The sequence below is a fragment of the Aegilops tauschii genome, chromosome 5, assembly GCF_002575655.3.
Source record: "Aegilops tauschii subsp. strangulata cultivar AL8/78 chromosome 5, Aet v6.0, whole genome shotgun sequence".
NCBI lineage: Eukaryota > Viridiplantae > Streptophyta > Magnoliopsida > Poales > Poaceae > Aegilops > Aegilops tauschii.
This window is the reverse complement of record NC_053039.3, coordinates 306639021-306783199: the sequence shown is the minus strand read 5'-3', so window position 1 is coordinate 306783199 and position 144179 is coordinate 306639021. Positions and strand designations below refer to the sequence as shown.

The window sequence follows — 144179 nt, the reverse complement described above, 5'->3', positions numbered from 1 at the left end:
AAGAAAAACTTTTACAAACTCTGTTTGCTCTTGTTGTTGTAAATATGTAAAGCCAGCATTCAAGTTTTCAGCAAAGATTATAACTAACCATATTCACAATAACATTTAGGTCTCATGTTTACTCATGTCAATAGCATAATCAACTAGCGAGCAATGATAATAAATCTCAGATGACAACACTTTCTCAAAACAATCATGATATGATATAACAAGATGGTATCTCGCTAGCCCTTTCTGAGACCGCAAAACATAAATGCAGAGCACCTTTAAAGATCAAGGACTGACTAGACATTGTAATTCATGGTAAAAGAGATCCAATCATAGTCATACCCAATATAAATTAATAGTAATGGATGCAAATGACAGCAGCGCTCTCCAGCTAGTGCTTTTTAATAAGAGGGTGATGACTCAACATGAAAGTAAATAGATAGGCCCTTCGCAGAGGGAAGCAGGGATTTGTAGAGGTGCCAGAGCTCAATTTTAAAGCAGAGATAAATAATATTTTGAGCGGCATACTTTCATTGTCAACATAACAACCAAGAGATGGAGATATCTTCCAATGTACACACATTATAGGCGGTTCCCAAACAGAATGGTAAAGTTTATACTCCCCCTCCACCAACAAACATCAATCCATGGCTCGCTCGAAACAACGAGTGCCTCCAACTAGCAACAGTCTCAGGGGGAGTTTTGTTCGCAATTATTTTGATTTAGTTTGCATAAAGCATGGGACTGGGCATCCCGGTGACCAGCCATTTTCTCGTGAGTGAGGAGCGGAGTCCACTCCTCTTGAGAATAACCCACCTAGCATGGAAGATACAGACAGCCCTAGTTGATACATGAGCTATTCGAGCATACAAAACAGAATTTCATTTGAAGGTTTAGAGTTTGGCACATACAATTTTACTTGGAACGGCAGGTAGATACCGCATATAGGAAGGTATAGTGGACTCATATGGAATAACTTTGGGGTTTAAGGGATTGGATGCACAAGCAGTATTCCCGCTTAGTACAAGTAAGGCTAGCAAAAGAATGGGAAGCGACCAACTAGAGAGCGACAACAGTCATGAGCATGCATTAAACTTAATAAACATTGAGTGCAAGCATGAGTAGGATATAATCCACCATGAACATAAATATCGTGAAGGCTATGTTGATTTTGTTTCAACTACATGTGTGAACATGTGCCAAGTAGAGTCACTTAAATCATTCAAAGGAGGATACCACCCCATCATACCACATCACAAACATTTTAATAGCATGTTGGCACGCAAGGTAAACCATTATAACTCATAGCTAATCAAGCATGGCATAAGCAACTATAATCTCTAATTGTCATTGCAAACATGTTTATTCATAATAGGCTGAATCAGGAACGGTGAACTAATCATATTTACAAAAACAAGAGAGGTCGAGTTCATACCAGCTTCTCTCATCTCGATCAGTCCATCATATATCGTCATTATTGCCTTTCACTTGCACGACTGAACGATGTGAAAATAATAAGAGTGCACGTGCATTGGACTAAGCTGGAATCTACGAGCATTCAATAAACAGGAGAAGACAAGGCAATATGGGCTCTTGGTTAAATCAACAATAATGCATATAAGAGCCACTTCAACAATTTAATCATAGTCTTCTCCTATCGACCCCCAAAGAAAAGAAAAGTAATAAAACTATTTACACGGGAAAGCTCCCAACAAGCTAAAGAAGAATGGGAAATCTTTTTGGGTTTTCTTTTAATCATTACTACTACAGCAAGAAAAGTAAACTAGCTAAAGCTATTACTAAATTTTTTTGGTTTTTCTTAAGGTTTATCAAACACACAAGAAGAAAGCAAGAAAAAGAAAATAAACTAGCATGGATAATGCAATGAAAGAGTATGAGCACCGACATCTAGCAATGAATGTGTGAACATGAATGTAATGTCGGTGGGAAATACGTACTCCCCCAAGCTTAGGCTTTTGGCCTAAGTTGGTTTATTGCCACGGATGGCCTGGCGGATATCCATAGTTGTAGCTGGGGTCGTACTGCGATGAAGAAGACCCTGATTGCCACTGGTTGGCAATTGTCTCCGAATCCCACTGGTAATTAGACTGTAGTGGAGGTTCAAATTGTGGTTCCGGCTCCGTGGCTGGTGTAGGGTTCCGCTAGGCGTGAATGGCCGCCAGCGGAACGAGATACGGACCTGCAGATAAATTAAACAAGGAGGGAGCAGGCAAGGTAATAGTCTCAGGGTGATGTTTATCAAAGAACAATTTGTATTTAAGCGCCCCTTCCCTATTCTTAACAATAAAGTCATGCGCTACCATACTCCTATAATCTAAATAAGCAGTGGGCAGCAATTTTTCTTCTTTTTCATAGTGCCTAATAGGTATGTTATAATGTGCAGCAAGGCGTGAAGCGTAAATACCTCCAAAGATGGGGCCCTTTGTACGGTTCAAACTTAACCGTTTAGCAATAATACCGCCCATACTAACAGTGTTATCGCAGAATAAACCATGGAACAAAATGATAATATCAGGAACACTAAGGTTTCCATAGTTTCCGCGACCAATTAAGCAACGACTAACAAATATGGCAAAGTAGCGTAAAACAGGAAAATGTATGCTAGTGATTCTTGCATCGGAAACCTTCCTAGTTTCCCCTACAGTAATAGTGTCAATAAACCCGTCCACATCTTTACGATGTGGTTCCTCTAAACTACCCTCGAAGGTATTTTGCAAACCTTGCAAAATTCATCTAGTGACATCTTCTTAACCACATCATATAAATGAAACTCTACTGAAGGAGGTGTTTCCTTAGGATAATAGTAGAAGTTTTGCACAAAAGTATTGGTGAGTAAGAGATACTGTTCGCGTTGGTCGCGGAGGAAGTCGGTGAGGCATGTATTCTCAGCCAATTCATAAAAATCTTCATATATCCCGGCTGCTCTCAAGAAATCATCGGAAGGCCATTCACACCGCCGAACCTCCACGGTGCGAGGCAAATTATATTTGGGCCTCTATGCTTCTTCACTTTGCTTTTCCTTCGAGCTTCGGCTCGATGAGCCCCTCAAAAATCTCTTCATTATTTTCTGAAAAATTCTGAAATTTTTAGTAACTTCAAATAAAAGTGAACCAAGCTCAACAAAATTGATAGCAACTACTCCTACAAGTGCCTAGAGTCTATATCATGCATTAGAACTACTTGGAACCATATAAATTTGACATGCAAGCTCAAGAACATGGTCACCTAGGCAGCACAAAATTTCAATGAATAAAGCACTAGAACAAAAACTAATTGGACCAATGGAGGAGTCACATACCAAGGAACAATCCCCCCATGCAGTTTTGTGAGAGGTGCTTTGAGCAAGGAGATCAAAAATCGCAGCAAAATGAGCTAGAACTCGTGCTTGAGCTGGATGGTGATTTTTTGGGAGGAAGAAGAAGTGTGTGGGTGCAGGAATAAGTGGAGGGGGGCCACCATGGGCCCACGAGGCAGGGGGCACGCCCTGTAGGAGTGGGCGCGCCATGGACCCTCGTGGCCAGGTGCTTGCTCCCCCTGCTGTGTTCTCAGTGCCAGATATTCTCAAATATTCCAGAAAAATCATATTCCATTTTCAGGGCCTTTGGAGAACTTTTATTTTCGGGGTATTTTTATATTGCACGGATAAATCAGAAAACTGACAGAAAAATGCTATTTTTACTTTATTTCAACTAAATTACAGAAAGTAGAGAGAGGGTGCAGAAGGTTGTGCTTCTAATTTCATCCATCTCATGCTCACCAAAAGGAATCCACTAACAAGGTTGATCAAGTCTTGTTAACAAACTCATTCCGAATAACATGGAACCGGAGAAATTTCGAATAACACTATGTTACCACAACGGGGATATGCACATCCCCAATAATAAGAATATCATATTTCTTCTTGACAGTAGGAAGAGGAAATTCAAAACCTCCAAAAATAATCGATGGAAGTTTTCCAATAGAATTGATACTGTGGACCTGAGGTTGTTTCCTCGGAAAGTGTACCGTATGCTCATTACCATTAACATGAAAAGTGACATTTCCTTTGTTGCAATCAATAACAGCCCCTGCAGTATTCAAAAAGGGTCTTCCAAGAATAATAGACATACTATCGTCCTCGGGAATATCAAGAATAACAAAGTCCGTTAAAATAGTAACGTTTGCAACCACAACAGGCACATCCTCACAAATACCGACTGGTATAGCAGTTGATTTATTGGCCATTTGCAAAGATATTTCAATAGGTGCCAACTTATTCAAATCAAGTCTACGATATAGAGAGAGAGGCATAACACTAACACCGGCTCCAAGATCACATAAAGCAGTTTTAACATAGTTTCTTTAATTGGAGCATGGTATAGTGGGTACTCCTGGATCCCCAAGTTTCTTAGGTATTCCACCCTTAAAAGTATAATTAGCAAGCATGGTGGAAATTTCAGCTTCCGGTACCTTTCTTTTATTTGTAACAATTTCTTTCATATACTTAGCAAAAGGATTCATTTTGAGCATATCAGTTAATCACATACGCAAGAAGATAGGTCTAATCATTTCAGCAAAGCGCTCAAAATCCTCATCATCCTTTTTCTTGGATGGTTTGGGAGGAAAAGGCATGGGTTTCTGAACCCAAGGTTCTCTTTCTTTACCATGTTTCCTAGCAACAAAGTCTCTCTTATCATAACGTTGATTCTTTGATTGTGGGTTATCAAGATCAACAGCAGGTTCAATTTCTACATCATTATCAGTACTAGGTTGAGCATCTTCATGAACATTATCATTAACATTTTCATTAGGTTCATGTTCATTACCAGATTGTGTTTCAGCATCAGAAATAGAAATATCATTTGGATTCTCAGGTGGTTCAGCAATAGGTTCACTAGAAGCATGCAAAGTCCTATCATTTTTCTTTTTCTTCTTTTTAGAAGGACTAGGTGCATCTATATTATTTCTCTAAGAATCTTGCTCAATTCTCTTAGGGTGGCCTTCAGGATACAAAGGTTCCTGAGTCATTTTACCAGTTCTAGTAGCCACTCTAACAGAAAAATCATTATTCTTACTATTCAATTCACTGAGCAAATCATTTTGAGCTTTAAGTACTTGTTCTACTTGAGTGGTAACCATAGAAGCATGTTTACTAATGAGTTTAAGTTCACCTTTAACTCTAGACATATAATCACCCAAGTGTTCAATCATATAAGCATTTTGTTTTAATTTTCTACCAAAATAAGCATTAAAATCTTCTTGCTTAACCATAAAGTTATCAAATTCATCCAAACATTGGCTAGCAAACTTAGTAGGAGGGATTTCAACTTTATCATATCTATAGAGAGAATTTACCTTTACTACCTGTGTCGGGTTATCAAGACCATGAGTTTCTTCGATAGGTAATGGATTAAGATCATATGTTTCTTCAACAGGCGGTAAATTAAGACCATGTATTTCTTCAATAGGAGGTAAATTCTTAACATCTTCAGCTTTAATACCTTTTCTTTCATAGATTTCTTTGCCTCTTGCATATCTTTAGGACTGAGAAATAGAACACCTCTTTTCTTCGGAGTTGGTTTAGGAATAGGCTCAGGAAGTGTCCAATTATTTTCATTTGTCAACATATTATTCAATAGAATCTCAGCTTCATCCGGTGTTCTTTCCCTGAAAACAGAACCAGCACAACTATCCAGGTAATCTCGGGAAGCATCGGTTAGTCCATTATAAAAGATATCAAGTATTTCATTTTTCTTGAGAGGATGATCAGGCAAAGCATTAAGTAATTGGAGAAGCCTCCCCCAAGCTTGTGGGAGACTCTCTTCTTCAGTTTGCACAAAATTGTATATATCCCTTAAAGCAGCTTGTTTCTTATGAGCAGGGAAATATTTAGGAGAGAAGTAATAAATCTTATCCTGGGGACTACGCACACAACCAGGATCAAGAGAATTAAACCATATCTTAGCATCACCCTTTAATGAGAACGGAAATATTTTAAGGATATATAGGTAGCGGGTTCTCTCATCATTAGTGAACAGGGTGGCTATATCATTTAATTTAGTAAGATGTGCCACAACAGTTTCAGATTCATAGCCATAAAAAGGATCAGATTCAACCAAAGTAATTATATCAGGATCAACAGAGAATTCATAATCCTTATCAGTAACACAGATAGGTGAAGTAGCAAAAGCAGGGTCAGGTTTCATTCTAGCATTAAGAGATCGCTCCTTCCATTTAGCTAATAATTTCTTAAGATCACTTCTATCATTGCAAGCTAAAATAGCTCTAGCAGATTCTTCATACAAAACATAACCCTCAGGCACAACAGGCAATTCATATTTATTAGGGGGAGAGTCTTCATCATCACTATCTTCAATATTATCAGTTTCAATAACTTCATTCTCTCTAGCCCTAGCAAGTTGTTCATCAAGAAATTCACCAAGTGGCACAGTAGTATCAAGCATAGAAGTAGTTTCATCATAAGTATCATGCATAGCAGAAGTGACATCATCAATAACAAGGGACATATCAGAATTAATAGCAGAAGCAGGTTTAGGTGTCGCAAGCTTACTCAAAACAGAAGGTGAATCAAGTGCAGAGCTAGATGGCAGTTCCTTACCTCCCCTCAAAGTTGAGGGATAAATTTTTGTTTTCTCGTCTTTCAAGTTCTCCATAGTGACCAGCAGATATAAATCCCAAGTGACTCAAAGAATAGAGCTATGCTCCCCGGCAACGGCGCCAGAAAATAGTCTTGATAACCCACAAGTATAGGGGATCGCAACAGTTTTCGAGGGTAGAGTATTCAACCCAAATTTATTGATTCGACACAAGGCGAGCCAAAGAATATTCTCAAGTATTAGCAGTTGAGTTGTTAATTCAACCACACCTGGATAACTTAGTATCTGCAGCAAAGTATTTAGTAGCAAAGTAGTATGGAAGTAACGGTAACGATAGCAAAAGTAATATTTTTGGGTTTTGTAGTGATTGTAACAGTAGCAACGGAAAAGTAAATAAGCGGAGAACAATATGTGAAAAGCTCGTAGGCATTGGATCGATGATGGAGAATTATGCCGGATGCGGTTCATCATGTAACAGTCATAACATAGGGTGACACAGAACTAGCTCCAATTCATCAATGTAATGTAGGCATGTATTCCGAATATAGTCATACGTGCTTATGGAAAAGAACTTGCATGACATCTTTTGTCCTACCCTCCCGTGGCAGCGGGGTCCTAACGGAAACTAAGGGATATTAAGGCCTCCTTTTAATAGAGTACCGGAACAAAGCATTGACACATAGTGAATACATGAACTCCTCAAACTATGGTCATCACCGGGAGTGGTCCCGATTATTGTCACTTCGGGGTTGCCGGATCATAACACATAGTAGGTGACTATAGACTTGCAAGATAGGATCAAGAACTCACATATATTCATGAAAACATAATAGGTTCAGATGTGAAATCATGGCACTCGGGCCCTAGTGACAAGCATTAAGCATAGCAAAGTCATAGCAACATCAATCTCAGAACATAATGGATACTAGGGATCAAACCCTAACAAAACTAACTCGATTACATGATAAATCTCATCCAACCCATCACCGTCCAGCAAGCCTACGATGGAATTACTGATGCACGGCGGTGAGCATCATGAAATTGGTGATGGAGGATGGTTGATGATGACGATGGCGACAGATTCCCCTCTCCGGAGCCCCGAACGGACTCCAGATCAGCCCTCCCGAGAGGTTTTAGGGCTTGGCGGTGGCTCCGTATCGTAAAACGCGATGAATCCTTCTCTCTGATTTTTTCTCCCTGAACATGAATATATGGAGTTGGAGTTGAGGTCTGTGGAGCGTCAGGGGGCCCACAAGGCAGGGGGCGCGCCCAGGGGGCAGGCGCGCCCCCACCCTCGTGGATAGGGTGTGGGCCCCCTGACGTGGATTCTTCTTCCAATATTTTTAACATTTTCCAAAAATACGTTCCGTGGAGTTTCAGGTCATTTCGAGAACTTTTGTTTCTACACATAAATAACACCATGGCAATTCTGCTGAAAATAGCATCAGTCCGGGTTAGTTCCATTCAAATCATGCAAGTTAGAGTCCAAAACAAGGGCAAAAGTGTTTGGAAAAGTAGATACGACGGAGACGTATCATCCGGCCAGCGGAAGAAGCCCTACAAAAGAAATAATGAGGGACCTTCCAGCTTGGACCGCATACTCGACCGTCCGTGCCAGATACACGGCACCCAGACAAACAAGCCAATCATACCAATCCTTGTTGGGTTTTCAAACAGGCTGGCAAGTTAAATGCTGAAAACAAAGAAAAGGGATCACAAAGTGAGGACGAGGATGAAGAGCCCCGGCAGCCGAACACCGGGGGGCAGAAGAAATTTCCCCCTCAAGTCAAAACGGTGAACATGATATACGCTACACACATCCCCAAAAGGGAGCGTAAGCAAGCACTCAGGGACGTCTACGTGGTAGAGCCAGTCGCCCCAAAATTCAATCTGTGCTTGTCATTCCCGATCACCTTCGATCGTCGGGATCACCCAACTAGTATCCGGCATGGCAGTTCAGCCGCACTGGTCCTCGACCCAATCATCGACGGATTTCACCTAACACGAGTCCTAATGGACGGTGGTAGCAGCCTCAATTTGCTTTATCAGGATATAGTGCGGAAGATGGGCATTATTCCCTCAAAAATCAAACCCACAAAGACTACCTTTAAGGGAGTCATACCAGGCGTTGAGGCCCGCTGTACGGGCTCAATCACGCTGGAGGTGGTCTTCGGTTCTCCGGACAACTTCTAAAGCGAAGATTTAATCTTCGACGTCGTCCCCTTCCGCAGCGGCTACCACGCACTGCTCGGACGAACCGCGTTTGCTGGATTCAACGCGGTGCCACACTATGCTTATCTCAAGCTTAAGATGCCCGGTCCAGGCGGCGTCATAACAGTCAACGGAAACACAGAACGCTCCCTCCAGACAGAGGAGCACACCGCCACCCTAGCAACAGAGGTACAAAGCGGCCTTCTCAAGCAGCATCATAGTCTGGCTGCCGAGCCCCTGGACATCATTAAGAGAGTCCGGACTACACTGCAACAGGACTGCGCGGCTCGTCAAGAGCTCGATTAGCAATTCGGCCTCCGTCCCAATCCTGATGAGGTAGTGGCATTCATACCACGCGTACATAATTACGCACTCAAAATTCCATGGGCATCGATGAAGGCACAAGCTAGCCCGGGATCTACAGTTCGGCTAGACCGATTCCGGACACACATATAAATTTACTATCTCCTTTTCCCTTGTTTCAGGGTTCTTTTATGCGGGCCTCCTTCGACGGCTTGATTAATGGTCCTGTCAAAGGATGAACACACTGGATTGACACGGAGCACAAGCGTACACGGGAAGCCCTAGAGGCTAATTCAACGATTACTCTATCCGCTTTCAGGACCCACACGCAGCTCACCTTTTGGTTGTGGCATGTCAAATAGCCGGTTGCTTATTGCATTATTTTGTACCAATGTGCTTTGACGCATTAACCCAACTATAATGGAAACAGTTCATGATCCAAGTTCAAGGGCCCCAGATCCTATCTTCGTTTTCCTTTAATTACTTATTTACTAACAACCGTACACTCTGGTACGTTTCATATTCGCCAGGGGCTCCCATCGCCCCATAATACGGCAAAAAGTCCGAACACTCCTTAAAGATAAGTTCGGCACCCTGAATTTAGCATTATATGCATTGGCTCCGAATCATGTCTTTGGTCAATAGTTGAGTTGCCCGGCTCCTGTGCTTGCTACCCTACGTTCCGCTAAATCGGCTAGGGTAGTAAAGGGAGAACTACTGCGATTGTGCCCTGGCCTTGACCAGATGAGCGCCTCAGTAGAGAAAGCCGAAAACTGACTGTCATGATACGGCGAGAGTCGGTCAGCTGTTCGAGGGTTACAAATTGTTGGAGATTTTTTCGTTACGCGAAGGATCGGTAATTCCCGATCAGATGCTGACAGCACTCTGGTTCGCACCAGGGGCTGCGCCGATGCTTTATTATAAAACTCCTATGGCTAAGTGAGGGCGTTTAAGCCGCATAGTCTGATTGCCTTGTTCGTTGCGCTAAACAAATCCTTCAAGGACCATATAATTGGATCATGATTGTTTAGATTCCATCCCGAACACCTTCGTACTACCTACGTGAGGGCAGAAGCCGACGACTGGCCAACCCTCAAATTACATACAACACGGCCGCACAGGAGGACACAATTAAAGCATAACAAAATTATATTGCAAACAAGCTTTGTTTTCATAATACAAGGCAGGGGCAACACGAATACATTTATTCAAATACAATGTGCTGCGAACATTGTGCTGCCGCAAGGCGAGACCCCTCCAGGACATCCGCAAAATACTGTTCGGGTGTGCGGTGCTCCTTGCCCTCCGGTGGCCCTCTGGTCACCTCGACGGCGTCCATCTTCGCCCACCACATCTCGCAACGGGCGAAGGCCATGCGCGCGCCTTCAATACAGGCCGAGCGCTTGACGACGTCTAGCCGAGGACAGGCGTTCACCATCCGCCTCACGAGTCCGAAGTAGCTGCCTGGCATAGCTTCGGCTAGCCATAGCCGGATTACCAAATCCTTAATGGCTAGTTCAGCCACCCTATGCAGCTCCACCAGCTGTTTCAGCTGATCGGTGAAGGACACGGGACGCTCTGGCGCCGCATACTGCGACCAGAATAGCTTCTCCGTAGAACCCCCTCCTTCGGCTCGATAGAACTCCGCGGCGTCTGATACACTGCGTGGTAAATCCACAAAAGCCCCTGGGGAACTCCGAACCCGGGTTAGTAAAAGGTACTGCTTCTCCGCATACTTGCTTTGCATCTTAAATGCCTTACCCGCCGTGATCTTCTTGGCCTCCTGGATCTCCTGGAGGGTGGCCTAGGCCTCATTCCGTGCGGTCTCCGCGCTCTGACGAGCCTTGGTGAGTTCGGCCCCTTGAACCAACGCATCATGCTCCATGGCCTCGCATTTTTTCACCGCATCCTGGAGCTCCTGGTGGACTTCTTTGACCCGGGCCTTGAGCTTCTTACAGACGGCTTGCTGTTGGACAGCCTTCTCCTCGGCCTCGCCCAGGGCCTTCCTCAGGGCCTCGACCTCGGTCGTGGCTCTTGCGCATATTATGACACTGCGGTCAATATACAACGCATGTTCTTTCTGAACACACAGCAAGTCGTCACTCACCTTGCTTCTCCTGGAGCTGAACCTTAACCTCGCCGAGCTCGTTCTCGGTCCGCTCCAGCCTCTGCCTCAGTTCAGAGACTTCGGCAGCATGCGAGGTTGCGGCCAACAACGACGCCTGCTTATTCATACATATCATGTTAGCCTCCTATAACGAAAGATTGATCCGCTGTCCGGTTCGTCTCGCCGAACACCGGACAGCGTCTCAGGGGCTACTATCTACACGGGGTTTTTCTCTTTCTTACCTCGAAACCTGTCAACAGGTTGCTGCAGGCTTCATTCAGTCCACTCTTGGCGGACTGAACCTTCTCGATCACCGCACCCATAAGGACACGGTGCCCGTCCACGACGGAGGCGCCTCGTAGCGCCTCCATCAGGTTATCCGGCGCCCCTGGATGGACAGGGGCCATCGGTGGAAGCGGCGCACACCCCTCCTTCAAAGGGGGTTGCTCGCCCGACTCCGGAGCCATATGGGTCTCCGGAATCGTATTCGGCTGAGGGCCGAACTGGATGCGGCCCTCTTCGCCAGTCTCCATGGGGATCGGCTCCCCCATGTGTCCGGCAATGGAGGTCTCGCCTTGTGGCGCCTCCCGGACAACGTCCTGGGCTCCTCCTCGGTTCGGAGCGGCCCTCCGGGACAACACTTCGGTGTCGTCCCTGGCCCCGGGGGAATAGGCAGGCGGTGGCGACATGCTCGCCATCTCCGACGGAGCCAACGAACCTCCAGATGAGGATCGCTGGATAAGGTCGCGGGCCGGACTGCAATAATACAGTTAACTATGTCAAGATGATGAAGAGAAAGGGCCGGATGAGCGCATGAGCGAGCCATGTCACTTACGATGCGGCCTGGGGCTTAGTGCGGGGGCGCCGTTCCGGACTGCCGTCCACGTCCCACGCGGTGTTGACCGCTGGGACGCCCTTCCCCTTCTTGAGCATTTCCGCCTCCAGATGCGCCGAAGCCGCCCTCCTCCTCTTCCTCTCCTCGGGGGGAGGGTTGTTCTCCTCCTCCTCCTCCTCCTCTTCCTCGTCATTATCCTCAGGGACGGAGGAATGAGCTTCGTCGTCTTCGGACGTCACGTCCGAAGTACCCTTGCGACGGGGGCCACTCCTGGCCCCCTTGGCCTTCTTCTCCGGCGCCTTATATGGCGCCGGCACCAGCATCTTCGCTAGACGCGGGATGACCGATACTTCGGGCAGTGGAGCCGGACACTGGATCCGCTTCGCCCTCTCCATCCAGTCCTGGAAAAGCAATGATAAACTCAGACATCATCTTCGAAACAATTAAGTTGGGGATACGTCAGAAATAACATACCTCACTGGCTGGGTGTTTACAATCGTGACCACAGTCTGAATCCGTGGCCGGTGGCTTCTCATTGCCCTTAAAAAGCAACTTCCAGGCATCTTCATGGGTGGTTTCGAAGAGCCTCACCAAGGTTTGATGCTTCTTCAGATTAAAATCCCATAGAGGGCGACTTCCGCGCTGGCAGGGGAGAATCCGGCGAACTAGCATCACCTGGATTACATCGACAAGCTTGACGTCCTTGGCTATCATGCTCTGGACGCGCGTCTGCAACGCTATCAGCTCATCGGGCGAACACCAATCCGGACTCTTCTCGACCTAGGAGGTGAGTCGAAGGGGAGCACCAGAGCGGAATTCGGCAGCCGCGGCCCAGGTGGTGCCGCGGGGTTCTGTGATGTAGAACCATTGTCTCTGCCACTCCTTTACTGTCTCAACGAAAATTCCTTTCGGCCAAGAGATGTTGGGTAACTTGCTCACCATGGCTCCTCCGCACTACGCCTGTTGGCCATCCACCACGTTCGGCTTCACATTGAAGACTTTGAGCCACAGCCCCAAATGAGGTTGGATGCGCAGGAAGGCCTCGCACATGACGATAAACGCCGAGATGTTGAGGAAGGAATTCAGGGACAGATCATGGAAATCTATCCCGTAATAATACATCAGCCCGCGGACGAAAGGGTGGAGTGGAAACCCTAGCCCGCGGAAGAAATGGGGGATAAATACTACCCTCTCGGTGGGCTTCGGCGTGGGGACGACCTGTCCCTCGGCCGGCAGACGGTGGGCGATCTCCTTCGCCAGATATCCGGCCGCCCGAAGCTCAGTGATGTCCTCCTCCTTGACGGATGAGACCATCCACTTGCCCTGACCTCCGGATCCGGACATGGTTGCTTGAGTGGAAAGGAGATGAGAGCTTGGGCGCTGGAGGTCGAGATTGGAAAGACGGAGACAGAGAGAAGGCGTGAGAGAGGAAGAGGGAATCCTTATCCCCTTATAAAGGCCATGAATATCGAGCGCCTCCTCGCTTACCTTAAGATTCGCCTATTCCCAAGGGCCGTATAATCGGCACGGTTGGGTTAACCATGCCCGCATTGATGAGAATCCTGCGATAAGGGGAGACGATCTCTGCTTTGACAAGATGTGCCAATAGCAACCGCGTCTCGAAACGTGGAGCAGCAGAAGAGAAACGGTTCGAAATTATGACCGATCAGACGTAATGTCGTGCTGCGAAAAAGTTGTCAGCGGATGGAACTCGTGTAAAAATATATTCTCTCTGCGGTTTTGTATGGTGTGTGTGACAGGTCCGGATACTATCATCGCATCCGAAGACTATCTTGGAGTTCGGAAAAAGGGGAACCCGCCTTGCAATGTCGAAGACAATCTGCGCGCCGGACTCCTCGTCATTGAAGCCAGGTTCAGTGGCTACTGAGGGGTCCTGGACTAAGGGGTCCTCGGGCGTCCGGCCTGTTATCCATGGGCCGGACTGATGGGCTGTGAAGACATGAAGGCCGAAGACTGTACCTGTGTCCGGATTGGACTCTACTTGGCGTGGAAGGCAAGCTTGGCAACCGACTATGTAGATTCCTTCTTATGTAACCAACTCTATGTAAACCCTAGATCCCCCCGGTGTCTATATAAACCGGAGGGGTTAGTCCGGAAAGGATATACACATTACCATACTCATATAGGCTAGACTTCTAGGGTTTAGCCATTACGATCTCGTGGTAGATCAACTCTTGTAATACTCATATTCATCAAGATCAATCAAGCAGGAAGTAGGGTATTGCCTCCATAGAGAGGGCCCGAACCTGGGTAAACATCCTGTCCCCCGTCTCCTCTTACCATCGATCCTAGACGCACAGTTCGGGGCCCCCTACCCGAGATCCGCCGGTTTTGACACCGACATCGGGGTAAAATCGTCCATTCTTTTGCTTCATTGGGGCTCCTTGGTATCCGTGATTGGAGTTATGCGCAGAGTAAATAGAATCGGAGGGAGTATATAGGAGTACATGGTCAACTTGGAGTACAAGACAAGCCGGAACATATCCTAATCTATCTCATATTTCCTAACTAAATATAATACTCAACAAAAGTAAAGTGGTTTTTTCTTTTCTTCAACTAGCTCTTCAAATGAAAGGTTTTGTGGCTGAACGGGGTGAACAAGTGACTCGTTACGTTCCGTTCAGGGCGGGAGTATTGGGGTTAAGGTCAATGATAACATCGGTCATTATTTTCAAACTTAGAAGGGATTAAGACAAGGTGACCTCATGTCGTCAATTTTGTTTAATATTTTGACATATATGTTGGCTATTCTCGTAACAAAGGGCTAAAATCATCGACTTGATGTTAGTGAGGTGTCCCCGCTTGGTACAACCACTATACGGCCAAACCAACTGCAGGTGGACCAGTGCTCGTCTTGCAGTTTGGAGAGACGGTTAACATCACACCACATACGAAAATACTCCAAATTGGGAGGAAATTACAAAATTGTGTCTGTTTTCTATTTTATCCATCATATCCGCAACAAAATATCGAAATAAGGAGATTTATACATCTTGTAAGTATTTTGTCATTAATAAGCAATTTAAAGAGATACCGTAAGATTTTCTTTAGAATATTAAAATTAAACTTAGAAAATAATGGGGTAAAATACACCCATCAGCACTGTGTGGTAGTGATCATGCATCACCTCCACAGCTCCACTGGCCCTTCTTGCTAGGGATACAGATAGACGCGTTACCTGACCATCCACATTGGCCATTTTTATTTTGTATTAGCATGCAAAAATTTCAGGACGGGTCACTTCCAAAAATTGGCACGGACCCATTAAGCCGCTGGCGCTCCCTGCCAACGCTGCAGGAATCTTAGACCAAAGGAGAGATCGATGTGGAATTTAAAAGCTCAGTTGCCCATGATGCTGACCAATTTCTAATTTTATTATTTTGTTGAGAAATCATGATGCTGACCAATTTCATGTTGCCCCTTTGCATGCTTGAACAGGAACCACGGTAGCAGCTGGCCTTCGATCCAACCAACGGAGATATTTATCTATCCATGCAGAAACTCTAAACTACGAAGGGTTCCTGAGAGAACCAATTTTGTATCCCAAAGTTGGCGCATGTGCCCTCAAGCATTTCTCCCGCCGTTATTCAGGTCCGATCGATCAGTGGACTTTTCAAGTATCATTCATTAGAATAATCATAATTATTAACGTCGCAGTTAATTTCCGTCTTCGGCAGAAGAATACCTTGGGTGCATTTTCGTCTGTGTTAATTTAGTAGGAGTAGTATTCTTTTTAGAACTATTTTTACTTAGTACGAGATCCCATTGAAAGTTCAGTTCTACCGTGCAGGAGTGCATGACATGAAACATTTTTATTTTGATGATATTTAGCCACCCGTGCGCGCTTTGCCGCTTTGTGGGCGTGGAAATTGGCAAAGGGAACGCCTTTGCGTGGTGCAAGAGACCCCCGTTTCTAGAGGGATTTAAAATTCAGAGGTAGTACTAGTGGGGGTCTGATGTGTGGTGAAGTCAGAGCTAGCATGCACGCCATTGGCTGCTGGCGAAGCGAAGCAACCTGGAAGCTGACCAGGTTCATGCATCCTTGCGCGTGTACGTCAGCGCCGGGAGAGCCACTGACGTCGGAGAGAGAAAGCAAGTGGTGACCGATCGATGGGTATCTTCTCCGTACCTCAACGATGTGCAGTACTGTACCAACGCACGCACTGCACGTACCGTACTGGTAAGAGTAACATTTCTGAGAATCTCTGGTTCTACTGTATATGCGCGGCTTTGATGAGTCTGCTATATTTGTTTCCCGAAGCGATTCTCTAAGTCCAGCAGCAGAACAGCTTAGCTAGTAATTAAACTGAAATGGCGTCGGATTTATTTTAACGGCGCATGGCGATGGTGGGAAAACATCTGACGGTTGAAAACTTCGTGGTAGTTCCTATACTGTCCTTGAATGTCCAACCCTCTGTTGTGTACTCCACAAATTTGTACTGTAGCAACAAATAGAGCCACTGCCACTCTGCTAGTGTGCAACAGACATGACAGGGGAAGCATCCGTGGAGAAATAGGCCCACCACAGACTGCGCGCAAGGAAAAGATCAGCAAAGGCAACAGTTATTATGTGTGAATGCATGCATGCACGTTTTCTACTCTACGGAGATGACACGGAGAGCCTGTATGAGTGTGGGTGGGAGCCACTGCCAAAACAATACGGTACAAGTGGAGTACAGTACCCACGACAGGGACATTTTTCAAATCGAAACATAGATTAAATAAGTGGTTCATACTTATATCTCTGGAAGGTGCACTGGTTTCCGCAAACAAAAGATGCAGGGGTTTTCGCAAACTGTTTGCTCGTTTTCTAGCATTCTTTTATCACCCCCTAGACATTTTGAAATTCGAATGCGATGGAACGGCCGTGAGCCTAGCGCACAATATGATAGTACTCCCTCCGTTCCAAATTACTCGTCGCAGAAATGGATGTATCTAAAACTAAAATACACGTGACTAGGACTATATCACCCCCTAAAATGGATGTTCCAAATTACAAACTCAGCAACAATGTCATATATCAACCCTGCCTATGCTAAACGTGACTAGGACTATATTTAATTTATGAGCGGAAAACTACTTCTGGTCGGGTAGCCCAGTTTGCCCACACAACCGATTAATTAGATCACCCTCGAAATGACAAGAGTGGCCATGTGAGCGTGACACAACATCAGTTCCCGCGGGATTCCCCGGCCACTTGTGGGTGGCCCCGCCCACCCCCACATACATGCATGCATGTACCCACGCGGCTGGCTGCAGAGAGTGATGAGCGTCGTAGATGCTCGCAGCTCCCGAGCTTATTTCCCACATGGCACTAAACACCTGTAGGGTGAACCCACCCTCCGTTGGCTCCACTGTCTATCTGCCTGCAACTTGGGAGGGGAGTGCCAAGTGGTGGTGGCGATGGGCGCGCAGGCAGCAACTTGATCATAAACCACTGGTCCCTCACTCCCTTGTCAACTGCAGCCATGGAATGCAACAAACAAGCCTTTTTCCCCCCTCTTCCGATCGTTCAAAACCGGCCCCGGGTTTCCTACTAACTACGCATCGATTAATCAAGTGACAAGGCGACAAGGAAAGAGGGGCACCGCGTGGCTGGCCGCGTGCGATCTCCACCGGCGGGACTGTGACTGGGCCGGGAGTACGCGGCGGGCACCGCGTGGGGCCATGCCAATGGATGCAGCATCTGTGCCACTGCCTGCGTAGGTAGAGTACGCGCGGGCAAGGCCAGCAACAAGAAAAGAAAAGGCGTCGTCGCCTTTACTCGACCCGATGGAGTAATTATCCCCTTCCTTCCCAGTACAGTCCATGGGTGTACAGAGTATGGCACGACGCGGTCTTGCTCCTGACCGGCCCCTGCTGCCTCTGCGTGCCGCGCACATGGGGGACATAGCACACGCGCGCCGTGTGTTGCTCGCTCTTTTCCTTGGAAGTTTTCCGTCCGGGTGTCGCGGGATGCTCTCTCTGGCGTATGAATGACCGGTAAATTTCCCAGGAGGCGGGTGTCTGCTTCTAGAGGGGTGGGGGCTCGGTCATGACTTGGACGGCCCTGCCAGTTACGGCCACAGCATACCACGCACGGCGTACTGCCTACGTTCCTTTTCACTGAGTTCTTGCCGTCCCGGCCTCCACGTTATTGCTCAGCTTTCATCTCCTAAATTTACGAATTGGTTGTTTTTCTGCATTCGATCAGGTAAATATATACGAGTGGTGGAGTAGCAACTGAAGCGGTACGTGTGTAGTACTGAATGTTTGAGCGGGTCAAAAGGTGGAAGAGTAGTGCTGAACCTAGCTAGCTCTAGCTGCCTGTCTTTTCCCTGGAATTCAGATTGATTCGGATGACAGCTAACTGCATGTCTTTTCTCTGAAATTCAGATAGATTCGGAGGACAGCGAGCTGCATGTCTTCTCGCTGAAATTCAGATAGATTGAACATATAATTCTAGCTATGCAACCCGCCTACTAAGCGGCATCGCGGCGCCCATGCGTTCTGGCCGCACGATCTGCCTCGCTGGCCCGATTTTACAGTGCTGTCGAAAATCCCGCGGTTAGTTTCTTTGAACATTGATCTTTCATGCTGCAGTGGATGACGTGTGGGGCTCCTTTCCTCGCGGGCCCGTTTGGCAGTTACATTGAGAAGAAACCTCAGGGTCTCGTCCGTTCTATGCGCTGTGGAATCGGGTGAAAACCTAGCTGCAATCCCCTCACATCCTCGATCCCCATACCCCATGCTTCGTCTCTCCTCTCCTCCTCACGACCGCCGCCGCCGCCGCGCCCCTCCTCCTCCTCCTCCTCTGCCCAGCGCTGCCTCTCCTCCTCTCCTACTACTGGATCCTGCAGGATCCTCCCGCGTGCCGGCTTCTCCTCAAAGAGAAGGGTCACATCCCGCAGGAGAAGAGGGGCGGCGCGGCAAAATTGAGGAGTAGCGTTGCAGCTGGGTCTTGACGGTGGAGGTTGAGGAGCAGGGGAGGCCGGTTGTGGGGCGAAGGAGTAGCATGGCCGGTGACCGGGGCAAGAAGCAGCGGGACAGCGCTCCCATCGCACTGGGGTGGAGCTGCAAGGGAGAAGGGGTGGTCAGCCTTTGTTCATCATGGCCGCCATTGGCTTGCAGGTATGCTCCGGCTAGGTTGTTCTTTCTCTAACTTAGGCTATGGTTGCAACCGTTGGCTGTTATGTTAGGTCTTGATGTATTTGCTTTTTTATAGGCTTATAGTTTGAAAAACCATATATAATGATTCCTAATTTGATGCCAATAGCTCGTGTGAGCATCCACAATGAAGGATTCTTGTGCTGATTACCAGAGGCAACAGCACAGTCGTGGAGTACATGTACATCAACGCCGACAGTGCCGGCAGCAACGACACGACGTGGGCGATTTGACCAGCGCAACATTCTTGTGTGTTCATTTAGACATTCAGGAAAGAATCTGGTCCTTGTCTTTCCATGCACGCTTGTATATTTAGACATTCTTGTTTCTATGTATGCATACACATAGAAGGTATTAAATATGTGTGAAACATGTGAAAGCATGCATATTTTTACTGGGCTCGAAACATATCGGACCTCTGCTGCTCACAATATCTAGGAGGAATTCTAAATGCCCAATTTGATCAATTTTTTTAGTTTAATAAAGGTTGTCCCTGATTCTCAGTCTCTTAGGTACAGTATGTTAGTTCAATAAAGGTCATTTCTGTCCTTAGTTTAATAGGTACAATGAGCTTTTCAATTTGTCGTTCTCATCTTCCTTAGAGTGATTTTATTTTCGTCTTTATGCACACAACTTTTATGATTTCAGTCTCCAGATGAAGCTTTTGTGGCCAGCAATGAAAACTGCTTAAAGATGAGCCCGCCCAGCCACCTGTCATCCACGACCCTACTCCTCAAGCCATTCTTGTCTCTACAGGTAGGTGAGCTCTTTCCTCCTCCCCCCTCTCACTTTTGAATTTATGCTGGTAGATGTGTTTGCTGTGGGTTCTGCTGCTGCCAGGTTTGGCTGCTGCTTGGCCTAACTCTACTTGTGCTACTGCTATGTGCTACTATATGTTGTTGGTTGCCTCCTTGGTTATTTGTGAATCTGAAAACACTTTGTGAGAAGCACGGATTGAAGAGAAGGCTATGAGCCAATGAGAAGAGCTTCATTTTCAGTTTTTGTTAAGAATTGATGAAGGACGTGTCATATGTTCAGTTGCTAACGTTCTCTCTATGATGTATGCACTTGTTGTTCATTGCATTGGAGGGAGAGGAAAACTCTTTGTGAGAAGCAAGGATTGAAGAGAAGGCTATGAGCCAGTGAGAAAACCTGAACTTTAGTTTTTTATTTAAGAATTGATGAAGGATATGTCATATGTTCAGTTACTTACATATTCTCTATGGTGTATGTACCTGTTGTTCATTGCATTCGAGGGAGAGGACAACAAGAGTAAGAAAGTCTTGCGGCGTGAAGGTAGTAGCACGCAGCGCCAAGTCAAGCGCATTGGCCTCGATGGCAAGAGACCAGTACCATCAGGTTCGCTTGACTGCTTGCTAGGTTAGTGGTTCATCTCTTATTCTTCTTCATGTAGGAAATATAAGGTGCGCATATAGAAGAGTCCATACTGGGCATCCTTTTCTTTTTTAGTTTTTGCAATCCATGGCAAAGTGTGCTATATGTTTTCATAATTCTTACCACTTACTTATTTTTTCAGCAGCATAGATTTAAATGCAGTAACGCGTGTTTATACTTTGCAGCCCGGCATTGAACAATACCCTTAATAAAGCTACATGGTGTACGCTAATTGTCATATTTTGACCAACAAATCTGTCTGAATAGATTATACAAGATTGATGTGATTATCAGATGATTGCAGTCTACCCCAGGGTGAGTTTATCCTTTTGGTTTATGCAAAAATGCTCATTTGGCTTCATGTGTAACATGATTTTTCAGCATCTAATATTTGTTCTGTCCAACAGAGTATACGAGAAAGAAGTGCTACTGCTACATTACTACTGCTTGCCAAGGGAAAAGAGAGTTCCATTGTAAAATGAGATGCCAGGTATTGAGGGCTAGACTGTACATGGCAAAGATTAATTTGTTATGGTGAAGCCAAAGCTTTAGTGTTTGAGTCATTGGGTGTCATCTTTGTTAACTTATTATTAAGCATATCTACTATGTACTTTGTCCCACATAAATGATTGAGAAAAACTCTGCTTTTTATGACATCATGACTCACTGTCATGTCTAAATATTTGAATCTTATATTGATGTTTCGACCGTGGATGCCAAAACATCACAGTTTGCCTGATAGAGTGAATCCATTATAAAATAAAGCTCCTTCCATCAATTAGATAGCTTTTATGAATTTGATTTTTCTATTTTGAAGATACATATTGGTTATTTGGATGCTTTCGTTTAGAGATTTGCATAGATCAATGAGGATTCGTGCGGCAGGGAGGGGACTGGTGATAGGAAACATGGGTCCAAGAAGAAATCAAAGAGCATGGTGAGTTGTTCTCCGTTTTGAAATTTAAAACCTAGACTAGAATCGGTCAATTGTAATTTGGCAATATGTTAGGATAGCATAATATTTTGCTACTACCTTGCTAATAGCTTCGCGAGGTAATTATGTCAGCTATATATGTGTTTATTTTTTACTGTAGTGAGATCGCTTATTTTAATTTAGAAAATAGAAACATGAAGTGTGGTTATAAGAATCTAATAATAGATGTTCTTAGCATGAACAAGCTCTGTAATGTACCTACTGACTAATAGCACAATCGAATCCTTCCTGAGCTTCGTATGTCAGTCATGACTTGGCATGCCCGGTTTTACTTTACGAAGAGTAGTATGTGGTGCTCTAATATTCAACCGTGTTCTTGAATTGGGAATTATGTTCATAATAGTTAAAGTGCTTGTGTGTTAGTCTGATGTATATAAGTGAAAGAAAATAAAAAAACGGATGGAGGAAGGGAACTTCTTGCTTTTCTTTTCCTTTTGTTTCTCTGTTTGATAATTACTCCCTATGATGGGAAGGTTTGAGAATAGAAACGTCCTACTCTTTTATCCCTTTTAGTGTGAACGGCTCGACGGCAAGCGTGGCTATCTGCTCCTCACTCTATTGGTTGTGTCTCTGTCTTCCCCGTGTGTTGCGCCACACGCCTATTTGTGGCTTGCGTGTTGCTGCTGTGTTTATGGTGTGTTGGCTTGATGTGTGTGTGTGTGTGCACTAGCTAGGCGAGGATCACTGGCTCACTTCTCTCTCTCTCTGTAGCTTCTTAGGGAAAAAATAATTTTCCTCTCGCCTGGATCATGCTTCTAGCATCTTTCCAGGCAGGTAGATGTTTCCAAGATCAAGAGAGAAAAGGTTCTTGCATGTATATACTTTTAGGTGACACATGACCAGAAGTATTTCCTATGAAAATCATGTGGTCTTGTGACGCCCCGACCCTTTTCTTCAGAAATTTGCGATGTGTTTATGCATGTCTGTGTTGTGATGTGCTCATGTGCATATGAGCATGATTTGTTCTGGCACTTTAGTCATTAGCACACCTATAATACCATTTTCTAATATCTGACAGTTGTATATTTATATTGGCTGCGCCTAGCTTTTGGGATATAATTTCGAAGGGTATTCTTCCCCTATAATCAGTTCTGCGGCGTGCACTCATTTTTACTGCGATGAATGGTGTCTAAGTCTCCCTCTCTCTCTCACTCTCTGTGTGTGCCACTCTCTCTGAGATTTGAAGGTAAGTTATTATTTCCTGTTATCAATCATGGGGATGTTACGATTTCTATTTATTTTTGCGGTGGCCAATAAAATCTAATAAGAAGTTGTTATCCACCTCCTTCCATGATGGCGAACCTCCAACTATTGTTTCTTTTCCGGTAGGATATGCATTTGATCCAGTCCATGTCTTGGCCTCTTTTTGATGTGTGTATTGCTATGTTCTTCTTCCAGGTATTATTCAATCCATCAGTAGCCAGCGGATGTCGTGCTGTGATTAAGGTTTGCCACCTTCCTCTGCTACATCGCTTAGTTTTATGGGCCATTCTTAGAATACTATGTGCTTGCTCTTTTTGGCTGTGGCATGTGAATATGATGCTTACCAACATTATTGTAGAATTTGTTTCTCGGTGATGTAAAACTTATACTATTAAAGGAAGCCCTTGGTTTCTATTAGGTACTTGTGACATTTGGTGGAACTGTATGACAAATAGTGAAAGAATACAAATTACCAATGATGTAGTTACATAGAGAGAAGATACTCACATGTCACATCATATTCCCTCACGCTCCTCTTCTCAATTGCAAAACTTAATATTAGTTCAAGCTTCTTTTGTTATGCTGTCAACAATGTCAATTGGTGCAACAGGTGTCACCCTAAGAAATTGAGATTAGCTAATATGTTATTCTGTAACAACACTCAGGTTCTTGAAACAAACAAGATGAGAATTTATTTAAACATGATAGTATATTACCTACTTTAAATCCTCCAATATAATGGTCGACATTAATGGCGTAAACATCCGCTGACAAGTAGTTTCACCAGAAGTGTTATGAGCTGCAAAGTAAATGAATAGAGCATTAAACCAGGCAAACTGCAAAAGCAAAATCTTCACGCAGTAATTTTTATCATACAAGCAATTGAAATAACAGACATATGAGATTCCACGCAAGATACATACTTTCCCCAATGCTTCTTAACAACATCAATTACTTCTCCTTACTCGTCTGCCCTATGAAACTGAGTATGTCTAAATTGGGTTCCAAGTTACACAGACAGATGTAAGGAACTGATAAATTTACCAAGACAGGGTTCAGTGAGGTCGAGATCATACACCTTATGTGTCAACAACATAGGGTTCCATGCAATCTCAAGATCATGTGAATTCATCTGTCCATGTCCGTCACAACTCCCGCAGTGCCATGCATCTCGCTGCACCAAGCACGAGCGAATTCAGGCCACTTAAAAAGGACATAATAGCTTGGCGACTATGGATTTTTCTTATCAAAAGTTCAAAACGACGCAGTTAACTCAGCAACCACACACCTATGTCCCCAACTTGCATATGAGGTTTTTTAATTAGGAATTATATATAGACAAACTATATGAGGCTTCTTTTTTATTAGGAACTATATGGTCCTCAATCGCATGTTTGAGAAAGTTTCCCATTAACAACCTAGCTATAATGTGTACAGATGATATAATACTATGAAATAGGCAAAAATGGTATCTGGTTGAGAAAATTGTTTATTTAGATGCCTAAAACAAACAAACAAAAACAAATGATAGAACCCTAACCGGATATTCACTTGCAAGATGAGGCTTGTAGAGATCGTAAACATGAGTCATGTGAGAAGCTCTATATTTGCTTTCGAAAGAAATAGATGCATTTGGACCAATAAGCATAGCAACTGTAGCAGCTCCACCCATAGGCCGAGCTGGCCCCTCTGCATAAACCTGAACATAATATGGGACAACAAATGAGTGTTGCACGGAGACAAAAGGAAGAGAAACTGAATCCACTTAGTGCAACAGTTAGATGGCCATATTGGGTGACTAACCGTGCTATCTGTGCAGACTACAAGGCTGTAACGCTCATCCCAACATCGACTTTCGACCGAAGTTACACCAATTCAAGAGGGAGGTTGTTCCACCATAACATGCATTAGTGGAGTCATACTTCCTCAATGTCAGTATTACCACTTTCCTGTATTTGTGACAGGTGTCAACAGTAGTGACTGAGTGAGTGAGACTGAGACTGAACTAACAAAGAACTAAAAGAACTGGAAAACATTTATTCATCAAGATCAAGGTTTAGAGGGTGAATATATGTGGGATGCTATTCCATGATTTACCTCAAAAAATTGCATCAACCACGTTTTGATGGATTTACTTTTGTCTATCACTGTCTCGCTACCAACCGCAAGGTGGCCAATTAGCTTCAAATCAATGTGGTACTTTTCCAGCAGGGATTTGACAATTGTCAAGCTGACACAACTTTCCAACTTGAGCATTCAGATACCGAACAGAGCATTGCATTAAATATATATGTATTTGATCTAATTGCTTAGTAAATTCTACTCATCAAGAAGTCGTCCCCAAATTGCCTCTCCCTCCATACAGAGCTGCCTTGCCGTGCACACCAGGTTCGACCAGATCGAGAACGCGCCCTTCCTCTGACCGAGACGATGGCCTGCAACTCACAACTAGACCATACTCACCAAAATGACGAACAACAAAAACAATATCACCACTAAAACCTTTTGACGGAATCGAAAGACACCACCACAGCCTACTGACAGAAACATCACCACCGACAATCCAACGCCACATCATCACCACACAAACTGGATAAGAAGCAAGATAAATCCTCATAGAAGAAAAGAAATGACATACCGTGCTGCCCCAAAAGACACAACAGAGGAAGCAGAAAAAGACCCGGCGTAGAGCAGCCTCCCCAGCCTGAAGAAGCAATGAAGATCCCCACTGAAATGGTCAGAACAATTTTTTAGAGCAAACATAGTAAAACAAAATCCGTTTTACTGAAATCTCAAGCATGTTTTGGCTGTTTTCTACAACAACAGCAACAAAAAAAATCACTATCAAAGAAGACAGGGAGCGCAGAAACTACCATACATGCAGATATACTTGTGAAGGTGGAGTCGCCGACAAGACCGTGAGATCGCAGACAAGGAGACCCACCTCTGCCCAAAGACACCAGCTCCCACGCACTGATGGGATGTGGGCAACCACGAGCATGCTCATCAGGAGGCATCCTCAATCATCGGCGATGGCTGCCTTCCCTGAAAACGAGGGCTCTGCTGGTGAGGTCCGAGATCCCGATTGGAGAGGAGAGGAGGTGGCGGCGGCTCAAGCCGACGCTGGCAACAGGCGGTCGGCTCGAGTGTCCAGGCCTGCCGTTGGGCAGCGCCACAGCACAGGAGGCGGGGCCCCTCTTGCTCCCGAACAACGGTGCGCATCAGCCGAGGCTGGAAAACTTGGGGCGGGGAAGAGAAAGAGGGGAGAGGTGCCAGCCACCATGCGCTGGGATTTCAAGATCGGAGGAGGAGAGAAGCGAGGGGAAGAAGCAGCGAAGAGACGACAGTGTAGAGGAGTGACACGTGCTGCGCGCCGTCCTCCTATCCCCACGCCACTTTGCACTACACCGCTTAAAGAAACGGCCAACAAGACCGGAAACTCCGAAGAGTACCCGAGCTCGCTTGCTCTCACTCAAAAGTGTCCATCCCACGTCAGCCTCTCCAATGCATCCCGTATTTGATTTTTGTATTAGGTCTAATTAATCCCAACCCACTAAAAAACTTACGATGTGCTAGGGCATTTTTTGCATGGCCAACATGAACAAATCCCAATTTTCAAATTGTAAATGTAGTCGCATTTTTTGCATGGTGAACATGAACAAATCCTAATTTGCAAATATTTAAATGTAATCATCATTTGCACAACGAACATGAAATTTTTTATTTTGCAAATTATGAAATGTTATCGTCCCAAATCTGCTAGGATAGGCATTTTTTTGCACCGCTAACATGAACAGAAACAATTTGCAAATTGGGATTTGAAACCATCCTTTCTTAATTAATCTTAAATCTGTTAGACAAATGAACATGCAGAGCATTTATTGCACCTGAATTTACAATTGTCCATTTAACCACAACCACTAAACGCGCCCGAGTGCCATTCCTCCGCACTCCCAACAAACCGATATTGCCAGATGTGCACGGGCATCATGGTGCCTGTTAAAAAAATCATTTTTTACAGCTCAAAAAAAATTGAAACCTTTTGTAAACACGCACACACACATATATACTATATGTGTGCAAAAAATTATAACATTTTGCTTTCCCACGTAGTGTAAAAAAAGACAAATATGTATTTTCAAATGGGACGGAATTTTGTTTTTTTGTATAGCTTTCAAATTACATTTCTTTTTGAAACAAAATTCCATGGATCCGTAGTGAATACATGGAAGTTTCCACAGAATTATTTTCGATTTTTTTACTTTTAAATATGGTTTTGCATTTTTTTAAGGGCACCATGGTGCCCAAGCACACAAACTTCACACTCCAACAAAACGGGCCATCGCACTTGGGAGGGACGAGTGCTTTTAAAAAAACATGAGAGGAAAGTGTCAAAACTGATGTCAGAAATAGTCGTTCCGAGGAGTTTTAACCCCAGGGAGTTTAGTGATTTAGGTGATTGTGTTACATGATGGTTAAAGATAATCAGTGAGAAGACTTTTATGCTTGCTACATATTAACTTACTTTGGTGCTAATATATTCAACTCTTTTTAGTGCTTTTCAGTATAATCTATACCAATTTCATTTTGGAATCAACTGAAGGCGACGTAAGTAAGATATATTGTAGAGCACCTTGACGATACACTTTACAATCCGAAGACATTTTGAGAGCTTAGACAACGAGTTTGGTCATATGGATTCGTGTGTTCGCCAATGACAGCCCACTGGACACACCTACCATGAAGAGCTACTTAGTCGATGTGGTCATTTGAACTGTCAAAGCATCTTATATTTAGGAACAGAGGGAGTAATATATAGTGTTCTCTATAAAAATTATACCTAAGTATCTATTTCTTTATGCTTTAAGGATTTTATTATCAATCTCTAAACCACTCTTATTTGCATGGTTTGAATGCTTGGTTCGCTCTTGCTTTTTGCATCAGCTGTGCAACGGGTCAAAAGTGTTGGAACAAGTTAGGATCCCAACAAAAATGCTTTTGGATGCTATGATGCAACATATTGGCCTTCCAAATCGTAGTGTACTCAACACAGAAAGTAAAGGAATGTTGGTGTCGACGCAACCATTCAGTTATGTCCATCTAAGCACCAACTAAGAAATGAACTTTCAAGGAAATCAATATCCATCTATGTCTACGAAAATCTCGAAGAAGCTGAAGATCGGCTGGAAAATGAAGCTATTAGGTTTATGGAAGTCTCTTACAACAAAGTGGTGCAAGACTTCAACTATGATTAGTTCCAGCTGGTTCAACAAAAAAATAAATCTCTAAAACAGGAGCTTAAAGAAAATAAGTAATAATGGACTATCTAAGCAGCAGTTGGTGCAGTATTCCGGGCAGGGATCGCATGACAGTGAAAGAACTTTACCATATAAGAGATACCAACTTCATAACAGGATCAACACCCGAAGACATCGATTTTAACCATACTCTATCGCAAATAAGATATCTTGCAGAGCTCCTCAACGATACGATTACAATCAAACGGCATTCTATTAAAAAATGTATTATTGGGGACTGGATGATGATATGGAAGGCATTTCTGCTTTTGGCATTGGCAGCCCATCGAACACACCCGCCATGAAGAGTTGCTTAGACAATGAAGTCATTTTCGGTACCGATTACACATGCAACGATGATTCTACTTGATGTTCATCACTGCGTATATCACTCATCGTAAGAGAGATGACCAAACCTATCTATATGATGCATCTCTACTTATGTAGCTTGCTTACTAAAAACAATGTAAATAAGCTACCATAAATTGTAACGTTGTGTATCAACATTATACCTTAGTATCTATTTCCTTATCTTCCAATCAGTGTCTAAATATTCTTACGTGCATGGTTTTCAATGCTAGGTTGCTCTCGTCCTTTGCACCATCGGCGCAAAATACTCATTATTTCAATCTGTGTCTGAGTTTTTCTATCACCACTCTTACAATATTTGGCTTGCTGCCGGCCTTTGTACCGCAACGGATCATCTAGTTAGGAGAAAAGCGACCAGCGTCTGTGTGTCTCCTCTCTGAAATTCAGATAGATTGGGAAGACAGCAAGCTGCCTTGGGCCAGGCAGATGAAGGGAAACTCATCCCATTATCCTACTAGCGTACAAGTAACAATATAAACGTAATCTACATACGTTGAGGAGATTTGTATCCTAACATGACAGAACAGAGTTCCATTTTTCTTGTACATATTCAAGGCCGTGCTTCTTCATCCGCGCATTTATATACGATTTTTCGGCAAAACACACACACACACATGTATATATGCTCAAGGTTCTGCCGTATGAGATATAGGAGGCAAATCCAGTAAGTTAACTGGCTTCATGCTCTTGCAACTTGCAACGAGTTATTTAAGTGTACTATACATGACAGTGCACTATACATTATGGCTGTAGAGAATGATTTGGTGCATCGATAATTAATTGATCGTGCACTAGGCACATATATATAGGTACAAGGGGTGCGACCGGTATCTTGTCTCCTAAGGTACACGTACATACAGAGGGAGACAGATACTACAGGTACTGCATACAGAACCCAGACCTACGTACATGTACACATGTTCAACACCCCCCCCCCCCCCCCCCCCCCCCGCAGTCGAAGCATCGCCAGTGACGCAAAGACTGGACCGAAAACCCTCGAAAGTCAAAGTGGGTAGTCCCTTCGTTATCACATCGGCGAACTGCTGATCGGTGGGCACATGTAGAACACGAACACGACCAAGTGCGACGTGCTCCCGGACGAAGTGGATGTCGAGCTCGATGTGCTTCGTCCGTCGGTGATGGACAGGGTTGGCAGCGAGGTACACCGCGGAGACGTTATCACAGTAGACGAGCGTCGCCTTGGTGACCTCACATAGCAACTCCTGGAGGAGCTGTCGTAGCCAGGAACACTCCGCGACGGCGTTGGCCACGGCCCGATACTCGGCCTCGGCGCTCGATCGTGAGACCGTGGGTTGTCGTTTAGACGACCACGAAATCAGAGAGGGCCCGAGGTAGACGCAGTAGCCGGAAGTGGAGCGTCGAGTGTCGGGACACCCAGCCCAGTCGGCGTCGGAGTAGGCGACAAGGCTGGTGTCAAGCGAGGCCGTCAGGGTGAGACCCATGGCTGTGGTGCCACGTATGTATCGAAGTATACGTTTCACGAGAGCCCAATGGGTGTCACGAGGAGCATGCATGTGAAGGCACACCTGCTGGACAGCATACTGAATGTCCGGACGCGTCAGTGTGAGATACTGAAGCGCACCGACGATGGAGCGGTAGAAAGGAGCGTCGGACGCCGGAGAGCCCTCGACGGCGGACACCTTAGCCTTCGTATCGACAGGCGTGGAAGCAAGCTTGCAATTAAGCATGCCTGCGCGCTCCAGAAGCTCATAGGCGTACTTCTGCTGGTGCAGAAAGAAACCAGTAGCCCGGCGCACTACCTCGATGCCGAGGAAGTAGTGAAAAGCCCCCAAGTCCTTGAGGGCGAACTCGGTGCCGAGGCGAGCTGTGATCTGCTGAAGAAGCGCTGGCGAGGACGCAGTCAGGATGATGTCCTCGACGTACAGGAGGAGGTACGCGGTGGCGTGGCCCTGGTGGTAGACAAACAGGGAGGCATCGGACCGTGTGGACCGGAACCCCTGTTGCTGGAGGAAGGCCGCGATCCGCTGGTACCAGGCCCGAGGTGCCTGCTTCAACCCCTAGAGAGAACGGGAGAGCAGGCACACGTGGTCCGGATAGTCGGTGTCGACGAAACCAGTCGGCTGCTGACAGAACACCTGCTCGTCGAGATGGCCATGCAAGAAAGCATTAGACACATCGAGCTGGTGAACAGGCCAGGCGCGAGAAACAGCAAGCTGGAGAACGGCGCGAATCGTGCCTGGTTTAACAACCGGGGCGAAGGTGTCGGTGAAGTCCACGCCGGCGCGCTGGCGAAAACCACGCACCACCCAACGCGCCTTGTAGCGCTCGAGAGAACCGTCGGGACGAGTCTTGTGGCGGAAGACCCACTTGCCAGTGATGACATTGGCACGGGGTGGCCGCGGGACAAGCTGCCACGTACGGTTGCGCTGCAGGGCGTCAAACTCCTCGCGCATCGCAGCTAGCCAGTTCGGATCCCGAAGGGCTACGCGAGCGGAGGTGGAGAGCGGTGACGGCGTCGAGGTAGAAGCCGCGCATGCGTACTCGTCCGACGGGTAGCGCGTGCTGGGACACAGGGTCCCAGTCCGAGCCCGAGTGACCACACCGGGGGGGTGCAGCCGTGGCGGCGGGAGCCGCCAAGGGGGCCGCGGTGGGGCCGGCCGAGGGGGCCACGGCGACGGGGGCCACGGCGTCGGGGGCCGCGGGGGCGGCCGAGGAGGCCGCTGCGTCGGGGGCCGTGGCAGGGGCCGCCGGCGCGGGGAGCGCGGGCAGGGCCGGACCCGGGGCGCGGCTGGGCGGTCCGCCAAAGGTGGAGGCAGGGGCGAACCGCGCCGCAGGAGACGCCGAAGGTGATGGTACCTGCTGAAACGGGAACACGAGCTCATCAAAGTACACATGCCGCGAAGTGAAAACGCGGTGGGAGACTGGATCATAGCACCGGTAACCTTTGGTGTTGGGAGGATAGCCAAGGAAGATGCAAGGAAGGGACCGGGGCGCGAGTTTGTGAGGAGCAGTGGATGCGGTGCTAGGATAACAGAGACACCCGAAAATGCGAAGACCATCATAAGATGGAACCGCACCGAAGAGGAGCTGGTGAGGGGTGTAGTTCCAGCGGGAACGACAGGGGCGAATGTTAATGAGGAGGTTGGCGGTCGCGAGCGCGTCCGGCCAGAACCGAGGAGGCACATAGGAGTGGAAGAGCAACGTGTGGACACAGTCGTTAAGCGTGCGAAGGACGCGCTCGGCGCGACCATTCTGCTGAGACGTGTAGGGGCAGGTGAGGCGAAAGATGGTGCCGTGGGACGCAAGAAATTGCGGACGGCGACGTTGTCAAATTCCTTGCCGTTGTCAGTTTGCAAGGCGAGAATAGGACGACCGAACTGTGTGGTGACATATGAATAAAAAGTGGTGAGTGTGGCAAGAGCGTCGGACTTGCGACGGAGAGGGAAGGTCCACACATAATGAGTAAAATCATCCAATATCAGCAGATAGTATAAATAGCCTGTGTTGCTAGCAACCGGGGACGTCCAAACATCACTATGCAACAACTGAAACGGAAAGGTGGAAATGTTTGTAGACTCGCTAAAGGGAAGACGAACGTGCTTGCCAAGACGGGAAGCCTCGCAAGAGTGATCGTCGATTTTATTACATGAGAAAGAAAAACTGTGAAGAATCTGACGCATAGCGGTGGAGTTGGGATGACCGAGACGGGCATGCCAAAGATCGACACTGGCGGCGAAGGCGGCGGGGCGACGGGTGGTGGTGGCGCCGGAGGGATGCACTGGATAAAGCTCGTCCGGGCTATCACATCGGTGGAGCACCATCCGTGTACGGGCGTCCTTCACAGAAAAACCGATATCGTCAAATTCAACAGTTATAGGATTCTCACGAGCAAGGCGACGAACGGAAACAAGATTAGTGACTAAGTCAGGAGACACAAGAACATTAGACATATGCACAGGAGTAGAAGTAGAAGGAAAAGACATATGACCGACGTGAGTAATGGGTAGGGAGGAACCGTTACCAACGGTGATACGGGTGGGAGTATGAACGGGAGTGGCAGATGTGAGGTTACCGGGATGAGCAGTGGCACCCGAGTCCATGTACCAGTCACCACCGCCACCATAGGAGCTCGGTGACGGGGCGGAGTGCAGTGCGGCGAGCAAGGTCGGGTCCCACGGCGGCGGCGCCTGAGGAGGGTAGACTCCTCCGTAGGCCGGCGCGGGAGCAGCCCCGAAGGTCGGAGCGGCGGCGGCGGCGCCGTAGGAGGGCGCGGTCCCATGGGTCGGCGCGGCGAAGAGGGCCTGGTGACCCGCCGGGCGGGGCCCAAGGATGCCCGGAGCCGGAGCCCGAGGGACCGGCATGGAGTAGGCGTGGACGACGCCGGTCCACGGGTTGGTGCCGTACGTCCATGGGGGAGTCACCTGCTGCTGCTGACGGCCCCCCCGGCACCTGTTGCTGCTTGCGGCCGACCCCGCGGCGGTTGCCGCGGCGCCCGCCACCCGGCTGCTGGGGGGCAGCGGGAGGGGCGGGAGGCGCGGGCGGGAGGGGAAGTACCCCGGAGGCGCTGGTGGCGGCGGCTGCTGGCGCGGCGCGGGTGGGGCGGTCGGTGGAGGGGCGCCGCGGGAGGTGCCGGCGGCGAGGGCGTGGTGCTGCACATGCTTCTTGACCCCCTTCATCCGGCGCTCCTCCAACCTCAAGTACGCCACAAACTTGGGGAAGGAGGGCTCCGGCATCAAGGTGAGGTTAGAGGCGGCGTTGCCGAAGTCCTCGTTGAGGCCGGCGGTGAGCGTGCTGAGGAGGAGGTCGTCGTCCACCTTGGCTCCAATGTCACGGAGCTCGTCCGCCAACGTCTTCAGGTGGCGGCAGTAGTCATCAATGGACTGTTCATCCTGGTGACAGTCAAAAAATTCCTGCTGCAAAAAAATGCGGCGCTGAAGCTGGTTGTCGGTGAAGAGGCCGTTCAGCTTGACCCACAGGGCGCGGGCGTCGTCGCCGGCACTCACGACCGTGTGAAACAAGTCCTTGGAGATGGTGGTGAAGAACCACCGGATGATCGTGGCGTCGATCGCGGTCCACTCGGCGTCGGCCACCATGGTGCAGGAATCCACGGTGCCATCCACGTGATCCACGAGATTGTTCTCGCGGAAGAGCAGCGTGAAGTACGTCTTCCACGCGAAGTACGTGGAGTTGGAGGCGTCGAGGGTCACGGGGACGCGTGCATGGACGTTGATGTCGCGGATCTCGGCAGGGTCGACAGCGAAGGGGTTGGAGTAGGTGGAGGCGTTGGAGGACATGGCGATGAGATCGTGGGGAGGGAGGCGGCGCGGCTAAGGAGAGGCGGCGCGGCGGCAGGAGGCAGGCGGCGCGGCAGGAAGGGGCGGTGCGGCGTGGAGGCGCGCGGTGGGGAGGTGGCGCGCGGGGAGGAGGGGTGGTGGCGGCTGCTTGGGGTGGCGGCGGCGGCTAGGGTTAGCGGAAGCTGGAGGATCGACTTGCGATAGATACCATGTAGAGAATGATTTGGTGCATCGATAATTAATTGATCGTGCACTAGGCACATATATATAGGTACAAGGGGTGCGACCGGTATCTTGTCTCCTAAGATACACGTACATACAGAGGAAGACAGATACTACAGGTACTACATACAGAACCCAGACCTACGTACATGTACACATGTTCAACAATGGCCGTCAAATACCGGTTGCATATAACCTCAAATTATTGATGCGGACGGACCTGGACGCTATGTGTTTGTACTCCTGGGACTTATTTATAAACTTGCTCAGTTGGTATGATATTGGTCAAACGACTAGAAGGACACACTGAACTATACTCGTTTGACCAAACCAATATAATCAGCAGTCACATGAGGACATAGATGTAAATGACGTTCTTTTCCTGTACCAGTTACATTAGGAAAACAAAGTCGAAACCTGCTTCGGCAATTAATAGATGTTCTTTGGGAAAAGGCTGTTGTGGCAAAGAGGATGATTGTGACAACAAGTATCATGTAGGAGTAGTTAACCGGCAACTAGGATTTCAAACCAGATTATTGTGGTTTAGGGGTGGGACACTTATTACATGTAATGAATTTATCCTTGCTGAGTAAAGGGGGTTAGGGATAATCCATTTTAGATGTTAATTACTGCAGACTATACAATTTAACATTCAATGCCAATGTTAGGAGTGTCTCTTTGTGCAAGAATAAAGCAGGTGTATCCCATTTCTGGCAGGGGCTGAGCAAAGGAAAACATGTTATGAGTTGTACTCGCTCTTTGTGCAACAAGATAATGGGTGTGTCCCATTTCTTGCAGGGGCTGATGAAAGGAAAAACTTTAGCTTTTTGTAGAAAAGAAATAGGTAATGGGATTAGTACTAGATTATGGGAAGATAAGTATCAGGTTTCGGTTTGGATTAATCTCTAGGCTGGTCTGCACAAACTAAGAGAACAACAACGACATCACGGCGTGGCGCTTCTTTTATGAATTCGCTTCACTGGCACCACCGAAGTACACTTTAAGGTGCTTCAGGAAAGGAGGCACTAGGGATGAGACTACTGGTCCCATGCATTGTATCATAGTCAGACTAGTTATCCACCGTAGGATGAGAACCATGACGACCATCGGATCCAGCATGCACAGCCCCACGCTTAGCACCATAATTTGCATGCCGCATGCGTGATTCCGCACTAATTGCGACCAGTTTATTTCCTAAAAACTACTACCATCAATCAGGGCATGTCAAATTGATTAGGCGCCATGCTTTTCATGCATGCGATTTGCTTCCATACAATTTGTTTCCAATCCTTATTTCGGATGAAACTTCAATTGCGGTGTACACTTGACCCTTTCTTCCGGCCAGCCTATGAAATTGTTTCCATGGAAAGATATGCTTCCATCGGGTTAGAATTTGTTTGCTTCAGTCAGCCAAATTTTTTGCTTCCACAGCAACTGACGATTGCTTCGATCTAGTTTGATTGTATTTGTGTCCAGTGTATGCAAAGAAAAACAAGTTTCAATCGACTAGAAAATTATTTCGAGTGTACCATATAATAGAGCTCTCGACAAGATACAAATTTGTTTCCATTCAATACTACTTACTAGAATTTGCTTCCGAAGCAACGGGAGATTATTTCCCATCTGGTTGAAATTTGTGCTTCGGTCGATTGCACAAAGTGCTTCCATGGCAACCGGCAACCATTTTGATCTAGTTAGAATTTGTGTATTTCAGCCGTCCATAAAATATTGCATCCATTGTAACGAGTGATGGCTTCGATCTATTTAGAACTAAATAGTTTCAACAGGTCATATAAATTGCTTCTACGGTCACAACAACCAAAATTGCTCACAAATGTAGGCTTGACAACAGCAAACGGCGACGTAGGGGACAAGCTGGCAACGTCATCGAATTTGGTATTTGCATCGATTAAGTTGGGACTTTGCTTCCAAAGAATTTGGTATTTGCATCCTAAGAAATGAGAATTTGCTTCCGAAGAATTAGGAACTTGCATCTAAAAAAATTTAAGATTTGCTTCCATACAACAAAAAATGATGCATATGATCAGGATTTTCTCCAACGATATACATTTTGTTCCTAAATCATTATGATACTACATTTTCATATATCAGAGAACTACTTCCATACAAGCATATATTTGTTTACATCAAAATGGAAAAAAAATAGACTGCATGGGAATATGTTTTCACAACGGTGAAACATTTGTCTCAATTAAGCGGACAATTTGCTTTCATGGTGATCTTGAAGCACTGCACCATTGAGGGCAGTGACACGAACTGCACGGAAAAGTGCCAAGACCTTGTCTCTCGCCCCGTGGCCTGTGGAAAGACGTGCTACATCTTATTAGCTTCTTCTGTGCTTCCTGCAATCCGAGACATATTCATGCAACGGTGTTAACATAGTTTGATGAACAAATCCAAGAACGATATGGAGAAGAACTCTTAAAATAATAAAAATATCCTGATGGAGAAAAGAAAAATACAGACTTTAATCCTCCATTCATTCATGATGAATGAAGGATACGTGCAATCCAGATTCAATCTAATGCATCATTCGAGACTCACATATGCTTCACCCTGGTCACCTACTTGCGCATGTGATGTTGACTTGCTGAGATACAACATCGCATGATAAGTCACCCTCCTGCATGTCGTGAGAGCCTATCCTTGCCGACCTCGTTCCCAAACCAGACGGCCCTCCGGCAAGGTGGTTCAGACGATCTTGGTGGAGTTCTCGGCTGCGTGGAAGTTTACAAGCTCGTCCGTGAGCAGGTGGTCGGTCAGTCCCCGCGCCGACGACGGGCGAGATGACGCACCGATGAGATGGAACGGAGGCAGTAGATGGGATGGCCAGGAATTCATGCCGGGGGAGAGAGAGAGAGGGGCAGCGTAGGGCATGGCGAGCTCGGCAACGGAACTGGCAGGAGATATGTGGAGAGTTATTTCGGCCAATTAATCAGGGAGGGATTACGGGGGTGGGCCAGAAAATCAAGAGGTTAGTATTTGGCGCATGATTTGAGTATATCTCTCAGCCGTGAGATAAAATACTTATTGACGGCTTCTAACTGGTCTGATGAGTGCCTCTCCTCAGACGACTGTAGGGAAGTGTTTCCCTTCAGGAAATTGCACTAAAAATTGCCCAAATCCAGATTCAGCTTCACTGGCAAAGCTGATTTTAAATAGTTGTTTGTTTCAGATTCCAGATTCAGCTTCACTAGCAAAGCTGAATCCGGTCCCAGAATCCGAAACAAATAGGGCCTTAAGCAGAGGTTGCGTCTAAGGTTTTCACTCAGCACACTGGATGGGCATTGCTGACCAAGAGCTTGTTGCTGATGTTTGTTAGAGGTTGCCTTTTGGCGATGTGTTATCTGTAATCTGCGTTGTACTCGTTTTAGTTGCTCTGTATGTCAATCTGGATTTAAGCAGTAGTGTTCAGTCATTTGTTTTAGGATATAGCCGCATGGTAATGCTGTGGTGGTTGTGTGGTGTGGATGAGTGGCTAACAGTGTGGTTCTGAAAGTGCTAGTTATCGACTAGAGGGGGGTGTATAGGCGATTTTTATGAAAGTCTTCAAAACACGGGGGCTTTGAAGACAAACAATAGAAATGAACCTATTCATATGTAGCGGAAGATAGACTACACTAGACAAGCCATAGTCAAGTAAGTAATGAAGTGAAAGCACGAAGACTATTAGCAGGTAGGTAGTATAGATCAGGATGGAAGATAGTATGAAGCCAAACAACAATAGTCGTCACACAGTGAAGTCAAATAGATCAAGTAAGCAGGCAATGACTTCATGAAGACAAACTGTAAGTAAAGGGAGGGAAGAGATAGAACCGGTTGCTCGGTGAGGACAGGGATTTGTTGGACTAGTTCCAGTTGCTGTGACAACTGTACGTCTGGTTAGGGAGGCTGAGTTTTAACTCAGAAGACCGCGTCTTCACCTTATTTCCCTTGAGCCTTAGTCCTCGCCCAATCACTCTGGTAAGTCTTCAAGGTAGACTTCCAAACCTTCACAGACTTCGTTCACCGGCAATCCACAATGACTCTTGGATGCTCAGAACGCGACGCCTAACCGGCTGGAGGATTCACAGTCCTCAAGTGTAACAAGTCTTCAGGTCACGCAGATAGAAAGACTTCAGTGATGCCTAACACTCTTTGGCTCTGGGTGTTTTGGGCTTTGTCCTCGCAAGGATCTCTCTCTCAAATGCTTCGGTGGTGGGTTGCTCTTAAACGACAAAAGTCGTGCACTAACTCTGAGCAGCCACCAATTTATGGTATAGGGGGTGGGCTATTTATAGCCAGGAGGCAACCCGACCTGATTTGTCCGAAATGACCCTGGGTCACTAAGGAACGGACACATGTCCAACGGTCAAATTTCGAACACACGCGGCAGCTTGACCTGGGTTACAACTAAAGCTGACTCATCCAGCTCTGGATAAGACTTGCTCTCATTGTCTTCACTCGAAGACATATGATTTGGTTGAGCATCACTTCAGTCACTCTGACTTTGTTCACTTGGACCCCACTTAACAGTGCGATGGTTCCTATGACTCAACAAAGAAGAAAAGGAAACTACGAAACAACTATGTCTTCGCACTCCATAGTCTTCACGTAAATGTCTTCTCGAGTCGCAATCTTTGTTGTGAATATCTTCACATACCACCATTGTCTTCAATGTCTTCACACATTTTTAGGGGTCATCTCCGGTAGGTAAACCGAATCAATGAGGGACTACTACCTATGTTATCCTGCAATTCTCACAAACACATTAGTCCCTCAACCAAGTTTGTCGTCAATACTCCAAAACCAACTAGGGGTGGCACTAGATGCACTTACAATCTCCCCCTTTTTGGTGATTGATGACAAACTGGTTGAAGTTTTCAACGGGGATAAAAGCATGTGAAATTGTAATGGTTAAGGCATTGTCTTCATAAGTAGCAAAAGGCTCCCCCTGAAGATGTGCATATAAGTAGTTTGCTTTTGAATGCAAATGCACATGGCAGGTTTTGCTTTGTGGAGATCCTCTTCAACTTTTGAAGACAATTCATCATGCATATAGAGATAAGACGAAGATAATGACATGCTAAATGAAAAATGGACGTCTGCGGAATGACTTCATGCGGAATTTATCATCGCATCACAGAATAGCAGACAAAGTAGCAGACGACCATCAAGTTTAAGTGTTACAACCCAAAGAACCAAATGTATCAAAAACGAGAGTTGTAATCACTTGGCAAAAAGATATAGCAACCACCCATATGGACCCGCTTGAAGACTATCAACTCATATGCTTCTCCCCCTTTTGTCAGTAAGGACCAAAAAGGTTTGAAGACATAGAGCATCTACTCGTTCCCATCAGGAGTAGATGAAGGTGCAGGGTCGACGTTGGAGTTCAGTGGTGCAGAGGGGCCTGGTGCAGTGTCGATACGCGGCAAAGTCATGGTTGGTGAAGTGACATCATCTTCATCATCGACGACTCTCGCAACAATAGTTGCAGCCAAAGATGAATACTCCGAGTCTTCTAAGGAAGGAGTACGACGCAAGACGACATTCCGAGGAGGCGTGGAATCAAATTTGAAGCGCTCTGTGAAGCCGTCTTCGCGAAGATCGTCTTCAGAGCTTAGCAAAGTCAGACTCTTCCAAGACCTTCGACAGGCTTCATGTGATACGAATGCGTTCTTGGTGGCAAGATTGGGAATGCGATTAACATCCACCAAGAGGCTCTGCATCTGACGCTTTAGCCAGTCATGGTGCATATCTTGTTTCTGATGTAAGGCCACAAGAAGCTCTCGGTCATTGAGTACATGAGATCGCTTCCGAGGCCTTTGAGTAATGGTGCTTTCAGTGGCTTCAGTGTTTGCACGATGAGGTGCACGTGTATTTCCAGCCGGAGGGTAAGCAGGAGTGGCAGCATTTGGAACATGAACCCCTTCAATTGGTTGCGTGAAGCTCTGATGATCAACGTTATGAAGATAAAGTGGTTACTTGGCAGGCTCAGGGTAGATGGCTTCGATAGACATATCAACCTCAGGCAAGAAGATAAGATGGTTGTGCGCTGAGGGCTGATAGTTGACAGAAGAGTGAAGCTTGATTAAGCGCATCACCCATGGAGCATAAAACTTCAAGCCAAATAGATCAACTCCAGATGTTGCAAGTTGCCTGATGAAGAAATCTTGAGCATTGAAGCTGATGCCATTGAGAATATAGAACACCAATGTCTTCATCGTGCCTTCAAGCTTGGTTGGAGGAGAATGTCCTTTGACGGGCCATAGAGTTCGCCTTACAATGTGATAAATGGTACGGGGCAGATAATCGAGGTCTTTGACAAAGAATTCCTTAGGATCAACTCCAGATGTTGCAAGTTGCCTGATGAAGAAATCTTGAGCATTGAAGCTGATGCCATTGAGAATATAGAACACCAATGTCTTCATCGTGCCTTCAAGCTTGGTTGGAGGAGAATGTCCTTTGACGGGCCATAGAGTTCGCCTTACAATGTGATAAATGGTACGGGGCAGATAATCGAGGTCTTTGACAAAGAATTCCTTAGGATATTCAGCATCTTGTGGCAGTGGCTTCATCATGCTGAGCATCTGACTCATGTTGGGCTCAGGCTTCTGAAATATGCTCTCCAATGCATTCCTGTGTAGCTCACAACCAGGTTCATAGAGCTCGCCTAGAGTGGGCAGGGAAGTAAGCTCAATGATATCTTGAGCTTTAGCTTCATGATGCACATCACCTGTCATCCACTCAAGGACCCAAGTCTTCGGATCCCTATTGTAGCCACGAATGTGAAGAGTGGCATAGAATTGCAGCAGAAGCTCCTCATTCCAATGCTCTTTGTCAGTTACGAACTGCAGAAGGCCAGCATCTCTGAAACAGTCTAGAGCTTCTTCCAAGCAGGGCAGACCAGCAATGGCTTCACAATCCAGACGCATGTGAGGAAAGATTCGCCCTTGATTGTATAAGATACATGAGTAATAACTGCGCTGCTGATAGCTCCAGAAGCGATCAAATGAGATCTTTGGCTTCGAGTACGGGTTCTTGGCACTGTCAAAGAATGTGTTGTGTGCGCTGAAGCTGTTTACACTGAACGATCCTGGCGATGTCGCAGCACCGGGAAACCTTGGCAATCTGGGCTTTTGCTTCTGGACCTGAGGCCTTTGCTCCACATGGTATTCATATTGTGGTCCGGGAGCAGTGGGAGGAACCAGAACAGGCCATCGGACAGTGACAAGTTGGCCGCGATCATATGATTGCTCAATAGTGTGAGGCCTTGGGGTGGTACAGTAGCTTCGGCATTGACAGTGGCTTCAGGTTGCACACTAGCTTCAGGCGCAACATTAGCTTCAGGCACCATGGTGTCTTCAGCCATGACAACGTCATTGGCTTTAGCAGAGTTGTTTGTGGCCGCCTCAATGTTTTCAACCTCCGTTTCTGTAGCAAGAGGGTCGGGCATAGACACGTTCTCCTCGAGAACAACTTCTTGAGTGACAGGGGGTGTGGCAACTCTTTCTTCTTCTTCTCTTGTTCTTGATTATCATCGGATGATGCAGCCGGAATGTCTTCAGCAGCTTTGGCTTCGGACTCAGAGACATTCATGGTAGGGGTGGTGTCAGGAAACACTTGACGTGCTACTGAGTTTTGAGGCGCTTCCCTTTCCGGAATGCTCGACATGGCGACCTGTGGGCTAGGGCCTTTGCGAAGCCTGCAGAAAGCTAGCGATGCCTGTGGTGAGGGAGTGGTCTGCACCATGTAATTGTCATCGTTAAGCACCGGAGTGGTGACTTGAGGTGGTGGAGTACTGGGTGTGTCATCTTGACTTGGTGTGTCTTGTTGAGGGTGATCAGCCCACGATGCATCCTGAGCAATTGGCGTCAAAGGACGACCAATGCTAATGAGTTCGCTATTCGTGAGAACAGACGATGATACCAGTTGGTGCTCGATCTGAGGAAGGACTTCATCATCTTCTACATTGTCATCATGACCAATGTCTTCAGCTGTGATGGGGTCGACAGCTAGAACATCTTCATCTTCAGGAGCCTCTGTGAAAGCAGGCTCGTGGACTACAAGTTGACGCTCTTGGTTGGTGGAGGCAGGACGAGCAACTGAGATGGGCTCGACAACAAGTGGCTCAGAGGCCGCAGCACGATCCTTCTTGGAAGACTTATTTGATGGAGCATCATCAGAAGTATTCATGTGCTTGCGCTTCTTGGCTTCGGCTTCACCTGCCCTTGTCTTCTTCAGTTCTGAAGCTGCTGAGGGGACCTTAGGCTTCGAGCCTGTCATACTGGCAGGGAAGACAAAGCGAGGTGATTCCTGCCTTGATGCTTCAGCTTGGGCCACAGCAGGCTTCTTCTTCTGTTTGGCAGCCATCTTGGGGTCGATGCCTGGACGCCCAAGAGCCTTGCGCTTTTCTGCCTCATTGTGTGTGTGAACACATTTTTCTGCGAAGTATTTCATCCGCTCTCTTGAACCTTTTGCTTCTTCACGCTTCTTTTGAAACTCTTCCTTGAGGTCATGCAACATCTGCTTGAAGCTTTGAACATCAGCCACACTGAGCTTTGCCATGTTCTTCTTGAATTTAGCCTTTTCATAATCAATTTTGTTCTTCAGCTCGACGATCTTCTGAGCCAGAGCTAGCTCATTAGCAATGGCTCCGTGGAATGTGGACGCTTATGTCCACCGGGAGCTGAAGATCATCAATGCTGAGGCTCGGGTTGTCAAACCATTCATCGATGAAGTTATTCAGAATATCTACATCAAAGAGGGGCAGATCGTTGAAGATCTCCGCCTCTTGCTTGCTCTTGATTAGTAGCTCAAGGGCATCATCACCAAGATCTTCATCACCTGACAGATCAATGGTGGCATCCTCATTGCGCAGAACGGCAGCAGGGGTCAGTTCTTGTGCATAACTCTTGATGAGCTTCTTCTTCATCTTGGACTTCTCTGTCTTCTTGGAGACACGAGAAAGATCTTCAGATTGCACATTGGCTTCAGGAGGTACAGAGGCCAATGGCTTCACACGCGAAGCTCTTGGTGCGGCAGAGGGCTTTGAAGCCTTTGTTTTATTTTTCTTCTGCAGCTTAGGTGGAGCTGGCGCTTCATCAGAATCTGCGTCATCAGCTGAGTGATCCACAGCGGCCCTTTGTACTACTATGTGAGTGATGAGGCCTTCGAGGTTATAGAAGGGGCCGACGACGTTTGGATTTGCATCACGGGTGCCATCAGCCCTTGGAGCAGATGGACCAGGGTTGAAGTCGAGCCAAATGCTTTCTTGTTCTTAGCAGCAGAATCTTTTGCAAACTTATAGTTGTGCTTGAACAGATTGTCCTCGCGACACCATAGCAGAGAGGATGGGTCGGCATTCTTGGGCTGCGGTCCTCGGACCATGCATGGGTAGAAGCCTTGAGCAATGGCTTCGGACTTGGACTGTAACATCCCAAATTTTCAATTTGGTATGTTATACATAGATCATCATTGCATATCATGTTTTATTGCATTTTGACAAATCCTCGATAAATCCTAAGCAACTCAAGGACCCTCGGAGAGAGTTGGGGATTTTCTTGAATTTTCATATTTGATTTTCGTCAAATTATAAAACGAGGATTTTGGTTTTAATTATTTTCTCTCCGGAAAAATATTTCATTTTAAAAACAAACGAGAGGAGAAAATATGACTTCTCCAAAACCATTGAAATACTGGAGGAAAAATGTTAAAATCTTTTATTGGAATTTATTCGGATTTTATTTGCAATTTCTATTGCATTAAAAATATTGCATGTTTTTCAAAATATTTATTTTGTGTTAAAAAAATGTTCACCCTATTCTAGATTTTCTAACTAGACGGGGAAAATTTATTTTATATTTTTCTGATTTTTATTTATTTCTCTACAAATTATTTTTCGCGGAACTTATTAAAAAAAAAAGAACTGCGCGCGCCCGCGCTGGGCCGAGCCCAGGCCGCCGGCCCACCCCGCGCCCCTCTCCTCTCCGCGCACGGCCGCCGCCGTCGTCGTGTCCTCCATGGACACGGGAGCCCCGCCGCTCGGCTTGCCCCCTCCCCCAAGCCTCCGGTCCCCCCCTTTATATACCCCCCCTCTCTCCTCTCATCTCGCCGCCGCCGCCGCCGCACTCGCCGAGCCCCGCCGCCGCACTTGCCCGCCGCCGCCGCCGCCGGGAGTCGCCGCCCCTCGCCCTCGCCCGCACCCCCGCACCCCGCGCCCCGCCGGAGCCGCCCCGACGAGGTACTGCCTCGCTGCCGTTCGTCGTTGCCGGTTTTTGTTAAAAAAACCCTTCGTTTTAAAAAAAACCCTAGATCGGTTTTTTTTCGGTTTTATTATTTTGCGAGCGTTCACCGAACCGTTCGTTTCAACGAACGCGTTTGTCGGTTTTTCTCTATTAACGAACGTCCGTTCTTTAACCGTTCGTCCGTTTTTCTTTTTCGTCGGATTTTTCTGCGATTATCTCAGATTCGATTTCTGATCGAATTTTCGATTTTGTTTAACTTCTCGCTCGTTTATCGGAATCAGGCGATTCAAGCGCCTAGAGTTTCGTCTCGAAATTCTCTTTCCGTTTAACCTACTCAAACAAGTTTTTGCTACAGTAAAATTTGACCTAGATCCAGATTAGTAAATGAAGCTACTTTCTTTCGCCGTTTGACTTTCGTTGCTTCTTTTGAGTTGATTCTTTTTGTAAACCGGAGTTCTTAGACTGAACTTTCTGGTTGGATCTTTCATTCGAGTTTTACCTGTGCATTAGATGAGTACTGATTGTATGCTTGTTTGTTTGCGATAGAGTACCCGGAGTGTGCCGCTTGTTACTTCGAATCGCTAGGTTTTGCGGATCATCAGCAAGGCAAGTAACACTTTGATCATATACCTTCCATACCCAGTTTTTATTGCATTAGATCTGTTATCCTCAAACATTGCATGATTAGGATCTAATTAAATTGTGGGTATTGGGAAGTAGTTGAGGTAGAACCTATTACCTGTTTTATTATCAAACCCTTGGGAGTTACTTCTACGTTTGCTATTATATTGCCATGCTATGCTCGTAGACGTGGATTGGGTTTGAGTGAAATTCATGACAGATGTGAGATTGTTAATAATGGTTTACTTAAGGTGGCAACTAAAACTCACATCTGGGTGGATTGAGGTACCTGGGTATTCCAGGATTGCCTGTTTTTCTTTTGGACCGCCACCCAGGTTCAAAGGGATCATGAGATTATTCATGCTAGAAACTTCCGTGTGCAGCCGCAAGCTATTATGGGCTCTAGCATAGTTGATTAAGTTGTGTGAACTCTTACAGTGGTAGACTAGCAGATGTAGGGGAAAGTAGGTGTAACTGTCTACCCATACGTAAGGTGCAAACACTTCTGAAAGACTGTGTCTTGGTCATCCGTTACTCAAACACCATGTAGTGCGAGTAATCCAACGGAGGAGATCAAGTCTTGTGGGGAAAAGTGCACAAACCTCTGCAGAGTGTACAAACTAATCATGGTTAGCCGTGTCCCCGGTTATGGACATCTTGAGTATCTAGTACTTGGATTGTCATGTGAATCTCATCACTATGTTACTTCTAATTAATTTTGTTGGGTTATTGATGACATTTAATTGGGATTGAGATGCTGTCAACCATCTCAATGTTTCACAACCACCATGATAGTTAAATAAAATTTATTCCTTTGAAGTAGGATAAAATTGGCTTTTCGCAAAATTGTAACCATAGAGCTTTCCACCAGCCAAATATGCATGTAGTATAGCCTTACTATTGTTCATTAATCTCTATGTGTTACATTGCCAGCATATTCTATGTGCTGACCCGTTTCTGGGCTGCAACGTTTCATGTTGCAGACTTTTCAGACGACGAGTAAGGTGCCTTAGGTCGTGGTCTTATACTCAGTGATGTCGCTGGAGTTGATGGACTCACTTATCTTCCAAGTCTTCCGCTGTTATCGTATTAGATGGCCTTAAGCCATGTTGATCATACTTAATCTCTTCGGAGATATTCGATGTAATAAGTGTGTGATTGCTACTCTGTTATAAATCCTCCATTTGTACTGTGCGTGTCAGCATTACTGATCCAGGGATGACACTGGTGCACAGCAGCACAGACCATTTGAGGTCTGGTCGCTACATGGACTTGGGCTGCAGATTTTTGTATAAAATATCTCCCCATGGTCGCTTGATGGCGTTCTTTTCAGCATATTCAGCAGTCACAAATCTGTATTGGAACCATTGTTCCTCCCAATATCTTCGAATCCATTGGATTCGAGTCTTGCACTGACCATAGTTCTCTTCAGGATCTGTCTTGTATAGTTCATACAGATCAGGAGGTAAATCCTTAGATGTATCCCCATGGCGCTGCCTGCCGCCCTTTCTAGCTGACTTCTCTGTTGCCATTATATTCAGACTGAATGGCTTCAAGACTGTGAATGGCTACCTCTTGCTGGTCAGACAGGAACTAGCTTCAGGAGAGTTGATGTGATGCTGTAAGAACTCTGCAAATGAATGCAGACTATGAGAACCAAGAGATTCTCCCAAGGACATGTACCTGTGACAGCATTAGAGGTGCGAGGGGAGGGAAGAGGTCATATGCATTCTTAGAAGATTTTGAAGATAAATCAGTTTGAAGACATTGACCTCATAGCGCGAAGACATTCACTTATTTGGTGAGAGTCGGTTCCAGATTTGTACGAATCCAAGAATAAGTACAAGTGAGGAATCTAACTAGTTGTGAAGCATAAGTGAATGTACTTTGCAAGATATGAGATGCAGAAGAAGATAGATCCAGATTTGGAAGCTAAGAAACCACTTTTGGTTGAAGTGGATGGATCTGATGGATCAAAAAGGTAGTAAAAAGTAAGTTTTAATTACCGCATGACGAACTGCTAGACGAAGTTGAGAGGGAGGTCGAGCAGTTTAATCTCCCGCGCCCTAACTTGGCGGCGGAAGACACCTACGGCGGCGGCGGAGAGGACGAGGTCTGCGGAAGACGTGAGGACGGCGTCGAAGAAGTCGCAGCAGCTAAGCGCTTCGTCTCCGGCGTCGACGCGAGCTAGCGGAGGCGCTAGGGTTTGTGCGAGGTGGCGAGGTGGAAGAAGAGATAATGACCGCGGTGAGTTGTGTATTTATAAGGAGAGGGACAACACAATGTAATTACGCAGGTGCCCCTGGCGGTTCACATCTGAAGGACACATGGCATGCATGCAACACACTGGAAGTTGTTCCATGTTCCCACGCACGCCTGGACTATCGGGTGGTCGTTCCGGCTTCTCCGGGTTTCAGGCAATCAGGATATAGCATTAAAACAGATTCAACTTTTGTCTCTGTATCTTCTGCTGACAAGGACACAGAGAAGACATTCGACAGTTTCAATAGAATGCATATGATTTAGATAGATAGAATCTGAGGTAGAAGCATAGAAAAGGGGTTAGGGTCCGATCACATTCACTTAGATCAAAAGATTCAAACATGAAGCCATAGCCATAAGTGAATGCTGTAGAGGACAGAACACAAATATATGTATATATCAGATACGACCAAATCAACATTGTGAAGATAAACAGGAAGTCAAATCAATGTTGAAGACAAACCAAATTTAAAGACTTTGCAAATGTGACGCCAAACGAAACACTTCAAACAAAAGTTTGGTGGTGGCGTTACCCACCGTATAGGAAGTATTAGACCTAGACACGGCGCACAATTATCGTGGCGCTCCGAAGTCAAATTCCACATTAATGTATTCACACTTAGAGAGTATGTCTTCATTGATTGAATATATACTTTACTTCGTGTGTTGCACATCTAAGTCATCAACATGCATAAGCGTTAGGATGTGTGTCCAATCACAGGAAATTTGAGGATTCTAAGATATTTAGCTCACACCGCAACTTGCAAAACCTTTTCTCATCCAAGGGCTTTGTGAAGATATCTGCCAATTGCTCTTCAGTGTTGACGTGAATGATATCAATATCTTCCTTCATGACATGATCTCTGAGAAAGTGATGACGAATTTCAATGTGCTTTGTCTTCGAGTGCTGAACTGGGTTGTTGGCAATCTTGATGGCGCTTTCATTGTCACAGTAGAGTGGCACTTGCTTCAGATGGATGCCATAGTCCTTGAGAGTTTGCTTCATCCATAAAAGCTGAGCGCAGCAAGATCCAGCAGTAATGTATTTAGATTCAGCAGTGGAGAGAGAGAGACACAGTTCTGCTTCTTTGAAGACCAACAGACAAGAGATCGTCCAAGACAGTGACATGTGCCTGATGTGGACTTGTGATCAACCTTGTCACCAGCATAATCAACATATGAGAATCCAACTAGATCAAACTCTGAGCCCTTTGGATACCATAATCCTAGTGTTGGGGTGTAAGCCAAATATCGAAGAATTCGCTTCACAGCTAAGTGATGTGATTCCTTTGGTGCCTCTTGGAATCGGGCACACATGCAAACGCTAAGCATGATATCTGGCCTAGATGCACATAAATAAAGTAAAGAACCAATCATGGAGCGGTATACCTTTTGATTGAACTCTTTACCATTGTCGTCGGGGCCCAGATGACTTTTGGTTGGCATTGGCGTTGTGTAACCTTTGCAGTCTTGCATTCCAAACTTCTTCAAGCAATCTTTGAGGTAATTCTCTTGAGATATGAAGATGTCATTTCTCTGCTGACGGATTTGAAGACCGAGGAAGAATTTCAGCTCACCCATCATGGACATCTGATATTGCTCTTGCATCATGTGTCCAAACTCATCACTGTATTTCTTGTCAGTGCAGCCGAAGATAATGTCATCCACATAGATCTAGCACACGAACAGTTCACCATCGTATGTCTTCGTGAAGAGAGTGGGATCCAGGGAACCAGGTTTGAAACCTTTGCTCTTCAGGAAGTCTTTGAGTGTGTCATACCAAGCACGAGGGGCTTGTTTGAGGCCATAGAGTGCCTTGTTGAGCTTGTATACCATATCAGGATGTTTTGGATCTTCAAAGCCAGGTGGTTGTGCAACATACACTTCTTCTTCAATCTTGCCACTAAGGAAGGCACTCTTCACATCCATTTGATACAGAAGGATGTTGTGATGGTTGGCATAGGCTAGCAGTACGCGAATGGCTTCAAGCCTAGCCACCGGAGCAAATGTATCATCGAAGTCAATTCCTTCAACTTGAGTGTATCCTTGAGCAACGAGACGAGCCTTGTTTCTGACAACTTGACCATGCTCATCTTGTTTGTTGCGATATATCCATTTTGTGCCAATGATATTGTGCTTGCGAGGGTCAGGACGCTTGACCAATTCCCATACATTGTTCATCTCAAATTGTTGAAGTTCTTCTTGCATAGCTTGAATCCATTCAAGTTCCATGAAGGCTTCAACAACTTTCTTGGGTTCAGATATAGAGATAAATGCAAAGTGCCCACAGAAATTTGCTAGCTGAGTTGCTCTTGAACGAGTGAGTGGACCAGGTGTATTGATGCTATAAACTATCTTCTCAATATGTACTTCATTTGCAACACGAGGATGAACTCGACGAAGATTTTGCCCTGACTGACCATTGTCTTCGTCATCAGCATTGGCTTCAGGCTGAGCAGTGTCTTCAGGTTGGTTTGGCACAGAAATGATAAGTTCTTCTTCAGCCTGTGCCTCTGAAGGTATGATTTCTCCAGTTCCCATAAGCTTGATGGATTCACTAGGTGGGACTTCATCTAGCACATTTGGCAGGTGCTCTCTTTGCGAGCCGTTAGTCTCATCGAACCGCACATCCACAGTTTCAACCACTTTATAGTGAAAGAGGTTGAAGACTCTGTAGGAGTGCGAATCCTTTCTGTAACCAAGCATAAAACCTTCATGTGCTTTCGGTGCAAATTTTGAAGTGTGATGTGGATCCTTGATCCAGCACCTAGCACCAAATACTCTGAAGTAACTGCCGTTTGGCTTCTTACCAGTTAGGAGCTCATAGGATGTCTTCGTTAGAAGCTTGTGAAGATAAACATGGTTGATGACGTGGCATGCAGTATCAATGGCTTCAGGCCAGAACTTCCTTGGAGTCTTGTACTCATCAAGCATCATCCGAGCCATCTCAATGAGTGTCCTGTTCTTGCGCTCCACGATGCCATTCCGCTGAGGTGTGTATGGAGCAGAGAACTCATGAGTGATGCCCAATGTATCAAGATAAGTGTCGAGGCCGGTGTTCTTGAACTCTGTGCCGTTGTCACTTTTGATGTGCTTGATCTTGATACAATATTTCGTCATGGCATGGTTGGCAAATTGTCTGAAGACATTCTGCATTCTTGTAGAAGATTATATGCACCCATGTATATCTTGAATAATCATCAACAATGATGAAGCCATAGAGACAAGCAGTGGTAGTAAGAGTAGAGTAGTGAGTAGGGCCAAATAAGTCCATGTGTAGCAGCTCGAAGGGACATGATGTCGTCATGATTGTCTTTGAGGGATGCTTGGCCCTAGTCATCTTTCCAGCTTCGCAGGCACCACACAGACGATCCTTCTTGAACTTGACACCCTCGATGCCCACGACGTGTTTCTTCTTCGCGAGTGTGTACAAGTTCCTCATGCCAGCATGCCCTAGCCTCCGATGCCAGAGCCAGCACTCTGAAGCTTTTGCTAGAAGACATGTGGCCAATTGTGGTCCTGCTGAGAAATCTACCATATACAGATCATCTTTCCGATACCCTTCAAAGACTAGAGACTTGTCAGATTCCATTAGAACAAGGCCATGATATTTTCCAAATATCACAATCATGTTCAAATCACAAAGCATTGAGACAGACATTAATTTGAAACCAAGGGATTCAATAACCATCACTTTATCCATGTGCTGATCCTTTGAGATTGCAACTCTACCTAGACCAATACCTTGCTTTTACCAGTGTCAGCAAATGTTATGTGACTCTTGTCAGATGGACGTAAGGTTGAGTCCATGAGAAGACTTCCATCACCAGTCATGTGATTAGTTCATCAACTGTCCATAATCCATTCTGAAGCATGTGGTGTCATACCCTACAGTGCATTTAGGGGGATATGCTTCACCAAGGGTATTGTGAAGCATAAACATTTGACGAACAAGCGGATTATCAAAGCTCAGATCCAGGTTAGGACTGATAGGATGATTGGCAAGGGATTCAGGAACAAAATACATAGTAAGACCATTTGGGCATTTTATCTCGTGCCCCACAAGATGTTTTAGGTCCCCAGCAATAGCATCAGACGCCTTTGATTTCCGGCTGGAGGCCTTTCCCTGCAAAAGAGAGTTAAGTTTTCTTAACCACCCACATTTTCAGGGGTGGCTTCGAAGCAATGAGTCTAAGTGCAGCATATGAGAACTTCGACTTTGGATCCCTAGCAAATAGCCTTGCAGGAGGTGAATAATACTCATAAGAATAAGTAGAATAGCTCTTGGTCTTATGAATATAGCGGTTTGAAGAAACACGCTCATATTCACAAGTTTGAGTATGATTTCCCTGCAAAACATTGGCGTTAGGGTGACTCTGGTGAGTCCTCTGTCTGTATGAAGCCTTTGGACCATATCAAGCCTTTGGTCTGGGGCTTGTCTTCTTCCCATGTGCTGTCATGATGACATTCACCTGAAGATTCTCAAGACAACTCTTGGGCACCTAGATCCTCTTCAAAGGTGGTCCATTCCTGCAGTTAGTACCAATATACCTGGCAAACACTTCACCATTCTGATTCTTAAATAATTTATAGTTTGCATCAAAGGATTCATCAATGATAATTGGGTTAGCACAAGTAAAGCCAGATAAGGTGGATGGATCCACTTAAGGTCCGTTTGCATCAACCCATGTGGTTTTGGGGTACTGCTCAGGCTTCCAGTAAGAACCATCAACATTCATTTTCCTCTCTAACCCAACACCCTCTTTCCTAGGGTTTCGGTTAAGAATATGCTTTTTGAGGACATCGCACAGTGTCTGATGCCCTTTAAGACTTTTGTACATTCCTGTCTCAAGCAATGTCTTCAACCTGGCATTCTCATCAGCAATAGTAGTGGTATCCTCAGCAGAGGGGTTAGTTACAACATCACCAGTTGAAGATATTGCAACAGTAGCAGCAGTGGAACATTCAGCAACAGAGGTAGCGTTATCACGCTCAAGGCATTTTAGACATGGTGGTTCAAATCCTTCCTGAGCGGGACTGATCTATTGAGCACGAAGTGACTTGTTCTCTTTTTAAAGATCTTCATGAGCCGCTCTCAATTTCTCAAGGTCTTGCTTCCTTTAAAGATAATTGTAGGAAAGCTTTTCATGAGTTGTTGAGAGCGTTTCATGACGACTTTCAAGTTCCTTGTACTTAACATGAAGATTTTTGATGTCTTCAATTAAGGACTGAGATCGGGTCATTTCCTTATCCAACAGGTCATCGCTTTTGTCTAGCAATTTTTGAATATGTTCCATAGCTTTCTGTTGTTCAATTGCAATTTTAGCAAGTGTTTTGTAGCTAGGTTTGGATTCACAATCAGAGTCATCTTCACTTGATGTTTGAAAGTAGGCATCGCGTGAGTTTACCTTGGCACCGCGTGCCATGAAGCAGTAGGTGGGAGCAGAGTCGTCCTTGTCATTTGCATCAGCGTTGGTGACGGAGCCATTGTCTTCAGTGTTGAAGATGGACTTGGCAACGTAGGCTGTTGCTAGAGCCAGACTTGCAACACCAGAGTCGGACTCCCCCTCGAACTCCACCTCTGCCTCCTCAGAAGCAGACTCCTCCTCTGAATCCATCTCCTTGCCAACAAAAGCACGAGCATTGCCAGATGAGCTCTTCTTGTATGATGAAGACTTGGACGTAGACTTGGAAGAAGACTTTGAGGATTTCTTCTTCTTCTTGTCATCAGAATCATATTCCTTGCTCTTCTTCTTCTTCTTCTTCTTGTTCTCGTTGTCCCACTGTGGACACTCAGAGATGTAGTGACCAGGTTTCTTGCACTTGTGGCATGTTCTCTTCTTGTGGTCATGAGTAGAAGCTTCATCGTTTCTAAAGCTAGATCTTGAAGACTTTCTGAAGCCTTTCTTCTTAGTGAATTTCTGGAACTTCTTCACAAGCATAGCAAGCTCCTTTCCAATGTCTTCAGATGAGGAAATAGCCTTTGCCTTCAAAGCGCGAGTACGGCCATAAGTGGGACCACAGATATCTCTTTTCTCAGATAACTGGAACTCATGTGCGTTGAGCCTCTCAAGTATGTCAGACGGATCGAGAGTCTTGTAGTCAGGACGTTCTTGAATCATCAGGGCCAGGGTGTCAAATGAACTATCAAGTGATCTCAGGAGTGTCTTGACGATTTCATGCTTGGTGATCTCAGTAGCGCCGAGTACATGAAGCTCATTTGTGATATCAGTGAGGCGATCAAATGTGAGCTGGACATTCTCATTGTCCTTTCTCTTGAAGCGGTTGAAGAGGTTGCGAAGAACACTGATCCTTGAGTCTCTCTGGGTTGAGATGCCTTCATTGACCTTGGAGAGCCAGTCCCAAACTAGCTCCACAGTTTCCATAGCACTCAGACGACCATATTGTCCTTTGGTCAGATGACCACAGATGATGTTCTTGGCAGTGGAATCTAGTTGAATGAACCTCTTGACATCAGCAGGGGTGACACCTTCACCGGCCTTGGGAACGCCGTTCTTGACGACATACCAGAGGTCGACATCAATGGCTTCAAGATGCATGCGCATCTTATTCTTCCAGTAGGGGTAATCAGTGCCATCGAAGACCGGGCACGCAACGGAGACTTTGATTATCCCTGCAGTCGACATAGCTAAAACTCCAGGTGGTTAAACCGAATCACACAGAACAAGGGAGCACCTTCCTCTAATACCAATTGAAAGTGCTAGTTATCGACTAGAGGGGGGGTGAATAGGCGATTTTTATGGAAGTCTTCAAAACACGGGGCTTTGAAGACAAACAATAGAAATGAACCTATTGATATGCAGCAGAAGGTAGACTACACTAGACAAGCCATAGTCAAGTAAGTAATGAAGTGAAAGCACGAAGACTATTAGCAGCTAGGTAGTATAGATCGGGATGGAAGATAGTATGAAGCCAAACAACAATAGTCGTCACACAGTGAAGTGAAACAGATCAAGCAAGCAGGCAATGACTTCACGAAGACAAATTGTAAGTAAAGAGAGGGAAGAGCCAGAAGCGGTTGCTCGGTGAGGACAGGGATTTGTTGGACCAGTTCCAGTTGCTGTGACAACTGTACGTGTAGTTAGGGAGGGTGAGATTTAACTCAGAAGACCGCGTCTTCACCTTATTCCCCTTGAGCTAAAGACACTTAGTCCTCGCCCAATCACTTTGGTAAGTCTTCAAGGTAGACTTCCAAATCTTCACAGACTTCGTTCACCGGCAATCCACAATGACTCTTGGATGCTCAGAACGCGACGCCTAACCGGCTGGAGGATTCACATTCCTCAAGTGTAACAAGTCTTCAGGTCACGCGGACAGAAAGACTTCAGTGATGCCTAACACTCTTTGGCTCTGGGTGTTTTGGGATTTGTCCTCGCAAGGATCTCTCTCTCAAATGCTTCGGAGGTGGGTTGCTCTCAAACGACAAAAGCCATGCACTAAATCTGAGCAGCCACCAATTTATGGTGTAGGGGGTGGGCTATTTATAGCCAGGAGGCAACCCGACCTGATTTGTCCGAAATGACCCTGGGTCACTAAGGAACTGACACGTGTCCAACGGTCAGATTTCAAACACACGCGGCAGCTTGACTTGGGCTACAACTAAAGCTGACTCATCCAGCTCTGGATAAGACTTGCTCTCATTGTCTTCACTCGAAAACATAGGATTTGGTTGAGCATCACTTCAGTCACTCTGACTTTGTTCACTTGGACCCCACTTAACAGTGCGGTGGTTCCTATGACTCAACAAAGAAGAAAAGGAAACTACGAAACAACTATGTCTTCGCACTCCATAGTCTTCACGTGAATGTCTTCTCGAGTCGTAATCTTCGTTGTGAATATCTTCACATACCATCATTGTCTTCAATGTCTTCACATATTTTTAGGGGTCATCTCCGGTAGGTAAACCGAATCAATGAGGGACTACTACCTGTGTTATCCTGCAATTCTCACAAACACATTAGTCCCTCAACCAAGTTTGTCGTCAATACTCCAAACCAACTACGGGTGGCACTAGATGCACTTACAGGTTCACACTTTGCTGTGTCGCTTCCGTACATGAACTATGGCATCCTCGTATGTATACATACGCTAGAACAATATATTGCCCTCAATACAAAACCATACATTAAACTTGGCCTGGTCAGATAAACATCCACCTTGCTTCGGGATCTCAAAACCGTTGCTCTGAATCAACTCATATCACTCCACCACCGAGCCACATACCAACGGGCCCACCCATCAGCATATTACTCCATAAAGCACAACGTGTTGACCAAGTTGAAACCATGGGCCAAACCTCAAATTGAAGACCTCAATTGATTGAGAGAGCTTCTACCCTTAATGGAGCTTAGTGAACAGACAACTGTAAAAGTGTTGAGAAGTTGTAACTTTAAATAATTAATTTAGCGTTCGATTAAAAGGAAACAAGTTACTCTAATCTGAAATGTCTTGGAAGGCACAGAGCTAGCTAGTCAAGGCAATGTGAAGCTCCAAGTTTGTCTCCCCTTCACATGTTTTCAGAAAATTGATTTCCATTTATAATTTAGTGCCAAATTCATGACGGGAGTGATGACTGCTGGATATCCGACAATGCTACTTTTTTGTTAGACAATTTCGACAAACTTTTAATTGCTCCTCTGTCCCTACTTGGGCCTACTACTACTTGGACACCCAAATTCAATAATTGTGGCCTACTTGTTTGACGTGAGCAACTAATTAAGCGGTAACCCTTTCATAAAAAAAGTGCCCATCTGGGTGCGCGACGACTATATCTTGCTTATAGCGAGTATAGCGCCTGTCTCGCCTGAACGACCCCCTGCCCTGAGTAGTACTAGGCCAGACTATTTTTCGTTCACTTGGTTTCAATCGAGACGCTTGTGATTTCGTTTGGTTCAGTCATTGTACTGGTTTTTGGCTTGTCTTTTTTGTTGGTTTCTATTTTAAAATATATATTTTGTCTTCTATTTCATTTCCTTTGTACCTTCACTTCTTTTCTCCGGTGGTAATTCCGTCTTCTTTGTTTTTTAACTATGTTTGTTAATTTCTTTCTCGGTTTTCACTAGATTCTTTCTTTTCTTTTGTCTCTCACTGGTTGTCTTTGTTTTTTTTCATGTTTCACTATTTTCACATTTTGTTTCTTTTATCGGTTTTCACTGGTTTAACATTTTTTGATACATGTTCAACATTACTCAAATACACGATGTACATTTTTATTTTAATATATAATTTTGAACACTTTTTCGAATAGTTGGTAAAAAAATTCAAGTACACATTGAACATTTTGTTACTGACAATAAACATTTATTTCAACTATGCAAACATTTTTTTAACAATATATAAAATTTCAATGAATTTTTTGGAATCACTAGAGTATTTCAAACATATATTTTTTAACATTGCATAAACATTTTCTAACATTGTACAAACTTTTTTAATGGTGATAAACATATTTAAACCTACACAAACATTTTGTTTACATTGTATAAGTATTTTTATGTACATGTCGCACATTTTTCAAATATAAGATTAACATTTTTTTCAAACATATATTTTCATGTCAACTTTCTTTCATACACATCCTACTTTTCAGTTACATATTTAAACCTACATTTTACGTATATACCAAGAACATTTCTATACGCACCTTTCACATTTTTCAAATGCATGATCAAATTAACAACTGTCTCGCAATAGAGTTCTCGCGCGTATTCCTCGCGCGACGAGGTGGAAGCGGCAGATCCTATTTGACGTTCGCGCGGGTCAAAAGGACGTGCCTGCCCTGAAGGTCGGTCACGAGGCTGGTTCTTCTCTTTTCCTGTTTTTCTGTTTCTGTTTTTATTTCTTATATGTTAATTTTTCTTCTTATTTTTCTTTCTTTTTCCTTTTGTTCATGTTTTATACAAAGTTCATTGCGTGTTTATATATGAAAATATTCTCCGTATATTTAAGGAACTGTTCACACTATATTAAGACAATGTTCAACATATTTTAAAACAAGTTCGTTGTGTATTTTGAAATTGTTCAGCATATATAGAAAAAAAATTCAATGTGTAGTTAAAAAAATAGCGTATATCTTAAATATATTCTGTGTGTATTTAAATATTCTTCAGTGTGTATTTTAAAAATTGTTCAGCGCATATTTCCAAAATTCTCATCGTATATAAACATTTCAATAGTTTTACGTTTTCCTAAAGAAATCACGTTTTTCAATGTTTTAACTTTTGAAAAATACCATTCATGATTTAAACTTTGGTCGAACTCAAAGTTTTTCACAATTTTTCAAACACTATTTACGATGTTTGTGAACTTTTGTGAAATAAATGCATGAATTATTCAGAAAATTTCAAAAGAAATTTGATTGTACCGTTGTAAGTTGTTCTTAAAGCCCAACACTGCGATTGAAGAACTAGAAATTATTAAATCTACTGGTTAGTAGCACGTGATAACGATTGGGACGTCGTGAGTTCGATCTCTTGCTTGTGCAGTACTTTGTGGCAATTTATTTGCGCACCCCGAGTTCCTAGCTCCAAAGGGTCGGCCCATTCATGACTGCCTTCAGCGAACGCTCGATCTCTCGCCCACGCAGTACTTTCGAGAGCAACAAATCAGCAAGTACTCCTTGGGGAGCCCCCGCAAGGGTCATTTTTTGGTGGGCTGGGAGCGTGCTACTTGGCGCGCTCTCAGTCGCCGCCACGTGTCGCGTACCAGACGCTCCGTCGGAATTTTTTTGTACACGTTTTTGGCTTTTAGATGATTTTTTTCAGCGTTTCAATTTTTTCCTCGGTTTTGGACAAACAAATTAGAAAATAAATACGCAAAAAATGCTTTTTGTTTCTCGTAGAGGCACAGTCGTGCCTCTAGGAAAAAGGGAAAAAATGAGTTTTGTTTTCTTTCGCGAGAGGCACAGATTTACTTCTCGTGGAGAAACGGATTTGCTTCCGCGAGTGGCACAACTATGCCTCTCGGAATAGGGAAAAACATGTTTCTTTTGCTTCCATGAGAGACACAAATTACTTCTCGTCAAGGCACGGATTTGCTTCCGCGCGAGGCATAGTTGTGCCTCCTGAAAAAAAACATGAGTGTTTTTCTCTTGCGTGAGGCACATATTTGCTTCTAATGGAGGTGCAAATGTGCCTCTTCAAAAAGGGAAAAAAAGTGTGCTCCCAGTTCAGTTTTTTTTGTCTGGTTTTTTCGTGAAAAACAAAGTTAGACCTAGCAACATGGGATCTAGTTTTGTTGATCTCGACATGGGAAAACCAACGATGAAAACGGTTTGAGATTTGGACGCGCGGTTTAAAAGATAGAATGTTTTGTATAAATGAAAATATGAAGAAAAAAACTCCTAGGTTGCGACAAGTGGTGCACATCCAGTGCGCCACCTCTCACAGCCTGGGAAGGTGAGAGTGACCTTTGCAAATAGTACATCTTAATTGGTGATTTCGAGTACTTTCTAGGATTTTTTTTTTGCATGCCTCATGCTCTTAGCGTCAAATGGGCCGGCCCATTTGCGGCTTCCTTCGGCAACACTCGACAATTGGCCGCCTGCGAGCGGCACATAGGAGCTCTAATGGAACACAAGGAATCAGGCAGCCCCTCCAGGCTCCCTTGTGTGCACCTTGGGCCAACCCAAGTGCGGTGCAGGGCACCCTATTATTTTTGTCTTTTGGTTTCCTTTTATTTTTTAACTTTAAAAATGTTCATGAATCTGAAATTCAAAATAAACTTGAATTTCAGAAAAAATGCAAACTCAAAAAATGTCTACCAATACTTTCTTTTGTGAATTTTAAAATTGTTCGCAGATTCAAAAAATGCCCCTTAATTTGATAATTGTCTCTGAATTCGCAAAATGTTCACATTTTAAAAAAATAGATGTTTCACGAAATGTTCCTTAATTCAAAATTTTCACGAATTCAAAAAACATTTGTGATTTTGAAAAACGTTCATAATTTAAAAGATGTTCATGAATTCTAACAATGTTTGTGTAATACAAAATAAATCATGAATTCAGAAAATGTTTATGATTTCAAGAATTATTCATGAATTCAAAAATGCTTACGAGTTTGGGAAACTCTTCCCGAATTTTAAAAAAGTTAATGTATTTTAAAACATTCATCAAGTATTTTAAAAATTGTTCATGAATTGAAAAATTATTTGTGAATTTGAAAAATGTACGTGATTTTCGAAAAAGTGTTCACAAATTTGGAAAAACATTCATGACTATGGAAAAACTTTACATATTTGATAAAAAGGAAAATAAAAACATAAAGGAAAAAGAAAACAAAAGATAAAAGAAAGGAACCTGGTTCAGGGAAGGTTTAGAACATTCCCAAAACCGTTGGGGAAAAACCAGAATGGCAGGCCCATACAGAGGAAGAGGCGCACAGTATGGTACGCTTTTGAGTATCCGCCCCTTCCGGGGGGAACATAGCAAGGACTTTTCGTGGGCTGGGAACCCAGGCGTTGCCACATGTTACGCGCAGGACACACCCCTCGGGAGCATGTTGTTTTATTTTCCGAACACATTTTTGGTTATTGGGTGCTTTTCGGATTGTTCTCGGTTTTTTCTATGTTTTTCTTAAGAAACAGTTTTTATTTATTTTTATTTTCACGCGAAGCACAAATAGTGCTTTGAGGAAAAGAAAAAGCACAGTTGTGCTTCCGCAAAAGCAGAACTATGCTTCCCAGAAAAGGAAATCACAATTATGCTCCCGGAAAATGGAGAAAACACAGTCTGTGCTTCCCAAAACGGAGAAGGCATATAGCCTGTGCTTCTACGCGAGGCACAAGCATACTTTTCAAGAAGGGAAAAGCACGGCTTAGGCATGCCGAAAAGGGAAAAGCTCGACCCATGATTCCTGAAAAGGGTAAAGTGCCGCCTATGCTTCCCAAAAAGGGAAAAGGATAATTGTGCTTCACATTTTTTTTGAAAGAAGCACAATTATGCTTTCGGTTCAAGTTTTTTTCCTTCTAGTTTTCGGTCTTTTGGGGTCTCCGTTTTTATTCAATTTTCATTTTTTGTTTCCTTTTTATGTTTTTTTGTGAAAAAAGTTTGTCGAAACTCATATGGGATCTGGTTTTGAAGATTTCATCGCGAGAAATCCAATGGTGAAAATGATTCATGATTTGGACCCACGGTTAAAGAAATAAAATGTTTTAAAAAGTGAATCTATCAAAACAAGAAAAACTTTTGGTTGCAACAAGTGGCGTGCATGCAGGGTGGCATTTGTTGCCACTAGAGAAGATGGGAGTGAGATTTGCAAGGGGTACCCTTTAATTAGTGATTTTGGTATGTCTTGCATGGGTCAAGTCGAAGTACTCCTTATGTGGCGCTCACTGCGTGACATAGTCACGCAAAGTACATATTACTCGCTCGTTGGCCAGCCAACAGGGCCCATTTCACAGCTGCGTGGAGCACTCCGCCCAACTTTGTGAGGGCCTGCCTTAATAGGAATGATAGACTACTCATATTAATGAGGAATTTTTTCTTTTCTGGGAGCCCATTCGAAAAGAATTCCAAAGTTAAGCGTGTTTGGCTTGGAGTAATTCTAGGATGGCTGATCGACAGGGAAGTTGGTCCCGGGTGCGCACGACTGAGGACAAAGTGCGCAGGAAAGACTAGTTTTGTGTAACACCCCGATAATCATGCTACAGTAATTCCAATCTAAGGATGCCATGTCACCATGTTTGCTAAGCGAAATTGCCACTCGATAAGAATAAAAGTCAAATTGAAATTCTAATTGCAAGTCAAATTATTATTTCTTCAAACTGTAAAAATAAATTGTTCGCATTAATATATAAATTACCCTGATCATTTGTCATGTTGAAAACAACATCATTTGACTCATCAATTAATCCCTACTAAAATATACAATGGTCTAGCAGCAATAAAATTCAGCTATTTCAAATTAGACAAATAATTAAACCATTTAGAATAAACCGGGACTTGGTGGGCTAGCTCAACACATTGCCTAGTATTTATGTGACTAGTTTTATCCATTGGAAAATTTATTTGATAGAAAACAGAGACTATAAAAGAAAACTAAAAAAATGCACCACTGTGCACTTATGGCCTACTGCTATAGTGCACGGCCAAGCCCACCACGGCCTTCTCCTTCCAACTGTACAGGGGAGGAGGCAACGCCTTGGCGTGGCCGCACACACGGCCGTCCATGCCTCGGATGTCGTCGTGTCAACCATCCAGAGCCCCCTCGAGATACATAAGAACCTCCCCGACCGAGTGGACAAACTCTAGCACTCTAGTTCATCCGTCTCGCACCTCTCTGTTTCCATGTAGAGCTCGCCCGAGTCGTGGTCGCCATGGTCGTCATCACCAACACGGCCACCGTCCACCTCAGCGCCCGAGAAGACGTCCAGGAGGTGCGACATCACCGTCTCCTTCACCCTCGCCGAAGGGCTCGAGCTAGGACGCCCCGTCCACTCGCTATCGTCGTCTTCTCCGCCATGGTCACCCCATCTCCTCGACGAGCGCGACGCGTCCGTTCGTCCCCGGCCTCCCCGACCTCGCCATCGAGCTCTCGGTGAGCTTCTCGTACGATTCCCACTCCTCCCGGCCTCAATCCGTGCCCTTGTGTGCCGTTGCTCGTCGTGGTCGGAGCTCGTCCATGGTCGCACCGGAGCCCCGATCCCGCACGTGCTCGCCCATCCTTGCTGCGCCCTGGGCCACACCCTACTCGTCCGCAGCCGCATCCATGCCGCGCGTTCCCTGGCCACCCCCGCAACCACGCCCCCGCGAGCGCCCGCCCGCGCGTGGCCTCACCTGCTGCTGCTTCTGCTAGTGCTGCCGCGTGCTACCTTAACGCGGCTACTGCTCTACTGATGCCGCTGCTTGCTAGCTGTTGCTGCTACTCTTGCCGCCACTGCTCCTCTTAGCTGCTTCTGCCCGCTACACCTTCTGCTGCCGCTATTGCTCGCCGCTACCCGCTACTTCTTCTGCTGCCGCTACTGCTTGTTGCTGCCCGCTACACCCCTGCTGCAGCCGCGCAGCTACCGCTGCCCTCTGCTTCCGCTGCCCCCGTGCGCCGCAGCTGCCGTTACTGCCTGCTACTGCTGTCGCTGGCTGCTCCTTTGCAACCTGCTGCTGCCTTCTGCTGCCGCGCCGACGTCGCCCGCTATCGCCGCGCCCCTGGCCACGGTCGCAACTTGCTGGTGCGCGCGCGCGTGTGCCTGGCCGTGGTGGCCTGCTGGGCCAAATCCTGTGTGGCCAGGCCTTTGTTAGTGTAGAGAATGATTTGGTGCATCGATAATTGATTGATCGTGCACTAGGCACATATATATATAGGTACAAAGGGTGCGACCGGTATCTTTTCTCCTAAAATACAAGTACATACAGAGGGAGACAGACACAACAGGTACTGCATACGAAACCCAGACCTACGTACATGTACACATGTTCAACACCCCCCGCAGTCGAAGCGTCGCCGGTGGCGCAGAGACTGGACCAAAAACCCTCGAATGTCGAGGTAGGTAGTCCCTTCGTCATAACATCGGCGAACTGCTGGTCGGTGGGCACATGTAGAACTCGAACACGACCGAGTGCGACGTGCTCCCTGACGAAGTGAATGTCGAGCTCAATATGCTTCCTCCGTCGGTGATGGACAGGGTTGGTAGCGAGGTACACCGCGGAGACGTTGTCACAATAGACAAGCGTCGCCTTGGTAACCTCACATAGCAACTCCTGAAGTAGCTGTCGTAGCCAAGAGCACTCCGCGACGGCGTTGGCCACAGCCCTGTACTCAGCCTCGGCGCTCGATCGTGAGATCGTGGGTTGTCGTTTAGACGACCACGAAATCAGAGAGGGCCCGCGGTAGATGCAGTAGCCGGAAGTGGAGCATCGAGTGTCGGGACACCCAGCCCAGTAGGCGTCGGAGTAGGCGACCAGGCTGGTGTCAGGTGATGCCGTCAGGGTGAGACCCATAGCTGTGGTGCCACGTATGTATCGGAGAATACGTTTCACCAGAGTCCAATGAGTGTCACGAGGAGCGTGCATGTGAAGGCACACCTGTTGGACAACGTACTGAATGTCCGGACGCGTCAGCGTGAGGTACTGAAGAGCACCGACGATGGAGCGGTAGAAGGGAGCGTCAGACGCCGAAGAACCCTCGACGGCGGACACCTTAGCCTTCGTGTCGACATGCGTAGGAGCAGGCTTGCAGTTAAGCATGCCGGCTCTCTCCAGAAGCTCGTAGGCATACTTCTGCTGATGCATGAAGAAGCCAGTGGCCCGGCGAACAACCTCGATGCCGAGGAAGTAGTGGAGAGCCCGCAAGTCCTTGAGGGAAAACTCGGAGCCGAGGCGAGTTGTGATCTGCTGAAGCAGCGCTGGCGAGGATGCAGTCAGGATGATGTCGTCGACGTAGAGTAGGAGGTATGCGGTGGCGGTGCCCTGGTGATAAACAAACAGGGAGGCATTGGACCATGTGGACCGGAACCCCTGCTGCTGAAGGAAGGCCGCGATCTGCTGGTACCAGGCCCGAGGTGCCTACTTCAACCCATAGAGAGAACGGGAGAGCAAGCACACGTGGTCCGGATGGTCGGTGTCGACGAAACCAGTAGGCTGCTGACAGAACACCTGCTCGTCGAGGTGGCCATGAAGAAAAGCATTGGACACGTCAAGCTGGTGAAAGGGCCAGGCGCGAGAATCAGCGAGCTGGAGAATAGCGCGAATTGTGCCCGGTTTGACAACCGGGAAGAAGGTGTCGGTGAAGTCCACGCCGGCGCGCTGGTGAAAGCCGCACATGAGCCAACGTGCCTTGTAGCGCTCGAGGGAACCGTCGGGGCGAGTCTTGTGGCAGAAGACCCACTTGCCAGTGATGACGTTGGCACGGGGAGGCTGCAGGACAAGCTGCCACGTACGGTTGCGCTGCAGGGCGTCGAACTCCTCACACATCGCAGCAAGCCAACTCGGATCCTGAAGGGATGCGCGAACGGAGGTGGGGAGCGGGGACGGGGCCGAGGTGGACGCGGCACATGCGTACTCGTCGGAGGTGTAGCGCGTGCTAGGATGAAATGTCCTAGTCCGAGCCCGAGTGACCACACTGGTGAGAGCTGCGGCGGCAGCCGGCGGAGCCGAGAGGGGGACCGACGAGGATGAGCTCGAGCCGGTCTCCGGAGTGGCCGAAGGGGCTGGGGCATCGGGGGCGGCCGGCGGGGCCGCGGCGCCAGGGGCAGCCGAGGGTGCGGCTGAGGAGGCGCTAGGGGCCGCGGGCGGCGGGGGCTGTGGCGGCGGGGGCCGCCGGCGCCGGGAGCGCGGGCAAGGCTAAGCCCGGTCACGGCGGGGCGGTTCGCCAGAGGTGGAGGCAGGGGCGAACCGCGCCGCGGGGGACGCCGAGGGTGACGGTACCTGCTGAAACGGGAACACCAGCTCATCAAAGTACACGTGTCACGAGGTGAAAACGCGGTGGGACACTGGATCATAGCACCGGTAACCTTTGGTATTCGGAGGATAACCAAGGAAGATGCAAGGAAGCGACCGGGGAGCGAGTTTGTGAGGTGCAGTGGACGCGGTGCTAGGATAACAGAGACACCCGAAAATGCGAAGACCATCATAAGATGGAACCGTACCGAAGAGGAGCCGGTGAGGAGTGTAGTTCCAGCGTGGACGACACGGGCGAATGTTTATGAGGAGGTTGGCGGTCACGAGCGCGTCCGGCCAGAACCGGGGAGGCACGTAGGAGTGGAAGAGCAATGTGCGGACACAGTCATTAAGAGTGCGAATGACGCTCTCGGCGCGACCATTCTGCTGTGACATGTAGGGGCAAGTGAGGCGAAAGATGGTGCCGTGCGACGCAAGAAGATTGCGGACGGCGGCATTGTCAAACTCCTTTCCGTTGTCAGTTTGCAAGGCAAGAATAGGACGACCGAACTGTGTGGTGACATATGAATAAAAAGCGGTGAGTGTGGCAAGAGCGTCGGACTTGTGACGGAGAGGAAATGTCCACACATAATGAGAGAAATCATCCAATATCACCAAATAGTATAAGTAACCCGTGTTGCTCGCAACCGGGGACGTCCAAACATCACTATGCAATAACTGAAACGAAAAAGTGGAAATGTTTGTAGACTCGCCACTGGTACAACGACGTCCTAAACAAACGGTTTAAAACCCCTTTCCGCGACGACATTTGGAACCGTCGCCAAGTGAGTGTGGGCGATAGGGGGATCCTTCCCACATGACCCAGAAATCGTCGGGGATAGGCCCTCGTGGGACCCAGGCTGGGGCCGTGTGCGATCGGGCGAGGCATGGAAACCCAATCATTTCTGTAGATATGTACATCCCACACGGTGAATCCCAGAAATCATTTCCGTAGGTATGTACATCCCACACGGTGAATCCCAGAAATCATTTCCGTAGGTATGTACATCCCACACGGTGAATCCTAGAAATCATTTCCGTAGGTATGTACATCCGACACGGTGAATCCCAGAAATCATTTCCGTAGGTATGTACATCCCACACGGTGAATCCCAGAAAATCATTTCCGTAGGTATGTACATCCCACACAGTTCTTTGTGTGGAAACGTGTGTGCAAGGTGGCCTAACGCAAAAAGTTCGCTGCCGAAAGCCGTATGTGATTATTAGTTGATCGAACACGCCTACTTTTTATAAACCGTGCGGGTTGTTTGAGTTCATCGCCCACGGTGCTGTCTGAGTAACCGTTTGCAATAGAAAACCCCAATAAGAAGGGTAATTAGCCTATTATTGATAATCCATGTACTAATCAAACTGATATTTCTTATAAAACACGCCAGATATTTCATATCCGTATAAAAGCAACCAGGATTTCATAATCGAATTACATCAGATAGCTTCGGCACCCAGTTACGCCATTACACAATAGCACCAAGTTTCACATGCAGCATCAAAAACCTTTGGAAAGTAGCATCATACACGGTAAATAGACATATGAATCTCATGTGGGAAACTACAGAAGCGGAAGGCAAATATTGAGCTTTCGGTGATGTTGAATGTCCTTACAACTTTAGGCCAGTGGCTATGGATAATTGCCCGCCCAACCTTCGTCCTCTTCAGCAAGACTTCAATTTTGTACCGTGGGTGTTGAATGAATACCTTCCTCGCCACTTGACCACGCAGGTGGTTTGACAGGTAATCATCGGTGAACTGCTTTGAAAGTACTGAAAAGAAAGCTATGCATAAATCGCGGTTGTAAATTTTGGAATGGCGCAAGGGGTAAAAACAAGGTAAAAGAGTTGGTACCATCCTATAGTTGACTGATGTCTTGTTCATTGTGCAAACAAAGATCTTGCTGTTATTCGTTGCAAGTTTCTTCATCCTAACAATCTTTCTGAGTTTCTTGACTTGACTGATATTCATGGACATCTCATTTCCCCATATGCAAAATGGGTCGAACAGTGGGTCTAAGCCTCTGACAGCAGGACCTACATGTGCAAGACCAAATTGTAAGAAACCTAAATATTAGAACTATTCCTGCAACTGCACAATAATGTGCTATTAGCCAAAGGACCCTGCTTGAACGAACCTCGATGGTAAACCGCAGTGTCTCCCATTGTTTCCCTACAACACACATAAGGAAGATCTTGATCAGGTTAACTGAGAGTTGCCATACTATCAGTAGAATATGTATTGAGTACAGCCAAACTCGATTGGTGTCACATGCATAACAATACAAAATTGTACCCACATCAAATGAAAATCAAATTGTAGAACTGAACCAAACAGTTAAATGGACAGCAGACCAAATGAACCAAAATAGTTAAATGAGCACGACATTGCAGAATAGAAACATGTACTAGAAGATAAGACAGTTAACAAAACAAAGAATGCTTGAGAACAGTACTACGAAATGTAGCAATTGTTGGACCAAAGTGTTAACTGAACATTACATTTCAGAGGACCAAACTGTTAACTGAACATCAGATTGCATATTAACATTACAGAGGACAAATCACTAGAAGGCGCTGGCGGTGGCCTCGAGAAAACATCACGAACTGTATTTTAAAGTAGACAACCGTGCGGCGGTGTCGACGGTGGCCTCGAAGACGAGGTGCTCCTCCAAGATGTGGCAGTCGACACGCATGTCAGCCATAGCGACGTCGTTCGCGCGTGCGGCCGCATGCTACTCAGCTCCACATTATACTGCGCGTAAAATGGCTGTGGGCGGCGCTTAATTGGAGGAGGGGCAGTGATTTCGGTGGAAGGTGTCGCTCTGTCAGTCGGGGCATGTGGGACGGGAAAGGAGGAGGATGGTGTGGTGGGGTGTGGATTACCTAACCATATCGACGAGGCCGCACAGCAAGAAGAAGGGTCGGCGGCGAGGAGGCCGCGCAGCAAGAAGGGTCGCTGACGAGGAGGCGACACTACAAGAAGAAGGGTCGCCGGTGAGGAGGCGGCGCTGCAAGAAGAAGGGTAGCCGGCGAGGAGGCGACGCTGCAAGAAGAAGGGTCGCTGACGAGGAGGCTGAGCTGCCAGTAAGCAGTAGTGAAGGTTTGAACTTGGAAAGCAAGGAGGAACAGTGGAAATGTGGCTTTTGGTAGGAGGGAGGGGGCGGGGAGATAGATATTTCCGCGAGAAACTGGCGCGCAAGACGGTGCGCCAAGATATTTTATATCGCATCCCACATGATTCTTTCTAGTAAACTGTTTGTGGTATACCTAATTTTTTCATTATGTTTTGAAAGACAAAATGGTGTTACGGAGGGAAAGGATGGTGTTTGAATTGCTAGAACATTTACGTACACTGAACATGCAACTCGTACATAAGTGTCGTGTTTAAATTTGGAATTATTCCGGGTTCGTTTGACATTTTTATGCATTAATTGAGTTTTTGGGCATTTAATGTGCATAATTCAAATTTGAACTACAAGCACGTGCTCCAGTGCACCATAGTTGTTTGAAAAATCACATGTGTGTCCTTGGGTGAATTTCTCGGTCTCATACAAGAGATGGGAGTGAAATTTAAACATCTGGGCGTCGTGGCTCCGCCGGAAAGATTGAGAAACTTTGTTTTTTAATTCCTGTAATTCCAAAACACGTCTGAAAATCATGAAACTTGGCATGGTCTCATGACATGGCACAAACATGCTGGGTAATTTTTTTGGCTGAATTAGGACAAGCTTTGGTGCAAGGTTCTTGCAAACCGGAGCTTCCCTCAAGAAGGCTCGTGGTTCCGAGAGGGAACGTGTCACCTCCGTGTGCGAAACGACATATGTACACTGCCTTCTCCCGCCTTAATTTTTTTGCACATCCAGATTAGACCAAATAGAAGTACCGTGCTAAATTTTGGAATTATTCCAGGCTCGTTTCTCCTTTTTTATACATTAATTGAGTTTCTGGGCATTTAATGTGCATAATTCAAATTTGAACTACAAGCACAGGCTCCAGTGCACCAAAGTTGTTTGAAAAATCACATGTGTGTCCTTGGGTGAATTTCTAGGTCACATGCAAGAGATGGGAGTGAAATTCAAACATCTGGGCGTCGTGGCTCGGCCGGAAAGATTGAGAAACTTGATTTTTAATTCCTGTAATTCCAAAACACGCCTGAAAATCATGAAACTTGGCATGGTGTCATGACATGGAACCAACATGCTGTGGTAATTTTTTTGGGCGAATTGGGGCAAGCTTTGGTGTAAGCTTCTTGCAAACCGGAGCTTCCCTCAAGAAGGCTCGTGGTTCCGAGAGGGAACGTGTCACCCCCGTGTGCGAAATGACATACGTACATTGCCTTCTCCCGTCTTAATTTTTTTACACAGCAAAATTAAACCAAATAGAAGTGCTGTGCTAAATTTTGGAATTATTCCGGGTTCGCTTCGCCTTTTTTTATACATTAATTGAGTTTCTGGGCATTTAATGTGCATAATTCAAATTTGACTACAAGCACATGCTCCCGTGCACCAAAGTTGTTTGAAAAATCACATGTGTGTCCTTGGGTGAATTTCTATGTCCCATGCAAGAGATGGGAGTGAAATTCAAACATCTGGGCGTCGTGGCTCGGCCGAAAAGATTGAGAAACTTGATTTTTTAATTCCTGTAATTCCAAAACACGCCTGAAAATCATGAAACTTGGCATGGTGTCATGACATGGCACCAACATGCTGCGGTAATATTTTTGGCCAAATTGGGACAAGCTTTGGTGTAAGCTTCTTGCAAACCGGAGCTTCCCTCAAGAAGGCTCGTGGTTCCGAGAGGGAACATCTCACCCCCGTGTGCGAAACGACATACGTACACTGCCTTCTCCCGCCTTATTTTTTTACACAACCTGATTAGACCAAATAGAAGTACCGTGCTAAATTTTGGAATTATTTCGAGCTCGTTTCGCCTTTTTTATACATTAATTGAGTTTGTAGGCATTTAATGTGCATAATTCAAATTTGAACTACAAGCATGCTCCAGTGCACCAAAGTTGTTTGAAAAATCACATGTGTGTCCTTGGGTGAATTTCTAGGTCCCATGCAAGAGATGGGAGTGAAATTCAAACATCTGGGAGTCGTGGCTCGGCCGAAAAGATTGTGAAACTTGGTTTTTCAATTCCTGTAATTCCAAAACACGCCTGAAAATTATGAAACTTGGCATGGTCTCATGACATGGCATCAACATGTTGCGGTAATATTTTTGGCTGGATTGGGACAAGCTTTGGTGTAAGCTTCTTGCAAACTGGAGCTTCCCTCAAGAAGGCTCGTGGTTCCGAGAGGGAATGTGTCACCTCCGTGTGCGAAACGACATACGTACACAGCCTTCTCTCGCCTTATTTTTTTTACACAGCCAGATTAGACCAAATAGAAGTACCGTGCTAAATTTTGGAATTATTTCGGGTTCTTTTGGCCTTTTTATACATTAATTGAGTTTCTGGGCATTTAATGTGCATAATTCAAATTTGAACTACAAGCACATGCTCCAGTGCACCAAAGTTGTTTGAAAAATCACATGTGTGTCCTTGGGTGAATTTCTAGGTCCCATGCAAGAGATGAGAGTGAAATTCAAATATCTAGGCGTCGTGGCTCGGACGGAAAGATTGACAAACTTAGTTTTTTAATTCCTGTAATTCCAAAACACGCCTAAAAATCATGAAACTTGGCATGGTCTCATGACATGGCACCAACATGCTGTGGTAATTTTTCTGTCCGATTTGCGAAGGCCCACACATTAACAATCAACAAAGTCATTTTAGAACAAGTGCTGTCACGTTACAAATCGGAAACACAAGTATTATTGAAACCGTGGGCGTTCGACTTACCAATTACGTGCGGCCACGCGTCCCCTTTTTTTATTGGCTAGGAGGTGCCGTGCGGGGTAGCTATTTGAGTACGGGAGGCGTGCGATCAGACCCCTATGCGTGCTCATCGGGAGGAGAGCCCTTTGACCGCTACCCGCCGCGCACCTCCCTCCCAACGTCTCCATTAATGGCGCACGAGCACCTGTTCTACGGCGTGGCTATATGTCTCACTGGACTGAGATTTAAGAGAGAATAATGAAAATCTGAAAAGAAAGTTTTGCACGGATCTTGATGTAAGATCCGACGGACCTATATAGCATCCACTGCGACTTATAGCAAGCATGATGAATATAAGGACGATGACAGTGGATAATAATTGTCTTACATATTTAGAAACATAATTAAAAAAGCCACATGCGGCAACGCCCTAAATACACAAGGGCAAAAGAAGAAGGAAGACAACAATCTGGCTCGCTGATCTCTACTTTCTTGATGCGTTGCTGCAGGCCGCGGGAACTAGTCTGCGTGGCGAGCGGCGACGAGCTCTTTCTTGTCCTCAAGATGCTGCTTGAGAGCATCCACGGATTCCTCCACCAACCTTCTGCGCTCGATGTGCAGCTTGTTATTCTCGCCCTAAGTTTCTCGACGATGCCGTTGGTCCTCTTCAACAAGGCAGTGGTCTGCTCCTGCTGCTCCGCACTTCCGACGATCTCCGCCCTCAGCAGATCGCGCTCGGCCCGGAGCTTCGCATTGCTCTTATTTAGTTGCCGGATGACGTCGGTAGACTGTTCAAACGAGGCTTCCAGGTCATCCTGCAACCTCGCACACCTGCAGATCTGATCCATCTGCCTATGGACGAGGGCACGCATGCACCTGTAAGAGTCCTCGCCTGCCCGTGAGGCATTTTCCCAGGCCGCCGCGGCAAGGGAGGACATCTCTGCTGCATTCGCGGCGCGGCGGGACATCTGTTCTGCTTCCGCGGCGCGGTCGGACCAGTCTGCTGCATCGACGGCGCGGCGGGTCCTCCGTACTGATTCGGCGGCGCGACGGGACCTCTCTGCTGCTACGGCCGTGCGGCGGGACATGTTGGCTGCTATCGCGGTGAGGCGGGACATCTCTCATGCTCCCGCTTCCAGGCTCGCCTCTCCTTGGTGGCAATCTCTCGACCCAGAGCTCATGCTGGCCATGGCGGACGCAAGGGAACGATGATGAATGACTTGTTTTTTTTGACTTTTTCTGGATGAGGAGTTGAGGAGGAATGTGCAGTCATCTTGGAGTAGTAGTATTTATAACCGCGTAGTAATACGCTCCTAAGTGGGAAACCATTTAGGTTTTGATCGGTGTGAACAGGTTTGCAATTTGGAATGTGACGGGAAGCATGCTCAAAATTTACTGACGGTTATAAGTGCGGCACTATTCCGGAAGGCGTAACGTGGGCACATATGCCTTCTCGGCCGCGTACATGGCGTTTGCACCATAGGGTGCACCGCAATAGGCAATGTCAGCACACGTCTTTTAATTAGAATGGGTGTGCCCATCTAGCGCACACATGTTGATCTATCTAACTGTTGTGGCTAATCACAAACAGTTCATCCATGTGAAGTGTATGCCATCAATCGCGGACACTTTGATCTGGCGTACCCGTTTCTGTTCTGTTGCCTAATCGCAAACAGTTAATCCTTCTAAAGCGTATGCCCTCAATCACACACACCTTGATCTGGCTGACCGTTTCTTTTGTGTTGACTAATCACAAACAGCTCATCCGAGTGAACCGCATGTTGTATATCGCACACACCTTCATCTGGCTGCCCGTTTCTTTTGTGTGGCCTAATCACAAACAGTTCATCCGAGTGAACCGTATGCTCTATATCGCACACGCGTTCATCAGGCTGCCTGTTTCTTTTGTTCCGCCTCATCGCAAACAGTTCATTGGACTGAATCTTATGCCCTGGATCGCACACGCAACTAAAATCTGAACCGTGTTTGATGCATCCTCCATCGCAAACGTTTTCACCTTTTTGACGGTTTTCATACAACACCGTTTGCGATTATGGCATCGCACACAGTTTCTCGAAGGGTCTCTGATCGTACTGTCACATTAGCAGCATCCTGCAGTAGTCTAAAGGGAAGACGAACGTGCTTGCCAAGACGACAAGCCTCACAAGAATGGTCGTCAACCTTATTACATGAGAAAGAAAAACTCTAAAGAATCTGACACATAATGGTGGAGTTGGGATGGCCGAGGTGGGCGTGCCAAAGATCGACACTAGCAGCGAAGGCGGCGAGACGACGGGTGGTGGTGGCGCCGAAGGGATGCACCGGGTAAAGCTCGTCCGGGCTGTCACATCGGTGTAGTACCATCCGTGTACGGGTGTCCTTCACAGAAAAGCCGATATCGTCAAATTCAACAGTGATAGGGTTCTCACGAGCAAGGCGACGAACAGAAACAGGATTGGTAACTAATTTAGGAGACACAAGAACATTAGACATGTTAATGGGAGTAGAAGTAGAAGGAAAAGACATATGACCGACATGTGTAATGGGAATGGAGGAACCGTTACCAACGGTGATGCGAGTGGGAGTATGAACAGGAGTGGCGGATGTGAGGTTACCGGGATGAGCAGTCATGTGAGCGGTGGCGCCCGAGTCCATGTACCAGTCACCGCCGCCACCGTAGGAGCTCGGTGATGGGGCGGAGTGCAGAGCAGCGAGAAGGGCCAGGTCCCACGGCAGCGGCACTTGGGGAGGGAGAAACCCTCCATAGGCCGGTGTGGGAGCGGCGCCGTAGGTGCCGTAGGCGGGCGCGGCGCCGTAGCCGCTGTAGGGGTGACGTTCTGCACAGTGAAGAGCGCCTAGTGGCTCGCCGGCCGAGGCCCAAGGATGCCCGAAGCGGGAGCCCGAGGAACCGGCATCGAGTACGCGTGTACGACGCCCGTCCATGGGTTGGTGCCGTAAGTCCAGGGCGGGGTGGCCTGCTGCTGCTGCTGACGAGGGCCCCCCTTGTGCTTGTTTGCGACCGCCCCCGCGGCGGTTGCCGCGGCGCCCGCCACCCTGCTGCGGCTGCTGGGGGCAGCGGGTGGGGCGGGAGGCGCGGGCGGGAGGGGGTAAAACCCCGGAGGCGCGGGGGCCGCCGGCTGGTGGCGGGGCGCAGGCGCGGGCGGGGCGGCCGGTGGAGGGGCACCACACTAGGTGCCGGCGGCGAGGGCGTGGTGCTGCACACGCTTCTTGACCCCCTTCATCCGGCGCTCCTCCAACCGCGAGTATGCCACGAACTTGGGGAAGAAGGGCTCCGGTTGAGGGAGAGGTTGGAGGCGGCATTACCGAAGTCCTCGTTAAGGCCGCGGTGAGCGTGCTGAGGAGGAGGTCGTCATCAACCTTGGCCCCAATATCACGGAGCTCATCCGCCAACGTCTTCAGGCGGCGGCAGTAGTCATCAATAGACTGATCATCCTGATGACAGTCAAAAAATTCCTGCTGCAAAAAAACGCGGCGCTGAAGCTTGTTGTCGGTGAAGAGGCCGTTGAGCTTGACCCACATGGCGCGGGCGTCATCACCATCGCTCACGACTGTGTGAAACAGGCCCTTCGAGATGGTGGTGAAGACCCACCGGATGAGCATGGCGTCGATCGCGGTCCACTCGGAGTCGCCCACCATGGCGCGGGAGTCGACGAAGCCGTCAACGTGATCCACGAGGTTGTTCTCGTGGAAGAGCAACGAGAAGTACGTCTTCCACGCGAAGTACGTGGCGTCGGTGGCATCGAGGACGACGGGGACATGTTCGTGGATGTTGATGTCACGGATGTCAGCGGGGTCCGCCCGGCGAAGGGGTTGTAGGAGGAGGAGCTGGAGGAAGTCATGTCGGCATGGGAAGTCGAGCGAGGCGGCCCTGACTGGCGATCGTGCGGGGCGGGTCGGGCGAGGCTAGCGGCAGGAAGCAGCGCTAGTGGGCGGGGCGATCGGGTGGACGGGCGCTGGCGATGCACTGGCGCTGGCGGGCAGCGGCTAGTGAGGCGGGTGCAATCGGGCGGGATCGGGAGCGGCAACAGTTGGCGAGGCTGGCGGCGGGATCGGGCGATGCACTGGCGTGGAGAGCGAGACAGGTGCGATCGGACGCGATCGGGAGCGGCAGCGGTTAGCGAGGCTGGCGTCGGGAATGGGATCGGGAGCGGCAGCGGTCAGCGGGGCTGGTGGGGGGATCGGGAGCAGCGGCCAGCGCGAGAGGCGCGCAGACGGCGGCGGCGGCGGTGGCGGAAGCAAGAGGAAAACCTAAAAAACTGATACCATGTAGAGAATGATTTGGTGCATCAATAATTGATTGATCGTGCAGTAGGCACATATATATAGATACAAGGGGCGCGACCGGTATCTTGTCTCCTAAGATACACGTACATACAAAGGGAAACAGACACTACAGGTACTGCATACGAAACCCAGACCTACGTACATGTACACATGTTCAACAGTTAGTTAGGGGCTAATCCCCTGTTAGCTAAACCCCCTCCTAATTAGTCAAATGGCCCAATGTCACGTGTATCCCACCTCTAATTATCCATTTAAAAGAAAATGTTAAACAATGTCAATGACACATGTGCCCCACTGAATAGTAACAGGGACTAGTCAAACATTGACTTGGTCAACTGGGTCCTCTGGACCCACCTGTCATCCACTATAGCTAACCCACAGTGTGTACCATAGCATTTTACTGTTATAATTCAAATTTAAAATAAATTCTAGAAATTTCAGAAAATCATTAAAACTTTGGAAATTCATAGAAAATAAACCGCAACTCCGATGAAAATAATTTATATATCAAAGTCGATCAAAAAATATAATGAATCTGAATATGCCATCCACACCCATGTCAAACACCTCTCACATAGCAAACATTGAACATTTCCACCTAGATCAATATACCCATAAATCACTAGAGCTGGGAAAATATTCCCGGATATTTTCCCTCTTCTTTTAAAATGCTTAGGTATGCACTAGAGCATGTCATTAACACATTTTTTCCGTGACATACATCTGTGATGCATTTGATTGCTCTGTTATTTATTGTTTCCATCACATTAATTCTTTCTAGTAGATCCCGAGACCAATGTTGATTCGGTGATGGACTACGTCTACTTTCGAAGATCCATTGTCGCCTATTCCTTTCTCTCTATCGCTTGCATTAGAGTAGTATTACTGTTACAACTTTATCGGTAGATCCTATACTTCTGCATAGCTTGTCTTTGTTAACTGCTATTGGTACCATCCTGTTATCCTATATGCTTAGTATAGGTTTGTTGTTATCCCATCAGTGGCCCTACATCCTTGTACATGTTGCCATGTTGTACTAACTGGGTTATCCGAGGTGAAGGATCATTATACATAGACCTAAACACCCACTGGTACGCATCGGTGCTATACAAACGGTCTTTAACCCCTTTCCGCGATGGCATTTGGAACCATCGCCTAGTGAGTGACGGTGATAGGGGGGTCCTTCCCACACGACCCAGAAATCGTCGGGGATAGGCCCTCCTGGGACACAGGCTGGGGCAAAATGAGCTCGTGTGCGATCGGGCGAGGCATCGAAACCCAATCATTTCCGTTCGTATGTACATCCCACACGGTGAATCCCAGAAAAATATTTCCGTTCGTGTGTATATCACACACAGTCAATCCAAGGAATATGTTTCCGTTCTTATGTACATCCCACATAGTCAATCCAGGAAAAATGTTTCCGTTCGTATGTACATCACACACAGTTTTATGTATAGGCTCGTGTGTGAAAGGTGTAACTATCACACACGCTCTGCCTTGGTAAACTATTTGCTTTTATCAACTACATCACACACAATTTGATGAAGAAAACGGTGTGGCATTGGGCTATCCATCACAAGCGCTTTTACTGCCAGAACCGTTTGTAAAGTTCCATGACCGTCTATTCTCTTTTTACATCGCACATGCTGTTTTCTTTCTAACCGTGTGCACATTATTTTATTAGCTCCTGTATATTTTTATTTTTGCCTATAATTTATTATTTGAATTGGAAATTTTGAAATATGAAACGTGCAATTCAAATTCTCAGCACAATGGTTCAACAACGAATCCATAAATAAAATTGCCAGTACAATATGTTCAGTAATTACAGGCGGTAAAGGTGAAGAGACAAGTGTAAATCATTTTGACTGCCGATGGTGTTGAAGAAGTGGAATGCCCATAATGTGCCTTCCTGCATGCCATATGCACCAAGATCGCCCACCCATCCTTCACTGCCTTCAAGAAGACTTCTAGACCATTATCATGGTAGCATGAATTATATACTTTAACCGTAGTTGCCTCCACTCCGGTCATGTAGTTTGCAAGGTAATCATCAATAAATAGCTTCGGAAACCATTGAAAAGAGAAAATATCAGATACTGAGGTCTAATAGAGTAACTTGTTGTGGGCAGGGGAAAAAGCAATACATTACTTACCATCCTAAAGTTCACTGTTGTCTTGGACAAAGTGTAAATAAAGAGCTTAATTCCAATCACCCATTTCTTTCGCCTAACAATCTTTCTCAGTTTCCTCACTTGACGCTTGTTCATGAATATCTCATTGCCCCATACGCAAAAGGAATTGACGCGTGGATCAGTACCGCTCATATATGTACCTACAAGCAACCAGTAAATGTTAGAAGCTAAACTGAGATTGCACAAATGATGTAAAATACAACTACCTATGTTCCTAAGTACAAGTTTTTTTTTTTCAGATTTCAATATGAACTACATACGGATGTATATAGAATTATAGATATAGTTTAGATTAGAATCTAGATTCACTCATTTTGCTCCTTATGTAGTCTATATTGGAATCTCTAAAAATAATTATATATAGGAATAGATGGTGTATAAGACATGGGATGCAGCTAACCTCGACGACAAACAACAACATCGCCCATTGTAGCCCTGTGTAAGTACATGGAAAGCCAATGTTAACTACAACAGGGTTAATGAAAGGATCGAGAAGAGGTGTCTATAGGGGGGGGGGGTGATTAGACCCTCAACAAAGAAAAGTAGCAGTTTTTAATTTCTTCAACTTAAGGTGGAGTTTTAGCACAAGTTTAAACATTCAAAATACATTTCAAGCAAGCATGGCAAGAGTATATGAGCAGCGGAAAGTAAAGCATGCAAGTTGCAAGAATGTAAAGGGATGGGATTGGAGTACGCAAACGCAATTGGAGACATGAAGATTTTTTCCGTGGTTCCGATAGGTGGTGCTATCGTACATCCACGTTGATGGAGACTTCAACCCACGAAGGGTAATGGTTGCGCGAGTCCATGGAGGGCTCCACCCACGAAGGGTCCACAAAGAAGCAACCTTGTCTATCCCACCATGGCCATCGCCCACGAAGGACTTGCCTCACTCGGGTAGATCTTCACGAAGTAGGCGATCTCCTTGCCCTTACAAACTCCTTGGTTCAACTCCACAATCTTGGCGGAGGCTCCCAAGTGACACCTAACCAATCTAGGAGACATCACTCTCCAAAAGGTAATAGATGGTGTGTTGATAATGAACTCCTTGCTCTTGTGCTTCAAATGATAGTCTCCCCAACACTCAACTCTCTCTCTCACAGATTTGGATTTGGTGGAAAGATGATTTGAGTGGAAAGCAACTTGGGGAAGGCTAGAGATCAAGATTCTTGTGGTTGGAATGGAATATCTTGGTCTCAACACATGAGTAGGTGGTTCTCTCTCAGAAAATGTATGCTGGAAGTGTAGGCACGTTCTGATGGCTCTCTCCATGAGTGAAGAGTGGATGGAGGCGTATATATAGCCCCCACACAAAATCTAGCCGTTACACACAATTTACCAAACTCTGTGAGACCGAATCGAGAAACTCGGTCAGACCGATTTAGTTCAAAATGTGAACGTTGGGCTTTTCGGTGGGACCGATATGATCAACTCGGTGGGACCGATGTGCTAGGGTTAGGGTAAAACCTCAACTCGGTTGGACCGATTACACAAACTCGGTGGGACCGATTTTGGTAATAAGCTAAATAGAGAGTTGGTCAGGCAAACTCGGTGGGACCGATTGCTTATCTCGGTGAGACCGAAATAATTGCAACAGGCAACAGAGAGTTTGCAAGCCCATCTCGGTGAGACCGAGATCCCATCGGTGAGACCGAACTGATTAGGGTTTCTGGCAGTGGCTATGTCAAGTGAACTCGGTGGCGCCGGGTAGATCAAATCGGTGGGGCCGAGTTTGACTTTTGGTTTGGGACATATGTGGATATGCGAAAGTGGTTGAGGGCTTTTGGAGCATATCACTAAGCATTTTGAGCAAGCAAGCCATTAAGCAACACCTCATCCCCTTTTAATAGTATTGGCTTTCCTATGGACTCAATGTGATCTTGGATCACTAAAATGGAAATGTAGAGTCTTGAGCTTTTGAGCTTTTGCCAATCTTCCGTCCATAGCATCTTGAAGGGGTTCCACATCCTCTTGTCCACGCCACTCCACTGTTGAACTCATCTAAAATATACTAGATAAAAGTATTAGTCCAACAAGAGATATGTTGGCATTAATTACCAAAATCACCCAGGGAGCACTTGTGCTTTCAATCTCCCCCTTTTTGGTAATTGATGACAACATACATCAAAGCTTTAGAGAAAGATATAAAGAATAGCAAGTAAAGCTTTGAAAGGACATGTAACATGCATAGGTCCCCCCTACATGTATGCAATCATGTAAATATAGAATATAAGATCATGTGAGTGCATAAACATGACAGAGCAAGCAATGAGTTACATGTATCTTGGCTATATGCATCAGAGCAAATGATGTGAATATAGGAAGTGTACCTTCATGTTCATGAGTCCTTCTTGCAAACAATATGTACATCAGCAAGAGATCATCATGCACATGAGTGTGATGGATATACTTACCTTGTGATCTTGAGCTGGCTTTGGAAGAGATGAACCTGAGTAAACAAGGTTAGATAACACAGAAACATCTACTGAACTGAGCAAGAACAGCAAACCACAAGAGTACCAAGATTGGGATGACATGTAGAGAGTGAGTACTAGGTACTCCTATTAGATATAGACATGTCCCCAAAGGTAAAGATATGCAATGAATTCGAAGATTTTCTTCCCTAGGATGTCTTTCTTCCCCTGAATCTTATGTGGGATAGTGGGAGAATATAGGGTAAAGAAAGTCAGAGCAAAACAAATCAGAGCACAATAATCATAACACGAACTAACATGTCTTTCCCCTCTTAAAGACATGTGACTTCTCTCCTCTTGAATACCAAGCATCTGGGGCTCTTGATGTGACTAAGCACTCTCCCCCTTTGTTGTGATTAAGCTTTGATGTGATCTCTCTCTCCCCCTTTGACATCAATTTCCAAGAAGGGATCTTCTGGAGTGTAAGTCAAAATAGGTTTGGTCCTTGAGTCACAAATCAAAGCAGCATATAGAATGTGATGCAGGTAGAGGACAAGAATCATTGAGTGGAGCTGGAACAAATATGCAGGATGCAAATGGCAAATTGTCTTCTCAGCATTCAAATCGGTTACACCGAGTTGTTTTCTTCGGTGGTACCGAAATGGTTTGGTTTGACCGAAAGTGACAAACCGGTGTGGCCGAGTTCAACTCAGAGAGAACATTTTGTCATCTCAGCTCACTAGGCAAATATGATCTCACAAAGATTTGCAAGGAATTAACTGAAGGATTTGCAATGAATTGGATGCAGGGAATGCAAAAACGAACAAAGAAAGGAAAAGAAATCAAAATGAAGTTTTTTAATTAAAGAAGGGGAACAAATATGCAAGAGACAAATGCAAGAACACAGAGAGACACTAGAGAACTTTATCTAGAATTGATCGGCGACAAAGTCACCTATGTTAGAGTATATTGACCGAGGAGTCAAGTGAGAACACTTGATCGTAGTTCATGCTCATCGTTTAAGCTCAAACTAGGGTTACCATTTTTCGTTTAAGCATTTTGATGTATTCACATCTTGTTGAGCTGCTTTGACCCATGATTTGGGGTAAAGCTTCTCCAAGATGGAATAACATACCTTGGGTGGTGGTGTTGAACTTGATCATGTAGTTGAACTTGTGTGGGATGCTCAAGGTTGATGTAGCACATCAAGAGTTGGGAGCATCGCTTGTAGTTTGAGTTCATCTACCTACATGGGTTAGTCTTGCAAGTAAGAGCACTTGTGTATCCAAAATGACAATCATGAAATTTGATACCAAATGAAATTTGATATAGAGGAATTGTCAAAGGATATGTTGAAAGGTTTCATGCTTCCTTGTCTTCAACCACCATATTGTAGATACTTAGTGATGTAGAGATTGCTCAAGATGTGAGTGATTTGCAATCTCATAGATTTTGATTCATCCAAGTACCTACAAGGGTTAGATAGCATGCAAGGGTGCAAATATATCCAAGACATATGATCATCAACATAAGAGAAATATCAAGGATTAGTCAAAGGCTCATGCCTTGCATGTATCCAAATGGAGTTCCTACTCCAAGTTTGAAGCATCAATGGTGTTCAATTCACCTCTCAAATGGCAAAATACTTTCTCATCAAGCGGTTTGGTGAATATATCCGCCAATTGCTTATCGTTACGAACATGCTTAAGATGAATGTCCCCTTTAGCAACATGATCTCGAATGAAATGATGAAGAACTTCAATATGCTTAGTTTGAGAATGTTGCACGGAATTGTGAGCAATCTTAATAGCACTTTCATTGTCACAAATCAATGGAACATGTTTCACATGTATGCCATAATCTTTAAGAGTTTGGGTCATCCAAAGTAATTGAGCACAACATGAACCGGCGGCAATGTATTCCGATTCGGCGGTGGATAAGGATACCGAGTTTTGTTTCTTGGAGGACCAAGACACAAGAGATCTACCAAGAAATTGACAAGTACTCGAAGTGGACTTCCTATCAACCTTGTCTCTGGCATAGTCCGAGTCAGAATAGCCAACAAGATCAAAAGAAGACCTCTTAGGATACCAAATGCCAAAGTTTGGTGTATGGATTAAGTATCTCACTATCCTTTTCACAGCCTTAAGATGACATTCTTTGGGGGGCGCTTGATATCGTGCACACATGCACACACTTAGCATAATATCGGGACGGGAGGCACATAGATATAACAATGAACCAATCATAGAGTGATACACCTTTTGGTCAACTGGCTCGCCATCCTTGGTCAAGTCAAGATGTCCACTAGTAGGCATGGGTATATTCATACCTTTGCATTCTTGCATGTTGAACTTCTTGAATAAGTCCTTGGTGTACTTTGTTTGAGAAACAAAGGTTCCCTCCTTAGTTTGCTTGATTTGCAAACCAAGACAGAACTTGAGTTCACTCATCATAGACATCTCAAACTTCTCCGACATTAGCTTCCCAAACTTTTCACTAAAATGGGGGTTAGTCGAACCAAATATGATATCATCAACATAAATTTGGCACACAAATAATTCATCATTAACCCTTTTAGTAAAAAGAGTAGAATCAATCTTTCCAACCTCAAAGCCTGTTTCAATAAGGAACTTGGTCAAGCATTTATACCACGCTCTAGGAGCTTTGTGAAGTTTGTAAACATGGTCGGGTTTCTTAGGATTAACAAAGCCGAGAGGTTGTTTAACATAAACTTCCTCCTCAATTTCACCATTTAGAAAAGCACTTTTAATGTCCATTTGGTATAAGGTGATATCATGGTGATTAGCATAGGCAAGTAAGATGCGGATGGACTCAAGTCTAGCAACGGGGGCATATGTCTCACCATAGTCCATACCTTTGACTTGAGTGTAGCCGTGGGCGACGAGACATGCTTTGTTGTGAACGACTTGTCCATCTTCGTCTTGCTTGTTGCGAAACACCCATTTAGTACCAATGATGTTGTGGTTGTTGTCGGGCTTCTCGACCAATGTCCACACTTGGTTTCTCTCAAAGTTGTGTAGCTCTTCATGCATGGCATTTATCCATTCCAGATCTTCTAATGCTTCTTCAACCTTCATAGGTTCAATGCTAGAGATGAATGAATAATGTTCAGAAAAATTAGCCAAACGAGTTTTAGAGCGAGTGATTCTCCCGGTTTGGATATCATTGAAGATTTGTTCAATGGGATGGTCTCTTGAGACTCTTTCTCGAACTCGTGAGAGCTTTTGCTTGGGTCAGGGTGGAACATCTTCTTCATCATCTTGTTCTTCTTCTTGGCCTTCTTCATTGTTGACGTTGTCGTTCTCTTGTCTAGGTGGAGAAGGAGGTTGATGAGGTTCATCTTGGTGTACTTCCTCGTTCTCTTCATCTTGGCGTGTCCCACTTGTGGATGCTTCCATGTCAACCCTTGGTTCACCTTGTCGTGAGGTAGAAGCTTCCACTTGGACGGACGAGGTACTCTCCTTCACCTCCGTTGGACGAATCTTGCCAATAGACAAGTCTTGGATTGCTTCCGAGGGGTCTTTGTCTCCTACATCAATTGGTAATTGCTCTACTTGCGAGCCGTTAGATTCATCAAACTTCACATCTACCGTCTCTTCAACCTTTCGGGTGAAACTGTTCTAGACACGGTAAGTGTGAGAGTTTGACCCATAACCAAGTAGGAAACCCTCATGAGATTTAGGAGCAAATTTAGAACGACGATGCTTATCAAGAATATAGCACTTTGATCCGAATACCCGAAAGTATCCAACTTGGGGTTTGTTACCGGTGAGAAGCTCGTATGCCGTCTTGTTGAGTAGCTTGTGAAGATGCAAGCGATTTATTGCATGACAAGCTGTCTCAACCACTTCCACCCAAAAGTGTTTTGGCGTCTTGTACTCATCAAGCATCATTCTCGCCATCTCAATAAGAGTCCGGTTCTTCCTCTCAACAACTCCATTTTTTTAGGTGTGTACATCCCTTCTTCATCAAGAAAGGTATTCACATTTGCGTTCTTGAACTCTGTTCCATTGTCGCTTCGAACCTTCTTGATCTTCACTTCAAATTGATTTTGGGCCTTCCTAGCGAAGTTCTTGAAGATCTTTTGGACCTGCGATTTATCATCAAGAAAGAACACCCACGTAAATCTTGAAAAATCATCGACTATAACTAGACCAAATGAGTTTCCACCGAGACTCTTGTATGCATTGGGACCAAAGAGATCCATATGAAGTAGCTCGAGCGGTCTTCTCGTGGTCATGATGTTCTTCACGGGGTGACTTCCTCCAACTTGTTTTCCTGCTTGACAAGAACTACACAATCTATCCTTGTCAAATATAACATGTTTGACTCCAAGGATGTGATCACCTTTAATAAGCTTGTCAAGATTTTGCATGTCCACATGACCTAACCTTCTATGCCACAACCAACCTTTAGAAGATTTAGCAATTAGGCAAGTTCTAGGTTGAGCCTTTTTAGTGAAATCAACAATGTAAAGATCACCTCTACGTATACCGGTAAAGACCATATTGTGGTTATCTCTACGAAACACTTGGCAATCTACTTCAGTAAATAGGACATTAAAACCAAAGTCAGCAAGTCTAGATACAGAAAGTAAATTGTAGCCAAGAGATTCAACGAGAATAACATTTTGTATGGAGCTATCATGTGAGATGACCACCTTACCAAGGCCAACCACCTTACCCTTTGAGTTATCACCAAAAGTGACATACTTTCGAGGGCCGTCGTTTTCAGCAAGCTCACGAAACATATCCTTGTCTCCGGTCATGTGATCGGTACATCCACTATCAAGGACCCATTTGTCGTGGAATTGTCACGGCAGATGTCCTTGAGCTAGGACTTAGTCGTGGAGCCATCGCAGCTAGGAAGCTTGAAGGGGTTAAGCGGGACAAGGAACACGAGGGTTTATACTGGTTCAGCCCCTTACGGTGAAGGTAAAAGCCTACGTCCAGTTGAGGTGGTATTGATTAGGGTTTCGATGACCAGGGAGCTAAACTGCTATGCCTGGCTCTCGACGAGATCTTCCTTGTCTCTAAAACCGCTGCCGGGTCGTCCCTTTATATAGGGAGGCTGACGCCCAGCAGCTCTCAGAGTCCCGGCCGGCTCATAAGAGTGTCCGGCTCGGACTCTCAACTATTCTTGCCTTACACTACAAGTTCTACCATGATAATGATTGCAACTACGGGCCTTAAGCCATATCCGGGTCTTAAGCCCATCTTTGGCCCACCGTCTTCAAGCTTGGCGCCGGGCTTCTGGTAATGACCATATGAGTAACCCGGCCCCTCCTGGCGGGTGACTCTAAGGTCTATATCCTCAACATTAGGCCCCAGATTGATTTGAGCCGGCTCATGTCAATCTTCAATTCTTTCGACAGAAAAAATCTCCGGCTTACCATTGTGTGAAGGCCATAACCCGGCGTGACGTCATTCTCTGAACTCCGGGTAATCCTTCGTGACGTCATCTTCCATTAAGCCCGTTTTTTACTCCACCAGATCCGCAACGGATCTTATCTTTACTGCCATCCCGAAAATCGAGGTGCTTCATGGGGAGATAACCACGCCGTGGTCTCCTCGTTTCTTGCGCCCACTTATGAGCTCGCCCTTATAAATAGGCCGGCCCGACGGGCCTTCAGCCACTCCTCTCTTCTTCGTCTTCTTCCTCGCGCCACTGCTCCCCTGCTCGAGCTCTGCTGCTGCCGCCGCCGCGGGTCTTCTCGCCGTCACCAACTCAGGCCGCTGCATCACCCTGATTTGACCAGAGAAACACGACGACCTCCGCGACTCTCCAGCCCCTGTAAGTCCTGCTTGCCCTGTAGAACAGATCTGCCGTAGGGTTTGTCCGCGTTCTTCGTGTTCTTCGCCGTCGCCCACAAGCTCCGGTAGTTTTCATTTTTACTGCCCTTTTCTGATCTTAGCTCTGTATAGAACCACTGCGGTAGATGTTTTAGCACCCATTTCCCACGCAAGTAGACCTCTTTTCACTGCATAAAGGCCTCATTCGAGCTCAAGAACTCCCCTGCGTCTGTTTTTTAGGTCTAGAAAATTTCCTTTTGACCGACCATTTTGATCCAAAATATTTACTGCAATGTGTGAAACCTGTTTTCACCACACTTAGTAAAAACTACACTCATTGATTCATGGCGGTTTACATTTCCGGCTTAAAGAAACCACGCGCCATAGAACCTTCCGACTCAAAGAATACCATGCGCCATAGAATTTTCTGGCTCATCAGTGATAAGGCCGTAGACAATCGAGTTACTCTCAATACCTTGGGCGGCTTAAATAACCTGGCGCACTTAGATATATGTCATTAGTCCCCTCCTAAGGCCTCCATCACTTGCAATTGGATGAGGTCCAATGTCACCAACGAGACCTTAGCAGATTTTGTCAAGTCAGGCTATCTGCCCAAGAAGGACGTCATGTCCTACCGTGCCCCCGACCCATCAGAGGAGAGACCACACCCGAGGGACGGGGAGGTGGTCATTTTTGCGGATCACATGAGCCGGGGCTTCGCACCGCCCGGCTCAAAGTTTTTTAGAGACGTGTGAACTTCTTTGACCTGCGGCCACAAGACATAGGACCCAACTCGGTGTCCAATATCTGCAACTTCCAAGTGTTCTGCGAGGTCTATCTTGGAGAGGAGCCCAGTCTGCTGCTCTTCAGAGAGCTTTTCTACTTAAACCGTCAGAATGAGTGTGCCAATGGGCCAAGTTTGGAGCTAGGTGGCATCTCCATTTAGCGGCGGAGGGACTGACTTTTCCCTTACGCAGAGCCGCCAAGCCACCCCAAAGACTAGAATCTGACGTGGTTCTACTGCCAAGACACATCGCCGGTTGATGAGAGTCCATTGCCCGGCTTTCGCCCCTCGCGTTTGGAGCCAACACACCCACTGTCAGACAAGCTGACTCAAGCGGAGCGCCAACCTCTGCTCCCCACCATAAACAAGATCAAGGCTCTCCTGGGCAATGGTCTCAACGGAATCGATCTGGTCCGGGTCTGGATTTCCTGGCGGGTGATCCCATTGAGCAGCCGGCCCGGCTTAATGTGCGAGTACACGGGCTGAAAGGATGACCCCCAGAGACACAGCCGCAACGATCTTCCTGAAGATGTTGCAGAGGATATGACCAAGGCTCTTTTGAACGAGAGCCTGGCAGACTGCGGGAGGACCGGGTTAGCCCCCTTCTGCAAGACCAACCCAGCCCCAGCGGTAAGCCGCTGATCCGAACATCTTATCTTCTTCCATATATAACTTTCATCTGAATCGTTTTAAGAAACCATCATTGTATTTTTCAGGCTAATGACAAGTTCTGGCGGGTCAAATATGACCATGAGGCGGCCAAGAAGGCCAGAAAAGCAAAGAAAGCCGCTCCCCGTAAGAAGGGAAGTAGGCCAACTGCTTCGGAGCTGATGCAACTAAGCGACAGCTCCGAGTCAGAGGTAACCCCTGAACCTGTAAGCTCTTTGTTACGTTTATTGTTTATTTCTGTCCGCATTACCAACACTTGTTCATCAACAGGATGACACCGGAGCCAGTAACCCGGTGGTTGAAGAGGTAATGTCACTTTCCTCCGACTCGGAGCCCTTGCTAAGGCTGAAAGTCCGAAGGGTAAGCCGGAAAGTAAGCTTTTCACATCCTTTAGCTTATCAAGATCCTCAATTTATTTTGAAGCGACAGGTTCATGAGAGCCGGCGTCACACCCGGACCAACAAGGACACCGACCTCTCCTCCGGGTTACCTGACGCATCAAGGAAGCGCCGAACTGAGGTTATCTCCCACTTGTACCCTTTTCATCCTTTGGCGGGTGTTATACGTCAGCCACTCAATTCTTCTGACTCAACTTATCAGGAGACTTCCCCCTCTTCGGGCGACTCTATGCAGTCGAATCTTCCGGCTTTCAAGACCGTGCCCGGGTAATGATAATCATCTCATGTTATACTTGTCTTTACTTACCCTTTTGTGCTTAATCTTTTTTGTCTTTTCAGTGCTCAAGCAAAACTCAGCAAAAGGGCGAAGAAGCACAAGCCGGTCGATGAGCCGGATTTGCCTGAGCCAGAGGCAGCCGCTCAAGAACCGCCAGCTGCCTCTGCTCCTGAGGCCGCTGCCCCAACCAACAAGCCCATAACAGAAGCTGCTGTTAACCCGGAGGCCTCCAGCTCGGCTCAACCAGCAGATGACCCGGACGTGGTAATCACCCGCACGGAGTTTGTTGAGCCGGGGAGACCTACGGCGCTGGCCAAGTGCTCCGCCAAAGGGGAGCTGCTAGAGTCCCGCCGGGTTAACCTGGGCCTCACGGACTACGCCAATTTGAACATTGGAGAGATCGTCTCCGGCTTCGTCAGCCAAGTGCACAAGAGCCAGGACGCAGAGATTGCCATGGTGAACCAGATCCAGCAGAAATCTGAGGTATTATTCTTCTGTCCTCTTACTTACTGCATAGTTACCTTTACCATGCTAGCCCCCAAGTCGACGACTTATGATTGAGTATGTTGTAGACTTTAAGTTCCGGCTTACTCACTTGAACTGGCAAGTTGTAGATAGAAACGTTCGATAGGCATTAGCCCCCAAGTGCCAAGTGTCTTTGCTTGGAAAGTGCTTGGGACTTTTAAAAATGCACAATAACTGTTCATCCTATAACCCGGAAATTATGCAGGCTGCTTGTAAAAATTTTGAAGCTGACATCTCCGATCTGAAGAGCCGGCTGAAGACACAAGAAATGGAGACCCGGAAGGCAAATGCTAAATTTGTGTCCAGCATCGCCGCGCAAGAAAAGCTGAAGATGGAGTTTGACGCTGAACGGAAGGCTTGGGCCGAAGAAAAGGCCGCGCTGGTGACTCGGGCTGAACAGGCGGAAAAGGCTCTCTCCGAGAAGACCGCCGAACTCTCCGGCTTAAAGCGCCAAGTGTCCCAGATGGTGGCCGCAATCTTCGGTAAGTCATCTCACCGGCTTTCATCAAGTTTAGAATCTTTATATCTCATAACTCATCCTTGTCAGCGGCTTATCTGATTCTGTTAAACAGGTCCCAGAAGTGCCAACCTCAACCAGAGTGTGGTAACCAAGCTAAAGGCCGTGTACACCCTGGTGGAGCAACTCTACACCGGGTCACAGCGTGCCTTGGCTGTGGTGGACCTATCCAACGAGGTGCCGACTCACCTGGCGGAAGTTCTGCGCCGGCTCGCCGTTCTGCCTCAACGTATCCAAGAGCTGCGACGGGCCTCTGCAAGAGCCGGAGCGATCGCCGCGCTGAGCCGGGCCAAGGCTTTCCTTCCCGAGTTAGACCCGGCGGACATCGCCCTCAGCTATCCAAGTCTGAAGGAAGACGGCACGGCCTTCGACCAAAGAGACTTTGCCGCTTGCGTGAAGGTCGTGCGCCCGGTGGCCACTCTTATCGGAAATGACACAGATCTGACCAAGTACCAGCCGGGTTACAATGCGGAAAATTAGAGGATCCCGACCCCTCGCTATGAAGCCCTGAGTTTAATCCCGCCGGCTCGTCAGCACACCTTCGCCCCGGAGATTGACCCGGCCGGGTTAATTGACGAGGAAGCCCGATTCGAAGCTCTGAGCGGCATCGACTAGAAGTCGTCGACTTTCCAGACCTTGGGAACAGCCGGAGGAGAAGAGAGGGATGAGCCGGAGACTTCAACCCAGCAAGCGTCTTAACTTCTGCAGGCAGCTTATAAAACAATGCTCCACCCTTTTGGACTCGATGAGTCTTGTAATAGAGTAGGGCCAACACTTTATCTCTGCCGTGCCGTCATGCATGCCTCGAATGCTGAAGTCTATTGAAGTTGTCTCCTTTATATTTCTCCGGGTCATGATGGATCATGTATTTTCCTTAAGCTCAAATAGTTGCCTGTAACTATCCTGCATAAAGGGACAAATCACAAGTCTCTAGGCGGCTTACCGCGTTGAGAATCATAGGTTTTAGATATATAACCCGGATATGAATTAAAAAGGACTGGTCCTCAAGTATGTCCTTAATACAGCCGTAATAACACACTTAGCGGTCAGCAAGCATACTTCCGGTTTAGATAACCCGGATAATAAGGTTGGTACCTTAATTCCGATTTACCTGTCTTAATAATTAACACTGTAAATCAATGTTAAGCCGGCAAAGTGAGACCCGGCTGTACACACTTTGAAATAATCAGAAGAAACTTACGATAAAGCCAAAGAACTTAGGGGCTTCCGGTTCGAATACGACCAGAGACCCAGCCCAAAGGGGTTATGCTAAGATTCGAATGCGATCATATAGCCCCCAGTGGGTGTGGCGATGCCAATCAAGAGGGTACCGACAGCTATGTTCTCTTTGGTTCGAATACGACCCATGTTTGAACAGGAAGCCCCCAAATGACCCTAAGAATTGTTTAACGACGCTGATTCGAATATGATCCACGTCAGTTCTCAAAGGGGTTAAACTAAGATTCAAATATGATCAAAGAAAATTCCCCAATGAGCTCGGCACTTTGCCAATCAAATGGGTATCGACAGCTATGTTCTCTTTGGTTCGAATACGACCTATGTTTGAACAGGAAGCCCCCAAGTGACCTTATTGCCTACGGCTAGATTCGAATATGATCATAAGCTGGATCCTCCTTCAAGTTATCATGTAATCTTGCAATGAAAACAACACGTGCACATTTGGAGGAGAAAAAAGGACAGAGGTCCTGCTTTATTACTTATCATAATATATACATGGCTTAGAGAAATATGTACATTATGAGAGCCGGTGGCTCAAGTGTAGTAAGGCCGAAGCTGAGCTATGTTCCACGGCCGACGGGTTTCTTCCTCCGACTTACGTGAATCTTTGTGCTCCCGAATGTCAATGAGGTAATATGACCCGTTGTGCAAATTCTTGCTGACCACAAAGGGCCCTTCCCAAGGCGGGGATAACTTGTGTGCATCTGTTTGATCTTGGATGAGCCAGAGCACGAGATCGCCTTCCTGGAAGACCCGGGATTTAACCCGGCGACTATGATAACGACGCAGGTCTTGTTGGTAAACCGCTGAGCGGGCTGCTGCCACATCACGCTGTTCGTCCAACAAGTCAAGAGCATCTTGGCGTGCTTGCTCATTATCCGCCTCAACATAAGCCGCCACTCGAGGTGAGTCATGACGGATGTCACTGGGGAGGACTGCTTCTGCCCGATAAACCATGAAGAAAGGCGTAAAACCTGTAGACCTGTTAGGAGTAGTGTTGATGCTCCATAACACGGACGACAACTCCTCCACCCAACAACCCGGCGTCCGTTGCAAAGGGACTAAAAGCCGGGGCTTGATGCCCTTCAGAATCTCCTGATTAGCTCGCTCAACTTGACCATTGGATTGAGGATGAGCCACCGAGGAAACATCAAGTCGGATATGCTCTCGTTGACAAAACTCTTCCATGGCGCCTTTGGACAGATTGGTGCCATTGTCCGTTATAATGCTGTGCGGAAAGCCAAAGCGAAAAATCACCTTTTTCATAAATTGAACCGCCGTGGCTGCATCACACTTGCTAACTGGCTCCGCCTCAACCCACTTGGTAAATTTGTCAACTGCCACCAAGAGGTGGGTCTTCTTATCCTTGGACCTTTTAAAAGGCCCAACCATATCAAGCCCCCAGACCGCAAAGGGCCAAGTAATTGGGATCATCCTCAGCTCCTGAGCCGGCACATGAGCCCGTCGTGAGAACCTTTGGCAACCATCACATTTACTAACCAAGTCTTCCGCATCAACATGAGCCGTCAGCCAATAAAAACCATGACGAAAAGCCTTGGCCACAAGAGATTTTGAGCCGGCGTGATGGCCACAATCCCCTTCATGAATCTCACGCAAGATCTCTTGACCTTCCTCAGGGGAGACACAACGCTGGAATGCTCCCGTAACACTGCGGTGATGCAACTCGCCATTGATAACAATCATTGACTTAGCCCGCCGGGTTATTTGCCTGGCCAAAGTTTCATCCTCAGGCAATTCTCCCCGGGTTATGTAAGCCAGATAGGGCATTGTCCAGTCCGGTATGATGTGGAGAGCCGCCACCAATCGTGCCTCCGGGTCAGGGACAGCCAAGTCTTCCTCTGTAGGCAACTTAACAGAAGGGTTATACAGGACATCCAGGAAAGTATTAGGCGGCACCGGCTTCCGCTGAGAGCCCAGCCGGCTTAGGGCATCAGCCGCCTCGTTCTTCCTGCGATCAATGTGTTCTACTTGGTAGCCCTAAAAGTGCCCAGCAATGGCATCAACTTCGCGGCGATAAGCCGCCATGAGAGGGTCCTTAGAGTCCCACTTGCCTGATACTTGTTGAGCCACCAAGTCTGAGTCACCGAAACACCTTACCCGGCTCAAGCTCATCTCCTTAGCCATCCGAAGACCGTGGAGCAAGGCCTCGTACTCAGCTGCGTTGTTGGTACAAGGAAACATCAATTGTAGCACATAATGGAACTTATCACCCTTAGGGGAAGCCAATACGACTCCAGCCCCCGAGCCCTCCAACTGCCTGGACCCATCAAAGTGAATAGTCCAATATGTGTTATCCGGCTTTTGCTTGGGCACTTGTGACTCTGTCCAATCATTGATGAAATCCACCAAGGCCTGACTTAACAGCAGTGCGTGGCACGTATTTGAGACCATGAGGTCCGAGCTCTATGGCCCACTTAGCTACTCTTCCTGTGGCCTCTCTGTTTTGAATGATATCACCAAGAGGTGCCGAACTAACCACAGTGATGGGATGACCCTGGAAATAATGCTTAAGCTTCCGGCTCGCCATGAACACACCATAAACAAGCTTCTGCCAATGTGGATACCGCTGTTTGGACTCGATGATCACTTCGCTGACATAATAAACCGGCCGCTGAACCGGATGCTCCTTACCCTCTTCCTTGCGCTCCACCACCACAGCCACACTGACGGCTCGTGTGTTCGCCGCCACGTACAGTAATAAGGGCTCCTTATCAATCGGAGCAGCAAGGACTGGGGGCTCTGCCAGCTGCTTCTTCAAATCCTCAAAAGCGGTATTAGCTGCATCATTCCAGACAAAGTTATCCGTTTTCTTCATCAACTGATATAATGGCATGGCCTTCTCACCCAAACGGCTTATAAACCAGCTTAAAGCAGCAATCCGCCCCGCCAAGCGTTGAACGTCATTTATACACGCCGACTTAGCCAGGGAGCTGATGGCCTTGATCTTCTCCGGGTTAGCTTCAATGCCTCTGTCAGAAACCAAAAAACCCAAGAGCTTGCCTGCAGGGACACCAAAAACGCACTTGGCCGGGTTAAGCATCATCTTGTAAACCCGGAGATTATCAAAGGTTTCCCTCAAATCATCTATCAGGGTTTCCTCCCTTATAGATTTAACCACAATATCGTCCACATAAGCATGAACATTGCGCCCAATCTGGTTATGAAGACAGTTCTGTACACAGCGCTGATAAGTCGCCTGTGCACACTTGAGTCCAAAGGGCATAGACACATAGCAGAAGGCTCCAAAGGGAGTGATGAACGCCGTCTTCTCCTGGTCCTTAACTGCCATTTTAATCTGATGATATCCGGAATAAGCATCCAAGAAACTTAAGCGCGCACAACCTGCCGTAGCATCAATAATTTGATCAATACGGGGAAGGGCAAAAGGATCAGCCGGACACGCCTTGTTTAAGTCCGTGTAGTCCACACACATCCGCCAAGTGCCGTTCTTCTTGAGCACGAGCACCGGGTTAGCTAACCACTCTGGGTGAAAGACTTCAACAATAAACCCGGCCGCCAAGAGCCGGGCCACCTCTTCACCAATGGCTTTCCGCCTCTCCTCATTGAACCGCCGAAGGAACTGCCTAACCGGCTTAAATTTCGGATCAACATTGAGAGTGTGCTCAGCGAGTTCTCTAGGTACACCTGGCATGTCAGAAGGTTTCCATGCGAAGAGGTCCCTATTCTCACGGATGAACTCGATGAGCGCGCTTTCCTATTTTGGATCCAGATTGGCACTGATGCTAAACTGCTGAGATGAATCTCCTGGAACGAAATCAACAAGTTTAGTCTCATCCGCCGACTTAAATTTCATTGCCGGCTCATGCTCCGTAGTCGGCTTTTTCAGAGAGGTCATATCTGTTGGGTCAACGTTGTCTTTGTAAAACTTCAACTCCTCTGTTGCACAAACAGATTCTGCATAAGCTGCATCGCCTTCCTCACATTCCAAGGCCACCTTCCGGCTGCCGTGAACCGTAATGGTCCCATTATGACCCGGCATCTTGAGCTGTAAATATACGTAACACGGCCGTGCCATGAACTTGGCGTAAGCCGGCCGCCCAAATATGGCATGGTACGGACTTCTTATCTTGACCACCTCGAAGGTCAATTTTTCCACCCTGTAGTTGTTCTCATCTCCAAAGGCCACTTCCAACTCGATCTTGCCGACTGGGTAAGCCGACTTACCAGGTACCACACCATGAAAAATAGTGTTTGATTGGCTGAGATTCTTATCAATCAACCCCATACGACGAAATGTCTCATAATAGAGGATGTTGATGCTGCTGCCTCCATCCATGAGTACCTTAGTGAACTTATATCCTCCCACCTGAGGAGCCACCACCAGGGCCAAGTGACCCGGATTATCCACCCGGGGAGGGTGATCCTCCCTACTCCACACTATAGGCTGCTCAGACCACCGTAAATAGCGTGGAACCGCCGGCTCAACAGCATTCACAGCCCTCTTATGAAGCTTCTGATCTCGCTTACACAGACTGGTGGTAAACACATGATACTGTCCACCGCTAAGCTGCTTTGGATTGGTCTGATAACCTCCCTGCTGCTGTTGATGACCCTGGCCAGACTGCTGATTAAAGCCCCCTTGACCGTTTTGAGGGTTAGAATTTGAGCCGCCGCCCGGGCCATGAAAGCCGCCGGCGCCTGAGCCGCCGCTCGGGCCATTGTAATTCTTAAAGGCCTTCATGATTGCACAATCCTTCCATAGATGAGTTGCTGGCTTCTCTCTAGAGCCATGCCTTGGACAAGGCTCATTCAACAGTTGCTCCAGCGTCGGGCCTGACCCGCCGCCTCGGGGAGGGGGCCTCCCCTTGCGTTGCTGGTTATTACCTTGTGAGCTGGCGTTGGCTACAAACTCTAGGCTGCCATCGGCCTTGCGCTTGCCTCCTCCTTGGTTTCCCGGGTTATGCTGAGGACCCTTGCCATTGCCGTTCTTCTTTCCCTTCCCTGTCCTTTCATCATCTGAAGCGGGGTCCTTGGTACCATCAGAATCGGCGTACTTGACAAGAGCCACCATCAGTGTACCCATATCATTGCAGTCGCGCTTAAGCCGCCCGAGTTTCACCTTCAGGGGCACAAAACGGCAATTCTGCTCCAACATTAAGACTGCAGAGCTGGCATCCATCTTATCCGAGGAATGTATTATCTCCTTAACCCGGCGAACCCAATGTGTCGTAGACTCACCCTCCTGCTGCTTGCAGTTAGTCAAATCCACAATTGACATAGACTGCCTACAGGTATCCTTGAAGTTTTGGATGAACCGGGCCTTCAGCTCAGCCCAAGACCCAATGGAATTCGGTGGTAGCCCTTTCAACCAAGTGCGGGCAGTCCCATCTAACATCATGGTGAAGTACTTAGCCATGGCCGCTTCACTGACCTCCAGCAGTTCCATAGCCATCTCATAACTCTCGATCCAGGCTGCGGGTTGTAAGTCTGCCGTGTAATTAGGCACCTTCTAGGGCCTTCGAAGTCCTTGGGTAGACGTTCATTGCGGATAGCTGGCACTAAACAAGGGACACCCCCAGTCCTTGTAGGGATACCCACGTCGACGGAAGTCGTCGGATAAGCCGGGGGAGTCTGGTAAGCCGTCAACTGAGGCACCTGTTCCGCCTCTTGCCGCGCTCTGTCTTGGCCTGCTGCGTGAAAGGCTCCGTTATGAGCCGGGCCATGGCCAGGGGGCGGGTCATGGCGTCGGACGTTGCTTGAGCCGGTCGCTGAGACCATGTGTCTGCTGTAACTCGGGCTCCGGCCTGGACGAGGGGTCGAGTGGATCCTGTCCCGGCTGTAGGAGTACGCCTCTTGCTGCGCCAGTGCCGTCTGAAGGAGTTCCCTGACCCGGCGGGTTTCAATAGCCGTCGGAGAGTCACCGTCAACTGGGAGAGCCGCCAGCCGTGCTGCCGCGGCGACCATGTTCTCCAGCGGGTTATTATAATGACCCGGTGGTATTGGCACGTACTGAGGCGGCGCGGGGGGCACCTGGGGAGGCCCCATCACTTGTTGCTGAATAGGGGTCCCAGACCCGGGCACTATGACCCCTGGCGGGTTACTAGACCCCGCACCTGGCGTGTTGAAGAGGTTTCGCGGATCGTAAACCGGAGGGAGTCGAGATTGGGCCTTTTGATGCCTCCTTCTCAGGACCTCATTGGACGCGTTTTGATCCATCGTGAGCCGGAAGGACTGCGCTTGAATCAACTGGGTTTGGGCGTCGAGAGCCGCCCTTTCCGCAGCCATCCTGATCCCTTTTGCTGCCAGATCCTCCTTAGCTTTCACTAGATCCAACTTCAACTGTGCCACCTCTGCATCATGCTGAGCTTGATCTGCCGGGTCAACCGTGGTGGTCAACAGGGCCGTCATCTTGTCCGTGAGATCCATTAGCACCTGAGCCGGCGAGGGCACCAGGTTTCCCGCTCCAGTAGCAAGGTTCTGAACAGGCTGTGCGCCGGCCATAAAGACTCCAACCTGATTTGGCGGCTCAAACGGGTCCGGAATACTGTCACCATCGGAACAACCCATGAGCCTGCCATCTTGAAGTTGATACAATGAGTTTGACTCGTCGGTGGCCGACCCGCCGTCAGAGCCGGCGGCCGTCTCATCACCAGATCTAGATCGATCAGAGAGTCCTCCATGGATACATCCCACAAAAGCATGCCTTAAGGCAGGCTGGGCCCGGGCGGGTCGTGCACGCTGAGCCGTCTCGATGAGATCGGCGCAGAGATCCGGCTTAGGGCCCGGCTCACCAATCTTGCCAATGAAAACATGAATTCCGCCGAAGGGGATCCGGTACCCATACTCAATTGAGCCGGCGTCGGGGCCCCAGTTTGCATCGTCGATGTAGAGCTTGCCGCGACGACTCTTGGTCATCCGGCCCACAGCGTATCCCTTGAGCCCTTCGAAGCTGCCCTTCAAGAACTCAAATCCACCATGCGCTGGCCCCACGGTGGGCGCCAACTGTCGTGGAATTGTCACGGCAGATGTCCGTGAGCTAGGACTTAGTCGTGGAGCCATCGCAGCTAGGAAGCTTGAAGGGGTTAAGCGGGACAAGGAACACGAGGGTTTATACTGGTTCAGCCCCTTACGGTGAAGGTAAAAGCCTACGTCCAGTTGAGGTGGTATTGATTAGGGTTTCGATGACCAGGGAGCTAAACTGCTATGCCTGGCTATCGACGAGATCTTCCTTGTCTCTAAAACCGCTGCCGGGTCGTCCCTTTATATAGGGAGGCTGACGCCCAGCAGCTCTCAGAGTCCCGGCCGGCTCATAAGAGTGTCCGGCTCGGACTCTCAACTATTCTTGCCTTACACTACAAGTTCTACCATGATAATGATTGCAACTACGGGCCTTAAGCCATATCCGGGTCTTAAGCCCATCTTTGGCCCACCGTCTTCAAGCTTGGCGCCGGGCTTCTGGTAATGACCATATGAGTAACCCAGCCCCTCCTGGCGGGTGACTCTAAGGTCTATATCCTCAATACCATTCCTTTCCTCCAGCCATGTAGCCGCGAAGATTTGCCATAAGACCAAAGTGTCTCATAGACTCATCGAGATCAAAGTCACTATCATCATCCTCATCATAGTATCCATGTTCAACATCGTTATGTGATGGATCAATTCCTAGAGAGAGTGATTCATTAGATAAGTGATCATCACAATATTCATCTTTATGAATTCTAATGGCTTCGGAGATGATATTACTAATGATTCCAACATCTCCTTTGGCACGCATGAGGTTAGTAAGCTCAAATAGACAATCATCAAACTTAGGATCATTGGAATTCATCTTACTCAAGGCAATAGACTTATGAAGAATTTTATCTATGTTTTGCAAGGAATAGTTTGGAAATCGCTCCTCAAGAAATCTCCATATAGTGTAGGCATAATCAAGAGTAGGCAAGCGACCAATCAAGTTTCTAGGCAAACCTCTAGTGATAAGATTAACAGTTCGAAGGTTGCGGATCATGTCAATAGACTCATCAAGAACTACAAAAAAAGACACATCCGTGACATTTTGGTCCGAACGAAAATCTTTTCTGCCATACTTATGACACTTCTATGACGATAATTGTGACAAAACATGGTATCATCATAGATGTGGTGGGGTCCTACTTCTATGACAAAAAATCATGACAGGAAATGGGCTTTTCGTCCTGGGCGGGCCGGAGACGCAGCTGCATGACATTCTTTGGGCCGTCCATGACGGAAAAAACCGTGGTAGAAGCGAGGGCGCGGAAAATATCGGGGAGTCCCCGGTTACAGTGGGTGGTCGGGGGCCGAGCGATGCACGTTTCTCTCGTACGTACGCGCGTGTGTGCGAGGCATTGGGCTCTAACTGAACCCAAGCGAGGCGTTGGGCTCTAACTGAACCCGAGCGATTGCACTGCAGGCTACGCGTTACTGAACCCGAGCGATCGATCGATGGCTGTTAACTGAACCCGATCGAGCGATTCCTTCGCTACTGCAGCTAACTGAAGCTGATTGATGCTGCCTCTAGATGATCAGTGAGCGTTGCGGGGGGGGGGGGGGTTGGATGAACAGTTCCCGGTGGGGGTGGATGAACAGGACCCTGTGGTGTTGCCGCTGGATGAACAGTACCCTGATCGATCGAGCCGGTTGGGGCTGGATGAACAGGACCCCGTGAAGGGCAGGATGAACAGGACCACCCAGTGGAGGGCAGGATGAACAGTAGACGGTAGAGGGCAGGATGAACAGTAGCCCGTGGAGGGGTGGTTGAACAGGAGCCCGTGGAGAGGGCTGGTTGAACAGTAGCCGGTGGAGTAGCGCGCGGTGGAGGCTGGATGAACAGGAGTCCGTGGATGAACAGTCGCAGGTGGAGGCTGGAGGAGGTCGACGGTGGATGAACAGTAGCCTGTGGAGGCTGGATGGGGTCGACGGTGGAGATGAACAGTATCCCGTGGAGTCCCGTTTTGCGGTACGCCACACCGCTCCCGATGAACAGGACCCCCGTTTCCACCGTAGCGCTCCAACACAAGTCCGTTTCCTCCATTTTGTGACACGCCACACCCCTCCCGATCAACAGGACCCCCGTTTCGACCGTAGGAGGTCCGTTTCCTCCGTTTTGCGGTACGCTAGACCCCTCCCGATGAACAGGATCCCGTTTCGAATGTGGCCGGTCGAACACAAGGCCTCGTTTCCATCGGCTGTTCTGTCCAAGCTGGTTGGCTCCCACGCGTTCCATTGCCTCCCGATGAACACGACGCATTCCGTTACCTCCCCATGAACACGACGACGACGCAGTTTCTCCGTTTCGACCCAGCCATGTACACAAGCCCTGGCCGTACGTATGTGCGAGTAGGCGTTCGAGACGCTGCCCATATGTACGTACGTGGCCGTATTTTCTTTCTTGCACACTGGCCGCTGTACGTACGTGTACATGCTACGTGCGCGCCTCTACTATGACACGTGCGCGCTTCTACATCGACCAGTATGTACGTACACGTTCGTGACCAGAACGCTACATACGCTTCGACCAGGTGGGTCCCGACTGTCAGGCACTTCCTTGCCTGCGAAGATGTAGCTGGTGGGTCCCAGCAGTCAGGGGAGCAAATCGTTTTTTTTGCCCGGACGCACTTCCTTGTGTGCGAAGATGTAGTTGGTGGGTCCCAGCAGTCAGGGGGAAACATTTTTTCGTGAAATACGGTGGCCTGTCTGGTTGGTCCCCGCTGTCAGGTGGAGGAATAATTATTTTGCGCGTAATAAGGAGGCACTTCCTTGCTGCGGCCGTGGACCCAGCTGTCAGCCTCTCCACGTACAGTCCACGTCCGACGGAAGCCGTTCCTTGACCACGTTGACCACGCCGCGCCGAGAGCACCATGACGGTGGACGACGGCGAGGCCTAGGAAGGGGACGACGCGGAGTCGGGGAAGACGCGACAGTGGATGCCCACGCGTAGAGGAGTACGAGGGTTCACTGGTTCGCTGCGGTGTGAGGCTGCCGTCGCCGCAGAATAACAGGGGGTGTGGGTGAGTAGAGGGATGGCCTGGCCAGCGGTGGGAATAGTAGGGGGCGGTGAGGCCTCCGCGGCAGCACAGTCGGCCACGGGAGGCAGGAGCATGCGGCACGACCGGCGCTGCTTTGGGCGGCTAGAGCAACAAGACTAGAGGTTGAAGAAGCACTACGGCCGTTGGATGGACATCGTACGGTCACTGGAGCTAGAATTGTCCATTTTGACTAAGTTGACAAAGCACTCCGTCCCCGTCAACTTAGTAGGCCCACAAGTCAGACTCCCACCAAGGTGGGTCCCAACCAGCAGGGGGAGTATTCTTTTTTTGTGCGTAATAAGGAGGCACTTCCGGTGGGTCCGAGCTGACAGCGGGGGGAACGGTTTTTTTTGCGTAATACGGTGGCCCGTCCGGTGGGTCCTAGCAGTCAGGGGGCAAACATTCTTTTCGCGAAATACGGTGGCCCGTCCGGTGGGTCCATGCTGTCAGGTGGAGGAATCATTATTTTCCGCATAATAAGGAGGCACTTCCTTGCTGCCGTCGTGGACCCAGCTGTCAGCCTCTCCACGTACAGTCCACATCCGATGGAAGCCGTTCCTTGACCACGTTGACCACGCCGCGCCGAGAGCACCAGGGCGGTGGACGACGGCGAGGCCTAGGAAGGGGACGCCGTGGAGCCGGGGAAGACGCGGTAGTGGAAGCCCGCGCGGAGAGGAGTATGAGGGTTCACTGGTTCGGCTGCGGTGTGAGGTTGCCGTCGCCGCGGAATAACAGGGGGTGTGGGTTAGTAGAGGGATGGCCTGGCCAGCGGTGGGAGTAGTAGGGGGCGGTGAGGCCTCCGCGGCATCACAGCCGGCCACGGGAGGCAGGAGCATGCAACACGACCGGTGCTCCGCTGGGCGGCTGGAGCAAGAAGACCAGAGGATGAACAAGCACTACGACCGTTGGATAGACATCGTACGGTCACTGTAGCTATAATCGTTCATATTGACTAAGTTGACAAAGCCCCTTGGTACGCGCCAACTTAGTAGGCCCACAGGCCAGCTTCCGAAACGGTGCGCCCCAGATGTCAAGGGGAGGAATCATTTTTTGGGTGGGTGAAGCTAGAATATCCGAGATTGAAGAAGAAGCATGGCATCCGTTGGATGGACATCCAACGGCCACTGCTACTAGAACCATGTGTTGACTATAATAAGTTGACAAAGCCTTGCATACGCGTCAACTTCTTTTTTAGGGGACGCGTCAACTTAGTAGGACCACAAGTGTGTGGGAGAGAACTTATAGCCCATTTGCGATTTTTAAGAATGTACAGCCATTTTTGAATTCTAATGGAATTTACTACAGCCATTTACAGTTTGTTAAAAGTACAACCCATTTCAACCAACCGTTCAAAACAGAATTCAATAAAATTTCCCACATTTTGATGGGATCCGAAATATTTTTATCCCGAAATTTCTAGTCAGATTAAATACAATTTCAATATAAATTTATACTACGTAAAAATCCAACGAAACATTGCGCATGCAACAATTAATGAAATTAAAATTTTCAATATCCAAAAATAATATTTTATAAAGTAATTACGTGTTTGGTGCATTTTTTATAGTTACTGCCAAGTTTTTATAATTACATCCCATTTATTATTTCTTAAAGCCCATTTTCTTGTTAAGCCTAATGCATCCCTCCTAGGAAAGATTTGCAGCCCGTCGGGGCGGAGAATAACAACTTGACCTTGCCTGGGTATTCCTAAAAAAAAGTATAGCTGGGCTAGCCATTTTCAGCTTGAAAAAAATTAATATCTGGGCTGGATATCTGGCCTGGGCTAGACGGGCCACAGCCCTCCCAGTTAATAGCTGCAGCGATGTTTTCGTTGTTGTTCAGAGGAGAAAAATTAATATCTGGGCTAAACATCGCTCAAGAAACACTCTGCAGTGCTCACACCTCAAAAACACAAATACTGCTCGAGCTGCTTGGTCCCAGCTGTCGGCCGCTTCTTGTGCAATTCTCTCGTTCATTGACTACATAGGTTCACAATGGTGTGGGACCGTGATGTCAGGAAACCAGGAGGAAGCAAAAAATTTATAGTTTTATATACTAAGAAGGAGGCACTTGCTGTCATCCTCTCCAAGTAAAGTCATCTCCTCATCCTCATGTCCGTTGACCATGTTGACAACGCGAGACGGCGGCGCCACGGCGAGTGCAACAACTCAAAGGACGACAGAGAGGGCCTCGCGGGCCCTACGGATGGTCTGATACAGCGCCCGCTGCTCATTCGGGAAGCCAGGATCATAGGGCCACATGTCCGCGACGGCATTGTCGTTCGCTTGTTCGCCGGTCCTCGTTGAGGAGACGGAGGTTGCAGCACAGGTCCTCCTATGCTGGTAGCTCTTTCGCCATTAGGGCGACGAAGTGCCGCCGCACCTGCTCTATGGTGAACACGGCATGAACCGGCTTGGATAGTGGCGCTGGCTCCTGGTCGGAAGCTACGTCCATCGTCTGATTGTCGTCGCTCAGCTCGGCAAGGTAGCTGGCGAGCCAGCATGTCCGGCTGCTCGACCGACCCGCTGCCAAGCACGAGTCTGACTGCCCTGGCCCACCCAGACGGCCTCCCTCGCCCGCGCGCGCTTTCCGCCCGAAACGGTCAGCGCCACCCGCCCCGCTTCCCGGTGCATGCGATTGCTCCACCTTCAAACGACATAAGTGCCGTCCGTCCGTCCTTCTGCCGCCCACATTAATGATACACGGTTGCCGAGGTGGCTACTCCGGCGCCACACGTCCGTCCCTCCGCCGCCCACCATTGCTATATAAACTGCTGCGCCAGCCAGAGCCGCAGCCATCCGCATCCGTTCCTATTCTCCTGTCCACACCACTACTGCCCACCATGGCTTCCTCGCGCTCCAGCGCTCTTCGGGATGGGCGGACGACGGACCACAAGGAGATGGCAGCCATTGCAGCCGACTGGTTGGCCGGCAGGAAGCCGGAGGACGACGACGTCCCAATGGAGAACATGGTAGTCGATGATCCGGTGCTAACCCCCTCCTCCGCGCCATCCTCGCCGGTGCATTGCACCATGACCATCGGCGAGGCCCGTGCCCAATATATGGACACGGTGAGGCAGAAGCGTGAGGAGCAGTTCCGGGAGGCGCAGGCCGACGCCGCCTACAACCACCATCTCCTCCAGGAGCACCTGCAGGCGGAGGAGCAAATCGCCGCAGAGCGGGTGGAGCAGGAGGCGCTGCTCGACTCGTACCGCTCCGCCCGCGAGGGCTGCCTCGAGCGCTGGCGGTACCGCATGCGGGTGGCAGAGGCTGCGGCCGCCTACAAAGAGGGCGATGAAGCGGCCGAGGCGCTGTTTGGCGAGACCAAGGACGAGGCAGTGGACAATGCCGGCTCCGCCGAGGCCCTGCTCCGCCAAGGCCCCACCCTGCCGGCAACAAGGGGGAGGATTTTCCCCCGCTCCGCCGAGGCGCCACCCGCCGGCAACGAGACAGAGGACATCGCCGGCTCCGCCGAGGCCCCGCCCCGCTGCCAACGAGGCCGCGCCACATAGAAAATGAGGAAGAGTAGAACATGGTAGGTCGCCGCCGCTCGGGTCCAAGTAAGGCCACCGCTGCTACCCTCCGGTTGCTGGCACTGAGCTGTACATCATGGAGCAATTCTATGATTACAGGCTGATTGAAGAGCGCTCCGTGGTTGAGCAAGCTCATGAGATAGTCATTTGCTAGAGAACTTGAGCACTTCAGTTGTATGCTACCGGACAATGTGCGAAGTAAAAAGGAACAGAAGGAGTACAAAGAGTTTGAGCAGCTTTTTAGCGTTCCTGTACATTGCAATCACAACGATTCACATGTCATAGAGAACATTCAAAACAATCGATGATTATGCATCTCAGCAATTCACATGTCAGAGCCAATATTTACTTCACAACTAAAGAATAAAGAAAAAATGGATCGACGCTGCTGAATGCAAAGGGCGTCCCATTCGAAAATATCAAACGCATGTCTTCTTGCCAAAATCAATGAGCAAAATTTGACAAGGTTTTCCCATTCCAAAATATCAAATGCCTACGATTGTGGAATGGGCAGGGTTTGCCATCAGTTCGGACATTGACATGGCACCTCGTGCTAAATAAACCAGTTGTTCTTTTTGTGCAGTTCCACCAAAATCAACCAAATTCGCGCGTAGCTTGTATGATTTCGCCCTTATATGTTGCAACGCCTTGAACTTATCGGCGCCTCCTTTCTTGTGGTGGAAATGAATGATTCGATGTATTCATGAACATTTTGTGCAGTTCCCATTGAAATCAAGCTGAGCACCCCTGTTTGCACAAATACAAAAAAGTGATTAGTATAAAGCAAACAATAATATGAATTGACAGTTTAAACAGGCACCTACATGGTCCATGTAGAGCACACTTTTACAAAAATGGAACTCACCGGAAAGAATCCTAGAACAACATTGTACTCACGCATCACAGCAAGAAAATGGAGATTTGTCAGTCCTTCTGAGCTGAAGTTAGTTTGGTCTATGGTGGGTAATGTAACCATCCTTCAACTGCTCCTTCTGACGAGAAGATAGACAGGGCTTCTTCATCCTGGCATAATCGGAACTAGTAACTTCACGTACTCCATATTCTTCTTCAGAGGAGGATGATCCTGTTGTGCAAAGACAAGAGGATAACTAAATGCTAGCATCCCTGTTTTCTCGAAAAAAAGGAAAGGAAATATTTAAAACAACACAGATGAAGCACTTCTCAAGGACAATACCACCTTTTGATGACAGCATCTAAACAGTAGCACAACACCAATAGAGATGACAAAGCTCAATCATATGGATGAAATCAGTGGGCGAGTACCAACCTTTGTCAAGAGGCTTATTGTGTAGAGCATACAGATGAAGCACTTCTCCGGAACCATCTGTTGCTATCTACTGTGGTGGCCATGCTTACTATATACTCCTCAATTAGATTAATGTTTCCAACATCTTCTTGTGCAGTTCCACTAAAATATATGGTATCTTCAAAGAAGATCCCTGTTTGCACAAGTAGAGATAATTATGTATTACATAAGAGTGGCATCAAATCAATGGCAAAACAATTGCTCGTTCCAGCCATAGCAATAAATTAAGATGCAAAACTATATCATTACTTGTGTCATCACAATTCCAGTTCTTCATTACAGCACCAGGAGTTGATTTTTGTTTTTCTTCCTCTTGTTCTTCCCCTTCATCACTTGGTTCAATAACAGACAAGCTTGGCCTTCAATGTAAGATTTGGCTGCACAAGTATAGCACTAAACAATGACATTAATTTTCTGATGAAAGTGGCAAAATACAGGCCAACAGTTGTGAAATACCCTTATCTTACCTCAATGGGATATTACGGTGCACATACAGATTGGAAGTCTTGTCTCCATTTGTGCAGTTCACTAAAATCAAGCAACATTACCGTACAAGTAGCACAACATATGAAAGCACACTGCAAAATCATGTGAAAGAAGGCTAGTACTGACCTCTCATGACGCGGAATTCAAACAACTCACAAGAAGAAGTTCTGAACCAAATTTGCCAACACGGATAGGAAGTAAGATCTCCTCTTGTGCAGTTCCACTAAGATCAAGCGATCAAGCAACATTGTCGGTGTGACATTTTGGTTGAACTGCACAAAACACTCTTAAAACAAAAGTGTTTTGTGCAGTGCAACAAAAGGTCACAATGGCAACGAGGTGAAGTAGATAACCCTGTTTACACAGAGGTGCAAAGGAAACAACTAGTGGTCAATAACGGTGGATGACACAAAAGCCAACAAAAAGAAGCATCTACCTTATCTAAATGGGAAAGAAAGCAAGACAGTAGCATTTCTCAAACGGTGGCATTGATTAATATTAACAGAGAGATTATATTAACAATAAAATTCGTTAAACATGTAATTTGCTTTTAACTGTGGCATTGCATCAATTTTCCAGCGGCATTATTAGAGGGTGTTTGTTTACAAGGACATTTTGGTGGAGGGATTAAAAAGCCTCCGTGTCAGTCCCATCTAAACCAAACAGGAGGGACTTTTAGGGACTAAAATTGGGCATTTGGGACTAAAGAAAGAAGACCCCGAGGGAGTCTTTTTGGGACTTTTCCAACAGTTGCCCCTGCCACGCATCGCACCTTGTCTCTATTAGTTCACTACTAGGGGTAACATGGTCTTTTAGCATGTAATTTAATAACCTCTAGTCCATGTTTAGTCCCTAGAACCAAGCAGGTAGGGACTAGGGAGTTTTTAACCAAACAGGGCCTTAGATTAACAACAGCTAAAGAGTTGCACGGGACAGTGGACGCACCAGCACCATGTGCATCTACCGATGTACTTGGGTGATGCACAGTCTGTTGCAACAAAGAACAAACAACCAAGGAGCATATTTGTGTTGGTCCCAGTTTTGTTATCTTTAGACACCTTTCCCGATGTGAGCGCAGCAAATCTGGTCCTACTCAAACTCTACAGCCTTGTCCCCCAAAACAAAAGATCAGTTCGTTACAGATGTGCGTACTGCGTTTGTCATTGTTTTCCCTTTTCGACCAATGTAGGTGCTGGATAGCCAGTCTGTACTAGTACTTTCCCCACTTCCTTTCCTCTGTGAACCACGTCCTAGATTTATGCTATACAACTTTCCCCACTACTTTCCCCCATTCCTGTCCTCTTTGAACCACGTCTTAGATTCATGCGATACAACTTTCCCCACAACTTTCCCCCTTCCTTTCCTTTTTGAACCACGTCCTAGATTCATGCTATACAACTTTTCCCACCACTTTCCCCCATTCCTTTCCTCTTTGAACCACGTCCTAGATTCATGGTATACAACTTTCCCCACTACTTTCCTGTTTGATCCAACACCTAGATTTGAGTGCAGAAGCGGAAAAAGCCCACATGCAGCTAGAGGAATGCATGTGGAATAAGTAAATTATACCTGAAGGTTCTTGGGGTGTGGTTCGGTGGGCGACCGGAGGCCGTTCGACCCACACTATGTACGGCAGCGAAGAAGAAGGGGTCAGAGGCCCTCCCGCGCCGCCGCTGGGTGAAAGTGAATAGCTGCGCCGGTAGTGGATTCCCTCCCTCGCCGACGGCGACAGCGTTAAGCCTCCTTCCCTTCCGGGCGGACGACTTTTTGACCAGCAGTGAGGGGAGAGAGAGAGAGGCCAGCGAAGTCTTGTTTAGATCTGGAGAGGGTGAGAGAGTGTGAAGAGAGCAACTACAAGCAGACCGGCAGTGAGGGGAGAGAGAGAGGCCAACGAAGTCTTGTTTAGATCTGGAGAGGGTGAGAGAGTGTGAAGAGAGCAACTACAAGCGCTAAGGCTCCAGCGTGTATATATATACTAGAGAGAGTGTGAAGAGTGCAAACCCTAGAAAACAAGCGCCGAGGCTGCAGCTTATACGTGATGAGGTGATTATACGGTCACTACGAGATCGTATAGCTCCGTATCCATCCATTTTGACCAATCAAAGAATCCTCCTAGCACGAATTATGCTCAAGTGTAGTTATCGAACCCGAGACCTCAAGTTTGACGAGCGAACAGGCTAACCAGCTACACAACCCTCCCGTTATGTTAAACGAGAGGAAAATAACCTTTTATACATTCCTGCATTCGTGTGACAAGCATGCCGTGTTTTTTGTGTGTGTGGGAGTCATTGGGATTTAAATCATAATCGTGTCATGTGGCTTTGGTGGTAAGACTATCCACAGTGGTGCAGAAATAATGCAGCCTTAGTCACCTTACCTCTCTCCACGTAGTACGTTGGGTCCCACCAGTCAGAGGGTGAAACAAAAAAATTAATAAGAAAAATTAAAAGCGCCAGCGGTGTATCTTACCTCACACATCTCGCTACTGCTCGGGAACACTGTCCAACTGATCCCTCTGTTCGCTCACGTACTATTTTAAGTGAATCCTTATTATAACATGCACACAATTTTGGGCACTTGTATTCGACCTAAGTCAGTGTGCCATCGTATCTCGTACGACTCCCTCCGTCTAGGTGTAATAAGTCACGTTAGAAGGTGCAGCGGGACCAAGGTGCAAGCAGATTGGAGGAGAAGGAGAAACTTGACCGGTCATTCCTCCAATCAAAGCCCTGATTTCTGTCTCTAAACGCAACAATTAATCCAAACAACTAAGAGATGCCTCTTCTCTTCTTGTACGTACTCCATTTGTATCTCACTTCCTATGGCTTCGCACTCGCACGATTTTCCTATTCTATGAACCTGTGTGTGCGCGTGCGTGTGCGTGTGTGTGTGTGTTTAACAGCATGTGTGTGTTAGAGAGAGCGACAGATCAACCTACTCCTACAGAGAGATGGTGTGTAGTGTACGATTTTAGCCGTGAGAGTCGGTGCATCCTCTCATTTCCGGGCGTTCGGTAGGGACAGGCGGACAGCTGCCACGCCCGCTCCTGACCAGCCTGGCCCACCCAAAGCCCCTCCATCGCCCGCGCGCGCTTCCCGCCCGAAACGGTCAACGCCGCTCCAAAGAATCGGTGCCGCATTCATGCCCGGGCAGAGCGGATGCGACCTCTCACTGGCGCCTGCGTTGAAGGGAGAAGCGGATTCAAGAGTGATGGTTGCTTCGTCCGTCCAACTTACTGCTGGGTCTATGTGATTTGACGGCTCATTGGTCATTATTACTGAGGTGGTAGGACTGCTGGATGTCCCACGCTTTCGGCGAAAGGAGGTACTACTAGATTACAATTTTCTCCATTCTTACGGCAGAGGAGTGCAAGAGCAGTGAAAACACGCAGGCTCAGTGATTACATGGCCCACCTCACACTATCACCATATTTTCTAGACACCGTGCGGCACCTAACTCTTAACATAGTACTACTTGTATAGTACGTACTGTAATTTATCAGCGAGATCGTACAATGCTATGAAGCTTCCAGCTTCTGTTACATGTATCTTGCGTCCAAGATTGCTCGTTGCAATATTTCATCAAATACAAAGGAGACTAACATGCATGCTATTGCATCTCAATGATTGACAGATCATAGCAAATATGTACTCCCTCCTTTCCAAAATAAGTGTCTCAACTTTATGCTACATACAGAGCAAAATGAGTGAATCTACACTCTAAAATACGTCTATATACATCAGTGTTTGGAGTATGTACTAGTAGTTCATATTGAAATCTACTAAAGGACATATGTATTCCAAACAATATGATAATCTCTCTAACCAAGGTAGTAGGGACGAGGAGTAAATGGAGGGAGTACTAGTAAAATTTTCTCCTCATCCTGCGAGCCACCGCGCGCGTGGGCGAGGGAGCGGGCGTAAGGCGTACAGTACTACTACTACTCATGCAGTCCCTAGCCATTGAAACAGAGACAGCTAAAGAAAAAAATGATCCATGCAGTCCCTAGCCCTTGAACCATAAACCCTAACCAGGCTTTAATTTGCTGGCAACGTCGGTGCTTCCTAAGAAATGAAGTTTGCAACCCTTTGACCATCGGATCATTTTGTGCAGTTTCACCAAAATCGAGATGAGCATCCCTGTGGCAAAGAAATTGAAGAAGTGTGATTAGAATAAGATTACTGGGACTAGTTGATGAGACATAAACTCATCACAAATACAGAACGTAGAAGCCAGTAGAGGTATGTGCGGGGCAAAGAAGTAGAGAAATATCCACATGGAGTGATGTGGGCAACTGGAGCAGTGGTGCAAGCCGGCTGTAAAGGGAGTTGTACCTAAGGGATGTCGGGACGTAGCTCAACCTAGAGGAGGGCGGCGGGAGGAGGCAACTACCCACGTCGCGGCAGTAAGCAATGGACGAAGGCAACCTCACCGGCATTGTGAGATAGAATGGCGGGGACCCCTGATCGGGTCGTGCCGACAGTGGGTTTTCACCGTCGGCGACGGTGACCGCATCTACACTAAGCATCCACCCCTTCCCCCAGCGGACGTGATCCACCGGGATGTTAGAGATGTGGCCACAGTGGTTTTGTGCGAGAGAGTGTGAAAACTGAAGAGAGCAACCCCAGCAAGCAACCGTGTAGGCTCGTCCTGCCTATGTATATAGTGGAGCGGTTTCCTTTTCTCTCCATATGAACCTACTTATATTGCGTACGTGCCACTGAAGAAAAAAACTTTATTTATAAATGACGCGGCACCTACTACTCGTTCTCCTATAAACCTTGCGCTTGGCATCTCCAAACTATTAACCTTGCGATTGGCTCTTCGCCTCTTCGGGAAGTCGAGCAATAATGGTACTGCAGTATATATCGTTCTGGCTATATGAGACCGAATGAATTGCTGCACGTCCACCACGTGGCGAGGGTCGAGGGGCGAGGGAGAGTGCGTACTATTACGTCTGTTTCAATATGGACTACATACGGAGCAAAATGAGTGAATCTACACTCTAAAATACGTCTATATACATTAGTGTTTGGAGTATGTACTAGTAGTTCATATTGAAATCTACTAAAGGACATATATTCCAAACAATATGATAATCTCTCTAACCAAGGTAGTAGGGACGAGGAGTAAACGGAGGGAGTACTAGTCAAATTTTCTCCTCGTCCTGCGAGCCACCGCGCGCGTGGGCGAGGGAGCGGGCGTAAGGAAGCAAGCTTCACCTCATCCTGCGAGCCACCGCACCCGTGGGCGGGGGAGACGGTGTACTAAGCAAGATTCTCCTCGTTCTGCGAGTTGACGGGACACATCAAAAGTACTCCAGTGTATAGAGCCTTGCCTCTAAGGTAGGCCCCACATGGTTTGCCTCTTTTTTATTTAACATAACGCGTCAAGTCGCAATTTGTTTGTTCACCCATGGTAGACGATCCTCCCTCCATCTAGTGGACAACCAGTACATGTGTCAACTTACCACGTGGGCTGCCTTTTCGTACAGAAATGAGCTCCACCGTGTACCCGTGCGGGTGTGGTTGGGAAAGAGACGGGAGTACGTGCGTCGTGCGTGAACCTCTTCTCTTCGTGCACGTCCCCCACGTACGTGGGTGTGTGTGAGAGATACAAACCTAGACAAATGGCTTGTGCGTTCGTGAGTGTTTTTTGTTTTTTTGGGGGGGAGATTGATTTCGTGAATGTATTTGTGGGATGTGTCGATGACATCTCAAACAAAATTTTGCATGCAATGTGTGTGAAATGGAGGCCTATCCATATCATATATAGAGGGTTGGACGATCCACGAGAAGAGAGGGAGGGGTCATAGATATCGCTAGAGTCGAAGAGAGGATCAAGTGGGTGGATGCGAGATCGATGAAGAGAGCCATCAAAATTGTGTGTGTGTGCAAGTCAAAGATATAGGGCGACTGACCTAGCTACCAGAATGTCAGAGGGCACAGGTCAAGTTTGTGTGTGGCAGGGAGACATGACTAGAGCGCTCGATGTATCGGTGTGTGTGTGTGTGTGTGCGAGGGGGTGGGGGGAGGGGTAGGCAGAGGCCTAACTATAGAGGTAGAACGACTCGTATATGTGTTGAGAAGGAGAGACCCAGCTATGTCTTGAGGGAGATCGGTCGACATCCATACATAACTGAAGGACGGGAAATAGGATGGGACAGAGAGAGAGGAGAGAGAGAGAGAGGGAGGGATAGGGGTAGAGTGCTGGATGGGTGATGGAGTTGCTTCTCGAAGATGGTGGGAGAGGCCTACTAGACAAACTGAGGGTGGAACTACAATATTATCAATAAGAGTAGGGATGTGTTTCTGTGTGTGCCTGTGCGTGATAGATCTATCGGGACACATCCATGGATGATGAAGGGGAACCAACTGTTTGGTAAGCAAACCTAACTAGATCGGTAGATCAATTGTTGTTTGTCGGAGGAAGGGAGAGACATAACTAATGAGGTAGATCGATCGATGCGTGGGAAAAAACGAGTTATAAGGACCTAGCTAGCTATATGTATAGCGGGAGATCGGTCGGCGTACGTCCATTTGTTAGAGGCAAATAAGGCCCGATGAGACGGATAGACAGAGAGAATGGAGCTAGGAGGTGGTGCGAGAGGCCCAGCTACTAGCTAGATAGGGGGAGGAGTGTGCGGTTGTGAGATCGATGAAAAGAGGGGCGAGAGTTTACACGTGAGTGGGACCGTATGAGAGACACGAGGCAAGGACACATAAAGGAGGAGATTGAAGGTGCGTGTGTATGTTGTAGGCAGACATCGCTGGAGAGGTTTATCGATCGGTGTGTGTCGGAAAGAAGTTGTGGAGACTGTGGGAGAACGACCTAAAGAAGAAAAAAATGAATGTGCGCGATGGATAGAATGCTGAGGGAGGGGGAGGGTGAGGAGGGCGTGTGCATGCACAAGAGAAAGTTAGTGGTAGCTACAAAGGTTAGAGGATTGTGTGGGTGTAAGAGACTAAAAAAGATCATAATTTGATATGAAGTGGATTCATATATTTGAATAGGAGATCATACTGTTTTAAACATATGAATGCATGAATATAGCGGTGATACGCGTGTTGTGGTTTTGCACATGTTATACCATAATGTGATAATGCATGGCGTTTGCAACTCACAGCTAAATGTCAAACAATCTAAACCATACTATACATCGAACAATCTCACATTTTATTTGAATTTGTGATAATGTGTGGCATTTGCATCTTACAACTAAATATCGAACAATCTAAACAATACTATATATATCGAACATTCTCACATTTTATTTGAATTTGTGGTAATGTGTGGTGTTTGCAACTCACATCTAAATACTTGTAGGCGTAGGGGCGGGGCACCATACATAATGTGATAAACACATTATACACATGAGACATGGTTTAGTTTGTGAAGATCTAGCTAGAGCTTGAAATGTACTATGATTTGAAATCAACATAAAGTGGATTCAAAAAATCGAGTTTGAGTTCATATAGTACACATAGTTCATATGTAACTCGAGACTAATCATGTGGTGTGCTGTGAAGATAATACACAAACGATGGTTTAACTTGACAATAATGACGATTGTAGATCTTATTAAAACAGAGAAATGAATTCAAATGCTTTGACTTCACAACAATCATTATTGTAGATCTTATTCAAATAGAGAAACGAATTCAAATTTAGTTCATATTGACGCGGTAGTATATACGTTTGGAATGCACTAAACGTTCATTTGAGTACTAGGTTGCATGCATTATACACGTAGCGAAATATTTTAATTGAACATAACATGAATTCAAAGTTTTGAATGACATTTGTAGTGCGAATTGATTTGGTACAGTACACGTTAGGCTTGTCTGGAAATTTCAACCCGCGCCTTGTTAGCCCGAAATATTTAAGATATATCTTTGTCTCGTTGTGCTCCGACAACTCCCTCCATCTCAACCTGCGCCTTGCTATTCCAAAATTACAACGCGCGCGGAAACTCCCACCTCCTGTGAAATCCCGACACGCGAAATGCCCATGATACCCCTGAACCGAAAGAACCGCCTCAAATCGGTGGGGGTACTTTCGTAACTTACCCCACATTTCGGACAAGCGCGTCCCTAAGCCATGGTTCCCCACTCCCATCCCATCTGCCCACCCATTCGTACACCATGGCCGGGAAAACCCGCGAAGCCCCACACCCTCCTCCGTCCGCCACCCAGCCAGAGCCTCTTCCCGAACGACATCGTCCACAACAACACCTCGACGTCCCTCATCCACCGTACCGGATGAGGATCCGTCGTCGATCTGGTCGTCCCGCCGGTTCAGCCACCCCATCCTCCACCTCCAAGGAGCTGCCCCGACATTCCCCTCGTCTTTCGCACCACCTCCATTCCCACACCGCCGTCTTCACCTACACCACCGGAAGAGCATCAGCATCACCGTTTCCTCGGATGAAGCTGCGGCCTAATCGGCGCCACCAAAGAGGTTGTACACTAATCGCCGTATTTTCTTCTTGATTCGATCTCACGGTGCTGCCGGCGCTCGGTCCCGAGCTGACACGGCGCGGCTCCATCCACCGCGGCGTCGCCGGCTACTTCTTCCATGGTGTCGCTCCCTCGGCAGCGACGTCCACATCAGTAGGAGTTGCTGCCGCTTTAGCTCTCGCTCGCGCTGTTGCTCTGCTCTTGCTCTCGGTCCCCTACCTGGTCTGCTCTTGCTCTTGCTCTTGCTCGCGCTGCTGCTCTCGCTCTTGCTCTTCCTTGCGATGCTGCTCCGATTTAGCTACACTTCAGTCGACTGAATCGACTTTTGGGTCAGTCGATTTTCAGGGGGTGGGGGGGGGGGGCTCACCGGAGTTAAGGAAGAACCAGCCACAGCGGGGAGGGGGGCTCGCCGGAGAAGTACCCCACTATCTATCTTAGGGTTCAGGGTGGGGGCGATGGTCGCCGGCGGTGGTGGGGCGGTGGCGTGGGGATCGCCAGAGAAAAAGCTCGGCACGGGGGGGGGCTAGAGGGATGACCGGGGTGGCGGTGGAACGACGGTGGGGAGTGTTTTCGGGGCGGGCGGGGCGGCTGTTTGGCCGGTGGTGGCTGGCGGCTCAGGGGGTGGAGGTTGAAGATAAACTGCAGGCCCTTGATTTCGTATCCAACGGCTGCAAAATTGACTGACCAGAGATGAAAAAGTCAGTCGACTGACGTGTAGCCTCACCTCTAGTGCGTTCAGTTTCGACAGTAAAATTCAGTTTCGACATCAAAATTCAGTTTCGACAGTTAAGTTCAGTTTCAGCAGTTAAATTCAGTTTCGAAAGTTAAGTTCAGAGATGAGCGGCTGATGTATACATCTAGCACTTTGTGGTTATGTATTTTACGTCATCTATTGGAGATGCTATTAGAATTCCACTCAGGTTAACGTTGTCTCTCTTGTCCTGCTTCAGCCTCGGCGTCGTACAACTCACCGGAGCTGCTCCAACGATGAAACCCTCCATCACAGTGGAGCAGTACCTCGGGCTCCATCTCTAGACGCCTAAGATCTTCTTCCCCTCCTCCGACAGCCAAGTCAATCGGAGCATCCTCACCGGCCAACCCAATCATGCTGAGATCGACATGGCTTTGCCAAAGAGGTTGTACACTTCTTGTGGTTTGACTTAATCTCACCATACTTCTTTGCATCATGTGATCTTCCAATTCTTGTGAACCAAACACCCAGATTGGCAGAAATCCTGTGTTTTTAAATTCTCTATTTTGCACGTGCATTCCTATCCTATTCCTGTCTATTTCCTATCCCTGCATTGTTAGAATCCTCAAATTCAAACAAGCCCTTACACAATTACTTCTGTTACAGATATGTGTCAAAGAAAACCTTGTGTGGTTTGTCCTGCTCCTGCGGTGCTGTGTTCCACCCCAGCTCAGCTGCTCCAACGACGGAAGGGTTCACCACAGCAGGGATCCGCTCTCCAGACTGTCTTTCGCCGCCTCAGATCTTCTTCCCCGCCGCCGGCAGCCACGACAACTGCATTACCATCATCAACTGAGCAGATGACCTTGAGGACTACACGGGTCCGCAAGAGAGGCCGCACTCTTCCGTGTCTGCTTACGTTATGCATCGCTTAATATGATGACATGCTACTTTATCGTCGTGTTCACCTATTAGACTCCGACTCAGGTCCAAACTTATGCTGAAACTTGAGTTTTTAAATGGTTGTGGGGTACATATTGGGGCAGCAATCAGTACTATCTGTCTACTATCTGGTTAATCTCGGGTGTCTACTATGAGTTTCATGTTGGGTGCAAACAAACATTAAAGGAGCCATTATCTGTATTTTTTAACTAAAGCTATTATCTGCCTGCTATCATTGGTTTTGGGTCTATCCACAGTTTGCTACCATCACTCTGGATTTGTGCATGCACTCCTTACATAATCTCACTATGTTTTATTCCTATGCATGTCAGTTATTGTACACAATGGAACTGAACATGTAGAGCAAAAGAGACGAGCCTTGCGTGGTAATAAAATTTCATGCAGACGTCGCTCCATGGTGGGCGCAAAGGCAGCCCCCACTCCACCCATTTCGGATCGTAATCAAGAGGAAGATAACTGTTCTAAGGGGGATTCAGAAGCAGAAGACCACTCCTATTTACCCCATGAGGTCTTCGCTCTAACTTGGCATGCTGATGTTGGTTATATCATGCATATGGTGCCTTGCATTGCTTACTTTATACATCAAATATGTCAACTGCTTAGTTTAGACATGCTTTGTGTGAATGCCATCTGTTTAGTTTATTCATCGTTTATGTGAATTATGCAATGCCATCTTGTTTAGCCAGGCATCATATATGTGAATTTTGCAATGCCATCCTGCTTAGCCTGTCATCTTATATGTGAATTATATCAGGCCATCCTTTTTTTGTTACGTATTACATTTGTCAACAATGTTAGTACATTCAACTACTCTTCGTGTGCATTAGCCATTTGACACGGTGATGGAAAATTCTGGAGTGAAAACAAGGTCTTCAGAGCAGACTATGCTATCTGACAAAGCGCATATCTCGCTGGTTACGGATAGCTCCTCAGAGGAGGATTCAGAGACAGATGACCAGTCCTATCCCCCCCCCCGAGGTGCATGCTCTAACTTGGCAGGGTTATGTTGCTCATATCGTGCGTATGGTATCTTGCATTGCTATGTCATTTGCTTAGTTTAGACATGATTTGTGTGAATACCACCTGTTTAGTGTCTAATTACCATATATGTGAATTATGCAATGCCATCTTTTGCAAGACATTATATATGTGAATTATGCACTACTATCTTGTTGCAAGGCATTATATATGTGAATTATGCAATGCCATGCTGTTTAGCCAAGCATCATATATGTGAATTATATCATGCCGTCCTTTTTTTGTATTTCTCATTGCTTTTGTCGACAATGTTTGTATATTCAACTGCTCTTCCTGTGCATTAGCCATTTGAATTGGTGATAGAGAAATCTGGAGTGAAAACAAGGTCTTTAGAGCAGACAATGCTACCTGGTGAAGCAGATATGTTGCTGCTTACAAATAGCTCTTCAGAGGAGGATTCAGAGGCAGATGACCAGTCCTATTATCCCCCTGAGGTGTATGCTCAAACTTGGCAGGGTTATATTACTCATATCATGCATATGTTGTATTGCAATGCTTAGTTTTTACATCATATACACGATGTTGAATGCCATCTCCTTAGTTGACACATCATATATGCGATTGCCGTATGCTCACTTCCTTAGTATATAAATCATATATTTGAATCATATCATGCCATGATGTTTACATAGACAGCATGTATCTAAATTATGGCATGCCAACCCATTTTCTAAAGACATAATATAGTTATATCATCTCATCCTGTTCACATAGTCATCATATTTTGAATTATGTCATTCTATTCGTGAATTATATCATGCCATCATGTTTCCATCGACGGCATGTTTGTGATTTATGGCATGCCAACCACTTTAGTAGACACATCGTATAGTTATATCCTGTCATCCTATTTACATAGTCATCATATTTTGAAGTATGTCATTCTATCATGTTTAGTTAGCCATCATACATGTGAAATTGTGTCATGATATCCTGTTTAATTAGCCATCATATATTTGTAATTATGTCCTGCTATTCTGTTTGGTTAGACAACATAAATGTGAATTATTTCATGCCCTGTTTTCTTCCCTACTATCCATTGCACCTGTCTATCTTACAATGTCTGTACATTCAATTACTTTTCTTGTTTATCAACCATTTCAATTGGAGGGGGTGATGGAAGTATCTGTGGGAGTAAAAACACGGTCTTCAGAAATGATTGTGCTACCTGTCGATGGAGATAGAACCACGGTTGTACTTGCCCAAGAACCAGCCCCATCACACATAACCCTGACTCACGCAGATTGTACCCCTACCCAGTTGGACAGAGAACCAGCTACACCCCTTCTAACCCCAACCCTAGCAGATAGTAACCCAGTTCCCGTTGACACAGCACCGTCTCCACCACAGAGCACCCAAACATGAGCAGTTAGTAAGGCAACTGCAGTGCCCAAAGCACGAGGACCACCACTCCGAACCCCAAGTCAACGCTTAAAGCAAAAGAAGAATTGTTCTCAGGTCAGGTTCCGTAGCTATGGTTCATACTACTTTGCTCTTGCATCACTGTATTTACTCATACCAACTAATTTCAAATTTGAAGGATGCAATTGAAACTCCAATGGCACAACAGGTATGTTTTAAACCTGTTTCTTTAACGTGTTTGCTGTTGTAACTTGCTCTATGTTGATTTCAGATTCAATTGAATAAATAGTTATGTTCTCATGCCATGCACATTACAAGTGTTGTTATTGCTGTGTAGTTTCCCACACTTATAATCTGTCTATGCTGCTTTGTCTTAAATAGATATGATTCAAACTGTATCTATCTTGATTTGGCAACATAAACTAGAATGATATAGACCATACAGTGACCATACTACATAGATATATGTTTGTTTCATGCTGTTATCCTGTCCACCTTACTACTAAACTGGTTTACCAAAATGAGTTTCATATACTACATTGTAAACCTGTGATGTGTTTGTTTGTTTCTCCTTTAGAACGCGGATAAAATATTGGAGAAGAGTACCCGTTATGCAATGGTAAAGGAAGTAATGTAGATCAGGTTCAAGATAGTGAGACATCCCTGTTGTTCTCCAAGAAATCTAATAAAAACTATATTGAAGACACTGAGACAACCCCAAAGTCCTGTCTTGATGTAGTGTTCGACTTACTGGCTACTACTGCTGGAACCAGCTCTTCCTACTCGCTGCCTGAATCAGTTTGGCTTCTTGAGTCTCAACTTCAAGTTGAAAGACCTCGATCAGATGTTATGCGACAGGAAGCCGAAGGACTGAGGAAGTCCCTGCAGAATTCAGATGCATACTTTCTGGTGCAACAGCAAGTGCTGGAGGATTTAAGCGCCAAACAAGAGAAAGTTAATAAGCTTGCTAAGCATCTTGCCAGCATTATGGGTACCCAGGATATTGTTTCTTGAGTTCTTCTGAAGTGGTTTCAGTTCTGGACTTGTTTTGCTGCGGCGTTTATATGCTGCTTTGTTCCCTATATTTGCACTGGTGGCGAACTTTGATGCCCAGTGGATGTAATATGTGTAATAGGCGTGATAGCCTAGCGTAAGTTACTTGCTTATTTATTTCCTTTGTCTTGTTTATTTGTTTTCTTGTAGTCAGTGCAGTTCTTTTTCCGCGGTTTGCTAGTGGCCGGAATAACCTATTTTTTAAAACTAGGCCACATTAACAATGGGCTACATATTTACTGTAGGCCTCCTACGGGCCGTAGAAACAATGGGCCTTCTAAGGGTCGTAGACACAATGGGCCTTCTACGGGGCGTAGACACAATGGGCCTTCTACGGGCCGTATCATCAATGGGCCTTCTACGGGCCGTATGATCGGTTGGCCAAACATGTGCCAAAAACAGACCACATTATGGCCGTAAATGGGCTAGAGTTGAAATCGTCCGTTCATGGGCCGACCATAATGGGCCGTCGTCAATAGGCCGTATTTGATGACGCTATGAAAACGGCCTAACGTATTAACGGGCCACAAACGGGCCGACTGTAACCACGGGCTGTATTTGGCCCACAAGCTGAAAATGACAGTAACGGGCCGAAATTAAACGAATGCTGGAAATGAGCCCAAGAATAGGGCCCTAAGAAGGCCGAAAGATAACATGGGCTGGAAACGGCCCAACGGAATAATGGGCCGTTAATGGGTATAAAGTGATACACTGTTCATTACGGGCCAGTTTTACCACGGGCCGTTAATGGGCCGAGGTTTACTAAGGGCCTCATATGTGCCAAAAGACGTCATGGGCCATACATGGGCCGGAAGTTAAAACGGGCTGGAATTATATTGGACGGCCCAGATGACGCTACTGGGCCTAATTCGGATAGGCCGTAAACGGGCCCTGGGATAGCGGGCTGTAAATGGGCTATATGCGAACATGTCGTTAACAGGCTTGCCTTGGGCCGGCCCACTACCTTTTGACCAAGTCAAAGGGGCTGGCCTTTTCACACGAATGGGCCTCTGTTGGGCCGTGCCACATGTCGGCGTATCATAGGTGCTTTGGGTCCAATGAGTGGATGACGTCTGTCCCCACGGTGAGCCGACACGTGTTTCCTCCAACCAATGATGATTTTACACATGGAAAATCCCCATTGGTCGGGGCTGTTAACGGGTTATCGGATCCAAAACTGGACCCGATAGCTTAACGGCGTTCCGTTACGGTGGATGCCACGCGTCGGTCACCCTTGACGAAAGCACTTCTGTGACGCGCGATTTATCGTCATGGAAGTGGACACTTCCGTGATGATAATTTTGGTAATGTCATGGAACACTTCTATGACAGCACAGGTATGACTATCTTGATTCTGTCATAAATTTGTCATGGATGTACATGCATGACAGAAAACGTGACCTACTGTGACAAGCACGTATCATCACGGAAGTGTATTTTTTTGTAGTGAAGGGTAGGATGCAAAGGATCAACATGAGGTGCACAAGGGCTAGTAATGTACTTGTTCAAAAGATATTCATTGAAAATCTCAAGCATCTCAATTTTCCATTCATGAAAGAACTCTCCATCAAGTATAGGTACTCTATGTCTAAGACTCCCCAACGTAGGCTCATCCATCTTCTTCCAATGGTGTTTAAACCAAAGCAATGGAGACCAAAGATCTAATACCAATTGAAAGGATCGAGAAGAGGTGTCTAGAGGGGGGTGATTAGACCCTCAACAAAGAAAAGTAGCAATTTTTAATTTCTTCAAGTTAAGGTGGAGTTTGAGCACAAGTTTAAACATTCACAATACATTTCAAGCAAGCATGGCAAGAGTATATGAGCAGCGGAAAGTAAAGCATGCAAGTTGCAAGAATGTAAAGGGATGGGATTGGAGTATGCAAACACAATTGGAGACACGAAGATTTTTTCCGTGGTTCCGATAGGTGGTGCTATCGTACATCCACGTAGATGGAGACTTCAACCCATGAAGGGTAACTGTTGCGCGAGTCCACGGAGGGCTCCAACCACGAAGGGTCCACGAAGAAGCAACCTTGTCTATCCCGCCATGGCCATCGCCCACGAAGGACTTGCCTCACTCAGGTAGATCTTCACGAAGTAGGCGATCTCCTTGCCCTTACAAACTCCTTGGTTCAACTCCACAATCTTGGCGGAGGCTCCCAAGTGACACCTAACCAATCTAGGAGACACCACTCTCCAAAAGGTAATAGATGGTATGTTGATGATTTACTCATTTCTCTTGTGCTTCAAATGATAGTCTCCCCAACACTCAACTCTCTCTCACAGATTTGGATTTGGTGGAAAGATGATTTGAGTGGAAAGCAACTTGGGGAAGGCTAGAGATCAAGATTCTTGTGGTTGGAATGGAATATCTTGGTCTCAACACATGAGTAGGTGGTTCTCTCTCAGAAAATGTATGCTGGAAGTGTAGGCACGTTCTGATGTCTCTCTCCACGAATGAAGAGTGGGTGGAGGGGTATATATAGCCTCCACACAAAATCTAGCCGTTACACAAAATTTACCAAACTCGGTGAGACCGAATCAAGAAACTCGGTTAGACCGATTTAGTTCAAAATGTGAACGTTAGGCTTTTCGGTGGGACCGATATGATCAACTCGGTGGGACCGATGTGCTAGGGTTAGGGTAAAACCTCAACTCGGTTGGACCGATTACACAAACTCGGTGGGACCGATTTTGGTAATAAGCTAAATAGAGAGTTGGTCAGGCAAACTCGGTGGGACCGATTGCTTATCTCGGTGGGACCGAAATAATTGCAACAAGCAACAGAGAGTTTGCAAGCCCATCTCGGTGAGACCAAGATCCCATCGGTGAGACCGAACTGATTAGGGTTTCTGGCAGTGGCTATGTCAAGTGAACTCGATGGCGCCGGGTAGATCAAATCGGTGTGGCCGAGTTTGACTTTTGGTTTGGGACATATGTGGATATGAGAAAGTGGTTGAGTGCTTTTGGAGCATATCACTAAGCATTTTGAGCAAGCAAGCCATTAAGCAACACCTCATCCCCTTTTAATAGTATTGGCTTTCCTATGGACTCAATGTGATCTTGGATCACTAAAATGGAAATGTAGAGTCTTGAGCTTTTGCCAATCTTCTCTCCTTAGCATCTTGAAGGGGTTCCACATCCTCTTGTCCACGCCACTCCACTGTTGAACTCATCTGAAATATACTAGATAAAAGTATTAGTCCAACAAGAGATATGTTGACATTCATTACCAAAATCACCCAGGGAGCACTTGTGCTTTCAGTTAACATCCACCAAAAATAGAAAATGGTAATAAAATGACAACATCTGTAGTGATATCTTCATTGCGAAAGAGTAGCACGGTAACAAAGGGACGGATTAAAAATGGATACAACTGTTAATTGCAACAGGCTTAACAACATCCTAATTCCTGTTTTGTAAGTTTGTAGCCATTGAAATACAACTCTTTAAAACTGGATACAACTGTTAATTGCAACAGGCTTAATGGCCATTGAAACCGGTACTGACAAAAATGCAATTGGCAGAGTTAAATATCACAAGGCAGGTGCTGCCAGAGCAGATAATGGCCCAGTTGTCTATAAAAAGGTAGGGAAAATAGCTAAAACGTGTTAGGCATGTTTACTACAGCATGCTTAGTACATCGATCGTACAAAACATAGACATTAATTGCAACTGGTATTGGTAAGATTGAACTGGTGAGTACATACTTGGTAAGTCCTGAGAGGTAGTTGCTGGGGCACTTCATCTTGGCCAGAGCCCGCGCAAAGTCAGCGGCGGCGGAGGCGAGCTGTTCCTCCGGGTCGAAGCGTGGATCAGTGCCACTGACATGTGTACCTATAGGCAACCACTAAATGGTACAAGTTAAACTGCAATTGCACAAATGATGTGAAATACTGTAAGACATGGGATGCAGCTAACCTTGATGGCAAACAACAGCATCGGCCGTTATGACCCTGCGTAAGTACCTGGACAGGCATGTTAAGTACAACAGGGTTAGCATCCACTAAAAATAGCAAATGGGCAACATCTCTAGTGATATCCTAAGTCATGTATTGTAAGTTTGTTGCTGGTATTGGTGAAATTGAGCTGGACACGGTAATATTTGAACATCACATAGTGTGCAATACTGAACTAAACAAGGCACGAACATGCTTAATACATCAACTGTTGGGGATATAACTATTGAGTATAACCCGCCCAGGAGGGGCCGGGTTATGCTCATGGTGGTTCATCAAAAACAAAGCCCATGAAGATACTGAAGATGGCGGTTCATAATGTAGACTCATTGAGGGCCCGAAGCCCAAAGGCGACTTAAGGCCCAACAAGTGTAAACCGCCATATATGTATGACTTGTATTATAAGGCATGTAAGTTAGTCACCGAGCCGGACACGTTGTTTATGAGTCGGCCTTATGAGCCGGCCGGGACTCTGTGAGCCGCCAGGCGTCAACCTGTGTATATAAAGGGACGACCCGGCGGCGACTTAGGGCAAGAGAGAAGAGATCGAAAGCTAGATCAAGCGTATTCGCACCCTAGTAATCGAAACATAAGCAATACCACCTCAAACAGGATTAGGCCTTTACCTTCACCGCAAGGGGCTGAACCAGCATAAACTCCCTATGTCCTTTGTCCTGTTTAACCCCTTTAAGCTAAACACGTTGCGATGGCTCCACAACTAAGTCCTCACACTAGGACATCTGCCGTACCAATTCCACGACAGTGGCGCCCACCGTGGGGCCAGGGCATGGTGGTTTCGTGTTCTTACAGGGCAACTTTGAAGGGATCAAAGGATATGCTGTAGGCCGGATGAACAAGAGTCGTCGCGGCAAGCTCTACATCGATGATGCAGGCTGGGGCCCCGAGGCCGGCTCAATCGAGTACGGGTACCGGGTCCCTTCGGTGGAATTCACGTTTTCATCAGCAAGATCGGCGAGCCAGGCCCTGAGCCGGACATTTGCACCGACATCATCGAGATGGCTCAGCGTGCACGACCCGCCCGAGTTCAGCCCGCCGTGAAACATGCCTTCGTGGGATTCATCCATGGGGCGGAATTTGAGGAAGGATCCGTGTCTAGCAGTGATACGGCCATCTATTCTGATGGTGAGTCATCCACGGGCGAGACTACTTCATTGTATCAACTGCAAGACGACAGGCTTGGGGGCTGTTCCGATGGCGATAGTATTCCGGATCCCTACGAGCCGTCGAACCGGGTCGCGATTTTCATGGCCAGTACATAGCCAGGGCAGAATTCTTCGACTACGGCAGCAATGATTTTCGGGTCAGCAATGGCAACGGCGGCCGGGGCAGGAGGCCCTGTGCGCCCGCCGGCTCAGGTCTTGTCCGACTTATTGGACACTTTGACAACATTGTTAACAACAGAGGTTAACCCGGCAAATCAAGCTCAGCATAACGCAGAAGTTGCGAAACTGCGAGATGAGATAGCTCAAACCAAGGAAGATCTGGCGGCTGAGAACGCGAGGATGACTGCAGAACAAGCTGCTTTGGATGCTCAGGCACAACGAATCCGGGCCGATTCCTTCCAGCTCACGTTGGATCAGAACGCGTCAAACGAGGTCATGAGGAGGAGGCATCGGAGTCATCTGCCCCTGGTTTACGAGGCAAACCGGGTGGTAGCCACACCTAGGACTGGAGCACCGGCTCAGCTTCGCACAACAGATCTGCTTCATCTGAATAATACCCCACCACAATATGTGCCGACACCGTCGGGTCATTATTCTAACCCTTTGGATAATATGATCGCTGCGGTGATGCAATTGGCGGCTCTCCCAGTTGAAGGCGAGTCTCCGGCTGCGATTGAAACGCGGAGGGCTAGAGAGCTTCTTCAGACAGCACTGGTACAGCAGGAGGCTTATTCTTATAGTCGTGAGAGGATTCACTCAACCCCTCGCCCGAGCCGGAGTTATAGCACGCACATTGACTCACCGGCGGTTTCAAGCAGTGACAGATGCCGTAATCAGCCTCGTGGGCATGACCCGGCGCATGGTGGTGCTAATGCTCAAGATTTGGTGGATCAAGGCAGAGCACGTCGGGAAGCTGATCTGGTGGCTCATCAACGTTCTCCGGTTTATCCGACAACTTCGGTGGAGACAGGGGTAACCTCCGGGACCTTGGGAGTGCCGTGTTTGGTGCCAGCTCTGTGTAACGTATGTTTGCCTAAGGATTTCAAGGGCCCTCGTAAGGTGCCTAACTACACAGCTGACTTACCCCCTGAAGCGTGGGTTGAGAGTTATGAGATGGCGATGGAGCTGTTGGATGTTGATGATGCTGCATGTGCTAAGTATTTCACGATGATGTTGGAGGGGACGGCCCGTACTTAGTTGAAACGGCTGCCAGCCAACTCCATTGGATTATGGGCCGAGTTAAAAGCCCGGTTTATCCAGAATTTCAAAGATACGTGCAAGCAACCTATGTAGATTGTGGATCTGGACTCCTGTGTCCCAGAAGAGGGCGAGTCAACAACCCATTGGGTGCGCCGGGTCTCAACTATCCTGCACTCGTCGGATCGCATCAATGCCGGCTCAGCAGTCTTAATGCTGGAGAAGAATTGTCATTTTGCGCCTCTTAAGTAGAAGCTAGGGCGGCTCAAGTGCCACTGCAGCGACATGGGGGAGCTGATGGTGGCTCTAGTTAAGTATGCCGACTCTGATAGTACCAAGGACCCCGGGTCTGATGATGAAAAGCCAGGAAAGGGAAAGAAGAGTAGCAATGCCAAGGGGCAGCATCATAACCCGACGAATCAGGGGGCAATGGTAAGCGCAAGGCTGATAACAATTTGGATTTTGTGGCTAATACCAACACATAGAATAATGGTCAGCATCATATGGGAAGGCCTCCTCCACAGGTTGGGGGTCAGGTTTTGATCTCGAGCGGCAGCTGAATCAGCCCTGCCCGAGGCATGGTACATGGGAAAGGCCATCCACTCACCTCTGGAAAGATTGCTTCATTATGAAGGAGTACAAAAATTCCAATCTTTTTCAAGACAATCATGGGCCGGGCGGCGGCTCAGGTTCCTGCTCTCACGGTCCGGGTTACGGTGGTGGCGGTTCTAATTCCGGTTTTCAAGGCCAAGGTAATTAGGGTGGTTACAACCAACAGAACAATCGGGGGAGTCAGCAGTAGCAATCTGGTTATCAGAGTAACCAGAAGCAGTTGAATAGTGGGCAGTACCACGTTTTCACCACAAGTTTATGCAAGCGGCATCAGAAGCTCCATAAAAGGGCAGTGAACGCCGTTGAGCCGGCGGTTCCCCGTTACTTGTGATGGTCTGAGCAGACCACTGTGTGGATTCGTAAGGATCACTCGCCCCGAGTTGATAATCCGGGTCACTTGGCGCTGGTGGTGGCACCTCGGGTTGGAGGATACAAATTTACCAAGGTACTCATGGATGGAGGCAGCAGCATCAATATCCTTTATTATGAAACTTTCCGTCGTATGGGATTGACTGATAAAAATCTTAAGCCGTCGAACACTGTTTTTCACGGTGTGGTACCTGGTAAGTCGGCATACCTAGTTGGTAAAATAGCTCTAGAGGTTGCTTTTGGAGGTGATATGACTCCAGATCTGAGACGTTAACCTTTGAAGTGGTTAAGATCAAGAGCCATTATCATGCTCTGTTTGGGCTGCCGGATTATGCTAAGTTCATGGCAAGGCCGTGTTATGTTTACCTGTAGCTGAAGATGCCGGGTCACAAGGGCACTATAACAGTGCATGGGAGTCACAAGATAGCCTTGGAGTGTGAAGAAGGTGATGCTGCTTATGCTGAGTCTGTTTGCACGACAAAGGAGTTGAAGTTTTACAAGGATAATGTTGACCCGACGGATATGACATCTTTGAAGAAGCCAACCACAGAGCATGACCCTTTGTTGAAATTTAAGTCGGAAGATGACACCAAGCTAGTTGACTTTGTTCCTAGCGACTCATCCAAGCAGTTCAGCATCAGTGCTAATCTGGATCCGGAATAGGAAAGCGCGCTCATCGAGTTCATCCGTGAGAACCGGGACGTCTTTGCATGGAAACCTTCTGATATGCTAGGTGTACCGAGGGAACTTGCTGAGCACACTCTTAATATTGATCCAAAGTTTAATCCGGTCAAGCAATTCCTTCGTCGTTTGAGTGAAGAGAGGCGTAAGGCCATTGGTGAAGAAGTGGCCCGGCTCTTGGCGGCTGGGTCCATTGTGGAAGTTTTTCATCCGGTGTGGTTGGCTAACCCGGTGCTGGTGCTTAAGAAAAATGGCACTTCGCGTATGTGTGTGCACTACACGGACTTAAACAAGGCTTGTCCGGCTGATCCTTTTGCTCTCCCTCGTATTGATCAAATTATTGATGCTACGGCGGGTTGTGAATGTTTGAGCTTTTTAGATGCTTATTCTGGTTATCATCAGATCAAGATGGCAGTTAAGGACCAGGAGAAGACGACTTTCATCACTCCTTTTGGAGCTTTCTGTTATGTGTCTATGCCTTTTGGGCTCAAGAGTGCCCAGGCGACTTACCAGTGTTGTGTGCAGAATTGTCTTCATGATCAGATTGGCCGCAATGTTCACGCTTATGTGGATGATATTGTGGTGAAGTCCAGAAAGAAGGAAACATTGATAGATGATTTGAAAGAGACATTTGACAATCTCCGGGTCTACAAGATGATGCTTAACCCGGCCAAATGTGTCTTTGGTGTGCCAGCTAGTGAGCTTTTGGGTTTTCTGGTTTCAGAACGGGGTATTGAGGCTAACCCGGAGAAGATAAAAGATATCACATCTCTGGCTAAGCCGGAGTGTATCAATGATGTTCAGTGTTTGGCGGGTCGTATCACGGCCTTAAGCTGGTTCATAAGCCGGTTGGGTGAGAAGGCTATCCCTTTGTACCAGATGATGAAGAAGACATATCTCTTTGTCTAGAGTGATGCTGCTGATCAGGCTTTTGAGGCCCTGAAGAAACAATTGGCTGAGCCACCGGTCCTCGCTGCTCCCATTGACAAGGAGCCTTTGCTGTTATATGTGGCTGGCAATAGCCGAGCTGTTAGTGTAGCCATTGTGGTGGAAAGGAAGGAAGCAAGCAAAGAGTATCCGGTCCAACGGTCAGTTTACTACATCAGTGAGGTGCTTATTGAGTCCAAACAGAGGTATCCACATTGGCAGAAGCTTGTGTACAGGGTTTTTATGGCTAGCCGGAAGCTTAAGCAGTATTTTCTAGGTCATCCTATCTCTATGGTTAGTTCTGCCCCTTTAGGGGATATCATTCAAAACAGAGAAGCCACAGGTCGGGTAGCCAAATGGGCCATTGAGCTTGGGCCTCATGGTTTAAAGTATGTGCCTCGTACAGCCATCAAATCTCAAGCACTTGTGGATTTTATCAATGATTGGACAGAGTTGCAGACGCCTGAAGAGAAGCCGGATAACACATATTGGACTATTCATTTTGATGGGTCCGGGAAATTGGAGGGCTCGGGGGCTGGAGTTGTCTTGACTTCCCCACGAGGTGATAAATTTTCTTATGTTCTCCGGTTGATGTTCCCTTGTACTAACAATGCAGCTGAGTATGAGGCCTTGCTCCATGGTCTTCGGATGGCTAAGGAGATGAACTTAAGCCGGGTGAGTTGTTTCGGTGACTCAGATCTAGTACCTCAGCGAGTTTCTGGCACTTGGGATTCTAAGGATCCACTCATGGCGGCTTATCGTCGAGAGGTTGATGCTATTGCGGGTCACTTCAAGGGTTATCAAGTTGAGCATGTTGATCGCAGGAAAAATGAGGCGGCTGATGCCTTAAGCCGGTTAGGGTCTCAGCGTAAGCCGGTGCCACCTAACACTTTCCTGGATATTCTGCATAACCCTTCTGTCAAATTGCCTACAGAGGAGGATCTTGCTATTCCTGACCCGGAAGCACAACTGGTGGCGGCTCTTCATGCTATTCCTGATTGGACGGTTCCATATTAGGCTTATATGACCCGGGGCGAGTTACCTGAGGATGAAACTTTGGTCAGGCTGATAACCCGGTGGTCTAAGTCAATGACTATTGTCAATGGAGAGTCGCATCATCGCAGTGTCACAGGGGCGTTTCAACATTGTGTTTCTCCTGAAGAAGGTTGTGAGATTCTATGAGAGATTCATGAAGGAGATTGTGGTCATCATACCGGCTCTAAATCTCTTGTAGCCAAGGCTTTCCGTCATGGGTTTTATTGGCTAACGACTCACGCTGATGGTGAGGATCTAGTTGGTAAATGTGATGGTTGTCAGAAATTCTCACGACGAGCTCATGTGCCGGCTCAAGAATTGAGGATGATTCCAATTACTTGGCCGTTTGCAGTCTGGGGGCTTGATATGGTTGGGCCTTTCAAAAGGTCCAAGGATAAAAAGACACACCTCCTGCTGGCGGTTGACAAGTTTACAAAGTGGGTTGAGGCAGAGCCGGTCAGTAAATGTGATGCGGCGATGGCGGTTCAATTCATCAAAAAGGTGATTTTCCGTTTTGGTTTTCCCCACAGTATTATAACTGATAATGGCACTAATCTATCCAAGGGTGCTATGAAAGAATTTTGTCAACGTGCGCATATCTGGCTTGATGTATCATCAGTGGCTCACCCCCAGTCTAATGGTCAAGCTGAGAGAGCCAATCAAGAGATCCTGAGAGGCATCAAGCCCCGACTTATGGTTCCTTTGCAGAGGACGCCGGGTTGTTGGGTGGAGGAGTTACCCTCAGTGTTATGGAGTATTAATACTACCCCCAACAGATCTACAGGCTACACGCCTTTCTTCATGGTTTACGGAGCAGAGGCGGTTCTCCCTAGTGACATCCGTCACGACTCGCCCCGCGTGGCAGCTTATGTTGAAACTGACAATGAAACAGCATGTCAGGATGCACTTGACCTGTTAGATGAGGAGCGTGACCTTGCGGCGGCTCGTTCGGCGATTTACCAACAAGATATGGGCCGTTATCACAGCCGCCGGGTTAAAACCAGAACCTTTCAAGAAGGTGACTTGGTGCACCGGCTTATCCAGGATCAATCTGATATGCACAAGTTATCCCCACCTTGGGAAGGGCCCTTTGTGGTCAGCAAAAATCTGAACAATGGTCATATTACCTTGTTGATGTTCGAGACCGCAAGGACTCACGCACATCGGAGGAGGAGACCCGCCGGCCGTGGAACATTGCTCATCTTCGGCCTTACTATACCTGAGCCACCGACTCTCCTGATGTACATATTTTGACAATGTATATATTATAATCGATATAATAAAGCCGGCATCCTTGATAATTCAGGGCCTCTGTCGTTTCATTTCTCAGAAACTGAGTCTTTATTACTACTTTATATGATCACTTAAAGGCTTGATGCCGAGTTACAGGGACCAAAGAGAGTTTGTTGCACAGCACAACTCAAACATAGGTACCCGGTGAGCACAGCTCAGAAATATATCACTTTGGAGCTTCCTGCTCATCAAGCATATCTATAACTACCCTTGTTGATCCGGCGTATACGCCCTAGAATATAATGTTACTTGGGGGCTCTTTGTTCAACGGACAAGAGTTTTTATGACCCTTGTAACAGGCTTAAAAGCCAGGCTTGGAATCCAGGTGTACTCACCTAAAACCCCGGGTTATCCTGCCTTTTTAAGTCTGCCACTCCGCCCAGGTAATCCTGGAACGACCCGCCGTACTTTTGACAAGTCAATCATATCTAGACCCTGAACTTGTCAAAGTTAAAACGATGATTGGTTGTGTGAGGTTCGGCTTATAAGGTTTGTATGAAGGTTTAACTCAGTGGTTGTGCGGCCCTTGAAAGCACTTGAGTTTTAGGCCTGGCCTCTTATGAAAGCCTTGATTTTTTGTTGTTTGATTTGAACATTTTTTTGTTCTTCTTCCGTGACATATTAACACATGGTTAAAAGCCAATGAGGGCTATGATGCCTTATGGTTTATACATAAACCTACCCGGTGTTTATTAACCCGGCCTGGCTTTGGACTATAAGTCGCCAGTAGATGATGATACTAAATACTTGGAAGCGTTGTGCTCCGAGTTTCGGGATATTACCCCTTGCTGCATACAACGTTGTAAGCCGACAGTATATGACAATTAAATAGGGCATTACATGCTCAATCTTTTGGGTTGGCACCCTTATTGCGCTGGTATGCTAAGCCGGCGGTGTATCACAGGTATGGTATTTTTTATAATCATATCAAGTTATAATTCAACCGGCCCTGGTTATGGATTGTCTTTAGTCACCAGTGGTTTTTTATAAGGTATTATGACCCATCCTGCGGTAAGCCGTCGGGATTCTTGTCGTATGTCTCTGTGCAGGTACAATACATAATCTGGTGCATACAGTTGATGAAATCATAAACATAAATGGTAACTTTTCAACTGGCGGAGCAGCAGTGTTGCGCAAAACAAAACATGCACGATGGCATGGCAGATCAAGAGTTTCACTAGCCTATTACAAAGGCATCTGATGCCCTATAAGAATAAAATTGTCTTAGCAGTTTCGCAAAAAGCAGACGCTAAGCCGACCTACGGCTTATGAATCTTGGCCTTGCTGAGTTGAAGGTTGTGGATCGTCCAGCACCGGTTCATCTTCCTCCTCGTCACCCAATGGCTGGAAGTCAGTGGTCGACCAGTCGATCCCAGTTAAAGCTCTGAAGACAGCTTCATCACTTATAAGTGTCGATGGGTCAACATCAGGGGCATAAGTGTGCTTACGGATCGGAGGAGTTAGGTCCGAAGCATCATGAGTCGTCGCTTTGATCTTCTTATTGTTGGCATCGTAAACCGGCTGGTAATGCGTAAGATCCGTGTCTGCAGCCAGTTTACTAGCCAGAGGACACATTTCCCTCGTAATGGCGGCGAAGTCATTTGCACTGAAGGGTGACCCATCTTCTTTTATGCTTGGGCAGCCATTTGCCATGTTTGCCGGCTCAAGATCAGCTAGCCAGGCTTTGGCCCGGGTTAGCGCGGTAAGTGCACTGGCCCTCGCAGCTGATTTCTTCAACTCTTCAATCCATGCAGGCAGCATAGATAGTTTCTCCAATGTATCCTTGATAAGGGTTAGAGCCGGTTTGTTGTGACCAGCTGTGCAGATGATCCGTTGTGCGCCAGTATATAACTGTTCTATGAGTGTATAGGTGGCTTTCAATTTTTTACGCATATCTGAGCCAAGATGGGTAACCCGGGATCCTGTTTCATCCAGGACGTTTGTAAGCTGGAGCACATTGGTTAACATATGTTAAAAATATTAAGAGGATGCTATTTACCGAAAACAGCAGCAGTCATGGCATTTATTTGTTGTTTTAAGCCAGCAAGCTCTACAGTTACCGGCTTAAGGGCCGCTTCAGCATCCTCCGCCCGCTTCAGCAGGGCTGACTTTTCTGTATCCCAACCTGCTTGGTCATCTTTGAAGCTTTCCTTCAGTTTCTCCATCGCTGCTAAGGCACTAGTCAATTCATCCTTGGCCTTGGAGGTTTCTGCCTATTGAGACTTGATGTTTTATTGAAGGTCGTTGACTTGGGATTCTTTACTGGTAACCTTAGACTGCAAGAGGTAAACAATCAATGAGATGGTAATGAATTTATTTAAAGTCCCAAGCACAATACAAGTATTACACTTGGCACTTGGGGGCTAATGTCTATTTGCTTCTTATAATACTGGGAAGTCCCAAGCACAATACAAGTATTACACTTGGCACTTGGGGGCTAATGCATATTGCTCTTGTCAACGATGTATTTATTTGCTGACCCGGACATATGACAGTGATCCGGCCTACGAAGGCCACAAATGGGATTATGGATCTCCTGCAAGATGATTAGTCTCGACTTAACATATTTGTTAAGCAGACCCTTGGGGGCTACGGATGCAATGTTCAATCTTACTGAAATAAAGTCTCGACTTAACATATTTGTTAAGCCGACCCTTGGGGGCTACGGATGCACTATTGAATCTTACTGAAATAAAGTCATGACTTAACATATTTGTTAAGCCGACCCATGGGGGATACGGATGCAAAGTTGAGGTGCTAGTATTATAAAGTCCCAGTTCATATTGAAAGTACAAACCAGCCCTTGGGGGCTACTAGAGTTGATCTATGCAGCATTGAAGTTTATAGCACATGCTATTCTATCATGTCCAATAAACTTGGCGGCTACGGGGAAGGATATTCATGTAAATAGTTGCAGCGTTTACCTCATAGCGCTCCTTCACCAGGTTCACTAAGCCGGCTTCGATGTCACGGCTGGTGTACAGGCGATTCAGATAACCAGAGTGGAGGTCTTGAGCATTGAAATGGGTATAACTCTCCAAGTCTACTTTCCACTTGCCTTTATCTTCAGCAGAAATTTCTTCTTTTGCACTGTGCTTGGATAAGACGGAGGGTTGACCCGGAGCTGTGAATCCAAATCGAGTGACAAGAACATCGTCAGTCTTCTCCTCAGCGGGCTTAGTTGGGCTTGTCGTCTTAGAGAGAGCCGGTTCAACATCCATATCATTTGGAGAAACTTCATGATCTTGTGGTGGAGGATCATTAAAGGTGGCATCAGAAATTGGGCTAACAGGTTCTGACTGTTGTTTTTCCGGCTCAGACGTGTGAGAATCGTCGACCGGCTTATTCAGCTTAGCTTTCTTGCTGGGTTTTGCTTGACCCCTAAGCATAAGGAACATAAAAGGTTAGCATAATGGTTAAATATAAGGTTTGTACGGTTGAATATATTCTTACCCAGGTACAGTCTTGAAAGCTGGTATTTGAGTTCCCGTTGACTCGCCAGAAGAGGAATGAGGAGTCCCCTGATAGTTTGAATCAGACGGATTAAGAGGTTGTCGGAAATGACCCGCTTTGGGGTAAAGTATATCAGAGATATGAAAGACCTCTGGGCGGCATTTGCGAACTGGCATATTTGGTAAGACGGAGGAGGTGATTTGTCCACTGCTATGCCGGGTGACTCGGCGAGCCTCGTGTTGCTATTTCTTCACAAGAAAGTTGGGATCCAAGTGAGCTAGAGGGTGAGAAAATCTTACTTTCCAGCTTGCTTGTCGGGTTTTCTGTGTTGGCAGAGGTTCTGAGCCGGAAGGAAGAATAATTACCTCTGCATCACCTGCATGGCTGGCCTCTGCGTCGTCCTGATAACAATCGTTGTCAATGAGATGTATAAAAAAGGAGCCAAGAGAGTCAAGTTCTACCTCTGACTCATTATCATTGTCATCATCAATGTTTAAGTCGGTGGTCTTCTTGGTAGATTTCTTGGTGGCTTTGGTTTTGGTACGAGCCGGTTTGGCCCGCTTATCCTGCGTTTTCCTCTTCCAAAATGGATCATCAGCCTGTTAAGATTGAAAAGATCATAAGTAGGTATCAGGAATATGGATCAAGCAGAAGATGTGCAACTCTTACAGCTGGCGGCTTGTTGAAAGTGCAGAAAGGACTAAGTCCGGTTTTGCTGCATTCCTTTAAAGATTCATTCTGCAATTTTTTGGTGGCTTCAGTAATTCCGCATCAGACAGTTGAATATCACAATGGCGCTGAGGATCTCTTACGTCACCAGTATATTCGCACATTAAGCCGGGGCGACGGCTTAATGGCAAGATACTCCAAGACAACCAGCACCGGAAAAAGTCGACGCCGGTTAAGCCATTGGCCATAAAGGCTCTGAGTTTTGAAAAGGCTAGTGCGTATTTGGCCCGTTCCTTTGCATTGAGTCGTTGGGGGAGTGGATGTTTGTCGTTAAGTCGGTGTTCACGGTAACCCGGCAGAGGATTCTCACCGGCCGGAGATGTATCTTGACAATAGAACCAAGTTTGGTTCCAGTCTTTGGGGTGACTATGCAGCTTGGCATGGGGAAAGCTAACTTCTTTCCTCTTTTGAATTGAGACTTCGCCGAGCTCTTGGCACGGCCCGTCGACAAACTCTGTTTAGCGGTTTAAGTAATAGAATTCCCTGAATAAATCAACTGTGGGCTCCTCTTGAAGATAAGCTTCACAGAATACTTGGAAATTACAAGTGTTGGACACGGAGTTGGGTCCGATGTCTTGAGGGTGCAGTTGGAGGAAATGAAGCACATCACGGAAAAACTTTGAGCCGGGTGGGCTGAAACCCCGACCCAAGTGGTCAGCAAAAAAATTACTTCTCCATCTTTCGGTTGAGGAGGGACTTCTTCACCAGGGGCCCTCCAGTGGATGTCCTCTTTCTTGGCTAACGCGCCAGTGGCGACAAAGTTGTTCAGTTCCTCTTCCGTAACCCGGGATCAGACCTAGTTGCAGGAAGTATATGTCTTGGCCATTTTCTCAATAACCTGGAAGAAAGGTTATGCCGGTTCAAGTTTACCTGGTTAAGCCGGCCTATGGTTAAAGGGAAGGCAATAATGAAGCATGCAGAGGTATTAAGCCGGAGATTGGCATTGGAAGTTTTAAATATGAGCTATTGGTGGCTTAAGAGGGGACTAATGGTACCTGGCGGGTTACGGTTTAATAAGTTAAGCCGCCCATACAGATAATGAAAGTACAGATCTAAGGATGAAAAAATTGCTAAGTATTGAGAAAAACAGGTTTCACAGATTGATGCTATGATTTTGGATCTATGGCACTTCAGTTAAAAAAATATTCAGACCTAAAATCAGTACTCGAGCAGTTCATGGGTCCAGATCGGTTTTCTTATGCAGAGGAGATGTTTAAAATAATAAAAAGGAGTGCTACGACCACCACGGCATAGGAGGAGTACCAAGTATGAATCAAAAATCACGAACTGCAGTGGAAAGCGAAGATGAACTATGACAAACTCGCGGAAACCCTAATGGGATCTATAGGAAGAGGAAGAAGGAGAACTAACCAGGGCTGTTCGACAGCGAAAGTGCACGGACGGAATCTGGTCAAAACAGGTTGATGCAGCGACCGTTGTTGAGGCAGAGGCGAAGGTCGACGTCGGTAGCAGAGCTCGGGTGCTGGGGCGTCGCGAGGAGGAAGACGAAGACGAAGAGGCAAGGGGGGAAAGTGAAAGGGACCCCGGCCCTATTTATAAGATGAAAGGATAAGTGACATGCGCGGGAATCAAGGAGGCCAAAAAATGGATGTGACAGTACAGACGTCACGATTTTCGGAGATTCATTAAAAGAGAAGATTTATTAAGATTTTGGCTTTGTGCAATATTGATGACAGGTGATGTCATGGTGGGTTACCACAATCCCAGGAGATGACGTCATGGCGAGTTACCAGGATTCACATAGGTATTGAAGAAGGATTTTCCCCTAAGTGTTGAAGATTGATATGAACAAGTTCAAATCAACATGGGGCCTAATGTTGGGGATGTAATATTGAGTATAACCCGCCCAGGAGGGGCCGGGTTATTCTCATGGCGGTTCATCAAAAACAAAGCCCATGAAGATACTTAAGATGGCGGTTCATAATGTAGACTCATTGAGGGCCCGAAGCCCAAAGGCGACTTAAGGCCCAACAAGTGTAAACCACCATATATGTATGACTTGTATTATAAGGCATGTAAGTTAGTCACCGAGCCGGACACGTTGTTTATGAGCTGGCCGGGACTCCGTGAGCCACCAGGCATCAACCAGTGTATATAAAGGGGCGACCCGAAGGAGACTTAGGGCAAGAGAGAAGAGATCGAAAGCTAGGCCAAGCGTATTCTCTCCCTGGTAATCAAAACATAAGCAATATCACCTCAAACTGGATTAGGCCTTTACCTTCACCGCAAGGGGCCGAACCACTATAAACTCCCTGTGTCCTTTGTCCCATTTAACCCCTTTAAGCTAACCTCGTTACGATGGCTCCACGACTAAGTCCTCACACTAGACATCTGCCGTGACAATTCCACGACATCAATCATACAAATCATAGCCGTTGCAAGTGGTATTGGTAAGATTTAGCTGGTCAGATCTTAACTGTTAAGTCCTGGGGATAGTCGCTGGGGCACTTCATCTGGGCCAGAGCCTGCACCATGTCAGCGGCGGCGGAGGCGAGGTGTTCCTCCGGGTCAACACGCACAGCGGCCATCGCGCCATGGACCGCCATCAGCTCCTGGCGGTGGGGATTTGGAGGCATGAGGATGTTTCGCAGGCGCCATTTAAGCAATCAGGCCGGGGCTGTGATAGAGATCGGTGGGTTACCTGACTGGATCCAAGCAGAACGTAGATGTGGTTGAAGCTGTGGTTGCGGCGGCGACGGTTTGAGATGTTGGTAGGGGGAGGTGGGGGGTATACTGAGGGTGGGGATGTGGTTGGAGGAATAAATTCTGAAATCGCGCTCTAATGAAAATTTTGCTGCGAAACTTGAAACTTGGGCGGGGGAAACACACAACACAGACGAAGCACGTAAAATACTCGTGTGCGAGAAAACAAAAAGTTGGCAGATCCCGTCTCCAAAAAAATGTTCACGTGTAGTTGATTTCTTCGGTCAATGGTACGCCTGGTTTATTAGGAAACATCGCACAGGTAACTGACTTATGGATCATTAACGCAAAAAAAACGCAGACGGGTACGGCATTGAAACCGTGTGTTTTGTGATCTTCTAATGATTAAAGCAAAAAAAAACGCACACGGGCACACATGCTAATCAACGCTCAAAGCCCCTCAAAGGATGCTTTTACCGACATTGTACGTTAATACTACAAACTTAAAGTACTACTGGTAATTTGCTCTAATACTACAAACTTAAATTACTTCTCACATGCTGCCATCGGGGCATGCTGGCCAGACGTCAGCATTCTCCTTCCCGGCCTTGTAGGTGGCAGCCCACCATGCTTCGATCTCCGCTAAGCTCTCCTCACCACGGCGTGCGGCCTTTCTTTCTTGCGGCGGCAGGACTCTCTTTTCTTGACTGCTTTCTACCTTTTCCGCTCCTTCTGTGTGGCTTTGGCCGCCTCTAGATCCACCACCCTTTCGGCCATGGCAGCCTCAAAGTCCACCCATGTAACTGTCTGGCCGCCTGCGGTGATAAACTCGGCGCGGCGAGATGCCATCGCTTCCTTACCATGTGTGCGGTCGCGGGCGGCGAGGAACGCAGCGCGACAGGATGCCATCGCTTCCTTACCAGTTACTATGCGCTGCGGTGCCATGGACGACGCCTGGAGAGAGCTCTGGGATGGAGGGGCCGGGCAGCCGTACAGTGCGGTGGTATTCAAGAGCTCAACGACAAACGACAACAGATATTTGGCTTCCCTTACAATTTTGCTCGTTCATTATCGCACACGGTTCATCTCCGTCGCTTCTGGAAACAGTGTGCGCTGAGCCTATTGTGTGTTGCGTTATGATTGGCCGGAACCCCAGCCACGTGGATTGCGCGTGTGCACCGTAGGATGCACCGCGATCGAACGGCAATCCACGTCCCTCACATCACACCCGTGTAGCTGTAGCTGGATTGGATTTATATGCGCTAAATGCCTAGAAAATGCACATAATCTCCTAAATATGGTAAATCCGCCCGGAAAAATGCCAAATTTGAACACGGTGATTTGCAGGGTGTATGTTCGTCTTAGAAAAAAACTCCAGGGCAAAGAGCGAAGAAAATTTGGATTCCCCTTCAATCTTGGTGATTTCCCTCACGAAAGCATGGAACTTCTTTGGTGATGGTTCGATTTATGAAGGGCGTGCATGACGACATAAGCCAAACCTTCTCAAAATTTTACCAGGGCATGGTGAGGTCATACCATGGCACACCATGCCAGGCGTCATGTTTTTCAAGCATTTACGTTATTTTTTTATAGTTGAAAACCAAATAAACAAACGTTTGTGGTTGACTATTGCCACACATTTCATCGAAATATCTGTCCATTCCTTGTAAAAGGCATAAGAATTTACTAAATGGCACGAGCATGGTTTTCTAGGCCGTTCTTGTGCACCCTTTCATGCACCGATTGTTTGAACTTGAATTATGTGCATTAATGCCTAGGAAATGCACATAATCCCCTAAATATGGTAAATGAACCCGGAAAAGTGCCAAATTTGAACACGGTGATTTGCAGGGTGTATGTTCATCGTAGAAAAAAACTCGTGGACAAAGGACAAAGGAAATTTGGATCCCCCTTCAATCTTGATGATTTCCCCCTCGAAACCATGAAACTTGCTCGGTGATGGTTCGATTTATGAAAGGCGTGCATCACGACATAAGGAAAACATTCTCCAATTTTTACCAGGGCATGGTGAGGCCACACCATGGCACCACGCTAGGCGTCATGTTTTCCAACCATGTGTTTCATTTTTTGTATAGTTGTTAAACCAGTAAACTACGCGTTTATGGTTGACTATTGCCACACATTTCCTTGAAATATCTGCCCATTCCTTGTAAAAGGCATGAGAATGTACTAAATAGCACGAGCATGGTTTTCTAGACCGTTCTTGTGCACCTTTTCATGCACCGATTGTTTGAATTTGAATTATGTACATAATTAATTCCTAGAAAATGCACAGAATCCCCTAAATATGGTAAATGAGTTTGGAGAAATGTCAAATTTGAACACGTTGCATGTGAGGCGGTATTTTGATCGTTGGAAAAAAAACTGAATGACAAACTAGGACGGAAATTTGGATTCCCCTTCAATCTTGGTGATTTCCCTCTCGACAGCATTGAACTTCCTCAGTGATGGTTTGATTTATTAAGGGCATGCATGATGACATAAATCAATGAAGGAAATATGCCCTAGAGGAAATAATAAAGTTGTTATTTATATTTCCTTATATCATGATAAATGTTTATTATTCATGCTATAATTGTATTAACCGGAAACTTAGTACATGTGTGAATACATAGAAAAAACAGAGTGTCCCTAGTATGCCTCTACTTGACTAGCTCGTTAATTAAAGATGGTTAAGTTTCTGACCATAGACATGTGTTGTCATTTGATAAACAGGATCACATCGTTAGAGAATGATGTGATGGACAAGACCCATCCCTTAGCTTAGCATAATGATCGTTTAGTTTTATTGCTATTTCTTTCTTCATGACTTATACATATTCCTCTGACTATGAGATTATGCAACTCCCGAATACCGGAGGAACACTTTGTGTGCTATCAAACTTCACAACGTAACTGAGTGATTATAAAGATGCTCTACAGGTGTCTCCGATGGTGTTTGTTGAGTTGGCATAGATAGAGATTAGGATTTGTCACTCAGAGTATCGGAGAGGTATCTCTGGGCCCTCTCGGTAATGCACATCACTATAAGCCTTGCAAGCAATGTGACTAATGAGTTAGTTACGGGATGATGCATTATGGAACGAGTAAAGAGACTTGCCAGTAATGAGATTGAACTAGGTATGATGATACCGACAATCGAATCTCGGGCAAGTAACATACCGATGACAAAGGGAATAACGTATGTTGTTATGCGGTTTGACCGATAAAGATCTTCGTAGAATATGTAGGAGCCAATATGAGCATCTAGGTTCTACAATTGGTTATTGACCGGAAATGTGTCTCGGTCATGTCTACATAGTTCTCGAACCCGTAGGGTCCGCACGCTTAACGTTCGATGACGATTTGTATTATGAGTTATGTGATTTGATGACCGAAGTTTGTTCAGAGTCCCAGATGAGATCACGGACATGACGAGGAGTCTCGAAATGGTCGAGAGGTAAAGATTGACATATTGGAAGGTTATATTCGGACACCGGAATGTTCCAGAATGATCAGGTATTTTTTGGAGTACCGGGAAGTTATCAAACCCCCCCCCCCCCCCCCCGAGGAAGTAGTGGGCCTTCATGGGCCTTAGTAGAAAGGATAGGAGGGCCACAAGGGAGCCCCCCCCCATGGCAAGTCTGAAACTGACTAGGGAGGGGGCGGCGCGCCCCTCTTTCCTTCTCCCTTCCTCCTCCTTCCCTCTCTCCCTCTCTTGGAAAGGAAGGGGACTCCAACTAGGTTTGGGAATCCTAGTTGGACTCCCCTATGACGCGCCCCTCCTAGGCCTCCGGCCTCCTCCTCCCCTCCTTTATATACGGGGGAGGGGGCACCCCAAAGGTACACCAAGTCTTCTCTTAGCCGTGTGCGGTGCCTCCCTCCACAGTTACACACCTCGGTCATATCGTCGTAGTGCTTAGGCGAAGCCCTGCGCCGGTAACTTCATCATCACCATCACCAGCCGTCGTGCTGATGGAACTCTCCCTCGTCCTCAATTGGATCAAGAGCTCGAGGGACGTCATCGTGCTGAACGTGTGCTGAACACGGAGGTGCCGTACATTCGGCACTTGGATCGGTTGAATCGTGAAGACGTTCGACTACATCAACCGCGTTACTAAGCGCTTCTGCTTTCGGTCTACGAGGGTACGTGGACACACTCTCCTGTCTCATTGCTATGCATATCCTAGATAGATCTTGTGTGATCGTAGGATTTTTTTGAAATACTGCATTCCCTAATAGTGGCATCCTAGCCAGGTCTATGCGTAGATGTTATATGCACGAGTGGAACACAATGAGTTGTGGGCGATAATAGTCATACTGCTTACCACCAACGTCTTACTTTGATTCGGCGGTACTGTTGGATGAAGTGGCCCGGACCGACATTACATGACCGCGTTCATGAGACTGGTTCTACCGACGTGATTCGCACGCAGGTGGCTGGCGAGTGTCTGTTTCTCCAACTTTAGTTGAATCGAGTTTGACTACGGCAGGTCCTTGTTGAAGGTTAAAACATCACACTTGACGAAAAATCGTTGTCGTTTTGATGCGTAGGTAAGAACGGTTCTTGCTAGAAGCCCGTAGCAGCCACGTAAAACTTGCAACAACAAAGTAGAGGATGTCTAACTTGTTTTTGCAGGGCATGTTGTGATGTGATATTGTCAAGACGTGATGAGATATAAATTGTTGTATGAGATGATCATGTTTTGTAAAATTTATCGGCAACTCGCAGGAGCCTTATGGTTGTCGCTTTATTGTATGAAATGCAATCGCCATGTAATTGCTTTACTTTATCACTAAGCGGTAGTGATAGTCATGGAAGCAATAGTTGGCAAGACGACAACGATGCTACGATGGAGATCAAGGTGTCAAGCCGGTGACGATGGAGATCATGACGATGCTTTGGAGATGGAGATCAAAGGCACAAGATGACGATGGCCATATCATGTCACATATTTTGATTGCATGTGAGGTTTATCCTTTATGCATCTTATTTTCCTTAGTACGGCGGTAGCATTATAAGATGATCCCTCACTAATTTTCAAGGTATAAGTGTTCTCCCTGAGTATGCACCATTGCTACAGTTCGTCGTGCCGAGACCCCACGTGATGATCGGGTGTGATAAGGTCTACGTTCACATGCGTGCAAGCTAGTTTTGCACGTGCAGAATACTCGGGTTAAACTTGACGAGCCTAGCATATGCAGATATGGCCTCGGAACACTGAGACCGAAAGGTCGAACGTGAATCATATTGTAGATATGATCAACATAGTGATGTTCACCATTGAAAACTACTCCATCTCACATGATGATCGGACATGGTTTAATTGATACAGATCACGTGATCATTTAGATGACTAGAGGGATGTCTATCTAAGTGGGAGTTCTTAAGTAATATGATTAATTGAACTTTAATTTAGCATGAACTTAGTACCTGATAGTTTTTGCAGGTCTATGTTATTGTAGATCAATGCCCCGTGCTACCGTTCCTTTGAATTTTAATGCGTTCCTAGAGAAAGCTAAATTGAAAGATGATGGTAGCAACTACACGGACTGGGTCCGTAACTTGAGGACTATCCTCATTGCTGCACAGAAGAATTACGTCCTGGAAGCACCGCTAGGTGCAAGACCCGCTGCAGGAGCAACTCCGGATGTTATGAACGTCTGGCAGAGCAAAGCTAATGACTACTCGATAGTTCAGTGTGCCATGCTTTATGACTTAGAATCGGGACTTCAAAGAAGTTTTGAATGTCATGGAGCATATGAGATGTTCCAGGAGTTGAAGTTAATATTTCAAGCAAATGCATGAGTTGAGAGATATGAAGTATCCAACAAGTTCTATAGCTGCAAAATGGAGGAAAATAGTCCTGTCAGTGAACACATACTCAGAATGTCTGGGTACCACAACCACTTGACTGAGCTGGGAGTTAATCTTCCTGATGATAATGTCATTGACAAAGTTCTTCAATCACTGCCACCAAGCTGTAAAGGCTTCATGATGAACTATAATATGCAAGGGATGGAAAAGACTATTCCCGAGCTCTTCGCGATGCGAAAGGCTGCGGAGGTAGAAATCAAGAAGGAGCATCAAGTGTTGATGGTTAACAAGACCACTAGTTTCAAGAAAAAAGGGAAAAGGGAAGAAGGGGAACTTCAAGAAGAACGGCAAGCAAGTTGCTGCTCAAGTGAAGAAGCCCAAGTCTGGACCTAATCCTGAGACTGAGTGCTTCTACTGCAAAGGGACTGGTCACTGGAAGCGGAACTGCCCCAAGTATTTTGCAGATAAGAAGGATGTCAAAGTGAAAGGTATATTTGATATACATGTTATTGATGTGTACCTTACTAATGCTCGTAGTAGTGCCTGGGTATTTGATACTGGTTCTGTTGCTCATATTTGCAACTCGAAACAGGGGCTACGGATTAAACGAAGATTGGCTAAGGACGAGGTGACGATGCGCGTGGGAAATGGTTCCAAAGTCGATGTGATCGCGGTCGGCACGCTACCTCTGCATCTACCTTCGGGATTAGTTTTAGACCTGAATAATTGTTATTTGGTGCCAGCGTTAAGCATAAACATTATATCTGGATCTTGTTTGATGCGAGACGGTTATTCATTTAAATCAGAGAATAATGGTTGTTCTATTTATATGAGTAATATCTTTTATGTTCATGCACCCTTGAGGAGTGGTCTATTTTTGTTGAATCTCGATTGTAGTGATACACATATTCATAATATTGAAGCAAAAAGATGCAAGGTTAATAATGATAGTGCAACTTATTTGTGGCACTGCCGTTTAGGTCATATTGGTGTAAAGCGCATGAAGAAACTCCATGTTGATGGGATTTTGGAATCACTTGACTATGAATCACTTGATGCTTGCGAACCATGCCTCATGGGCTAGATGACTAAGACTCCGTTCTCCGGAACAATGGAGCGAACAACCGACTTGTTGGAAATAATACATACCGATGTATGCGGTCCGATGAGTGTTGAGGCTCGCAGCGGGTATCATTATTTTCTGACCTTCACAGATGATTTGAGCAGATATGGGTATATCTACTTGATGAAACATAAGTTTGAAACATTTGAAAAGTTCAAAGAATTTCAGAGTGAAGTGGAAAATCATCGTAACAAGAAAATAAAATTTCTATGATCTGATCGTGTAGGTGAATATTTGAGTTATGAGTTTGGTCTTCATTTGAAACAATGTGGAATAGTTTTGCAACTCACGCCATCTGGAACACCACAGCGTAATGGTGTGTCTGAACATCGTAACCGTACTTTATTAGATATGGTGCGATCTATGATGTCTCTTACTGATTTACCGCTATCGTTTTGTGGGTATGCTTCAGAGACGGCTGCATTCACGTTAAATACAACACCATCTAAATCCGTTGAGACGACACCATATGATCTGTGGTTTGGCAAGAAACCGAAGTTGTCGTTTCTTAATGTTTGGGGCTGTGATGCTTATGTGAAAAAGCTTCAACCTGATAAGCTCGAACCCAAATCGGAGAAATGTGTCTTCATAGGATACCCAAAGGAGACTGTTGGGTACACCTTCTATCACAGATCCGAAGGCAAGATATTCATTGCTAAGAATGGATCCTTTCTAGAGAAGGAGTTTCTCTCGAAAGAAGTGAGTGGGAGG

At 46.8% G+C, this 144179-nt stretch overlaps 1 protein-coding gene and 2 long non-coding RNA genes across 4 annotated transcripts; 1 reads left to right on the top strand and 2 right to left on the bottom strand.

Moving 5' to 3' along the window:
* Positions 1 to 15928: 15928 nt before the first annotated feature.
* Positions 15929 to 24731, bottom strand: LOC120965069 (uncharacterized). 2 transcript variants are annotated; one of them, XR_006664158.1, is made up of 6 exons: positions 24624 to 24731; positions 24361 to 24519; positions 23899 to 23994; positions 23537 to 23619; positions 23328 to 23438; positions 15929 to 16611 (listed from the first exon to the last, which is right to left on the bottom strand). It is a non-coding gene; the product is annotated as an uncharacterized lncRNA (long non-coding RNA). The 2 variants fall into 2 exon arrangements; XR_012184711.1 differs by having other exon boundaries at positions 23541 to 23619.
* Positions 18812 to 24763, top strand: LOC120965070 (uncharacterized). The gene is made up of 7 exons (XR_005757225.3): positions 18812 to 19192; positions 19338 to 20608; positions 20809 to 20938; positions 21031 to 21113; positions 21474 to 21560; positions 23016 to 23063; positions 24640 to 24763. It is a non-coding gene; the product is annotated as an uncharacterized lncRNA (long non-coding RNA).
* Positions 24764 to 64423: 39660 nt separating this feature from the next.
* Positions 64424 to 131846, bottom strand: LOC141022793 (uncharacterized). Its single transcript, XM_073499058.1, has 5 exons — positions 131681 to 131846; positions 72957 to 74234; positions 72703 to 72803; positions 64719 to 65019; positions 64424 to 64497 (listed from the first exon to the last, which is right to left on the bottom strand). The coding sequence occupies exons 1-5, from the start codon at positions 131844 to 131846 to the stop codon at positions 64424 to 64426; spliced, it is 1920 nt and encodes a 639-aa protein (XP_073355159.1).
* Positions 131847 to 144179: the final 12333 nt, after the last annotated feature.

Bases quoted from the DNA above. Each gene is read 5' to 3' on its own strand.
- LOC141022793 (XM_073499058.1), bottom strand. From the start codon at position 131,846: ATGGAGAAACTGAAGGAAAGCTTCAAAGATGACCAAGCAGGTTGGGAT. The intron at 74,235-131,680 runs GTAAATAGCATC...CACGATCGCCAG, and splicing joins CATGACTGCTGCTGTTTTCG to TCAGGGCCGCCTCGCTCGAC. The intron at 72,804-72,956 runs GTAACCTCACAT...CTCCTAAATTAG, and splicing joins TCACATGACTGCTCATCCCG to TTACCAATCCTGTTTCTGTT.